This window comes from Nerophis ophidion, linkage group LG10 (genome assembly GCF_033978795.1).
Source record: "Nerophis ophidion isolate RoL-2023_Sa linkage group LG10, RoL_Noph_v1.0, whole genome shotgun sequence".
Classification (NCBI taxonomy): Eukaryota; Metazoa; Chordata; class Actinopteri; order Syngnathiformes; family Syngnathidae; genus Nerophis; species Nerophis ophidion.
In genome coordinates, this window is record NC_084620.1 from 44692549 (window position 1) to 44797263 (window position 104715).

Below are 104715 nucleotides of genomic sequence, written 5' to 3' on the forward strand. Positions count from 1 at the left end.
GTTTGATCCACTATGGACTGAACTCTCACTATTATGTTAGATCCACCATGGACTGAACTCTCACTATCATGTTAGATCCACCTTGGACTGGACTCTCACTATTATGTTAGATCCACTATGGACTGAACTCTCACTATTATGTTAGATCCACCATGGACTGAACTCTCACTATCATGTTAGATCCACCTTGGACTGGACTCTCACTATTATGTTAGATCCACTATGGACTGGACTCTCACTATTATGTTAGATCCACTATGGACTGAACTCTCACTATTATGTTAGATCCACTATGGACTGAACTCTCTCTATTATGTTAGATCCACTATGGACTGGACTCTCACTATTATGTTAGATCCACTATGGACTGGACTATCACTATTATGTTAGATCCACTATGGACTGGACTCTCACATTGGGTGCTGTCCACACATGTGGCCTCTAAGGCCTTTAGAGGTTAAGTAAGATTTGAGTGTTCGCTTGTCGACACCTGTCACTCACAGTTGTCACGCAGTATAAGTTATATGTTTATTTTGTTTAGTGTTCAGATGGGATTTGATTTAGTGCGCAGAATTGATTTGCTGTGCACAGAGGACGTGTGAGCAGTGCACACCTGAAACTTTCACCCCTTAACAGTCCCATGATGTCCAGGCGTCCGCTTTTCTTCCATTTAAACAGCGTGCCGGCCCAGTCACATAAAAATTGCGGCGTTAGACGGGTTTAAGAATTGGTCTTTACTTGAAGATGTCAAGAAATGCTGACACGTTGTATGATTTTTTTAAAAGGGGAACATTATCACAATTTCAGAGGGGTTAAAACCAATAAAAATCAGTTCCCAGTGGCTTATTTTATTTTTTGAATTTTTTTTCAAAATTTTACCCATCATTGAATATCCCGAAAAAAGGCTTTAAAGTGCCTGATTTTCGCTATCTGTAAATCCACCCGTCCATTTTCCTGTGACGTCACATAGTGATGCCAATACAAAGAAACATGGCGGATAGAACAGCAAGATACAGCGACATTAGTTCGGATTCAGACTCGGATTTCAGCGGCTTAAGCGATTCAACAGATTACGCATGTATTGAAACGGATGGTTGGAGCACGGGGGCAGATATCGAAAACAAAATTGAAGAAGAAACTGAAGCTATTGAGCGAATAGCTATTGAAGCTTTTCGGCGATCGCCTTCTAACCAAAGATTGCATCTTTTGACCACTGGAGCAACCTAAATCCGTCGATTGGTAAGTGTTTGTTTGGCATTAAATGTGGGTGGAGGGAAAGGCTGGATGCAAATATAGCTAGCCTAAATAGCATGTTAGCATCGATTAGCTGGCAGTCATGCCGTGACCAAATATGTCTGATTAGCACATAAGTCAATAACATCAACAAAACTCACCTTTGTGATTTTGTTGACTTTATCGTTTGAAATGCATCAGCTTTGAGTGTCGCAGGATATCCACACATCTCTGTAGTAGCATCACTATCGTCGGTAAAATATGCAAAACAAACAAGGTACTTTCGCATCTTTTGACACTGGTGCAACTTCCGTCGATTGGTAAGTGTTTGATTGGCATTAAATGTGGGTGGAGGGAAAGGCTGGATGCAAATATAGCTACAAATAAGGCATAACGATGCAATATGTACATACAGCTAGCCTAAATAGCATGTTAGCATCAATTAGCATTACATGCTTATTGATGCACATTCTACGTAAGTCAACTTGAATCCGTCCCTGATCGTGTTGTTACACCCTCCGACAACACACCGATGAGGCATGATGTCTCCAAGGTACGGAAAAAAGTAGAAAGAAACGGAAAATAACAGAGCTGATTTGACTTGTGTAATGTGTTTGAGAAAATGACGGATTGCTTCCCATTGTAACGTCACGGGTGAAAGGTCATCGCTCCGACAGCGAATAATTAAAAGGCGTTTAAATCGCCAAATTCACCCTTTTAGAGTTCGGAAATCGGTTAAAAAAACATATGGTCTTTTTTCTGCAACGTCAAGGTATATATTGACGCTTACATAGGTCTGGTGATAATGGTCCTCTTTAACTGGTTTAATAATAACATTAATTTCAAGCATACACACACACACACAAGTGAATGCAAGGCATACTTGGTCAATAGCCATATTAGTCACACTGAGGGTGGCCGTATAAACAACTTTAACACTGTTACATACAGTATATGCCCCAGACTGTGAACCCACACCAAACAATAATGACAAACACATTTTGGAAGAACATCCGCACTGTAACACAACAGAACAAATACCCAGAACCCCTTGCTGCATTAACTCTTTCGGGGCGCTACAATAACATCTACGGCTTTTGGAGCTCAGTGCACAATTGCACACCAAACAAGAAGGAGACGAGGCAGAAGAAAGGAGTGGAGACATGGCGACGACAAGAAGGAGAAATGCGCTTGCAAGTTCCAAAATGATTGGAAAAAAATAATTTAATTGCATCCAGGACAGCTCGAAGGGGTAGGGTCCTGCACCTCAAACCCCCCCATCTCCCAAATTTGGAGGTTTCAAGGTTGGCAAGTATAAGTATCACTTACGCACAGCACGACGGCAAAGATGGAGGCAACTTACCCTCAAAGCGCTAAACAAGAAATACAAACTACAAATATAATAAAACGATAGCTTACTGTACGATGTCTGCTCGCACTGGGATGACTGACAGGATGTCCATGTCTTACTGTTTATATGAAGAATTAATCATGATGCACATAAAGGGTTAACAAGGAAAAGTCTCCCTGCAGACACAGTTTTCGGTTGTGTGTTTGTCTCCATCTCTGGTTAAAAACTGAATGTCACAGATGATCAACTTCTAGATGTATGGCTAAATCCTCCAGATATCCAGATGAGAGGCAGGATTTATAATCAAAAGTGACTTTGGCGAGCCGAGATGATGCAGGAAGGAACTGAGGGAGTCAAAAAATGAAACAAACATGATACGGGCAACGGATCATTACAGTTTTTTTTTCTAAATCAATTTTGTTCCGCATTGTTAAATGTTAGAGTATCAAATTTGATGAAAAGAAGGGAGGGTTGTGATATTCACTAACACACTAATGACTGGCTGATTAACATGAACGATGGAATTCGGACGTTGCCGGGATTTATGTTAGCTTGACATGACAAATAAATATTTACTAGAGATTACGATAATATCGGACTGCCGATATTATCGGTCGATAAGTGCTTTAAAATGAAATATCTGAAATTATCAGTATCGTTTTTTTTTAAACGCTGCTGTACGGAGTGGTACACAGACCTAGGGAGAAGTACAAAGCGTCAATGAACCTTGTATATGCGCCACACTGTGAACCCACACCAAACAAGAATGACAAACACACTTCGGTAGAACATCTGCACCGTAACAAAACAGAAACAAATACCCAGAACCCCTTGCAGCACTAACGCTTCCGGGGCGCTACAATATACACCCCACGCATAACACCGTCCACCTTAACCTCCTCATGCTCTCTCAGGGAGAGCATGTCCCACATTCCAAGCTGCTGTTTTGAGGCATGTAGAAGAAAAAAAAATGCACTTTGTGACTTCAATAATAAATATGGCAGTGCCATGTTGGCATTTTTTTCCATAACTTGAGTTGATTTATTTTGGAAAACCTTGTTACATTGTTTAATGCAGCCGGCGGAGCATCACAACAAAATTAGGCATAATAATGTGTTAATTCCACGACTGTATATATCGGTTTGTATCTGAATCTGTAATTAAGAGTTGGACAATATCGGAATACCGGCAAAAAAGACATTATCGGACATTGCTAATATTTACATCTCACTCTTTAAACCGAGGTGGAAACTGTGTCAGCTTTACACACACACACACCCACACCAAAATGAGGCAAAATAATGTGTTAATTCCACGACTGTATATATCGGTATCGGTTGATATCGGAATCGGTAATTAAGAGTTGGACAATATCGGAATATGGGCAAAAACCCATTATCGGACATCGCTAACATTCACATCTCGCTCTCTAAACTGAGGCGGAAACCGTGGCAGCTTTGCGCACACGCACGCACGCACGCACGCACGCACGCACGCACGCACGCACGCACGCACGCACGCACGCACGCACGCACGCACGCACGCACGCACGCACGCACGCACGCACGCACACACACACACACAAACACACACACACACACACACACACACACACACACACACACACACACACACACACACACACACACACACACACACACACACACAAGGTGAGTAAGTGACCAAGGCTGTCATTATAAACTCTGATTTATTTCACTGTGACAGAAAATAAACATTTACATTTAAAATTCCGGTCGAAACTTACCGCTCGGAACTCGGAAATTATGACTACAAAAGGAATGCACCAAAAAAGCTCAAGACGGCAACTGATCTGCACATGTGCGAACTCTTGCAATGCCCGTTTGTCGCCAGCAGATGGTCACAAACAAAAAGTGGGCAAGAGGATTGGAAAGTGGCTAACATCGTGTTTATGCATAGGATCGGGGGTCATGGTCACACGTGTGCGCACACACACTCTACCAACCGGCATAGCTCGGTTGGTAGAGTAGCCGTGCCAGCAACTTGAGGGTTCCAGGTTCGATTCCCGCTTCCGCCATCCTAGTCACTGCCGTTGTGTCCTTGGGCAAGACACTTTACCCACCTGCTCCCAGTGCCACCCACACAGGTTTAAAAGTAACTTTGATATTGGGTTTCACTATGTAAAGCGCTATGAGTCACTAGAGAAAAGCGCTATATAAATATAATTCACTTCACACGCAAGCTGCTTCACTTACATAGAAATTCCTATCAATGTTGTAATTTTACAAGAATATGTCGTGATTCAAACAAATATTCAGTTGTATTCTTGCAATAAATACATTTAGTGGAGTTTCTGACCTTTATACCACATTTTGTGTCTGTTTTAGTCCAAAAATAAAGTCTATCTAAAAGCCTCTGAATCACTGGAAGAGCATATGTAGGTGAAAGTTGAATTTGTGGTCGGTCTAACCATTCTACAAAATCTTTTGATTGTTATGACTAAGGGATCCAAGGTTGTTGCGGAGCAAGCAGTTGCAAAACAACGGGACCTTGACACATAAGGGAAACATGTAAAAAGCCAGTAGACCAATATATGATATGATTTTGCTTGATTCTGGATCCTCCGGAGGACACTGTCTGTTTACATGAGCAATTCAATCCAACTTGTACTTTTGATATGGGTAAATAAAACTTTTGTACTAAAACCACTTTGTTTGCTGTTTAAGTTTCGGACCATCCACCACATATTCTTGCAAGAAATACATTTTATTAGATTTTTTTCAGTAATGTATGAAATATCTTTTGGGAACACATTTATTTTCAAGGAAAAAATTTGAATTGTACAAGAATTACGTTAAACGCATCAGTCGATTAGATTAATTTATTGAACCTAATATTTACAACCGGTATGGCATAAAATTTAGCAAGTCAGCAACAATATAAAAAAGTACCGTCTTTATAAATGTGTCCGATAAATTAACATTGTCCATCTTTATGTTTTTTTGACCAGTGGCGCAAGTTGTCTTTCTTTTTGTTCTTACACTCGTCTCTCTGAGATGACAGTCGTTCGATCCCTCTCTCCGGAAGCGGATCGGTCGTCGCGCGACCACCGGATCAGGTAGCGGCTGGCCAGCTGAAGGTTCCACTGGTACCTGGAGAGGATCCTTAGGCAGTCCTCTCGGGAACAAAGACTCAGTGAGTACAGCTGCTCCAACTGGTGAGTGGAGAGATGACACAAAATGAGACGTGAAGCGTTTTGAGCCTTCAAATATTGTGGATCGATCATGTTTGTCTCCGTTTAATGTCTTGCACATAGAATTTGGACCTCATTGTTGGCCACATTCGACACTTTGTGCTAGCTGGAATGTTCCAAGTCAACCACAATTGTGAAATGTTGCTGTACTCCTCATTGGCACGTTGCTGAATATTGGCAAAAACTGATGGCTGCTCAATGGGTGACATACACTAGGGGTGTAACGGTACGTGTATTTGTATTGAACCGTTTCGGTATGGGGGTTTCGGTTCGGTTCGGAGGTGTACCGAACGAGTTTCCACACGGACATATTAGGTAGCGCACCGCAGGTTATGTAAACAATGCAGAGTGAGGCACAGCAGATGGCAGGCTAGCAGCGGCCGGGCTAGGACAACATGCAAACGCCAGCTGGAAGAGTCTCCTGCCTCGTTAACATCTCCTGACATTGTTCAGCAGCAGTAGGGTACGCTTCTGCCAACACGTGAAACATGTTAACCCCTTTGAAGCGTCACCACCGCATTCAAGCAGCCTCTCCTCGGCGAGTCAGGCAGGGCTGAAGCAATAACAAATGTTTTCATAGCAGCAGATTTAAGACCATCCATCCATTTTCTACCACTTGTCCCGTTCGGGTTGCAGGGGGTTGCTGTATTGCATTAAAAAATTGATTTTGACCCACTTCTATGGTGGAAGAACAATGAGCCCATATATACTCTTACTGCCAAGTTAGCCAGGCTAACTTGGCAGTAAGAGCAACAACTTGAGGCAGTTTAATGTTGATGAACGTGGACCCCGACTTAAACAAGTTGAAAAACTTATTGGGGTGTTACCATTTTGTGGTCAATTGTATCGAATATGTACTGTACCTACTCAGTGGCCTAGTGGGTATAGTGTCCGCCCTGAGATCGGTAGGTCGTGAGTTCAAATTCCGGCTGAGTCATACCAAAGACTATAAAAAAGGGACCCATTACCTCTCTGCTCTGCACTCAGCATTAAGGGTTGGAATTGGGGGTTAAATCACCATAAATGATTCCCGGGCGCGGCACCGCTGCTGCCCACTGCTCCCCTCACCTCCCAGGGGGTGATCAAGGGTTGATGGGTCAAATGCAGAGAATAGTTTCGCCACACCTAGTGTGTGTGTGACAATCATTGGTATTTTAACTTTTTAACTGTGCAATCTACTAATAAAAGTGTCAATCAATCAATCAATCAATCAAAAAAAGCACTTTATGTATAGAAAAGTTTTGTTAAGAAATAATTTTGAGCCTTATTTTACTTAGTTCTTATTTTATATATGTTGACCACATTAACCTTGGCAATGGACCCTGTGTGCATATGTATGTTATGCCATGTACCAAATAAAATGTATTTGCGGTCGGAAAGCAAAACCAAAATTATTCCGTACAATAGGCGCACAGGGTTATAAGACATACTGTCGAATTTTGAAGAACAAAAAAAAAAGGATTTTAAGTGTGCCTTATAGTCCAGAAAATACAGTATTTCAATTTTGACAGTACCATGTTTTTTGTTTTATGTATTCATTTATGATGCAATTACTGATTTTTAAATGTGCCGTAAAATAGCTTGTTTTGTACACTATTGTAGTGATTCAATGCAAAGGAGTGCGTGGGGTTTCTGTATATTTCTCCAGCTATAGTCAAGTAGTGACATCCGTGATGGTATTTTGAGAGGTATTTATTAAAGTTGGGTAGCTCGGGGGCCTCCGAATATATATATATATTCTCTTCAAATGTCCTTTGTGAAAAGGGCCTTGCAAGTATAGATCTGCAACCTCATTAACGTTTTGCGCTCCTTCGGCCATCGTTGCTTAAAAAAAGCAAGTAGTAATATGATTTCTCTGCTAGCCAAGTGCGGCTCGGATGATCTGTCAACACTGCCTGCTCTCACACCTCACAACTTGTGATTTGATACTGACTTGCAGGTATGGCTGGGCGATATGGCCTCTTATTAATATCTCAATATTTTTAGGTAATGTCACGATACACGATATACATCTCGATATTTTGCCTTAGCCTTGAATGAACACTTGATGCATATAATCACAGCAGTACGATGATTCTATGTGTCTACATTAAAACATTCTTGTTCATACTGCATTAATATATGCTCATTTTAAACTTTCATGCAGAGGGAAATCACAACTAGGTCAATTTACCAAAACTGTATTTATTATACAGTTATTAAGCAGTTGCACAAACATTCATGTCACTTCCAAAACAAAAAGTGCTAGATTGTCAAAGACATTTTCTAACAAGCTATTAGTGCACTTGTGTGCATGATGTCACAAAGATGACATATCAAAACAACACTAAATAAAGTGTACTTTTTGTACAGAACGCCACTAAATTTAAAACAAAGTGTACTTTTGTGCATGATGTCACACAAGATATTCCAATAACTGTCAAATAAAAATTAGCTGCATAATAGGAAATCAAATAGTGTATGTCTTTTGCTATGTGGTAGGTTACTGCAGAAGTTATCTCCTTCTGTTGTTGATTTTTTTTTCATACGGTGTTGATGTGGAAATAGTTGCTTTGGCATTTTGTTGGTGTGGCACAGAACGGAGATGTTAACATGTGGAGTTTCAAGCACTCTTCATTCTCTAGCGGGTGACTTTTCAAATGATGTTACATTAGTAGTGGTGTTACTTTTTGTAGCAACACTTTAGCCCCATAAATTTTCAACATATTCCTGCTTGAAACAAATCACCGCCAGACGATGGATCCCGTGCTGTTTTTCTTGGAAAATTATTATTCCTCCAATTGTTACCAGATCCGCACCTTTTCATTCTCGTATTACCACCCGCACCACACCGTTAGCATCACAGCTAGCGTTACCATGTCGCTACCTGTCTGCTCCGCAGGAGCGTACGACTTTGCACACGTGACGAATGTAAGAAGGTGCGCTTGTTTTAAGTCTCTGTAAGAAGAAGAGACAAGAAAGAGTGGGAAACGCATGCAGTGTAATGCCCACAACTAAAAGCAACTTAGTGAGAACGTACACTTGAATATCAAGATAAAGTCATTTTTGAGATCGCACAGAAACAAACCCGTGATATATTGAGTATATCGATATATCGCGGGTTAAGGCATAATTCTAAGGGAGTGCAACATTTCAATAAAAGACCAGTGGCTCTGAAAATGAAACATGGCGCAAAAGACGGCAATGTTTTGAATCTTTATTTTGGATTTGTTGCGTAGGAGGCTGACAGCATCAATGATGTAGTCTTACCTTGAGGTGTTGTTCAGCTCGCATTGGGTTCCACTCTGTACGTTGTAGAGCATTTCGAACCTCCTCAATGGTTACTCCGTGAACGGAATCCATAACCTAAAACCAGAAATTGAGACTGAGTCTCAATCTGCTCAAATTGCAGAAGAAACGTCTAAAATAGTCTCGTTCCTCACCTGCGAGATGAGGTTGTCTCGCGTGTACTGGGCGTAGGATGGCTTCTCTCGCTCTCTAACCCGTTCTCTGCCGTCCACGTGGTCGTCCAGTTGTGGGGTGGACCGTGCCATTTGGGACATTTTGGCCAGGTTGGTGTTTCCGGCACTGGGCGGGGGTGGGGGTGGTGGTGGGTAAGGAGGTAGAAGCGGCGGGGCCGCAGAAGAGGAGGCAACTAGCACCACTTGAGGAGGCCAAGAGGAACCCTGGTACGATCCCGGGTGGGCCGTAGGTCGTTTCTGATTCTTCCAGTTGAGCCGCTTGTAATTGGGAGGCGGCGGTCTGGGAGGCGGTTGAATGCTGGCTTCGCTGAAGCGGCGGGTGTCCTGCTGCACCACCACGCTGCGGGCCGTTGGCACAAACGGTCGGCTCTGGTGGTCCACTTTGGCTGAATCTATCGGCTGCGAACGTGACTCGTGGCCGTTTAAGACCGACTCCAGGCTCCGTGAAAATCCTAAAGACAACGTAAAGGAATTTACTCAATAGAAAAAGAGGCCCTCTCCTATGGAACCACCCCTATGGCTGGCTCCCAATTGAAGGACTTATTTTCTTGTTTTTTCAAGAATATTCCACTACTATTCTTTGAGTACACCCCACATCAAAATATTCTTTGCTAATATTACTAGCGTTAAGAAGATCATGTGCAGCAGTTATAATAAAAAGTGACGCAAAAATCCAGACATCGATCTGAGAAGAATTGGAGTCGTGAACGTAAAATGATGCGTTGTCAACCCACGACTCAAAAGTGACCTTGTGGGAGAATAGAGCCAACAGAGCTGAAGGGTGCTTCATCTTAGGTCTTGACAATTAATCAAATGTTGTTTTTGATTTCGATTAAGGTTTATACCGATCATGAAAATATAATAATCGAAAAAAATAAAAATAAAGGGTCGCAAATGCAAATCCTGTAGCTTGTAACGTTGAAACGGATGATGAGTGAATCAGTAATATAAGTTTGGGATCTTGCTACTTATATGACACAGTTGTAGTATGCCTCGTCAACAAACTTGAAAAGTTTAACAGATTATTCTTCATTTACAATTGAAGTCAAAAAGTGGCTTTGGAGCCATCAAAGCTGCTCACACAGTCACTAAGGTGAACACTATGTTTGACAAATCAACTTAATGTGTATTATATTTATCCATAACAGCATTTTTGTTGTAAATTGTGAGGTGTGTCTGTTAAAATCATGGTTGTTTTTACAAATGATGACAGATGTGAACAAGATCATGTATTGTCTTTGTGTGATGATGTAAATGAGATGTGGTGTATTGTATATTAAGTATGTGTCTTTGAAAGGGCATTTTATGACTTTTCTTAATTTGATTACGTGATATGGTATGATTTTATTGTCATAATTTTATTGCATGATTTTTGTATCCCTTTAATTTAGGTAGCCAGGGACTGCAGATGGAAATTAGCTATTTAGCTATAATCTGGTACAGAACTTTGAGATTAAGCTCTCGAGGTCGTCCTCAGACGTTGCTTTAATATTTCTGTGCATTGTCCCTTGACATAAAGACTGATTGATTGATTGATTGATACTTTTATTAATAGATTGCACAGTTCAGTACATATCCCGTACAATTGACCACTAAATGGTAACACCCGAATAAGTTTTTCAACTTGTTTAAGTCGGGGTCCACGTTAATCAATTCATGGTAACCAAAAAAAACAGTGTTCTGGTAATTAGTTCAAAAAAGTCATTAGTTATAGTTACTCATTACTCCGCCAAAAAAAGTATTTGAATCAGTAATGGAGTTAGTCCTCAATAAATGTAATCCATTACTAGGAGAGATGCACCTGGGGATAGGTTGTTTGGCAACACTAAATGGTGGGTGAATGTTGCGTTGGCCCTGCCATGAGGTGGACACTTGTCCAGGGTGTACGCCACCTTCCGCCCGAATGCAGCACGGATAGACTCCAGCATCCCCGAGAGGGACTAGCAGTAGAAAAATGGATGGATGGATGGAAAGTAACTAATATGTTACTTACCTCTGGTTAGTAGAGATTGAATGTGCTTCGATAGCTGTCATATCTCCTTGTCAACAAACGGGGTATTGTTTGGATGGCAAGTTTGTCACTTCAATCATTGATTTGTTGTTCAATATTCCTACTGCGAATTATGTTGTCTGCTTTGTCACAGTGTGATGGTATCTCTTCCTGTTTGATATCAAGTTCATTTTAGTGTGGTGCTGCTTGTTGCTTTCACGAATAAACATACATTTCTTGCATTGAACTTAAGACGCTGTCTTATTGTCGACATAAAACCACATCAAAAGTAGCGTGCCATGCTACATCAAGATAAGGCTAACGCCGTTGTAACGGACCTATAATTAATTAGATTACTCGTTACTAGTAAGAATAACGGTGTTACTAACCGCGGAAAACGTCACAATTAGCCAATAAAACAGAATCCGCTGATAAATATAGGATATCAGGGAAATTGACATACAGTGGGGCAAAAAAGTATTTAGTCAGCCACCGATTGTGCAAGTTCTCCCACTTAAAACGATGACAGAGGTCTGTAATTTTCATCATAGGTACACTTCAACTGTGAGAGACTGAATGTGAAAAAATTCCAGGAATTCACATTGTAGGAATTTTAAAGAATTTCTTTGTAAATTATGGTGGAAAATAAGTATTTGGTCAACCATTCAAAGCTCTCACTGATGGAAGAAGGTTTTGGCTCAAAATCTCACGATACATGGCCCCATTCATTCTTTCCTTAATATGGATCAATTGTCCGGTCCCCTTAGTATAAAAACAGCCCCAAAGACTGATGTTTCCACCCCCATGCTTCACAGTAGGTATGGTGTTCTTGGGATGCAACTCAGTATTCTTCTTCCTCCAAACACGACGAGTTGAGTTTATACCAAAACGGCTACATGGATGATACAGCAGAGGATTGGGAGAATGTCATGTGGTCAGATGAAACCAAAATAGAACTTTTTGGTATAAACTCAACTCGTCAGGGTGCCCCTGTACTCAACAAAGAAATATTGCATCGCCCACTTTTCCTGGAATTGTCTTTGCTCATCACTAACCTTTCTCTTCACTGCAGGCTTTAAAAAAAGACATGTTTGGGGTTGTGGAGTATATTTGTGTTTGGCCGACGCACGGAGAATGTTATTTTCGCAATGTGTGTCGTTCCGCTTTTCCTCCCTACAGCAACAAGTGACGGCTCCCGAAGTGTTATCCGGCGTCATATAGAAATATATGTTGTGTTCATCGCGTGAGGCAATGCAAATTAAACAATTAAAAAAAATAATAAATAAATAACGGTTTGAAATGGTCCAGGTTATCGGGGACTGTTATACAGTAAATGATGGACAGGGGTTGCGGTGTGACTGCAGCCAGGCAGTATGAATACCCTCGTCTCTATGGCAACATTTCTGTCGCTTTCACTCACTTGCCGCTTTTCCATTAACGCAGGGGTATTGTGGAGCCAAATAACAAAAATCGTTTCTGTCTGGAGCCAACGGGAGGGTGGGGACGACGACGACTCGCCATGGAGTTTACAGTTACGGTAGCACAATTAGCCCCGAACGGGCTAACATCACGACTAACGTGTTACATGTCCGATTTGCCCAGCGACTCTCTGTCAGAATATCAGCGCTGGGGTCCAGTGCACCACAGTTTTGTATTGTCGTTCGGTCCTTCGGCGGAGTGCTTAGGAAGCTACAGAGCCACTTGTCTCCTCGGCCCGGACTGTTTACAGCGGCGCTAGGGGAGGGAGCAAGAGAGAGACACACATAGTGACAGAGAGAGTTTGAGAGAGAGACAACGAGCAGGCTGGCGAGCGAGGGAAGAAGAGCGCCTGCGGGTCTAGTGGAAAAGCGGCAAAACGTTCCTCTGCTAGCATCACGCAAGTGACGTCAATATTCGGCCCTCTAGAGCCATATACAACACAGTGATTGGTAGATTCCTTCAGCTTGCGGGCCACACTTACATTAAACTTTCATATTAAGGTAGGGGCTGCAAAATAACGTCTCGCGGACCGCAATTGGCCCGTGGGCTGCAAGTTTATGACCCCTGCTATAAAGCTAAAGCTAGCAAGAACAATCCATAAACCCAAGACATATCTCCTCTGCTTGTGTTGTTGTGAATGACATCATTCATGTGCTGTGGCCTGGACATGCAAAATACTTTAACATTTCATGAAACAAATTGCAATCACAGAAAACACAAATAGAACAGACGATACATTTTACAATCTCAGGAAGCACAAAAACAAAAGCTGACACAACTGATAATTTCAGAAAACAAAAGAACAAAAGACAAAACACTTTACAATTTCAGAAAATACAAAAACAAAAAAAAAAAACGTACAATTTCAGCATACACAAAAACAAGCAGTTTACAATTTCATACACCGGAAAGGGGATGTCCCAAAATATGAGATTGACAACAAAATCAGCCAATTTTTTTTTTTCATGTCCGCACAGCTCTAATGAAGTCAAAACTCAGCGGCTGTGACAAAATGATTGGCTGATTTAGTTGTCAATCTGTAATTTTGGAATTCCCTTCTCCGGTTTCGGCTTGTTGTGTTCCTCTGAAATTGTAAAGCGTTAATTTATTTTCTAAAATTGTAAAGTGTTAGTTTTTTTTGTCAATTTGTTTTATGAAATTAAAAAAGTATTTTGTTTATTCTGTAATTGTAACTTGCTTCATGAAATTCGCACTTCCAGGCCACCATACTCATATAGATGTAACAACAATGGCGCTTTATCTTTTTTTCAGAGCCTCAAGTCTCCTTATTACTGGTGAAGCTGAGAACAACAGCATATCACACTTCCTCCCGTCACAATAGTAGCGCAGTGCGCCACATTCGGTCTGACTCTGCTAACAAATGTAGGTTTCAAAAAAGTACTTTACACAACCATAATGTGCAATTTAAGCAATACAATTTCAGATGCTTTGACCTAAAATACTGGTCACAATTGTATTGCACCAATACATATTTTTGCATTTAACCAACTAACATTTTATTACATTTTGACACAAAATGCACACATTATATGGTGCTAAAGTAGGTGTAGAGGTTAAAAAACGGAATTTAAAACCATTAAAAGCGGAAAAACAAGTTTTATTGTTATTTACATATTTTGTTATTACTCTTATTATTTTACTTGTTGTGGGTTATTTGTTACTTAATGATATCCGTTTAAAAAAAAACACCAATATTTAAAACTGAGTTTTGGTGGTGCAATAAATACTTTTTTTTACGTTTTCAAATTAATTGATAAGTATACAATTAATCGTGATTACATCAGTGGCCTAATGGTTAGAGTGTCGGCCCTGAGATCAGTAGGTTGTGAGTTTAAACCCCGGCCGAGTCATACCAAAGACTATAAAAATGGGACCCAACACATCCCTGCTTGGCACTCAGCATCAAGGGTTGGAATTTGGGGTTAAATCACCAAAAATGATTCCTGGGCGCGGCCACTGCTGCTGCTCACTGCTGCTGCTCACTGCTACCCTCACCCACCAGGGGGTGATCAAGGGAAATGGGTCAAATGCAGAGAATAATTTCGCCACACCTCGTGTGTGTGTGACAATCATTGGTACTTTAACTCAACAATATCAATCAAAAATAAATATGATTATTATTTTGCCGTAATCGTCCAGCCCAAAACTCTTGTCAATAACAAAAGGCCGTCATTTGTTGTTGTCCTGCTTTGATTGACTGATTGATTGATTGAAACTTTTATTAGTAGATTGCACATTACAGTACATATTCCATACAATTGACCATTAAATGGTAACACCCGAATAAGGTCTTCAACTTGTTTAAGTCGGGGTCCACGTTAATCAATTCATGGTATTCTGCTGCCCATGTAACCACGACAACCGATACACTTGGCCAAGACTTTCCTGATGGCAACACTGGCAGAAGGAATCCAATAGCGTTGCTGCAACCTTGCCAGCACATAGTTCCTGCCACCATGGCCAACCTCCTGATGAATGTGTTGTATGATGAAGTTAGAGACATGCAGGTCTTTTATTAGCTATCGTATCTCGGAGTTTAGACTCCATGGGCATGGCAACCTTGCTTGGTCGTCTTCCAACTCTCAAAACTCCCTCCTCCAGCTTGGAATTGATTTTATATCATGACTGTTTCCTTTCACCCACTCTCTCTTCTAGAGGCAAGATCGTTAATCTGGGAACTTTTTTTTCGACAGCTCCTAGTTATGTTCTGTTCTGTTTCTCTAGTCTCTTTTACTGATAGAAAACCATACGCAAAATAGCCTCCCGTTCTGAAGCTACTGAGTTCATCAACATAAACATTTTGCGAGATGATTTTAAACACCCGCTGGCTAAAGAGCTCTTTGTTATCGTCGGTACATCTCCAGAATTCAAAATTAGCACGGTTTAAGGAGAATGTCAAAATGGATGGACATCCCGTACTCTTTCAAAACTTTAGTGAAGTCCCTATTGGGCTACCAGAGAAAGCGTAGCAGGCCTGCATCTTACCAGACCTGGTGGAACATAGCCTCAATCTCAGACATCAGAACAGCGGGCTCCTTCCTGAACCAAGTCAAGACACCAATCAGAATGCTTGTGAGGTCAGGTTCTTGTAGGAGATACACATTGAGCGGTGCATATTTGAATGACGCCCCACAAGCAATTGCAACACAAATCCTTCTTTCCTGGGGATGGTATACCCTGTGATGAAAAATGTACCAAACCTTGCTGTCACTGCGCTCCAGATCTGACGGTGGCACTGTCTCAGCATATCCATTGGCAATCAGCTTTTTCATGAATGCAGTGCAGTTTTTTTTAAACAGTTTGTACCTGATGAACTTCCTTTTCAAGCTGAAGGTGCATTGCGCAGCAACTTTGCGGCCATTTTGTGGACCATTTCCAGAAACCTGTGGTCCTCCCTTGACAGCCCTGGTTGCTCATCCTGAATATGTTCAGGTAAACCTGCCTTGAACTGTCGTTTCTAAAGCTTGTCAAGTGTGACAGCAGAAATTTCTGTTTACTGAAAGGCCAAACTGACACACCGTCATTTACTGTTCAGCCAAGCATTGTCTTCAGGGCATATGGTCCTGGTGAATTCCAGAGGCACCACAGCTCATGGCAGATTCATACAATTCAGAATCTCCACAGACATCTCTATATATGGCAGCAGTGTTAATTCTGTTGACAACAAAACCCTCAAATCTAGACTCCAAACATCCCAGAACAGGCTAGTCAGGTTTCTCCTCGACCTCCACACCTCACTCCTACCCACTTCTCCAAAGTGGGCTGGCTCAAGGTGGAGGACAGAGTAAAGCAACTTGCACTGAGCTTAGTCTATAAAATCTGCTACACCTTCCTGATACTGAAGTACATGTCAAACTAATTCCATAACGTAAATGACTGCCATAACCACAACACTAGGAGGAGCTCCACAAACCATGTTAAACTCAGATTCCGATCGAACAAAGGTCTTAACTCATTCTTCTTCTATGCCACATCAATATGGAATGCACTCCCAACAGGTGTAAAAGAAAGTGCATCTATACCCTCTTTCAAAAACGCACTAAAAGAACACCTCCAGGCAACTACATCCCTAGACTAACACACTCCCTCCTCCACATCTCACCTCCCCAGGTTGTAAATAATCAAATGTAAATACCGTATTTTCCGCAATATAAGGCGCACCTAAAAACCTCAAATTTCCTCAAAAGCTGACAGTGCGCCTTATCATCCGGTGCGCCTTATATATGGACCAATATTGGGCCACAATAAGCGGTAGAAATGGATGGATGGATGGATGGAGGTCTCGCAACTACGGTAAGTAGCCGCCAACTTCATTTTCCCCCATTTCTTCTTCTACGGTAAGCAGCCGCCTACCTTATTTTCCCTCGTAGAAGAAGAAGCGCGCGGTGCATGCTGGGCTACATGACTGCGCGAGGCGTACCGTTTGTGTGTTTATGTAAAGACCCCAAAATGGCTCCTATTAAGAGACACGCTTACGACGCAGAGTTTAAACTCAAGACAATCAGTCACACAGTAGAACACGGGAATAGAGCAGCAGCGAGAGAATTTAACATTAACAGCAGCGACACTGACTCGTTTAATGACGACTTCGACGAGACGGATGCCGTATTCGCCCAACTGTTTGATCCGAACACTGAAGAAGAAGAATTTGAAGGATTTGTGAATGAGGAATAACTTAATAAAGTGAGCTTTACATGTTTATTTTGTGTGTTATGTTGTGTTAAATTACCGTTTGAGCAGCGTTGAGTTATTGTTTTATTATTGCTTTGCACTATTTCGAGTGTTACTATATTGTGATTGCACTAACGTTTGATTTACCGTAACAGTATCAGACTGTTTTTTACGTGTTTATTGAATCGGGGAAGATAATAAAACAGCTGTTTATTCATTTTGGGAGTGAACGCTGGTTTGTAATCTATTAATCAAGTTTGACTGACCTGACTGTTTTGTTGACATTCCTTTTAGCGCAGCTCCATCTAAAGGATGCATAACGTAACCCCAGCCTCTACTGTAGCATCTATTCTATCCGCCTTATAATGCGGTGTGCATTACAGGTTGTATATGAACAAAGTTTTAAAATAGGCCATTCATTGAAGGTGCGCCTTATATTTTGGTGCGCCTTATAGTGCGGAAAATACGGTAATCAAATGTACTGTATATACTTGCTCTTATGCTTTCTGAACTCACTGTTCACTGCTCGCTGTACTGCACATATCCTACGAAGTTAGACCTACACTGTTTCAATTTCCATTGCTCAGATGATATAATTGTTGATGACTGAAGTGCTGATATCAACCAAACCTAACCCGTCCGCCCCAAGCCCCCCCCCGTCCATTTCCCGCCCCCAGGATTGTAAATAATGTAAATAACTGAATGTACATACTCTGATGATTAATTTGTGTGATGACTCCATTATGCTGATAGTATATTTTTGTACCATGAATTGATTTACGTGGACCCCGACTTAAACAAGTTGAAAAACTTATTCAGGTGTTACCATTTAGTGGTCAATTGTACGGAATATGTACTGTACTGTGCAATCTACTAATAAAAGTTTCAATCAATCAATTAATCAATCAATAAAGGTCCAACTTGAAGCGTCGCCTGCAACTGCTATCAGGACATCTGCGCAACAGAGTAAGTAGGCCGAAGCTAATATTTCGAAATTACTGATAGTGTACTGATTTACTGTTACTGTTAAAAATGGTACAGCCGCAGCAAGACCGCTTACCCTATCACTACATTTGCTGTAGCAGTTGTAGGCCAACTTGGCCACTAATTTAATCAGCAAGATAACCGTACAGTGCACATGATGTCCTCGGCACACTGTTCAGCTATTAATTGCACAACCTGACAACCTAAAAGAACAAACTTCTCAGATACGTTTTAGATTTATAACACTGGTTGTGGTGTTTAAACAAGACCATGGCCAAGTTGCCAATCGTGCACTCAGTGTAGTTATACACAATATAGAATAAAAGTAATTTGTTATGTCAAATGTTCGTTTTAGTCATAAATTATTAAACGTTTAAAAAAAAAAAGGCTTAATTTCAGCTAAAATAATAACACAGTAACGTTAGTGTGAAATGGACTTATTGATATATTCAAGTAGTATAGGTCTCGTTGTGAATTTAATTTTTGAGATGCTCTGTAATGATGAAAGCGGTTTCAAGACAATTTTGAAAATAACACAACCATTCAAAAAATTATGGTTTTCCCTGGCTGCGGCCTGGAAAGATCTTTGCTTCACGATTCCCCTCGAGGACAGTGCAGCGGAGATGGAACAAACTCCTTCCTTAAACCCCCTAAGGGCGATGGACGGCTGGAGCAGCGCTAAAAGAGATGCAGCTTCGCCACCGGAGGGTCCCCCCCATTCCCGTCTTGTTGCAAGTCTTGTGGTTTCTGTGTCGTAACATGTTTTTGTGTGCTTATTTTTTTACCCCCCATAGAAGGCCTGTTCGGTTTTTGCTGACTAAGCGACTATCCTGAGCAACTTAGTCAGCGAGAAGCTGAATAGGGGATACAAAATACCTAGTCCTACACGCTGGCTGTCGTTGCATCAGTGAATACTGCTCCAAAGTATTTCCTTTTTAGTAGGTATACTATTATAAATGTGTAAAGAAGAATGTACAGAAGAGTAGTGAAACAATAAAACCAAGCAATCAGCAAAAAAATATGAATTCCCCATTCACCCACTCTCATTGTAAAAAAAAATAAATGCGCTAAAACAGCTGATTTTAAACACTTCTGCCACTAACGTACGACACCTACCACATGCCATGCAGCCAACGTTATACAATAAACCAAAACTATAGTGGCCACAATGTGAGTATTAGAGGCATAACAGCATAGCATGACCTGCCATGACCACCTTTGGTTTCTGACCCACAATTTGGATCCCCTGTACTAAGTGAAACCTGCTTCCCATGGCTTTACTATAACTTAGGCCCAATCCCAATACACCCCCTCACTCACTACCACAAGCCATTACCCACTACACCCTTAAAATGAAGCAAAAAGGGGTAGAACTTTGTAATCTTCCCTAGAAGTTGGGACACCGTCACTAAGAAGTTTACGTTCAGGCACTTAAGCGACAACATAGTTACGTTTCACCTAGAGTTGTCCCAATACTAATATTTTGGTACCAAAATCCATCCATCCATCCACCCATTTTCCGCTGCTTATCCGAAATCTGGGTCACGCCGGCAGCAGTCTAAGCAGAGATTCCCAGACTTCCCTGTCCCTGGCCACCTCCTTGAGTTCTACAGGCGGGATACAGAGGCTTTCCCAGGTCAGCTGTGAGACATAGTCCCTCCAACGTGTCCGAGGTGTGCTCGGAGTACCGGTAGGACATGTCTGAAACACCTCAGCAGGTAGGCGTCCAGGAGGCATTCGTAAGCTGGCTCCTCTCAACGTGAAGGAGCAGCGGCTCTACTTTAAGTCTCTCCCAGATGACCGAGCTGCTCACTCTATCTCTGAGGGTGATCCCAAAAAACCTGCGGAGGAAACTGATTTCTGCCGCCTGTATTCGCAACCTTGTTCTTTCAGTCATTACCCAAAGTTCATGACTATAGGTGAGGGTTGGAACGTCGACTGACCTGTAAATCAAGAGCTTCGCCTTCTTCATCACAACTGACCAGTGGGCAGACGTTGCACCAATCCGTCTGACCCTGAGATACTTGAACTCCTCCACTTGAGGCAGATCTTCACTCCCGACCCGAGGGGCGCAGTCCACCCTTTTCCGAATGAGAACCATGGCCTCAGATTTCGAGGTACTGATCTTCTTTCCAGCAGCTTCACACTCGGCTGCAAACGACCCCAGTGAACGCTGAAAGTCCCGGCCGGATGAAGCGAACAGGACCACATTATCTCCAAAAAGCAGAGATGCAATCCTCTGGCCACCACACTGGAAACCTTCCACACCATGAATACGCCTAAAAATTCTGTCCATAAAGATAATGAACAGGCGTGGGCATCATGGGCGGTAATTCTGGATTGGCAAACTGAGGAGGTGGTTCCTCTCTTTCAGAAGGTGAACCGGAGGGTGTGTTCCAACTATCGTGGGATCACATTCCTCAGCCTTGCCGGTAAAGTCTTTTCAGGTGTACTGCAGAGGAGACTAGGCCGAATAGTCGAACCTCGAATTCAGGAGGAACAGTGTGGTTTTTGTCCTGGCCGTGGAACTGTGGACCAGCTCTATACTCTCAGCAGGGTCCTTCAGGGTGCATGGGAGTTTTCCCAACCAGTCTAGATGTGCTATGTGTACTTGGGGAAGGCATTTGATCGTGTTCCTCGGGAAGTCCTGTGGGGAGTGCTCAGAGAGTATGGGGTATCGGACTGTCTGATTGTGACGGTCGGCACACTGTATAATTGGTGTCAGACCATGGTCTGCATTGCTGGCAGTGGGTCGTACCCATTTTCAGTGAGGGTTAGACTCCCCCAGGGCCGCCCTTTGTCACCGATTCTGTTCATAACGTTTATGGACATAATTTGTAGGTGCAGTCAAGGAGTTGAGGGGATCCGGTTTGGCTGCAGGATTAGGTCTCTGGATCGGTTCGCAGCTGAGTGTGAAGCGACTGGGATGAGAATCAGCACCTCCAAGTCCTGAGTCAATGGTTCCAGCCCGGAACAGGGTAGAGTGCCATCTCCGGGTTGGGGAAGAGATACTGACCTAAGAGGAGGAGTTAAAGTATCTCAGTCTTTTTCCCGAGTGAGGGAAAAGTACAGTAATGCGGACACAATCGATCCGTTGTGTTGAAGGAGCTGAGCCGGGAGGCAAAGCTTTCAATTTACCGGTCGACCTACATTCCCATCCTCACCTATGGTCATGAGTTTTGGGTTATGACTGAAAGGACAAGATCACGGGTACAAGCGGCCGAAATGAGTTTCCTTCGTCGCGTTAGAGATAGGGTGAGAAGCTCGGTCATCCGGATGGAGCTCAAAGTAAAGCCACTGCTCTTCTACATCGAGAGGAGCCAAATGAGGTGGTTCGGGCATCTGGTCATGATGCCACCCGAAACCTTCTCTGGGGAGATGTTTAGGGCACGTCCAAGCAGTAGGAGGCCACGCGGAAGACCCAGGACATGTTGGGAAGACTATGTCTCTCAGCTGGCCTGGGAACGCCTCGGGATCCCCTGGGAAGAGCTGGACGAAGTAGCTGGGGAGAAGAAAGTCTGGATTTCTCTGCTTAGGCTGGTGCCTCCGTGACCCGGCCTCGGATAAGCGGATGGATGGATGGCATTAAGACAAATACAATCATTAGTAAATACTGAAAACAAAAAAGCTAAAAGTATACAGACAAGACAAGTATTATGTAATACACATATTCATAAAGATAAAACAGAAATTAAACAGTGGGAATTTGTTACAAAATTCAGTCCATTAACTTGCATTATTTAACGTTTCGTGTGTGGTTTGACTGCGCTAATACTTTTCAACAAGCCAACCAGCTTGTCTTGTATCTACTGTATATGTGCACAGTGGAAGCTGTTAACTTTATCACCTGCCACACTTTAAACTCCTTGCGCACGTGTCAATGTTTGTTATTTGAACCTAAATTTGAAACAATGATGGTCATGCTCAATTTTCCCTCCAATTTTTCATATGTGTGAGCAAACGCCATAACTCCTAGAGCATTCAGTGGGGAACCTTGTGAGCGACGGCAGACGTGCACACTGTTATGCGCTTATCTTTTTATTCGATTTTGTGCGCTGCCTAGATTTGCCGTGCGCAGAGGAAGTGCGAGCAGTGCGCAATTGCACAGGCGCGTACCTTAGAGGGAACGTAGGTCATGCTGTATTGACACATTTGGCGAGGCGTGTTTTAAAGTATTCATATCCCCTACCCTTCGTTATGCCCACTGCCCCTACATGCAAAGGGTAATTGGCACACCACTACTTTCACGGGAATGCGCACAATGTAGTGATAAGGGGATGTACTGGGAATGGGCCTTTGTGTAAAATTACAATGTATTTACCTCAAACAGTTAGACTTAGACAAACTTTATTGATCCACAAGCAATATTGTTTCTAGTAACTTTTTCGTCTCAATATTATGACTTTCTTCATGAAAGAATATCAACTTCTACCCATCCATATATTTTTCTATACCGCTTGTCCTCATTAGTGACACTGGCAAGCTGGAGTCTATCCCAGCTGGCTTTGGACTGGTCGCCAGACAATTGGTGGGCACAAATTAAAAAGACAAATATTCATAGCCACATTCACACCAGTGGACGATTTAATTTCCTAACATGCATGCTTTTGGTATCTGGGAGAAAGCTGGAGTTATCATAGAAAACCGACGCATACAAACTCCACACAGATGTGTGGCTACCAGGTAGCAGAATAACAAATTATTTACTTGAAATATTCGCTCATAAAAAATGCAATTTCACTTCCATTACATTTGCATCATTATTTTTCTTTAAATTCCAATACTATTACCTTTCCATACACATTATGGCTATGGTATTTACAAACCCCGTTTCCATATGAGTTGGGAAATTGTCTTAGATGTAAATATAAATGGGATACAATGATTTACAAATCCTTTTCAACCCATATTCAGTTAAATATGCTACAAAGAAAATATATTTGATGTTCAAACTGATAAATATTTATTTTTTTGAAAATAATTATTAACTTTAGAATTTGATGCCAGCAACACGTGACAAAGAAATTGGGAAAGGTGGAAATAAATACTGATAAAGTTGAGGAATGCTCATCAAACACTTATTTGGAACATCCCACACGTGTGCAGGCTAATTGGGAACAGGTGGGTGCCATGATTGGGTACAAAAACACCTTCCCTTTCACAAGAAAGGACGGGGCGAGGTACACCCCTATGTCCACAACTGCGTGAGCAAATAGTCAAACAGTTTAAGAACATCCATCCATCCATTTTCTACCGCTTATTCCCTTTCGGGGTCGCGGGGGGCGCTGGCGCCTATCTCAGCTACAATCGGGCGGAAGGCGGGGTACACCCTGGACAAGTCGCCACCTCATCGCAGGGCCAACACAGATAGACAGACAACATTCACACTCACATTCACACACTAGGGCCAATTTTAGTGTTGCCAATCAACCTATCCCCAGGTGCATGTCTTTGGAAGTGGGAGGAAGCCGGAGTACCCGGAGGGAACCCACGCATTCACGGGGAGAACATGCAAACTCCACACAGAAAGATCTCGAGCCTGGATTCGAACCCAGGACTGCAGGACCTTCGTATTGTGAGGCAGACGCACTAACCCCTCTGCCACCGTGAAGCCCATGTTTCTCAAAGTGCAATTGCAAGAAATTTAGGGATTTCAACATCTACGGTCCATAATATCATCAAAAGGTTCAGAGATTCTGGAGAAATCACTCCACGTAAGCGGCATGGCTGGAAACCAACAATGAATGACCGTGACCTTCGATCCCTCAGACTGCAGTGTATCAAAAACCGACATCAATCTCTAAAGCAGCGGTTCTCAACCTTTTTTCAGTGATGTACCCCCTGTGAACATGTTTTTAATTCAAGTACCCCCTAATCAGAGCAAAGCATTTTGGGTTGAAAAAAAGAGATAAATAAGTAAAACACAGCACTATGTCACCAGTTTCTGATTTATTAAATTGTATAAAAGTGCAAAATATTGCTTATTTGTAGTGGTCTGTCTTGAACTATTTTGGAAAAATGATATAAAAACAAATAAAAACTTGTTGAAAAAGAAACAAGTGATTAAATTATAAATAAAGATTTCTACACATAGAAGTAATCATCAACTTAAAGTGCCCTCTTTGGGGATTGTAATAGAGGTCCATCTGGATTCATCAACTTCATTCTAAACATTTCTTCACAAAAAAAGAAATCTTTAACATCAATATTTATGGAACATGTCCACAAAAATCTAGCTGTCAACACTGAATATTGCATTGTTGTATTTCTTTTCACAGTTTATGAACATACGTTCATATTTTGTTGAAGTATTATTCAATAAATATATTTATAAAGGATTTTTAAATTGTTGCTATTTTTAGAATATTTTTGAAAAATCTCACTTACACCTTGGCATACCTTCAAGTACCCCCATTTGAGAACCATTGCTCTAAAGGATATCAGCACATGGGCTCAGGAACACTTCAGAAAACCACTGTCACTAAATACAGTTCGTCGCTAGATCTGTAAGTGCAAATTAAAGCTCTACTATGCAAAGCGAAAGCCATTTATCAACAACATCCAGAAAAGTCGACGGCTTCTCTGGGCCCAAGATCATCTAAGATGGACTGATGTAAAGTGGAAAAGTGTTCTGTGTCTGACGAGTCCACATTTCAAATTGTTTTTGGAAATATTCAACATCGTGTCATCGGGACCAAAAGGGAAGCGAACCATCCAGACTGTTATCGACGCAAAGTTTAAAAGCCAGCATCTGTGATGGTATGGGGGTGCATTACTGCCCAAGGCATGGGTGACTTACACATCTGTGAAGGCACCATTAATGCTGAAAGGTACATACAGGTTTTGGAACAACATATGCTGCCATCTAAGCACAGTCTTTTTCATGGATGCCCCTGCTTATTTCAGCAAGACAATGCCAAGCCACATTCAGCAGGTGTTACAACAGCATGGCTTCGTAAAAAAAGAGTGTGTGTACTTTTCTGGCCCGCCTGCAGTCCAGACCTGTCTCCCATGGACAATGGTGGCGCATTATGAAGCGTAAAGTACGACAGCGGAGACCCCGGACTGTTGAACGACTGAAGCTCAGTTCCCAAACGTTTATTGAGTGTTGTTAAAAGAAAAGGTAAAGTAACACAGTGGTTAACATGCCCTTTCCCAACTACTTTGGCACGTAAAATAAAAAATAATTTTTTTGTTAATAATTATTTGCAAAAAAATATAAAGTTTATGAGTTTGAACATCAAATATTTTGTCTTTGTAGTGCATTCAACTGAATATGGGTTGAAAAGGATTTGCAAATTATTGTATTCCGTTTATATTTACATCTAACACAATTTCCCAACACATATGGAAACGGGGTTTGTACTTAAATCTACACCTTATTTGTCAAGATATTCATTGACACTTGTTTTGTAGTTGTTTTATTCAACTCCTAGTAATTAAGTTCAGCTTTAAATATGTTCTTTGTTTTTTGGGGTTCCATAGCTTTCAAACCAAATTAACAAATCATTCCAACTACAGACGCCCCGTTTTTTGTTTCGTAGTTTTTCAGCTTTCTGTCCAATTCCAAGCAAATCATTTCAGCGCTACAGATATACCGTCCTTTTTTTTTTTTTTTTTCTCTTTTTTGTCATGAAAAAGGGACATTTTTGTCATGAAAAAGGGAGGTTTTTGTGGTTGGTGCACTAATTGTAAGTGTATATTGTGTTTTTTATGTTGATTTAAGAAGAAGAAAAAAAAAAAAATATATATATATATATATATATATATACTTTTTTTTTTTTTTTAATTCTTCTGCGGCCCGGGACCAATCGGGCAACGGCCCGGTGGTCTAGACCACAAGCGAGTGTTTTAAATGTAGATTCCTTTAAGGCAAAGTCTCTACCTGACATTTTCTGCAGATTGGATCCTTCCTTCTCTCTGGTAGCGCCTTGTCTCCAGCTGCCACCAGTGCTGCAGACATGAAAAAACAGTTAATTCCCTATTTTGGATATGTACTTGTTGTCTTGCTGTAAGATCTTGTCACTGACTCTTCCAGTTTCCCAGGTGTTCCCCAATTACGATCCGGATGGATGTCCCCGTGACCAGTGTGCTGCAGACTCCCCTTCACCGGAGGTGTGATGTAGTTTACGGGTCCTGGGTGACTGGAGGTGCTCTCAATGGAGGAGATGCTGGCCACAGGGGTTGGCGGTACTATGATGCTTGGGGGGAACCATCCGACGGTTAGTGTCCTCTGGTTTTGGCCCCGCCACTCGCAAAGCTCCAGTCTGCACATGATGAAGTCAAGAAGTTCAATTCGCACATTTTCCATTATGATCACCATTTTTTTGTTACCCGTGTTCTACAACAGTCACAAGGTCGTTTGGTAGGAGCGCAAGTTTCCGGGGTTCTGCGAACTCCCTCGTGGCTTGGACTTCCATTGGTTTAGCCTGCAAAAAAAGAATGCAGTGAAAAAAAACAGTCCTGGTTTTTAAGCAATAAGTGCTTCTATCTTTGCAGGTTTACCTCTGCCACCATTGTGATGAGCTGGGCAAAGGTGGGTCGGTCGGACGGGTTGCACTGCCAACATCTCCTCATGATGCCGTACATCTCCAGGGGACAATCTGGTGGTTTTTCCAAGCGCTCCCCCTCGCGTTCCACGCGCCACAGGATCTGGATTCCAGAGATATTTTCACTTGGAGCTAAAATCGGGGTGGGGTGTCGTTCCGGGTTCTGTTCCAATTAATGCGGACAAGCTCATACCTGTTTTGCTGACAGACCGAACCACGGCTCGTCACAGTAGGTGAACATTTCCCATAGGGTGACGCCAAACATCCACACGTCTGAGCAATGAGAAAAGGAACCCACACGGAGACTCTCCGGCGCACACCTGAAACCCAGATGGTAAAGACCATATTTGATTTTAGATATCAAAAATAAGGTAGTGGCCACATTAGGTCAGTGAGGGGGCAGTGAAAAATGCAAAGGGGGCCTCGTGGACACGCTGCTTTTTCCTGTGCTAATACAGTCGTAACATTGCCTTCTTCATTGACTTCGGTTGTTAGCTATGTGTCCAACTCCAACCTGGAGAATTGATTGCGCTTTGTCAGGACTCTACCTTTAAACGTGTACAACTTGGGTGTACCGCCTGAGCTAAACTCCTGCTCGTAAAACTCTTAAGATTTTCTGTTTAAATGAGGGGAGAATGCAGAAACATTGAGGCATGGTGCAGCTGACCTGATGATAAAGTAGTTTGAGAATGTTTCTGTATTATTGATTTTGTATTATTCACTTATTCAAAATATTATGTGTAAAGTCCTACTTAAGGTTAAATTCAATTCAAGAACTAGATGAGGCAATTTCTGAAGGAATTGAGTGTGAATGCTCCAATGCTGAATTTGAACTGAAATGCCAACTGTATGGTTTGAATGTTGAAGAGTTTGAATTTCCAGAAAAAATGTAATTTGGTTTGAAAGTTGGAAATGTTTAGTTTGAATGTCCAGAATGTGTGGAATGTGTTGATGTTGGAATGGTTTGAAAAGGTAAAAAAATGTGGGAATTGTGCAATTTGGAAAAATGTCCCTTTCATTTCAATGGAAACTTTCTGGAGATTTTGAGAAAAGCGTTTTTTTTTTGTTTTTTTTTTAATGATTAAGAGCCTAAATGTCCTGAATGAGCTGAAATGGTTGGCGTTGGAATTGTTTAAATCGCTCAAGAAATGTTGAAGTAGTATCAGTTTTTTAATTTAAATATGGTATTACGGAATTTCGGGGGAAACCGGGATATTTTCAAATTCTTAAACCAACTTGTATTTTCTCCTGACTAAGAGGAATGGTTGAAATGGTTTTAAAAATGTGAAAGGAGTCCATCCATCCATCCATTACCTACCGCTTGTCCCTTTCGCGGTCGGGGTGGGCGCTGGAAATGTTTTAGCTGTATTCATCACACTAAAAATCCTGGAAATATGGTTAGAAAAAAAACAGGAATTTCTGGAAATTTGTTGAAAGTGGAAAAATTGTGTTTTGAATTTCCAGGATGAATTGAATGTGTCTAACTTATAATAGTTTAAATCGGTTGATACATGTGGGAATTGTGGACGTTTAAGAAATGGATAATTAATTCTGAATAGGGTAAATGTCCCTAAAGACTGGGAATTTTAAGAAATCCAGGAATTTTTTAGAATTGTTGAAAGGGAGCACACCATTTCTGAACAGGCTGAATATTTTGAAGTTGGAACAGTTTGGATCGAATAAAAAATGTGTGAGTTGTGGAACTTTGGATAATGTCCCATTCTTTTCAATGGGAATTTTATTGAAATTTGGGAAAGTCGGTAATTTTTGGGAAAATGCTAAACCTGAATGTTCAGAATGGTTGGTGTTGGAATTTTTCAAATCGGTCAAGAAATGTTAAAGTCGTAACATTTTTTATTGTGAAATGGTATTCCAGAATTTCGGGATACTAGGAATTTTTCAAGTTCGATAAACAACTTTGTTTTTTTGTCCTGATTAAGAGGAATGTTTTGATGGTGGAACAGTTGAAGTGGTTTGAAAAATGTGGAAGGAGTAGTCGACAGAAAAAATGGTTTGAAAAAACGTGAATTCTCAGAATTCCTGGAATTTTGAAAAATGATAGTTTGAATGTCCAGGATGAGTGGAATATGTCGGAGGTGGAAGGCTTTAAATCGGTTGAAAAATGTGGAAATGGTGGAAGTTTTAAAATTGGCAAATTCATTTTGGATGGGAAAAATGTCCTGGAAAACTTGGATTTCTGGAAAATCTGGAACTTTTTGGAATTTGTCAAGGGAAAGCCCGTGATTCCCGAATAGGCTGAACAATTTGAAGTTGAAACGGTTTGAATCAGGTGAAAAATGTGGAAGGTAGAGCGTGCCAAAATCTGGAGAAGAAGAATAAATAGAAACATTTTGGTGTAGAAAACCATGTGTGATTGCTCCAAAGCATTCACACATATTAAGCCATCTAGTTGGAAGAAATAAAATGTTGTGATTGTTTATAAAATGTAGATGAAGGATCATTTATTTTAATTTTTTTTGTTTTGTTTCCCCCTGAGGGATTGCCACCTTATTGTGGTAAGGGGGCTGCGTACCTCAGTGATTAACAGCACTGCCCACACTTGAGACATAGTCACATTTTTTTTTCCAAGTTGTGTTTTACCAACTATCAAGGAGTCAACAGTTCCCCCTGTAGCCTATCTACTTTTGTGTTGCGTCCATACCGGTGTGGCTGTACACATGTATGATTGTAGCCCTTTGGCTCTTTCAAGTGCTGCTTTCGATTTCTTTAAAGCAGTTCAGGTACACACAACAACACTCACATTAACAGTGCAGCCATATTTCCAATGGTAAACAGAAACAGGCATGAAATAAACTCAAACTCAACTTAACTCAACTCTCCCACTTAATGTCAAAGTTAGCTGATGGTACAATGCGTGGAGTCTACACTGCAAAAAGTCAGTGTTCAAAAACAAGGGGAAAAATAACAAAAATTAGGGGTATTTTACTTGAACTAAGCAAAATTACCTGCCAACAGAACAAGAAAATTTGGCCCATCAAGACTTTCCAAAACAAGTAAAATTAGCTAACCTCAATGAACCCCAAAATACTTTAAAATAAGTATATCACCACTAATAACAAGTGCACTTTTCTTGATAGAAAAAAGAAATAGGAGAGCTTTTTTCTCAATATGTTGAAAAATATTCTTAAATTAAGTAAATGCTAGTGCCATTATCTTGACGTAATGATACACGCACGGCATTACATTTCTTGAAACCAGCAAACTTATACTAAAAACTAGTTTATTGTTCTTAATGGAAAGGCAACAAGGCAACCGCTTTTTACTCTCGGGGTTTCCTTGCCGCTCAGGAAAATCATATGATTTAAAAATGCATTTTTCCATCAATAACATGACATCGTCACAGAAAGTGCGTGCTCTTTCAGTCAATAGGTGCTCAAGGAATATATATATTATAATGTATATATATATATATATATATATATATATATATATATATATATATATATATATATAATACTGTTTATGTATATGTGTATATATATATATAATACTGTTTATGTATATGTGTATATATATATACATACATACATACATACATGTATACACACATACATATGTACATATACATTTATACATATACACACATATATATAATATATATATGTATATATATAGATAGATAGATAGTACTTTATTGATTCCTTCAGGAGAGTTCCTTCAGGAAAACACATATATATATGCACACATATATATATGCACACATATATATATGCACACGGTCCGGGGGCCGGGCCGTGTGCATATATATACTGTCTATATATATATATATATATATATATATATATATATATATATATATATATATACATATATATATATATATATATATATATATATATGTGATTTTGAAGAATTTATCTGAACGTGCATTAATTACTTCTGTTCAAAATTGTTAGCAAAGGTCACATGTTAAATGTTTAAATATTAACTGTCAGTTTACTGTACTTTGCAAACTGTACTACTATACGAGTACGTATTTTCTATTGTTTCAGTGGAAATAAAACAGGAAAGTCCATTTGTCAGTCATCTGTTTCAATTATGAGACACAATTGTGTCAAAGTCATGATTTTTTTTCCATGCTTGAAATAAGAAATTATTACTTTAAAAAAGTACTTTTATACTTGTGAGTGTTGATGACACAGCTTTGCAACAGTTGATATTTTAGTTTCAAGCATGTTTTACTCAATAAAGTTCATAAAATCTCAGCAACAAGCTGTAATATCTTATTGAGATAGTTTAGGATCAAAACCCTTAAAACAAGTACAACACTAACATAAAATCTGCTTAGTGAGAAGAATTATCGCCCTTATTTGAGATATTTAATCTTACTTAGATTTCAGTTTTTGCAGTGCAGGAAGCAGAGGCGGTCACCCAGGGCCCTAAATTTTTGACATCATTATTATTATTATTATTATTATTATTAGTTAACTTTAGTGAACTTTGGCATGTATAATCACGCACCTGTGCACAGTGGTGACCGCCGCCTTGCCCCTAGTTTTTAAGGTGTGCCCAGGAGTGACTCAGTAACACAGTCCTTACCATGCAAACGGGATCCGTCTATGCGCTGACATGATGTAGTGGTCCACTTCTTGACTCAGGCCCCTCATCAGGCCGAAATCCCCGATCTTGACCATGTCTTTGGAAGCCAAAAGAACATTCCTGGCTGCCAGGTCCCTGTGAATGAAGCGGCGGGTCTCTAGGTAGTCCATACCCGCCGCAATTTGAGTGGCAAAGAGCCACATGCGTAGCAGCGGGTACTCGAACTGACGCAAGCGTAGTGTGTCGTATAGCGAACCTAAGGGGGCTAGTTCTGTGACCTGGAAACGGTATAAACCAACGTTATGTATGTTGCATGCAAAATGGGGTTTGGATGGGCAGTCCTACCATTTTGAGGGGCTGGGTAAGCACCACACCGTACAGTCGAATAATGTGTGGGTGGTCGAGCGACTGCATGGTGGTCACTTCTAACAGGAAGTCTGTTAACATATCCGTCTGCTTGCTCATGCTGTTTCGTAGGGACTTTACTGCCACAGGAAGCTGAGGGAGAAAGAATAAAAAATGCATGTTTTTTTATCATTACATTCAAAACCTGTATGTATGTTTCAGCATTAATGGTGCCTTCACAGATGTGTAAGTTACCTCTGGCTTGGAAACTAATACACCCCCATACCATCACAGATGGTATGGGGGTGTATTATAATTTTTATTTTAATATTTATTTAATATTTAAATGTATTTTTATTTTAATTTTCCTGAGGGAGCTTTCCTGAAGGAATCAATAAAGTACTATCTATCTATCTATCTATCTATCTATCTATCTAGATGCTGGCTTTTGAACTTTACGCCTATAACAATCCGGATGGTTCTTTTCCTCTTTGGTTCGGAGGTCACGACGCCCACAGTTTCCAAAAACAATTTGAATTGTGGACTCATCAGACCACAGAACACTTTTCCACTTTGCATCAGACCATCTTAGATGAGCTCGGGTCCAGCAAAGCCAGTGGCGTTTCTGGGTGTTGTTGATAAATGGCTTTCGCTTTGTACATTAGAGTTTTAACCTCCACTTACAGATGTAGCGACAAATTGTAGTTACTGATAGTGGTTTTCTGAAGTGTTCCTGAGCCCATGCGGTGATATCCTTTACAGATTGATGTCAGTTTTTGATGCAGTACTGCCTGAGGGATCAAAGGTCTCGGGCATTGCCACTTACATGCAGTAATTTCTCCAGATTCTCTGAACGTTTTGTTGATATTACAAACCGTAGATGGGGAAATCCCTAAATTCCCTGCAATGGCTCCTTGAAAAAAGTTGTTCTTATACTGTTCAACAATTTGCGCACGCATTTGTTCAGTGGTGACCCTCACCCCATCATTGTTTGTGAATGACTGAGCATTTCATGGAAGCTGCCTTTAAAATAATAATAATAATAATAATGGATTAGATTTATATCGCGCTTTTCTATTATTAGATACTCAAAACGCTCACAGAGAAGTGGGAACCCATCATTCATTCACACCTGGTGGTGGTAAGCTACATCTGTAGCCACAGCTGCCCTGGGGTAGACTGACTGAAACGTGGCTGCCAGTTTGCGCCTACGGCCCCTCCATTCATTCACCAGTGTGAGCGCCACCGGGAGCAAGGGTGAAGTGTCCTGCCCAAGGACACAACGGCAGCGACTTGGATGTCAATAGGCGGGGAGCGAACCTGCAACCCTTAGGTTTCTGGCACGGCCTCTCTACCCACTACGCCATGCCGCCCCTATATACCAATCATGGCACCCACCTGTTCCCAATTAGCCTTTTCACCTGTTGGATGTTCCAAATAAGTGTTTGATGAGTATTGCTCAACTTTCTCAGTCTATTTTACCACTTGTGCCAGCTTTTTCGAAACATGTTGCAGGTATTAAATTCCAAATGAGCTTTGTTGTTTTTGAAAAAAACAACAACAAAGTTTACCAGTTCGAACGTTAAGTATCTTGTCTTTGCAGTCTATTCTATTGAATATTAGTTGAAAACGATTTGCAAATCCTAGTATTTTGTTTTTATTTACGTTTTACACAACGTGGCAACTTCACTGGTTTTGGGTTTTGTATTTCACATCAATTACATTTGTAATCGTGAATTGTTTACAAAAACGACTGATAATAAAACAGGACTAGTCATTACAAGATAGAGTTCATAATCGTCCTTGCTTTCAAATCCTTCACGCAGTGGTCTGCTACAAGCAGATTACATTTACCCCTTTAATGTCAGTTGCTGTATTCGCTTGGAAAAAAGTCATTCTCAATGAGGCTTAGATGACCTGAAATTATTGAAACAAATACATTTGTACTTGATTGCTTATACTGACTGCTATTTGTCATTTTAGAAGAAACTAGTGGGTGCTTACCGGGTATAAAGATCAAATGTCGCTAGTAAAAAAAAGATAACTTGTCCCAGATCTTAAACATTGCTCTTTTCACTGTTGACAAAGATTTGTCTTCCAAGACATCACAACATCCAAGTTCTGACCAGAACTCTGACATCAGTGAAAACATTGTTGTAGGAGCAAACGACACGATGCATCGCTATATTGACATTTTGTCTAACACCTGGTATCATATTGCATTGTGTTCTACCCCTAGTACTAATACTGTATTGTTAAAGATAACAATAACATACATCACAATTTAAATATTTATCCTTCCTCTGGCATCAATACAGATTGCAATAGAAAACGATACCATAAATTGGATAATCTGTCAACCATACTTTGTTTTACCCTAATTTCGCCGTTAAACTGCCTCCCCAAAAATATCTCCTTGCCTATTCGGTGGAGCACATGTGAGCAACATCATACGTGCACACTGTGGCCTCACCAGTTGCACACCTGTCCCAAAGCTGACTAAATAACAAGTTAAATATTTTATTATTATAATCAAATGACAGCAGTCATTTCCATGAGATTATTTTCTAATATAAGTGTTTTGGCTCACTTACAATGACAATAACAAAAAATATTGTTTTCCTTGAGCTGCGGACTAGTATTGTATGGGTGGAGGTCCTGCTTTGGAAATAATTTGTACACCTTTCAGATATCGCATTTAGTTCCCATTAAAACATTCACATGTGGCACAATGAGATGTAAACATGTAACTTTCTGTTTGTAGAATATTAGTTTTTATTAGTATTTCTATAACATATTAACAGCATTTCAGGATTAGTACACATTAGATTGGTAAATCATAGTGTATCGACCTGGAATTACACATTATGTGTGGTGTTGGAGTTGTCCGACTTTTTGTGTGGCTGTTAACGTATCACTGGCTAAGTGCCATATGTACAAACCCCGTTTCCATATGAGTTGGGAAATTGTGTTAGATGTAAACATAAACGGAATACAATGATTTGCAAATCCTTTTCAACCCATATTCAGTTGAATGCACTACAAAGACAAGATATTTTATGTTCAAACTCATAAACTTTTTTTTTTTTTGGCAAATAATAAACTTAGAATTTCATGGCTGCAACACGTGCCAAAGTAGTTGGGAAAGGGCATGTTCACCACTGTGTTACATCATCTTTTCTTTTAACAACACTCAATAAACGTTTGGGAACTGAGGAAACTAATTGTTGAAGCTTTGAAAGTGGAATTATTTCTCATTCTTGTTTTATGTAGAGCTTTAGTCGTTCAACAGTCCGGGGTCTCTGCTGTCATATTTTACGCTTCATAATGCGCCACACATTTTTGATGGGAGATAGGTCTGGACTGCAGGCGGGCCAGGAAAGTACCTGCACTCTTTTACTACGAAACCACGCTGTTGTAACACGTGGCTTGGCATTGTCTTGCTGAAATAAGCAAGGGCGTCCATGATAACGTTGCTTGGATGACAACATATGTTGTTCCAAAACCTGTATGGACCATTCAGCATTAATGGTGCCTTCACAGATGTGTAAGTTACCCATGCCTTGGGCACTAATACACCCCCATACCATCACAGATGCTGGCGTTTGAACTTTGCGCCTATAACAATACGGATGGTTATTTTCGTCTTTGTTCCGGAGGACACCACATCCACAGTTTCCAAATATAATTTGAAATGTGGACTCGTCAGACCACAGAACACTTTTCCACTTTGCATCAGTCCATATTAGATGAGCTCGGGCCCAGCGAAGCCAGCGGCATTCCTTAGTGTTGTTGATAAATGGGTTTCGCTTTGCATAGTAGAGTTTTAACTTGCACTTACAGATGTAGTAACCAACTGTAGTTACTGACACTGGTTTTATAAAGTGTTCCTGAGCTCATGTGGTTATATCCTTTACACACTGATGTCGGTTTTTGATGCAGTACCGCCTGAGGGTTCAAAGGTTCGTAATATCATCGCTTACGTGCAGTGATTTCTCCAGATTCTCTGAACCTTTTGATGATTTTACGGACCGTAGATGGTAAAATCACTTAATTCTTTGCAATAGCTCGTTAAAAAATGTTGTTCTAAAACTGTTCGACAATTTGCTTACAAAAAACATCCTTGTTTGTGAATTACTTAGCATTTCATGGAAGCTGCTTTTATACCCAATCATGGCACCCACCTGTTCCCAATTAGCCTGCACACCTGTGGGATGTTCCAAATAAGTGTTTGATGAGTATTTCTCAACTTTATCAGTATTTATTGCCACCTTTCCCAACGTCTTTGTCACGTGCTGCTGGCATCAAATTCTAAAGTTAATGATTATTTGCAAAGAAAAAATGTTTATCAGTTTGAACATCAAATATGTTGTCTTTGTAGCATATTCAACTAAATATGGGTTGAAAATGATTTGCAAATCATAGTATTCCATTTATATTTACATCTAACACAATTTCCCAACTTATATGGAAACGGGGTTTGTACATGTATTGGCGCAAGTGAGAAAATGCGAGCGGCTGCTGTTGATATGACAGATGACAAAGTTGGTTTTGGTCTGGTTTGTATGGCAGAAAGTGACCAGTTTTGCTGTGTATAATTTTTTTTTTACCAATGTGTTTATGGCCGACAATAAAGACTTTTGCTCAATAAAGTGATTGATGGAATTTATGTCGTCCTTAAAGTGTCTCGACAGACGTTACAATAATTGAACAGTGATGAAAAACACGTTTTTCTCTGTTGTCAGTTACTTTGAAAATTGTTATGCGCGGCATAGATTTGCCATTCGCAGAGGACGCGTGAGAAGTGCGCAATTGCACAGGCGCGCACCTTAGAAGGAACATTGGATATGACCCTTTTTGAGAAACTGAAGTTTTACCACAACCTCCCTGAATTGAGTTACTTGAGAAAACTTGACCATATTTATCTATTTAGCCGTGTGAGTGACATTATGTTATGCAACTGATGACGACTTCTTTTTTCACAAAAATTCTCATTTTCTCTGCCTTCGTTAGCTCTCTGTTTCTGTGTACTTAGTACAAAACCCAAAACCTTTAAAGAATGCTCATCAAACACTATTTTATAACATCCCACAGGTGTGCAGGCCAATTGGGAACAGGTGGGTGCCATGATTGCGTATAAACGCAGCATCCATGAAATGTTCAGTCGTTTACAAACAAGGATGGGGCAAGGCTCACCACTTTGTGAACAAATGCGGGAGCAAATCGTTGAACATTTCTCAACGAGCTGTTGCAAGGAATTCAGGGATTTCACCATCGAAAGTCTGTAATATCATCAACAATTTCAGAGAATCTGGAGAAATCACTGCACGTAAGTGGCAAGTCCATGACCTTCGATGCCTCAGACGGTACTGCATCAAAACCTGACATCAGTGTGTAAAGGATATCACAACGTGGGCTCAGGAACACTTCAGAAAACCACTGTCAGTAATCACATTTCATCGCTACATCTGTAAGTGCAAGTTAAAACGCCACAATGCAAAGCGAAAGCCATTTATCAACAACACCCAGAAACGCTGCTGGCTTCGCTGGGCCCGAGCTCATCTAAGAGGGTTTAATGCAAAGTGGAAAAGTGTTCTGTGGTCTGACGAGTCCACATTTCAAATTGTTTTTGGAAACTGTGGATGTCGTGTCCTCTGGACTAAAAGGGAAAAGCCCACTCAGGGTGTTATAGGCCAGCATATATGATGGTATGGGGGTGTATTAGTGGCCAAGGCATGGGTAACTTACACATCTGTAAAGGCGTAATTAATGCTGAAAGGTACATACAGGTTTTGGAGCAACATATTTTGCCATCTAAGTAAGGTCTTTTTCATGGACGCTCCTGCTTATTTCAGCAAGACAAGCCAAGCCACATTCTGCATGTGTTACAACAGCATGGCTTCATAATAAAAGAGTGCGGGTACTAGACTGGCCTGCCTGTATTCCAGACCTGTCTCCCATTGAAAATGTGTGGCGCATTATGAAGCGTAAAATACCACAACTGAGACCCCGGACTGTTGAACAACTTAAGCTGTACATCAAGCAAGAAAGGGAAATAATTCCACCTGAAAAGCTTCAAAAATTGGTCTCCTCAGTTCCCAATCGTTTACTGCGTGTTGTTAAAAGGAAAGGCCATGTGACCCAGTAGTAAAAATGCCTCTGTGCCCACTCCTTTGCAATGTGTTGCTGCCATTAAATTCTAAGTTAATGATTTGCAAAAATAATTGAGTTTCTCAGGTCGAACATTACATATCTTGTCTTTGCAGTCTATTCAATTGAATATAAGTTGAAAAGGATTTGCAAGTCATTGTTTTCTGTTTTTATTTAACATTTACACAACGTGCCAACTTCACTGGTTTTGGGTTTTGTACTTTTACTGGATAGAATAGGGAGCCTGTTGATTGGATTTAAACTGACGCCACCTTGCTGCAGGCTTGTGGATCATTCTAACAAGAATACTAGAGTGTAGACAAAAATAAATAAAATCTTCCCACTGCTTGCTATCTTCCATTTAGTCATATTTTACACACTTTAATATACAAATATTGCATCATATCAAAAAACTGTCATGTTTCTTACGATTTTTCCAGTAGGTGTATGCCACTCTCCCCTTTTCACCACACCAAAGGACCCGGAGCCCAGTTTCTCTCCCAGAACCAGCTCACTATCCTGGATTAAACTGGGCAAGGCCCGGCTGCTGCCTTCCTGGATCTGGGCAGAACCGGAGCTGCTCCACTGCTCCCCTCCATCTGGACCTCGTCCGCTGGGAGCCTGTGTGAATGGAGAACTTATGTATGAACACAGCATACCATATTGTAGACGCTAGGGTTTGTAGCTATGCCATCTTCATTTCTTCACAAGCCACCCACCTTGGATTCATAAAAATTCTGATTATGTGGAGAAATCCTCTCACGAAATTAAAGCAAAATACGACGCTGAAGTCTAAAGTTTCAAACAGCTCATTTGGAGGAGGTATTAAGGAAGGCAAGATTGTTTTATAAACGTCTCCGCCATCCCTCCATGATTTGATTTCAATTTTTCGGGACTTATGGAAATCCCAAATACACAAAAACAGGTAGGAAAAGTTGGTTTTGCATAGAAGGGCACCTTTAAGGCTGAAAAAAGTAATAGCACTTCTCTCCCAAACTATTCACACACTTTGTCCATTGGTTGTTTTGAACAAAGATCAGGTGAGTGTGTTGCTATTTAGCGCCATAAACTGGATTTCTAATGCATACACTCAACAAAACTATATAGATGCGATACTTTTGTTGTTATTAATGAGTCAAAGACAAAGATGTAAAACTTTTTCTATGGACGTAGACAAAGGGATTATTGTTCACAAATCTGTCTAAATCTGTGTTAGTTATCACTTTCCCTTCGTCGAAATAATCTGTCCACCTCACAAGTGTGGCATATCAAGGTATGTGGTTATAGGCTAGGGCTGCAACTGACGACTAGTCAACGACAATCTTATCGGTTTGTCGGATTTTAAAGCGTACACCTATTTAATGGCTCTAATTTTTCCATCGACTTTCAAATGCGGCTTAAGTTATTTTAGGCATGTGCTTGGATGACTAATTAATCTCAATTCAGTAGGCCTTTAAAATAGCAGCATTAAAAACAAACAACAAAAAAACTAATCTAACTTTTTTTAAAAGAGGAACATTTTGTGGTGTTTAAAAAGCTTCACATTGATACATTGACTAATATTTTTATTATTAGTACTCTAATAGACTCAAACTTCGCAATTGTTATTTTGTCTTTTTTTTTACTACGCTACTTTAAAAACTACTTCAGTTGATGCAGACAAAGTTTAGCTGGCCGACTTTGGCTAAAATGATAGTTAAAGTACATTTTTATACGTCATCTCATATTTGTTTGCTAGGAGAGGTTCAGTCCGTGTCCTACAGTACCTCCGGTTGTCCGACATCATGGTAGGTAGGTCTTTACTGTCATTGCACAAGTACAACAAAACTTTGTTTTCAGCACAAACCCATTCAAGATTAGACAAACAGTGTACAGGGTTACAGAACAGTAACACTGATGGGTCGCCACAAAGCACCCTGTAAAAGATGGGAAAAAAGGTAAACGCTGGGGGAGGATAAGTAAAAAAAAATACAATCTCGACTGGGCTCTGAAGGGGGTTGAGTCTGGAGTGGGAAAAAAAACTCCATAGCAAAGCACATATACATATTACAACATACGACTCGAGACTTGCAACAGAGGGGAGGGAGTGGGGGCTACCGTGGCAGGCTGCAGCTCTTCAGGCGCTGCCCAGCCATCCATCACCCCTAAGGAATTTGCGTCAAGGACATTGGATGGAGGTTGGGGTATGTGTGTGTGGCGTATATCTATTGTGGATGCATGTGTGTGTGTAAGTTTGCCACGTATTTCAGTTCCGCAGCTTTGGTGTTGTCGCAGCCGCCAGTCAGTCCAAAGTCAACAAAAACTGGTGTGTCCATGAGAGACAAGAAGGGAGTTTGTTGTGTCTTTGCTGCACTGTCCTTCGGGAGAGTCTCGAAGCCAGGGAAACAATCCAAGTTAGAATGTTTTGTATGCGAGTGAAAATAAATTGTGCTTTTCACTCTAAATTGTCTATTACTGGTCCTTAAATTCATCCTGCACGGCAGACAGTCCGATGTTATCCAAATCACAGTGTCAACAGTTCTGCCCGCATCCTTCAATCATTTGTGGCAGCTTTGGGGTACTTTGAAGACTGCCAGCATCTTCCAATTTGTCAACAAACCAGAGCAACACTTACTCCAATCAGCAGATGTCCTGTTGTCATAATTCCGAATAGGTGGATATCTTCAAGTCCTCGACTGAAAGGGTCGCCAGGCACACAGCACTCCTTCTTTTCCCAAGAGTCCGTCGTGTGTCCAGCAACAACCGCTTTGTCAAGACAAGCAGATCCCCCCAAACCCAAGATCTGGTCAATTCCGTTGAGGCCAGTTAATCAGATCCAATGTTTAGATTTGGAGAGCAGTGCAAAAAGAGGCAACAAGAAAGTTAAGATAAGACAAGACAAAGAAGCAAGCAGGAGAGATAAGGGAGAGAAAAGGGGAGCGTCCGCCTTCGATGAGTGCCAGTGAGAAAAAAATTTAATAAATAAAAATAAATAAATAAATAAAAATAAACTCTTTGCTTTAAATGCACAGATGTGCTGCCGTAAAAGACAAGGTCCACCTGCAAAATGAACAAGGTATTGACGTCTTGTACAATTATAGGAGGAACTTTTATCAAAATGTAAATGTTTTCACTGGCAATGTTTTAGCAAATGGCGGCGGTGGTTACGTCACGACAATTGTGGACAAATATAATTGTTGGCGACAAATTTTATTTGTCGACGTTTTTCGAGAATGTCTAAATATCGTTGCACCCATAACCTTATGCTCGACACTAGAAAAATCCATCACAAAATGTTCAGCACAATACCACAGATGTTGTAATTGTGGAATGCTGACTGCAAGAATGTCCACCAGACACGTTGCCCATGAATGTTCACATCTGTGCCACAGGCCTTCTCCAAAGATGTATTTTAAAAAGGTACATTCAACCAGCCTTACAACTGCAGACCACGTCACCACACCAGCCCAGGACCACCACATCAAGCGTCAAGCTGATGTCAACGTTGTAGATCGAGTGGTCCATGGTTGGGTTATAGCTGGTATGGTATTGGCAGGCGTGTGTTAAGGATAACAAACGCAGGTGCATCTTATTGATGGCATACCGCGACAAGATTGGCACGGCGCGGACTTTAACCCGCTTTTTCTGCCGGGACCGCTGCTGCCGGACACGCCCCTGCTCACGCTGGGCGCAGCACACCCACACAGCAACAAGGCTGCAGGCAATTGCGCATCAGCGCACCTGGGCCAGATGAGAGGGAGCGGAATTAAACCTGGTAAACCACAGTTCCGCCTTGGTGTCGCCTCCTTCCCTTTGAAGATCCCGTGATCCATGATTCATGTTGCAGCATGATAACGCACAGCCCCATGTTGCACATCTCCTGGAAGCTGAAAAATCCCAGTTCTTGCATGGCCAGAATACTCAATGGACATGTAACCCACGGAGCATGTTTGTGAATATTTGGAACAACACATATAGAATCTGAGGCAAATGGTGGTCACACCTGATACTGCCTAGTTTTTTGACCCCCTCGAAATGCCCACCATCATACAGTACAAAACAGCACAATTTTATAGTGTCCAGCCAAAGGCAAATCTGTGCAAAAGGAATCAGCATCTTGATATGCCACACTTGTGAGGCGGTTGGATTATTTTGGTACACTAACAAATTTACACAGATATGGAATAGAGTGTACATAGAAACATTTTTAGATCAATGACTTTAGCTCCTGAAAGATGGGAGCAAAATTAAAAATGATGCGTTTGTATACTTTTTTTATATTTGATATTATTTTTGGTCAAATTTCAACAGAGTCCTATGTAACCTGCCCAACAACCAGTGGTTTGGTGAAGTAATATTACTGGACAAAATTTAGTACCTTTGGCATCCACGACCGCACCCGTGAGGTCTTGTAGCGTTTCAGAGCATCCCATAATCGTCTTTGTGCTTAAAAAGGAAAAACAAAAGATGTAACAATACTAATTTGATTTGATTGCTATTCTGTTATCAAAATATTGTCATTGCATCATAAGTGATGAACATGTATCAATATGTGTCCCAGTACCATAGGAGCTAACAGAACAATACATGAGGGTGTTGATATTTTGGTCTAACTGTGGTATCAATAGCTGATAGAATAATACCGTGTGTTGCGGTATGATATTTTGCCTCACCCCTGGGATTATGTATACTGTAAGTGAATATCTGACATTGTGATATCATTTTCAACCTTTGGTATCGATATTGTGCCATAAAAGATAATAATATGTTACATCGCGATATCTAAAACAAATATTGCATCATAACACATACTGTAAAATAATCATGCATCTAGTATCATTATTACATCATAAGAAACAATAATACCATACATAATGATATTAATATCAATCGCTAGTGTCATTCCTGTCAATATTTTGTCCCACCATCCATATCAATACTAACACCACTAATACCAGTAACAGATACCAAAAAACTATATTGTGATATTAATACTGTATCCTAAGAAATAATTATTTCCACACTTAGCATCAATACGGTATCACAAGAGACAATGATACCAATATTTGGTGCCACCCAAGGAATTAATCCTGTATCACAAACATAAACAACCATGATATTGTATATTGATATACTGATGCTAGCGAGATCATGTTATATTATTTTCGATGCAATATATTGCAATATTGATATTTAGCTGCAGCCATTGTATTGATACTGTATCGTAAGTGCTAACGAAAAGAGACATTGCAATATTGCTATATTTTTTCACTTGTGGTCTATAGCAACTCGTTTAAGATGCGATAAGATGTAATGGAATTAGCTGCAACCTGTTAGGACACAATGTACACAATGGAGCACCACAGAGCCTCACCAGGTTTGCTAATGCCAATCTGCTCCAGGTCGGCCTCTTTGACATAGGCGAAGTGCTCGATTCGTGTGATATTCAGGCCATCCCTGACACGCAGGTAGAACTTCTCCAGCTGCACGTCAGCCAGGAGTTGGTACAGCCATTGAGTGTCCTGGTCCATCAGCAGGACACTGCCAATCTGGCTAGAAAAAGAAGAGCAACTTCAGCTTCTCTAGTCGACCCCTACTGCCTTGGTCACCATAAAACACCTAGCAAAGAGCTATTATAACTGGCCGAGTCCTTTCGGTGATTCTGTGTTGGTTTTGTGTTTGGGGGGCCGTCATGACATAACATCAACATGTGACGTGGGCAGGAACAGGAAATAAACAATAAAGCTTTAACTATACCATACAGCCAGGATCAATACTCAGGGCCGTAACTCGGACTTGAAAAAAACTGAGGCCAAACAAGAGGCGCTTTGAAAAACTGAAATCATGTTTATCCCAGCATCATATGAATAATATTGCCTCGGTCAATTTCCAGAATAATAGAAATTATAAACTTCGCTATGTTTTCAACTTTGAGCGGGGATCACACTAAAAGTTTGTACATCCACACACACATTCATTGTACAAACATATATATATATATATATATATATATACACACATATATATATACATATATATATATACACACATATATATACATATATATATATACACACACATATATATACATATATATACATATATATACACACACATATATATATATATACACACATATATATACATATATATATACACACATATGTATATATATACATATATATATATATATATATATATATACACATACATATATATATATACACATACATATATATATATATATACATATATATGGGACGGCGTGGCGCAGTGGGGGAGAGTGGCAGTGCGCAACCCGAGCGTCCCTGGTTCAAATCCCACCTAGAACCAACCTCGTCACGTCCGTTGTGTCCTGAGCAAGACACTTCACCCTTGCTCCTGATGGGTGCTGGTTGGCGGCTTGCATGGCAGCTCCCTCCATCAGTGTGTGAATGTGTGTGTGAATGGGTAAATGTGGAAGTAGTGTCAAAGCGCTTTGAGTACCTTGAAGGTAGAAAAGCGCTATACAAGTACAACCCATTTATTTATTTATATATATACATATATATACATACACATATATATATACATATATACACATACACATATATATATACATATATACACACATATATATATATACATACATATATATATACACACATACATATATATATACACATACATATATATACACATATATATATATATACAGATATATATACATATATACATACATATATACATATATATATATACATATATATATATATATATACATATAAATATATACATATGTATATATATATATATATATATATATATATATATATATATATATATATATATATATATATATATATATATATGTATATATATATATATCTGTATATATATATATATATATATATATATTTATATATATATATATATATATATATATACAAATATATAAATATATATATTTATATATATACATATGTATATAAATATATATACTGTGCATTTGCAAGCACATATGCATACATACAGTCACGCATATAATGTTGTTTCGTCAAACATATATTAACGTTGTTCCCCCAGGGAAAATTGGGTAACACACGGCACACTGACAAAGCTTAACCTATTGTGACTATAACAATCTACAAGGTTAATACAGTTTGCTTCTCTTTTTTCCCCTCCATTTATCTGCTTTCTTTCGTATTTCAAGTTATCATTACATATATGTATTGTTGCATTTGAAACAACTGTATTGTTGATAATAATGGTAATTATTGTAATTATTCATTATCAGTAGTGCTATTTCTATTGGTATTTGTATTGCTCCATTTGTAGTATAATAATGTTAATTGTTATTTCTGTGTTAATATTTACTTCACTAACTGCTTCTCTGCTTTCTCTTTTACTATCATATGTGTACATATCGTGTTTGCTGAGGCTGTTCTGTTGTTGTTATTGTTGTGTTTGTTGTTCTTGTCGCTCTGTCTTATTCCCCTCTTTTCCCCGGAATATCATAATGGGTCTTCCTTTTTTTCTGTTTCTATCCCTTCCTACTCCGCCAAATAATAATATACATCCCTTTAATAAAGACAAATACAAAAAAGGCAACAGGAGAAGTATCTCACACTTGTCTTTTGTATAGTAAATCTGTACAGTGAGGATCGATCCCACGACCTTCTGTTTGATTAATGACGCACGCCACGAGAGCTAACTAAAGTCAAAAGGGGGAAATTTGTGACTATATTCTTATCAATAACAGAGCATGATGCATACGCTTGGTCTAAAATGTGATATCAAGTGCCTTGTCATCCAATAATTGACATTTGACCAGAGCTGCAGCTATGGAATATTTTAGCAATCGAGTATTCAATCGAATATTCCGATCGATTAATCGAATTATCGAAGAAATCATATTTTTGCTGAATTTTATTACATTTTTTGTCTTGTTCAGCTTCTCAGGCAAATCATATTGTTGATGTAGATGCCCATATCGGCTGTAGAAATTTACTTTAAAAAAGAGAAGTGTGGGATACTTCTCTTGTTGCCTTATTTGTATTTAGACTTTATTAAATTGATTTATATTATTATTTGGTGCAGCAGAGCCGGAGCAATATTTTTGCTTAATTAAGGTTTAATTATACATGTTAAGATGTGCCCTCAATTATTGTGTTTGGCCTAATTTTCTTTCATTTCTTAAACGCCTGTTTTCATTATTGAAGCCTGACACGCACAACTGAAATGCCTCGGTGGTTGATTGTGCCAACTTTCATCCATCCATCCATTTTTCTACCGCTTGTCCCTTTTGGGGTCGCTGGAGCCTATCTCAGCCGCATTCGGGCTGTAGGCGGGGTATACCCTGGACAAGTCGCCACCTCATCACAGGGCCAACACAGATACACAGACAACATTCACGCTCACGTTCACACACTAGGGCCAATTTAGTGTTGTCAATCAACCTATCCCCAGGTGCATGTCTTTGGAGGTGGGAGGAAGCCGGAGTGCAAATAAAAACAGGTGCGCTCAAAGCCTTATGTGCTGTGACCGCATAAACGAAGTTCTTGTCTCTTGTGCGTTTTTGATGATTATTATACGTTGCCGTGTGAATGGTGGTTTTTCCTGAGCTGTTTTCAACCTGCCAACAATACATAAACAATATAAAAAGAAAAAACACTGAATAATGACAACAACAGTTTTAAATTTTAAGAATGCAATACAGTTCACTGCATTCTTTGCATGTAAAATAGAAATCAATGTTAATTTTTCCATCGTAGCATGTTTGAGATGAAAACACATTAGAGATGTCCGATAATGGCTTTTTTGCCAACATCCGATATTCCGATATTGTCCAACTCCTAATTACCGATTCCGATATCACACGTTTCTGCTCTGTCAAAACTCCCCATAGTAACGTCAAATGTTGAATTGTTCTTTTTTTGCCATGGTGTACTGTTGCGGATGAGTATGGAGTTCTTTGCGTGGATGATGTTTCTTTCGTTGCCTGTGATTGATTTGTAGTCCGAGGCGAAGTCTAGTGCTTGGGTCAGTAGGTCTTGCGTGATGGAAGGGTAAAATTCTTCGATGTCGAAGGAGATAAAGTTGTGCTGTCGTTTGTCTTGGATGTTGTTAAACAATTTGATCACTGCTGCTGTATTTTTCCATTGTTTGAGTGGTGTTTTGTCCTTGATTTTTGTGTTGATCCTGTCCAGGATTATTTTGCTGATTTTTCCTACTTCAGATTTAGTTGGGTTTATTAGTCGGCATGTTGGGTTATTTGCGAAGTTGGGTTTGTGGTCCTTCAATGTGATGAAGGCTTCCTTGTTGGTTGTTGCGTCCAACCTGTCCTCAATATCCAATTCAGTTGCGATCCGTTTGTTTTCCAGGTGGATGTTCTGTAAAGTGCTGGGGGTTGCGCTTTTTTGTATGATTTGGTGATGCTTTGGTCCAGTAAAGTGTTATGTTCTGGTATGTCCATTCTGTAGAAGTTTGTGGTTTTATCGGCGGCTATGATGACAAGAAACGAAAGAAACATCATCCTCCACGCAAAGAACTCCATACTCATCCGCAACAGTACACCATGGCAAAAAAAGAACAATTCAACATTTGACGTTACTATGGGGAGTTTTGACGGAGCAGAAACGTGTGAACTCGTTGGGAGTTTCCTCCTCTCCCAGCTTGCTAGCCTCAATCTGAACCTTGGTATTTACCGTGATGACGGACTGGCAGTGTGCCGCGCCTCACCAAGGAGCACCGAGAATACCAAGAAGCGCATATGCCAAATCTTCAAAGAGAACGGCCTACGGATCACGATTGAAGCCAACAAGCAAACCGTTAACTTCCTCGACGTCACTTTCAACCCGAGAAATAACAGCTACCAACCATTCACGAAACCCAACACAACACTCCAATACGTGCACCATGACAGCAACCACCCACCCAACACCACGAAAAGAATACCTACCGGAATTAGTAAAAGGCTATTGATTCTGTCATCTACCAAAGCTGAATTCGACCAAGCAACCCCCCCCCTGTACCAGAAAGCACTTGATGAAAGCACCCTCACCAACGAACACACGCCAGGAAACCAACCAAAAAAGAGCAGAAAAAGAAACAACATCATCTGGTACAACCCCCCATTCAGCAAAAACGTCTCAACTAATATCGGCCACAAGTTCCTCACTCTGCTCGACAAACACTTTCCCAAAGGCAACAACCTAAGAAAAAAATTAAACAAGAACAACATTAAATTGAGCTACAGCTGTATGAATAACATACAACAAATCATTTCAATTCACAACAAAGCAATTGCAAAAGGATTGCCTGCCCCCAGACTGAAAGACTCCGAAACCAATAAGGAATGTAACTGCCACAGGAAAACTGATTGCCCTCTTAACGGGGGGTGCTTACAAACATCAGTTGTTTACCAAGCAAAAGTAACACGCAAGGACATTAACACATTCAACATGTACGTAGGATTAACCGAAGGAGAATTTAAAGCCATATGGAATAATAACAAGGCCTCCTTTAGAAACCAGACCTTGCGGAATTCTACAGAACTCAGCAAGCACATTTGGAACCTCAAAGACAATAACGTTGAATATTCAATAACATGGAAAATTCTTGCATCCAGCACACCTTACAACAGCGGTAATAAAAGATGCAACCTATGCTTAAAAGAGAAACTGTTTATTATAAATCACCCAGACCTGTCATCCCTCAACAAGCGCAGTGAAATCATATCAGCATGCCGTCACATATGGAAACACCTCCTAGGTAACACATGAGCCAATCACCACGCCCCTACGCCTGCCTGTACCTACCCACTCTGTGCCCTATATAAACCATTGTATGTGAATGCTTCGATTAAAATCTCCTGACGATTGAGTGAACCTCTCATGAAACAGTTCTGTAGAGATGAAGTAGTCTTGTGATTTTTCCCACACATACATATATAATATATATATATATATATATATAAATATATATATATATATATATATATATATATAAATATATATATATATATATATATAAATATATATATATATATATATAAATATATATATATATATATATATATAAATATATATATATATATATATATATATATATATATATATATATATATATATATATATATATATATATATATATATATATATATATATATATATATATATTCATATTTGTTAGGTCAGGAAAAAACACAGAGGGTATTTCATCCTGTTTTTTCCTGACCTAACGAATATTCCGCTCTACCCTGGTATTGAGCACTGTCTTACACTGGGGTCTGCAACCTGTGGATATGTAGTGTTGCCCTAGTGGTTCACTGGAGCTTTTTAAAAAATTTATGAAAATAGGAAAAAATATTTTTGTTTTAATATGGTTTCTGTAGGAAGACAACATGGCACACACCTCCCGAATTGTTAGAAATCACACTGTTTATATTGAGCATGATTCTCTGATGAGAGTATTTGAGGAGCGCAGTTTTATCATAATAATTTTGGCGGCCCTTGAACTCACCGTAGTTTTTTTACATGTATAATTTTCTTCAACGATGCCAGAGAAAGACATATTTTATGCCACTCCTTCTTTGTCTCATTTTGTCCCCGAATTGTTTTATGCCTTTTTTGAATGCACAAAAGTGAACTTTGTTGATGTTATTGACTTGTGTGGAGTATTTTTGTGCTAATTGATGCTATCAGCTGCATTTGGGTGGAAGGCGGTGTACACCCTGGACAAGTCGCCACCTCATCAAAGGGCCAACACGGATAGACAGACAACATTCACAATCACATTCACACACTAGGGCCAATTTAGTGTTCCCAATCAACCTATCTCCAAGTGCATGTTTTTGGCGGTGGGAGGAAGCAGGAGTACCCGGAGGGAACCCACGCAGTCACGGGGAGAACATGCAAACTCCACACAAAAAGATCCCAACCCGGGATTGAACTCAGGACTACTCAGGACCTTCGTATTGTGAGGCACATGCACTAACCCATATTCCACCGTGCTGTCCACTGTTGTTTTGTTTTGCTTATGTTTGCCGAGTCAAATTTCTGTCCCCGTTTATTGTGTTTTTATTGGTCGTCTTCCAAGTAACGAACTTTCCGGTACAATTTATTAAATACTGTTTCACGGAAAGTTTTATCGTTCACAAATACTGCATTTCCGGGGAATAGGACTCCCGTGTGTTAATGTTTTCGTCATGGCAAGCAATAAACCCAGGAAGCGAAGCTTGGGGGCGGTATAGCTCGTTTGGTAGAGTGGCCGTGCACGCAACTTGAGGGTTCCAGGTTCGATCTCCGCTTACGTCATCCTAGTCAATGCCGTTGTGTCCTTGGGCAAGACACTTTACCCACCTGCTCCCAGTGCCACCCACACTGGTTTAAATGTAACTTAGATATTGGGTTTCACTATGTAAAGCACTTTGAATCACTAGAGAAAAAGCGCTGTATAAATATAATTCAGTTCACTTCACTTCAATGACTTTTCCGCAAATGGCGCACTTTTGAAGATGGAAAAATTATTTTTCACCCCATGTAAACGGACTAAGGCACCAAGAATTTATCATGTTGCACCTTTCCTACTTGTCTTCTCCCAGCAGATCATGGTCGAGAAGCGCAGGGGATATTTGTCGGAGGTAACACCCCCCACTTTACCCAGCAGTGGGTCCTTACATTTCCGCTCTTTGGTTGGAAAGACGAGGCCGTTGATTTGTTTCAACTCTTTATTTATGTTTTCCACAAAGCCAAGCGGACATCCACCATGCTATTTCAACTCCTGAACATGCTAGCGCTCCCTCTCCTAACTTGCGCACTCACTTAAACACGTCACGCAACCCACATACCGCCATTCTTAAAGGGGAACACACCGCTTATGGCCATCACCAAGCCACAGATGAAATGATCGAGGCATTGAGTGCAACAGTATTAAATGACACTGAAACTAACTTGGCAAATTCGAAGTTTGTTGGCATTATTTGCCATGAAAGTGTAAATGCGGCGTTTTTTTAACGACTGATGATCTACATACAGGTGAGAATAATCAATTCAATTTGCCATATGCATTTATGCCCTGGCACACGATTATCATAATTTCATGACCAAAGCAAAAAACTTTTTACACTTTTATACTGAAATAAGTACACCGGCAAATTATTAAATGAAAATATAGCAAAAAATACCGGCAGCAGTAAAGTTTAGATCCATGAAGGAAATAAAAAAGTGAATGAATGTTTATAACTGAAAAGCTTTACATATGCATTAAAAATTGTTTTCCTTTGCGTGGCACAGTTGGGAGAGTGGCCGTACCAGCAACCTGAGGGTTCCTGGTTCCACCTTCTACCAACCTCGTCACGTCCGTTATGTCCTTGAGCAAAACACTTCACCCTTGCTCCTGATGGGTCGTGGTTGGAGCCTTGCATGGCAGCTCCCGCCATCAGTGTGTGAGTGTGTGTGAATGGGTGAATGTGGAAATAGTGTCAAAGCGCTTTGAGTACCTTGAAGGTAGAAAAGCGCTATACAAATATAACCCATATTATTTTTCTAATGAATTGAGTAACGTTTATGACAACCTTTTTCCAAAACACAATATAGAATGTCAAATATAACAGGATAATGCATACATTTATCATTTGTTTTCAAAACGGTTCCAAAAAAGTGGAACCCCAAAAATGTACTGTGGGATCCCATTTTTATGACTTTGAAAATTCCTAGCGACAACACTGAGTGATGATTGTGCCACACAGTACCTCATTGCTAACAAGGGTGATTCCATTCTGATGACAGATGTGTTGCATCTTTACAGTTGTATTCTACACCTAATCCACTAGATTCTTGCCTGGGCATGCACGCCTTCTCCTGTTGAGTATAAAATGTGTAGTACTTGGCACTAGTGCTCAGACTGGCTCTGACTAATTTAAGTCTATGAGCATAAACTGATGACGCCTGGATATAACTCCATCACAGTCAGGTATTTCTCGATGATACATGACTTGTATATTTAGACTTCAAGTGAAAATTCTGAGTGCCTCAACCGTGCTATGAGGGAAATAATAATGTTTTTCATTTCAGAAAGAGAGGTAAGTTAGACTTGGAGTCAGTTAGCATACTCTGTTTACCTAACTTTCTCGCTAGGAGGTTTTCTTGAACAAACTGTGATGTTTTATGTCTCCTCCCTCCTGATAAACATGAAGGAAGCTGTCAGACATGATGTCTATGTTCCTGCGTAACCCAATAGATGTCCAAACAGAATTATTCCTGTAGCTTCATGTCGGGAGAGGATTCTGAGGTCATGGTTAGTTAGATATACTATCATTATACAAGATTGCTAAGAAAATTATATGTTGTTGGTCAATAAAAACTATATATTTTTGATTTCAGAGATTTAATATTAATCAGATTTTTTGGGATGAAAAAACATTTAAAAAAGAAAAATATTTTTGCATTTTCATTATCGTAAATATAACTAAAACCTGTGCTACATTCTGCTGAAAACCGTAGCATCCCCGAAACTGATTCTTATGTCCAGTGTGAAGGACGTTAAATTAAACAATTAGTCAAACAAAGAGTGAAGTGGTTAGAAAAAATATCTTGTTAGCAAAAAAAAACATTTTATTTATTTATCTCAATTTCATGCAGGCATTTGCTGCAGTGATGTCGTCTCGGCGAAAAATAGAATTTTCTTGCCAGGAGAACATGTTGCTATGGCTGTCAATCTGATATGTCCATAATGTGGCCTTTATTTTTCATTTTTGCTCGCAAACAAGTGAACTGTAGCCAAGTTCCCCCGCTACGGCACGGTCATAAAGGACGCGTGTTAAAAAAACAGTATGTATGTGTGTATATATATATATATTTATAAATATATACACACATAGATACATTATATATACCAGTGGTTCTCAACCTTTTTTCAGTGATGTACCCCCTCGGAACATTTTTTTAATTCAAGTACCCCCTAATCAGAGGAAAGCATTTTTGGTTGAAAAAAAAGAGATAAATTAGTAAAATACAGCACTATGCCATTAGTTTCTCATTCATTAAATTGTATAACAGTGCAAAATATTGCTCATTTGTAGTGGTCTTTCTTGAACTATTTGGAAAAAAATATACAAAAATAACTAAAAACTTGTTTAAATATAAACAAGTGATTCAACTATAAATAAAGATTTCTACACATAGAAGTAATCATCAACTTAAAGTGCCCCCTTTGGGGATTGTAATAGAGATCATCTGGATTCATGAACTTAATTCTAAACATTTGTCCACAAAAAAATAAATCTTTAAAATCAATATTTATGGAACATGTCCACAAACAATCTAGCTATCAACACTGAATATTGCATTGTTGAATTTTTTTTTTTTTCAGTTTATGAACTTACATTCATATTTTGTTGAAGTATTGTTCATTAAATATATTTATAAAGGATTTTTGAATTGTTGCTATTTGTAGAATATTTTAAAAAAAAATTCACATACCCATTGGCATATCTTCCAGTACCCCTAGGTGTACGCATACCCCCATTTGAGAACCACTTATATATACTAAATGGGGTGCAACAATTAATCGATGTTACACTAGATCGATTTATATTCCTAAATTTCAAGTATATCGATGTGTGCTCGGCAAGTTTGCCTTCAATAAGATAGGTATCAATCTAAGATCGATTTAAAAGGGAAAATGATTGATTTTTATCGATAATAGAAAAAGGAAAACATTGGATTGAAGAACTGCTGACTTTATATGACGTTTAACACTTTAAAAATACGGATATTAGACATTGAGTCTATTTCGCCTACCTATGAGGTCATCAAAACAAAAATGGCAAAAAACTACGGTGGCTTAGAAAGGTCACAACAAACACTACAAGGTAACATCATTAATTACGACACAACAATGTTCAGCTGCAGCACGATTGCCAAAGCCTCAACAGCAACAAACGACACAACGCAAAAGACGCAACTGACAAAACAGTAGTGATGCTGGAGCAAGCTACGACGGCGTACAGACTTCCGGAACACAACATGAAGTGTGACACATAACACGCAACCAAATAGAAGTCATTTTATCACAAACTAATAAATAGAAGAGATGGATGAAGAAGCAAGTCTACTCTTAAAATGTTGCTAACTGTACTTTTGTTGAAATTTGCTCGAATGTTTAAAATGTGAGAAAAAATAGTTTCCTTTTGTTAATTTCATTCTTATGTGTTGGTTGCACTTTATTCAGATAAGATTTGAATGGCCATTAATTGTTGTTTACTTGCTTGTTTGTATCCATACTTCATTTATACCTAATTCCCTTACAAGTAATAACAGGAATACAGGAAACTTCACCTGTGTCCAGTATTTATCTCACAGTCACACTGATTGATTTTTTTTTGCTAAAAAGTTACTAAATGGATTTCAACAAATCGTTCTCAGAAAACTAAATTGTTCCTGAATCTTATCGTCAACAACAAATATGGAATCCAATTGTCAACGATATTGACTTTGTGGAAATGGTGGAAGTTTGAAAAATGGCCAATTCATTTGGAATGGGAAACATGTCCCGACAAACCGGGAATTTCAGTATTTTTGATTCAATAAATAAAGGGTTTGTATGTTCTCTATATCCAACATTATGTATTATTCTAACTGATCTTTTTTGTAACACAGTTAATGAATTAAGTATTTTTGTCGGTGTTTCCCCATATTTCTGCACAATCACTCAGATATGGTGACACGAGCGAGCAGAAGAGAATATGGAGTGATTTTTGGAGTTTTCCATCCATCTGACGTCTAATCACATGGTTGTAACCCAGCTTTTGGCTGGCCACCGAGTTTAGCTGGGATAGACTCCAACATTCATGAATACAGTATATTCAGAACGTTTCCACATTTTCTGCATTGTTTCTGCATTTTCAACGCATGAATCAATGATCACATTTCTTAAATCTTACACTTTTTGTATAACAGGATTTGATTCCAAATTAGTACTTACATTTACAACATGTACACACTTTTAATGAAAAATACAGAAAAAAATAGTTTTCTTGTATATTTTTTTCAATGTCATATTTTGGTACATACTTTTAAATAAAAAGGCAACTTTTATTTACTATTATACTGGTACTTTCGACGTATGCAATGATGCTGGCATTAAATGTTGGTAACTTCAGTCCAACATTATTTTTCTGTATTAAATGTTTTTTTTTCCTAATTTTTTTTTTTTAATTCTCAATCATAAAAAAAAAACAATGGCAATAGGTGGCTAAAATGGAGGTAACGGAAATTCAATCTATTCCGCATATGAAGCCCTTTAAAAACCTTGATCAACGTTTTATAAGTGTGTAATGTAGTTAGGGCTGGGCGATGTATTGATATACACAATATATCGTGGTTTTGTCTCTGTGCGATATAGAAAATGAATATATTGTGATATTCGAGTATATGTTCTCACGAAGTTGCTTTTAACTGCGGGCATTACATAACAGGCTCTTCTTGCTCTTTCCTGTCTCTCCTTCTCACAGACAGCAAGCGCACCTTCTTACACACGTCACATACGTATACGCCCTCGTGGAGCAGAAAGGTAGCAGCATGTTAGCTGTGATGCTAGCAGAGCCGTGCGAGTTGGGATGCGAGAGAAAGAAGGTGCGAATGAAGTAAGAACTAATTCCCAAGAAAAACAGCAGAGGGTCCATCGTCTGGCGGTGGTTTGGCTTCAAGTGGGTATATGTCGAACAGACAACCGTAATTTGTCAAGTGTGGGCCAAAAGCGTTGCTACAAAAAGTAGCATTACTGCTAATATGTAGCATGATTGGAAAAGTCACATGCTAGAGAATAAAGAGTGCTTACTCCGCATTTCAACATCTCCGTTCGGTGCCAGACGCCCACACCATCAAAATGCCGAGGCAAACATTTCCAGATCAACACCGTATGAAAAAAATAGTCAACAACAGAATTTAATAACGTCTGTAGTAACCTGCCACATAGAAAAGGACGAACACTATTTGATTTCCTATAATGAAGCTCTTTTTTTTTTTTACACTTAAAATGTCTGACAATCTTGCACATTCTGTTTTAGAAATTACATGAACGTTTGTGCCATTGCTTAATAACTGTTTAATAAATACAGTTTTGGTCAATTGACTTAGTTGTGATTTCCTTCTCTGAATGAAAGTTTAAAATGAGCATATATTAATGCAGTATAAACAACAATGTTTTAATGTAGACACATAGAATCATCATACTGCTGTGATTATATGTATCAAGTGTTAATTCAAGGCCAAGGCAAAATATCGAGATATATATCGTGTATCGCGACATGGCCTAAACATATCGAGATATTAAAAAAAGGCCATATCGCCCAGCCCTAAGTTTAGTAACAAGCACTGTCATAATAACTTGCATAGGTGGGTAATAACGCGCTACATTTACTCCGTTACATCTACTTGAGTAACTTTTGGGATAAATTGTACTTCTAAGAGTAGTTTTAATGCAACATACTTTTACTTTTACTTGAGTATATGTATAGAGATGAAACGCTAATTTTACTCCGCTCCATTTATCTACATTCAGCTCGCTACTGGCTACTGATTTTTATCGATCTGTTAATGCACGCTTTGTTTGTTTTGGTTTGTCAGACCGACCTTCAAAGTAGGATCTATCACATGCCTGCGTTTCACCAATCAAATGCAGTCACTGGTGACGTTTGAGTCCGTTTCACCAATCAAATGCAGTCACTGGTGACGTTTGACTCCGTTTCACCAATCAAACAGAGCCAGGCGGTCACATGACTAACTGCCTATTTTAAAAAAATTTTTTTTTATCAACCTTTATTTATAAATTTCAACATTTACAAACATCCATCCATCCGTCCATCTTCTTCCGCTTATCCGAGGTCGGGTCGCAGGGGCAACAGCCTAAGCAGGGAAACCCAGACTTCCCTCTCCCCAGCCACTTCGTCTAGCTCTTCCCGGGGGATCCCGAGGCGTTCCCAGGCCAGCCGGGAGACATAGTCTTCCCAACGTGTCCTGCGTCTTCTCCGTGGCCTCCTACCGGTTGGACGTGCCCTAAACACCTCCCTAGGGAGGCGTTCGGGTGGAATCCTGACCAGATGCCCGAAACACCTCATCTGGCTCCTCTCGATGGGAAGGAGCAGCGACTTTACTTTGAGTTCCTCCCGGATGGCAGAGCTTCTCACCCTATCTCTAAGGGAGAGCCCCGCCACACGGCGGAGGAAACCCATTTCGGCCGCTTGTACACGTGATCTTATCCTTTCGCTCATGACCATAGGTGAGGATGGGAACGTAGATCGACCGGTAAATTGAGAGCTTTGCCTTGCGGCTCAGCTCCTTCTTCACCACAACGGATCGGTACAACGTCCGCATTACTGAAGACGCCGCACCGATCCGCCTGTCGATCTCACGATCCACCCTTCCCTCACTTGTGAACAAGACTCCTAGGTACTTGAACTCTTCCACTTGGGGCAGGGTCTCCTCCCCAACCCGGAGATGGCATTCCACCCTTTTCTGGGCGTTTACAAACAGTTGAAAATAATAATCAAAGTAAGTACAAAAACAGTACAAAACAGTATAAAACCGTACAAAACAGCGCCAGGGTGTTGTAAATTCAAAGTAACTAAAATAGAATGCAAAATATATATATATATATATATATATATATATATATATATATATATTATATATATATATATATATATATATATATATATATATATATATATCAGGGGTGCAACGGTACGTGTATTTGTATTGAACCGATTCGGTACGGGGTTTCGGTTCGGTTCGGAGGTGTACCGAACGACACGGACATATTAAGTAGTGCACATTTGGTAAACAATGCACACCGGTGCAACAGATCAACATTGATCCGTGATCCGTTCGGATCAATATCTTCGGTTCGGCACACACGTGATCCGCAGTCTGATTTATAAAAAAAAAAAAAAAAAAGAAAGTTGTTCGCACAGCGTGGTAAAGGCGAGTGGAGTAACGGAGGAAGTTAAACAACCCGTGCCCTTTAATCGGTGTGTTTATAGGTGCAGACTCCATTGTGCAAAACGAGGGTTTTAAACACATGCTGAAGGTGCGTCAGCCACATTACGACATCCCGTCGCGCACCAACTTCAACGATAAGATTGTGCCAGATTTTTATGAGCAAGAGAAGAAAAAAGTTGTGGACGAACTATCCCGAGCGTCATCTGTTGCGCTCACGACAGAAGGGTGGAGGTCGAGGGGAACTATGTGACCATAAGCGCTCATTTCATCACAGCAGAGTGGGAGATGAGAAGACACGCCCCCTCTACGAGAGTCACCTTGTGCAGGTACTGACACAAACAGTGGAGGAAAGAAGAAATCCCTTTTTATGTGGCACTGTTTTTCATTAATTATGTTAAAAAGAAGATATTATGCCTTGTGCACTTGAACTAAATTTTATACATTTTAATTTAATATTTTAAAAGTGTTACAAAACAAAACGGCAAAATTTCTGTTTATTTTTATTGTCTTTTTTTTTTTTTGCTGATCCGAAAAAAATTATCCAATCCGTGAGTTTTTTGATCCGTTGCACCCCCTACGAGGCACCATGAAATGATTTACGTGGACCCCGAATTAAAACAGGTTGAAATACTTATTGGGGCGTTACCATTTAGTGGTCAATTGTACGGAATATGTACTGTACTGTGCAATCTACTAATAAAAGTTTCAATCAATCAAAAAGACAACAACACACGGCATGCTAGCAGCGACTGGGCTATGATAGACTGACCATACCTCCTCTTTTCACCGGACATGTCCTCTTTTGCGGGGCTGTCCGGGTGGAGTTTCTTAAATGCCTCAAATGTCCGGCATTTGAAGTTAGGGTTGCGTGTATTTTCAATGTACATTCAAGGTTAAGAAGGGGATCAAAACAAGACAATTTGTGCACACAGCAGCATTCGTGAGGGCGGGGCAGAGACAGACAGAGCGAGAGAGTTATGATAAAAATGTATGCGTCGCCAGGCTCTGATTTAATTTTTTAATATCTATAACAGGGGTGTCAAAAGTGTGCCCCGGAGGCCATTTGCGGCACACACCTAGTGTTTTAAAGGCCCATGGCCCATTCTAAAAAATGCTATTAAAATAAACAAAATCATAAACAAAAGTGAAATAAAAAAGCTTAAAGGCTAAATGTAATTTAGAAAAAGTTGCAACGTTGTCTAATTAAACAAAGCTGTTTTTTTATTTCAAACTCTCATTGCTCAAAACATAATATTGAATCAAAATCAATGTTATTATGAATTATTGACCTATCCAAGTTTCCGATTACTTCACATCAAAATATTTTTGGTGGAAGATTTAGCAAATTTGTCTAATAAATAATCCAAAAATGTATATTTTGTTTTTTTCTTACTGTACCGCAAATTAACCGAACCGTGACCTCTGAACCGAGGTACGTACCGAACCGAAATGTTTGTGTACCGTTACACCCGTAATGTACATATATATACATATACATACATATATATATATATATATATATATATATATATATATATATATATATATATATATACATATACATATATACACATATATATATATATATATATATATATATATATAAAATAAACTAAGTGCAAAACCATAGGCTCACTCAATCTCAGTAAATAGCTTAAATTTGGAACACAGAATCATTGTTTTCACAGCTTTTTAGTTGTTAGAGGTAGAGTGTTTTAATGTAGAGTTCTAAATTTTTCTCAAAGGCACAAAAAACAGGTCGGGTATTGAGAAACGTACATTTATGAATATAAAACTTAGCCAATAGTATAATGAGGTTGCAGAGGTAAAATTAATTTTCAAATTTTATTTCAATACAGTGTAAAACTGAATATATATTATTTAATATATATTGTTGTTTTAATTGCTTAAGAGATATTCCTGGCTCTGAATTTGTTCATTGCTATTTTTATGTTTTTGTGCATTAGTTGTTGCCGTCATCATTAAACGAACAGGTTACTCAACAGTTACTCAGTACTTGAGTAGTTTTTTCACAACATACTTTTTACTTTTACTCAAGTAAATATTTGGGTGGTATTACTCCTTACTTTTATTTGAGTAATATATCTCTAAAGTAACAGTACTCTTACTTGAGTACAATTTCTGGCTACTCTACACACCTCTGATAACATGTAATAATATGGGACGGCGTTGCAAACTTGGTAGAGTGGCTGTGTGAGTAACCCTTGCTCCTGATGGGTCGTAGTTGGGCCTTGAAACGAAGCTCCCGCCATAACTGCTTAAATGTGTATGTGTGTGAATGGGTGAATGTGGAAATAGTGTCAAAGCGCTTTGAGTACCTTGAAGGTAGAAAACCGCTATACAAGTATAACCCAGCCCTGCGATGAGATGGTGACTTGTCCAGGGTGTACGCCGCCTTCTGCCCGATTGTAGCTGAGATAGGCACCAGTGCCCCCCGCGACCCCAAAAGTAATAAGCGGTAGAAATGGATGGATGGAAGTATAACCCATTTAACGTTTAATATTTACCTTCTTTTGGTCATGTTAAGCATTGCCGGTACATTTATTTTTGGCGGCACACACAAGGTTCGCCATTTCCTTCAAAAACAAGACTACTAACCATGACAGACCTTGGGAGAGCCAACAACCACTACTTTGGAACAAATGATTATCCGCAATCTTATATTTTTGACTCTGAATATACGAAGGATGAGCAACAAGTTTTAGAAGCTGAGTGATATTCAGATCCGTCTCTAAGCATCTAGCACTAGTGCCAAACAATAGAGATGTCCGATATTATTGGCATGCCGGTATTATCGGCCGATAAATGCTTTAAAATGCAATATTGGAAATTATTGGTATCGGTTTCAAAAAGTTAAATATATTACTTTTTAAAACGCTGCTGTGTACACGGATGTTAGATGAAGTAGAGAGCGCCAATAAACCTTAAAGGCACTGCCTTTGGGTGCCGGCCAAATCACATTACTGCAGCCTTTTTTAGATGAAAATAGCACTTTAGATCCATTTCAGTCTGGATACAAAGCTTTGCACAGTACTGAATCTGCACTTTTAAAGGTTTTTAATGACTTTCTTTTAATGTCTGATTCTGGCAGCTCTGCCATTTTAGTGCTTTTAGATCTTACAGCTGCCTTTTACACAGTCAACCACACAATTCTTTTAGACCGCCTGAGAGACTGTGTGGGTGTCAGGGGGACTGCGATAGAGTGGTTCAGATCCAACCTGTCAGAAAGGTCCTTCTTTGTCAGGCTGGGGGACGCCACCTCTTCTTCTGCTCCGCTTTACTGTGGTGTCCACCAGGGATCTATTCTAGGCCCCATCCTGTTCGCTCTATATCTCCTCCCTCTTGGAGATATTTTTAAGAAACATGGAGTGTTTTATCACTTTTATGCAGATGACTGCCAAATTTATATGCCGATTTCCAAAAGCCACGGCCCCCTGACACCCCTTCTTAACTGTCTATGCGACGTCAAGGCTTGGTTAGCCCAGAATTTTTTAATAATGAATGAGGGAAAAACGGAAATTTTAGTTTTTGGTCCGGCCCTCACTGACTTGGGACCATTGCAAAATGATGTGCGTCCCAAAGTCACCAGCCTTGGCGTCACTATAGACAGCGATTTTAAACTAGACAAACAAGTCAATGGCGTTTTAAAATTGTGTTTTTATCACCTTCATCTTTTAGTAAAGGTTAAACCGTTTTTATCCTTTAACCTTTTTGAACAAGTCGTGCATGCTTTTATTTCAAGTCGCCTGGACTACTGCAATGCACTTTATGCTGGCATTAGCAAAAAAGCTCTCTCCCGGTTGCAGTTAGTCCAGAACGCGGCAGCACGACTTTTAACAGGGGCCAGGAAACGCCAGCTTATAACCCCAATTCTTCAGAGTTTGCACTGGCTCCCTGTTCATTTTAGAATTGATTTTAAAACATTGCTGTTTTTTTTTAAATCTTTACATGGACTGGCACCTCAATATATCTCGGACCTCATCCAAATTTACATTCCTGCGCACGCTCTGAGGTCTGAGAGCCAGTTCCAGCTCGTGGTGCCCAAGACCAGACTTAAGACCAGGGGAGACAGGGCCTTCTCTGTGGTCGGCCCTAAGCTCTGGAACGCTCTGCCGCTCCATGTTCAAACTGCTTCCACAGTGGAGTGTTTTAAGTCTCGTCTTAAGACCCACTTTTATTCTTTGGCTATGTGAGTTGTGTGGTCCTCTGTCCTCTGTTGTCCTCTGTGTTTATTATACACTTTGATTTCTATTTTACTGTTTTAATTGATTTTACCCTTAAAAATAGTTTTTAATCATATTTTTTTTTATATTGTTTTTATTGGTTTTATATTTATTTATTTTTTGTTTTTATTCAGTCATTGGTGGAGCATAATGTTTTTTTGTTTTTTTTAATATTGTTTTTAACATGGCTGTGCAGCACTTTGGAAACGTTATTGTTATTTCAATGTGCTATATAAATAAAGTGGATTGGATTGGCTTTTCGCACACACAAGTGAATGTAATGCATACTTGATCACCAGCCATACAGGTCACACTGAGGGTGGCTGTATAAACAACTATAATACTGTTACAAATATGCGCTACACTGTGAACCCACAACAAACAAGAATGACAAACACATTTCAGGAGAACATCCACACCGTAACACAACATAAACACAACAGAACAAATACCCAGAACCCCTTGCAGCACTAACTCTTCCGGAACGCTACAATATATGAGCGTTGGGTTATGACCGAAAGGACAAGATCACGGGTACAAGCAGCCGAAACGAGCTTCCTCCGGCTCTCCCTTAGAGATAGGGTGAGAAGCTCTGTTATCCGGGATGAGCTCAAAGTAAAGCCGCTGCTCTTCCACATCGAGAGGAGCCAGATGAGGTGGTTCGGACATCTGGTCAGGATGCCACCCAAACGTCTCCTTAGGGAGGTGTTTCGGGCACGTCCGACCGGTAGGAGTACACGGGGAAGACCCAGGACACGTTGGGAAGACTATGTCTCCTGGCTGGCCTGGGAACGCCTCGGGATCCCCCGGGAGGGGCTCAACAAAGTGGCTGGGGAGGGGGAAGTCTGGGATTGCCTGCTTAGGCTGCTGCCCCCGTGATCTGACCTCGGATAAGTGGAAGAAGATGGATGGATGTGTTTCAATTAGCCATAACCTAAATTAATCAGTTAAATTATTGTAAAAATACTTTTGAAAAATTATATTGTGTAGGGATTAAAACAATACGCATATTTCCAGGAAAATATATTCAGCTATTATTGACACTGGTTCTATTTGACAAAATTCGTGACATTGATAACAATCGCAATTAGTGTAGCTAGGCTAACGTCTTACCAAACAAAGTGGGGCTAAACAACAAAAAGTTTTACAACATTGGCTTACTTATAAACTTACCTTTCATCCAAAGGTATGTGACCTGCGAGCTGTCGACAACGAGTTATCAACCAAACACGCCCTGTGACAACCGAACCATGACTGCAGGAAAGGTCCACGCCATACGTACTGGCAGGCCTGCCACTTCCGGACTCACGGAACTCTTCTCTAAGTCTTCTGATAGCACGAAAAACACTGACTTCCCCAGTGAATAATTGTTACCAAAGTAATTATCTTCCAACTCCGAGCTAGCAACAACAAGTGAATTTCAAAGGAGAATCTACCTGTGGACGAGTGTTTTTTTTTTTTTTCGACCCCGCCCATTTTGGCAACAAGCCACGCCTTTTCTTGTCGTAATTACCATAACTTCTTCCAATCATAAAACACCTCCGTTTGAAAAATAAATCAACTTTTTTATTTAACTCATTCCTTTCCACAAACCCCTGATATATGGGGGAAAAAAGTTAACTTTTCAAATCTAAATATATATATATATATATATATATATATATATATATATATATATATATATATATATATATATATATATATATGCACAAGTACATAAATAACATATATACATTTATATAATATCATACATTGGGTGTAATTAGGTATTGTATTGTTTGAAATATTTTTAAGTTCGAAAAATTTAAACTATGAAATACTGTAAATTATTGGTGTAAAATGATGTATCACGACAATATACTAGTGATAATAGCATGTAGAAAAAATATCCCCCACGTGAATAAAATATTATTCAAAAATGTCATATTATTGGTTTTAGCAATTCAATAAGCATTTTAAATGAATGTTAATTATTGTATTAAATATTTAAATACTTAAAAATATGTGAAGGTATAAAAAAAACAATACGATGTACTGTTATGCACAGCACATTATTTTTTATTCATATATTTTATTTTAACTCTTGTTCAGTTACTCACAATAGGGTTTCCATCCATCCATCCATTTTCTACCGCTTGTCCCTTTGGAGGGGGGGGGGGGGGGCGCTGTTGCCTATCTCAGCTACAACCGGGCGGAAGGCGGAGTACACCCTGGACAAGTTACCACCTCATCACACGACAATAAGGTTTTTTAATTTTTATCTTATTGTTTACTATATTTCATCAGGATTTTATATTCCTATTTCAAAAGATTTAATGTTATTTTACATGTAATTCCAGAGCTTATACTTCCAAACGATTTGCACATATAATAAACAATACGAATGAAAGTAAAAATTTGGATCATTCATCTAATAGTTCTAAAAATATAAAGATTATACACAAGTACATTGTTTTTTCCGTTACTAATTATTTATGTAATATTATTACTATTGTATTGGATTGTAATATCAGATCACTATCATTTGAAAATACACAAAACGTATTTATGTTCTATAAATCGTTAAATACTTTCTATCGTGACTCATTACAAAATGTTTATATATAACTTCTGGTTCCTTTGTTCTCATCTGATTTGAAATATATATTGTTTGAATCTTGAATGTCTTGAGTGGGTTTCTCCCACTCCACACTTACTGTTGCATGGCAGGTTTAACAGGATTGTTGTTCCTGTTTGTGACGTCTCTGTTTCTGATGCAAATGCACAGAGGCGCTACAGCAGTGCCTGCCTGCACTTTGCACTTCCTGGTACAGTTACTCCTCCTTTGCTGAGCTCGGATTAGTCACCAAACAATCCGCTTCAGTTCATCTGTCACCTTCCTTCCAGCAGTGTGGGAATTTTGAGTGGGTGAGGATGCAGTGGGGTTTTCTGTTGTTCTGCACACTGAGAAATATGATAGTCTTTGTATAATTTTGACATGATACTAGTGCCACAGGTCTGGGTGGGATTGTATTTTTAAGTATAAACTTGCTCAATGTTCATTCTAATAGATTGATTTCATTTGTTATCAAGTGTATGTTTAGTTTCTCGTATTCAGACAAGTTTGTTAGTCATGATAGATTAATTTAGTTTTACCTTAGGTGAAAGTAAAATCAATCGACTAGTATACACTGTTGCCCGTGACCAGTCTTCCCCCCAGGGAATGAAACACAATGGTCAATCCCAAATTCTTTTGGATGGCATATATGTTAAGTAAAAAGGACCCCAGAGACAGAATGGTACTTGGCCAAGTTTTGGAGACCAGGTCTCACAACGGGACAATAGTGTTTGTTTTTTTACATTGCCTCTTAGAGTGATCTTAGGCCACATTGTATATTGTGTATATTGTGTTGTTTCTGTATATTGTGTGGTTTATTGTTTTTTTTAAATGCAAAGCACCTCAGGGAAGCAATCTAAATTCTGTTGAACCTGTACCTGTACATGCACAATGACTATAAAGATCCTTCAGCATCAGCAAGAAGAGGTCTAAATTCAAACAAAAAGAATCAGCTTCTGTATAGCGAAAACAGCCCCTGTCGCCCAAAAAGAAGTACGGCTGCTTCTTCAAAAGAGATAAGAAACTGGCCAAAACAGCTCTGTAAGCCGAGATACAGCAGCCCTTTAGACAAAACAAAGAGTTTTCCAGTGGACATAAGATAAAGGCAAGGAGGTCATGAGAAGACACACTACATGGGGATAACTAGCTGTTTAAACATGACTATGGATTAAAAAAGAACACTTAAAAATATATATTTCTCACAACACCTAACTAACTTGTCCAAATAATAGAAACAAAACATATACTACACAATATAGTATTTAGCTATTGTTAATTATTTATCCTGTTTTACATCTAAAACATTATTAACACAGTGTCTTTTTATTGCAGTAGTACAACTCTTTGATAAAATCATATAGAATTAAGACTTCTGTGATGTTCATTTTTTAGTTTAATTTTGAAGAACAAAAGCAGAAATCAGACTTGACAAAAAACTAATTGCAACTTGTAGTATTAATCAATAACATACATTGTGGTAGTCATTAACAGTTTCATTATTAGATCAAGCAGAGTGAGAAAATTATGGAATCACTCAGTTCTGAGAAAAGTATATGGTACCACCCTGCAAATGTTAATTTCCAAAGCTTACACTTGCATCACAATAGATCTGTTCACTAGTCTGCAGTTAAAAAGGGTGTCCACACCTTGGAGAGCTGTTGCACAAGGTGGATTAGTGTGAATCGTGGCTCCAACACAAGGGATGTCACTTGAAACAAAGGAGAGAATGATCAAAATTTTTCAAAATGGTACATCATCACTCCATGTTGAAAAAGATGTGTATTGTTCACAGTCAGCTGTGTCTAAAATCTGGGCCAAGTACCAACAATTTAGGAAGGTTGTCAATGGCAAGCCTCATGGTAGACCCAAAAAATCATGAAAGAGTCAAGACAGAAAACTTCAAGCAATATGTCTTGAAAACAGAAAATGCACAGCAAAAAAAAGAAATTAAGAACAAATATGAAGAAACTGGAATCACCGTCTGTGACGGAACTGTGAGAAAAAGTGCCTAAAAGGAAATTGGATTTACATCAAGGAAAGCTGAAAGAAAGCTGTCATGAACTACTAAACAGGAAAAAAAACTACTTACCATGGGCTAAGGAAAAGCAATGGTGGACTAGGGATGAAGAAATGAATCGCAAATTTGATCCATTAAGATTGCATTCCCCAGGTTATGGAAACCTGGGGAATGGCTGCTATTACGTCTTCAATAAATGCACAGGTTTACATCGGCATTTCGGACACTTATTTTATTAATAATGATTTTAAAGACGATCATGCATCCTGATATCGAGCAAACACTGTAAAAAGTTTATTTGAAGACAGATATGCTTCACGGTGGCAGAGGGGTTAGTGCGTCTGCCTCACAATACGAAGTTCCTGCAGTCCTGGGTTCAAATCCAGGCTCGGGATCTTTCTGTGTGGAGTTTGCATGTTCTCCCCGTGAATGCGTGGGTTCCCTCCGGGTACTCCGGCTTCCTCCCACTTCCAAAGACATGCACCTGGGGATAGGTTGATTGGCAACACTAAATTGGCCCTAGTGTGTGAATGTGAGTGTGAATGTTGTCTGTCTATCTGTGTTGGCCCTGCGATGAGGTGGCGACTTGTCCAGGGTGTACCCTGCCTTTCGCTCGATTGTAGCTGAGATAGGCGCCAGCGCCCCCCGCGACCCCGAAAGGGAATAAGCGGTAGAAAATGGATGGATGGATGGATGAAGACAGATACATCAGGTCAATGTCAGGGCCTGCAAATAGACCGGATCTCAATCGAACTGAAAGTCTGTGGTGGAAATTGAAGAAGGGGGTCCATGGCAAAACTGAAACCTGCAAAGCTGATCTGACAACCGCAATCAGGAAAAGTTTGATGTAGAGCACTGATGTACTCCATGCTCCAGAAACTGCAAGCTGAAATAAAAACCAGCAATGGAGCAACAAAGTACTAGTTAGTGGTTTGTGGTAATGTTTTTTGTTTGTTTGCTTTTCAGAATGGAGTGATTACACCATTCCATATTTTATCACTGTGTTTAATCTAGAAATTAATATTGTTACTGACCACCCCAATTTATATTCTTGGTTTCTAGTGTTTCTTAAAGTTTTGAAATTACAGTAGTTTAGTGTCACGTCGGTCGCCTGGTTTTTATTTTTTTTTATTTTTACAGAATTAGACAACTAAATGAACATCTTCCAACATTGTTGGCCAGGTCATCAAACGTCATTCACCGGCGACAATGTTATGATACAATCATAGCTGTACTTTTTGGGCTTAAAATGATCAATTAAATCTTGGAAAATGATTGAAAATACAAAAGCCCTTGAATTGATTTTGTCATTGCAGAAATTTTAAGTGATTTGTATGAGCCTTTTTTGTCTGTTTGAATTTTGTATCTTATCCTATTTAAAAAAAAAAACATTATTCATTGTGTTTTTTATATTCTATATGTATTTGCTTTAGTTTTCTTTAATTTTTGGGAAAGACGGTATTTGCTCAACCTGATGTATGCTTGAAATTGTTGAGAGTTTTTGAAAGTGCCTTGGTTTTTATGTACATTGAGAATATAAGTTTGTGTGTACATTGTTCAACTAAAAATAAACAAATACAAAAAAAAGAAAAAGCTGTCCTGTTCTTTAGCACACATTGACTTCAACACGATTCTTATCACCACAACAGAACCTATTGACAATTATTTACAAGTTATTGATTGAGTTTACAATATTCAAGTGTATATATATATATATATATATATATATATATATATATATATATATATATATATATATATATAGCATTCCATTTTAGTTACTTTATTAAGTCTACAGCACCTGGCGCTGTTTTGTACTATGTTTGTACTGTTTCTGTTTCTGTATTTGTTTTGATTATTATTATTCTTGATAATATGTAAATATTGCATGTTATAAATAAAGGTTTATAAAATTTAAAAAAAGAACATGAACACTAAATTGGCCCTAGTGGGTGAATGTGAGTGTGAATTGTCAGTCTATCTGTGTTGGCCCTGCGATGAGGTGGCGACTTAATTGTCCAGGGTGTACAACACCTTCCGCCCGATTGTAGCTGAGATAGGCGCCAGCGCCCCCCGCGACCCCAAAAGGGAATAGGTGGTAGGAAATGGATGGATGGATGGATGGAACTGCATTATGAACCCTGTGAGGCATGTTATAAATAAAGGTTTATAAAATTTAAAAAAAGCACATGAACTGCATTATGAACTGTGAGGCATATTATAAATAAAGGTTTATAAAATTAAAAAAAGCACATGAACTGCATTATGCAAAATCAAAATGAATGTTTTTTTATGGCTCACTATTGTAAAATACTATTGTGTTAATTGTGTATTAACTTCCTAAATAAGGGAAATCATCCCCCCCAAAAATCCAACAACAATATAAAATGTGATCAGTGAACAGCGTTTCGCCTTGCCTACGTCATCAGGTAGCGACAATGTTTTTGCCTTATTTTGGTACTTCAAACGCACCAAATTGTGGATTTTACACTGACTTTTACGACCAGACTAGGGTTAGGTGATTGAACTAAAAAAAACGTCTGTTTTCCTCAAATCAAATATATACTTTTATATTGGAATACGAGCTCCAAGGGCCGGAAAGTTAGCTAGCGAGCTAACTAAAGGTACGCACGTTTCGTCGTGCGTCCTTCAGCTTAAAGATGCCTAAATTATTCGACATTGAATTCCCAGAAGAGTGTCAAAGCAACCCCGATAGGTTCTGGTCGGCTGTTGACGTGTGGTTAAAAAAGCCTCATGTCGTCAACAAGCGGCTATGCGGGGTAAAAGAGACAGAAAGTCAAAATGTGAACGGCGCAGCATTGAGTTTGGTGCTAGGCAATGATGAACTTCCTCAGGACGTGTTAAGCTTCGTCACCACCTCGGCGTTTGCACACACACTTTCTTACAATATAAGGACTTTTATTCCAAAAGTTAACATTTATGGGACCCACCTGCACAAAGAGATTGTTGTTAAAGGTAAGTGCTTCAATCAAATTTCATTTAAATGTTGACGTGCTTTATTAACTTGTTATTTTCTTCAGATTTTGAATGCCAGCAAGTGACTTTTATTCCATTTGAAGAGGACGAAGAAGGAAAAGTGTCTCTGAGAAAGTGCAACGTTTACCAGATTCAGCTGCGCCTTACAGACAGATTGTGAGTGTCTACGTTTTCTCAACTGCAGAAAGTATCCTTTCATCCAATTGTCTATGGCAGGGGTCAGGAACCTTTTTGGCTGAGAGAGCCATGAAAGCCAAATATTTTAAAATGTATTTCCTTGAGAGCCGTATAATATTTTTAACCCTGAATGCAATTGTCAGGTTCAAACACTGATTACATCTATTAAACAGACAAGAAGCAAGGAATGAAACAGAGACTGGATTCAATTTAGCTCAATGAGGAGAAACGCGTAGACCTGTACCCTTGTAGAGTGTCGTCCCACGCTCTGACAAGAGAATTCAACGCTTCCTCTTTTATTTGGACTTTCCCTAATTACAACAACTAAATGTGTGCATCTCTTATTCTTTTTAACAACATTGTTATTCTGGAGGTAACCAATAATAAATACAATTATTTTGACCAGTAATGCGACTTCTTTAAAAAGGGGGGATAGAAACGGATGGATGGATTAAAATGCATGAGAATGTTTTATATTTTGAACATTATTTTTAACACTGTGATTACCAGCGGAATTATTAATTACTTATCGTGTTAAGCAACGTCAGCTAAGATTTATCTGAGAGCCAGATGTGGTCATCAAAAGAACCACATCTGGCTCGAGAGCCATAGGTTCCCTACTCCTGGTCTATGGCTTGTACCTCTCATGATATGTATACATGTATGTATGTAAGTACATGTACGTGTATGTGTATGGACATGTGGTGATGACGTGGCTCAGTTGGGAGAGTGGCTTTGCCAGCAACCTGAGGGTTCCTGGTTCAATCCCCACCTTCAACCAACCTCGTCACATCCGTTGTGTCTTTGAGCAAGACACTTCACCCTTGCTCCTGATTAGGGTTGGGCATCGTTTGAATTTGAACGATTCCGATTCTGATTCTTTGTTTTGATTCCTGACGATTCTCGATTCCGATTCTTTCTTTAAAAAAAAAAATCAATCAATCAATCAATCAATGTTTATGTATATAGCCCTAAATCACAAATGTCTCAAAGGACTGTACAAACCACTATGACTACGACATCCTCGGAAGAACCCACATAAGGGCAAGGAAAACTCACACCCAAAGGGCAAGGAGAACTCACACTCAGTAGGACGCCAGTGAGAATGATGACTATGAGAACCTTGGAGAGGACCTCATTTGTCGAGCGGGTCTAACATGATACTGTGAAAGTTCAATCCATAGTGGCTCCAACACAGCCGTGAGAGTTCACTTCAAAGCGGATCTAAGACAGCAAAAAAAAAAAAAAAAGGCAGGGTAAAAAAAATGTTTAAGATATTTGAAATGAGCTAGCTAACCTACAGTCTTTCTGAATGAAATAGTCTGACATTTTCCATCAATGTTAATAATATTAACTTTTTATGAACTTTACTATAAATTCCTCACAGGGCTGTTTTCAACTAGAATATAAATATCAAATCTATGAACTTGAATATAAATATTATGAATTATGAATACATTTTCACAGGGGTACACTTCCATCAACAGAGCTTTATTTTTGAAAACCTCATGATAACACATTTACACACACAAGTGTATGATGCTGCAGGTATTTAAACATGTTACCGTGCTCCCACTGATGGGCTAACCTGGTGCAGAAAAGCAAATAAAAAATAAGAAACAACTTGCAAAACCCAGTCCAGATTAGCAGCAGGCACAGTATAAAATCAGAGAGAGTTCTTGTTTAGGAAAATTACCATAGCCGCCTTCTCAGGCAGGATGTTTGAGCGTTCTGGACAGATAGTGTCTCCTGTCGAAGAGGGGACACGCATTTATTTGTACTCCATGAACCTTTTTTTTTTTTTTGTCATTTAGACGTTTTTGTCATGAAAAAGGGAGGTTTTTGTGGTTGGTGCACTAATTGTAAGTGTATATTGTGTTTTTAATGTTGATTTAATAAAAAATGAAACATTTTTTATTTATTTATTTATTTTTTAATAAAAATTAATTAAAAATTCTTCTGCGGCCCGGTGGTTGGTGACCACTGTTTTAGAGGCCTTCAGGGATAATCTACAAGGTAAATAGTCATGAAAACAAAGAAATGGGAAGGTTTGTCCACACTGTTGGCCTGAGCTGATAATGAGAACTGTGCTGTAATAGTGTTACTTTTTTGTTTTACTATCTTTTATTTTTTTTTAAGGAATATTTATATTTTATTCAATGGTAGTTTTAAGAAAAAGTTAAAATACTAGTAAAATGGAAAACAAGTCACCTCTATATGTAGCTATTTATCATATATAACTGATGTATGACACTAAAAGACTTACCGGGTACACAGTTTGCGAGTGAATAAACATGATAGTATAGTATCCATCTCATGGACATTCCTGAGCCATTTTGAGAGATAATGAGTGATTGCGTGATGTAGAGGTAGGAACCACAGATCCCTTCCTCATCAACAACAGTGCAAATCATCAGACTTTGTGGTGGCCAATAACGATTACTCTGGGACAAACGATGATCCAGAGCCTTATATTTTTTATCCCGGCTATTGTGTGGGTAAGATACACATTTTAGAAGCACTGCTAAACAGATCCAACTTTAGTGAAACACTAACATCATGTTACAGTATTGCCAACTGCTAAACAAGATATACAAACATAACAGAACAATCACTTACTGTACAATGTCTGCTCTTACTTTGATGATGACTGATAGGATGTTGATAGATAGATAGATAGATAGATAGATAGATAGATAGATAGTACTTTATTGATTCCTTCAGGAAAATTAATAGGATACCTTCCTATTCAATTGAAAAAAATACTTTATTCCACATGAAGGGTTAAAAAAGTTGCTGCAGACACTGTCTTCGATTGTGTGTTTGTCTCCATCGCCGACCATAAATTGAATGTCACAGATGAACAAATTCTAGAGTCATGGCTAAATCCTCCTATTATCCAGATGAGAGGCATGATTTATAATCGAGAATAACTTTGACGAGCCGAGAAGCGATGCAGCAGTAGCAGAAAACAAGACATGCTGCCATGTTTCGTCTTCTTCTTTACAGTTTCATGGGATTTTGCATCCATATATGTTGCATCTTCAGTTTCATTTTATAATTACATTTAAGTCTCTCCTTGAGTCCAGTGCAGCATTAACTATAGCTAGCTCTCGCTAAGCGTTTTACATTAAGAAAGCCATCATATATGGCACATTTAAACTACATTTACACCAGTGTTTGTGGAACTGGGAGCAAGGTGAGTGAAGTTTCTCGCCCAAGAACAAAACAGCAGTGACTTGGATGGCGGAAGCTGGATTTGAACCAGTAACCCTCAAGTTTTTGGCCGGCCAGTCTACCATCTGAGCTGTCTACTATCTTGTATTTCTTTTTGGATTTCATCTTTGTTTTTATAATGTTATTTACTCATTTTAACTTTATTTTTGCAAACTTTTCAGTTTTTGTCCCGTGTAATTTTCTAGTATTAACCGTTTTATCTCTTTGTAATTACATACATTTTTTTTGCAGTTAATGCCTCAAACATTCTTGTAATTTTACATTTTACCATGTTAATGTATCAATTTGAGTTCTTTGCAGATAATTGTTGCACAATTTGAACAAATTATATTTTTCTTCTGATTACCTTTTTTTTGTCTTAATGTAGGCTGTTGGAGCTGCACGTGTTGACCGTGGACGGTTGGCACTGTGATGGCGTGGCCTACCCGAAGCTCGGGTGGCTGTCGACTGAGCTGCTACCAAAGCTGCTGCGCTGGTCTGTCGACTGCAAGAGCAGCGATTTTACGAGCACACTGTCTCTTCTGCCGGTGGAAAAGTACAGCTTGACATACCAACAACTCAAAGACAAGTACAAAGCCATGGTCAAGGTACAGTAGCACTCTAAAAGCAACTCACTATTCATATTTTATTACATACACTCAAGTTATATATAATATAGAGCTGGGCGATATAACGATATACGCGATATATTGCGGGTTTGTCTTTGTGCGATATAGAAAATGACTATATCGTAATATTCGAGTAGACGTTCTCACGCAGTTGTTTTTAGCTGCAGGCATTACACTACAAGCTCTCCTCGCTCTTTCTTGTGTCTTCTTCTCACAGACAAGCAGGCGCACATTCTTACATACGTCACATACCGTCACGTCATACGTCACATACGTATACGTCCTCACCCAGCAGAGAGGTAGTGGCGTGGCTAACGTTAGCTGTGATGCTAGTGGGTTGTTGCGAGAGAAAGAAGGTGCGAATCTCGTAACAAATGAAGGAAGAATTAATTCCCAAGAAAAACAGCACGGGGTCCATCGTCTGGCGGTGGTTCGGCTTCAAGCGGGAATAGACAACTTTAATTTGTCATGTGTGGGGCACAAGCGTTGCTACCAAAAGTAGCATTACTACTAATATGTAGCATCATTTGAAAATTCACCTGCTAATAACTTTAAAAAATACAGTTTTGGTAAATTGACTTAGTTGTGATTTCCTTCTCTGCATGAAAGTTTAAAAGTAGCATATATTAGTGCAGTAGGAACAAGAATGTTTTAATGAAAACACATAGATTCACCATACTGCTGTGATTATATGTATCCAGTGTTCATTCAAAGCTAAGGCAAAATACCGAGAAATATATCGTATATCGCGATATGGCCTAAAAATATCGCGGTATTAAAAAAAGGCAATATTGCCCAGCCCTAATATAATATGTATGCATGTGTATAGTTGTACCTCAACTTACAAACTCAATTAGTTCAACTACAGGGCTTGTAATTCAAAACACTCTTACCTTAAATCAGCCCCACCTATTAAAATGAAAAAAATGTATATATATACACCACAATGTTAACATGCCGAAAAGAAACAACTAACCTTTAGATGATAAACATTGTTTTAAACCACAGTAGTTTTATGCAATGATAAGTTACAGTATTCACCTTGGAAAGCTGACTTCTCCTTGAGTTGTTATTGTTGTTTCTGTTGCACACAGGCTCCTTTGATGGACCGTCGGGAGACAACACGCAATATGCGTGTCTGTCTGCCAAGGCTAGTGCTCGATCGTCCGATTTGTAGAGTCAGGAGAAAGAATTAAAACATGTTGGCCACACCATTGTCAGCAGCTCCATATTTTCATGGATAAAAGTCCACCGTTTGGACTTTTGGGGTCTTTGGCTGCTTGGCATGGAAGTTCCCTCCTTATTGGGTGTGATGCGGACCAACGGTCCTGCCTCGTTGCGTCGGCTACACTGTTGGTCATGTTTTTAAAGGTTTATTTTTCTGATTGGGTAGTTGTTGTTCGCTTTCCTCTTTTCTCTGCTCTTCTTCGCACTGGCTTTCTCTGTTCCGGTGTTTGGAGGGAAAGTTTGAAAACTAACAACTCAGAACTCAAATTTATGCTGGCAGCTTAAAGGGGAACTACACTTTTTTTTTTCGGAATTTTGTTTTATCATTCACAATCCTTATGTAAGACAACACAGTTTTTCTTTTTTACTTTATTCTAATTATTAAATAAATGCGCTCAAAAGTCCACTTACAAGGGAGCTTTTGGCAGTTGCTTTATTCTGCCTATAAAACCCTTAAAAAACATCTAATCACCTCCATTAATGTTTTATAGACATGTTGTAAGTATTTTTTATGTAGTAACAGGCACATTTGTAATATTTTATATTCAAGCTTATACGGCTAATGAATTTCAACATCACAATGTTCGCTTTTTTACCCCACCACTTCAATGATTTCCAATCGCTACCGACTTCATGAGCCGACAAACATAAATAAAACATCACTTACTGTACAATGTCTGCTGTCATTGGGATGCTGACTGATAGAATCTTGTTATATTCCCATTTAGATGAAGAATGATTCATAATCCTCACGAAAAAAGGGAACCAAGCGTCTTTGTGTTGTTCTTGCTATTTCTTGGTCAACTTGTCGGAATACGTCGTCATCCTTCTACTATCCAGGTGACAGGCATGAATTATGATCTGGAATAAACTTACACAAGCAAGGAAGCAAGGAATTACCTTACGTCAACATTGGCACGCTAGCTCGTGATCATGGCTTCTCTATAAATAGTTTTACGTTAGTGCCTATAATAACAATATCACTCATACTTGGTCAAAATTCAAGTCACCAAATGTAAATGGAGTATTGTTAGCGCTTTTTGAATGTTTTTTTTATTGGGTTTTATGAGCTCCTCGCTCTTTGGCTTGGCTGCAAGCGGACTTTTATGACAAAAAGCAAAGAGACAGCTTGTATCACAAAACACTTGCAATTTGAGGTACTTTTAATTAAAAACATTTTTTAATTTTAATAATTGTAAAACTGTGATGCATTACTGCTCTCACAGTGATACTGCTAATTTCTTGAAGAAACAGGTAGCGTGCTAATTGCTAACATGAATAAACACAAGACACATTAATATTCTAAACGACACTGAAACTTAAACTTTTACAAAAACATTGCTGTCTGAGCAGCTAAGATATTCCGTTGTGCACATTGAATGTACATGCTGTGTTGTCTTAGGAACACAGTAATGATTAGGAATATCCATAAACAAACGTGTCAGGAAATTAACCCATGGGACTTCACATAAACCCAAAGTTAAGCACGCTGTTTTGCTTTTATTATTTAGGAACACTTTTCAAATTACAAACCCCGTTTCCATATGAGTTGGTAAATTGTGTTAGATGTAAATATAAACGGAATACAATGATTTGCAAATCCTTTTCAACCCATATTCAGTTGAATGCACTACAAAGACAAGATATTTGATGATCAAACTCATAAACTTAATTTTTTTTGCATAATAATTAAAACTTAGAATTTCATGGCTGCAACACGTGCCAAAGTAGTTGGGAAAGGGCATGTTCACCACTGTGTTACATTACCTTTTCTTTTAACAACACTCAATAAACGTTTGGGAACTGAGGAAACTAATTGTTGAAGCTTTTAAAGTGGAATTCTTTCCCATTCTTGTTTTATGTAGCGCTTTAGTCGTTCAACACTCCGGGGCCTCCGCTGTCGTATTTTACGCTTCATAATGCACCACACATTTTCGGTGGGAGACAGGTCTGGACAGCAGGCGGGCCAGGAAAGTACCCGCACTCTTTTACTACGAAACCACACTGTTGTAACACGTGGCTTGGCATTGTTTTGGTGAAATAAGCAGGGGCGTCCATGATAACGTTGCTTGGATGACAACATATGTTGCTCCAAAACCTGTATGAACCATTCAGCAAAATTCAAGCAAGTCCACACGTCTTTTTCTTTACCAGTTGGATCTTTTGCTTGTTTGTTTCTGAATTAATCCCGCACACTGCGTTGGTATGTATAGAATAACTACATTTCCTAATTTATGAATGAATAAATAGTATGAAATTATAATACATTATTTATATCCCACACACTGCTTTGGTATGTGTAGAATAACTACATTTCCCAGTTTATGAATGAATAAATAGTATTTAATCCCACATGTTGCTTTGGTGTGTGTAGAATGACTACATTTCCCAGTTTATGAATGAATAAATAGTATTTAATTCCACATACTGCTTTGGTATGTGTAGAATAACTACATTTCCCAGTTTATGAATGAATATATAGTATGAAATAATAATACATTATTTATATAGATTCTGTTGTTTCACATGTATGCTTGGTAACAGCTCCAAATGAAATGAAAATGCATATCAAGCTACAGTAAACATATGACAGACCATAATATAACAACTTTATATGTGGTATGCTTTATACATGTTTAGGTTTGGCCCGAGGTTACAGATCCAGAGAAGTTTGTTTTCGAAGACGTCGCCATCGCCACTTATCTCCTGGTAGGCATTGACAGTCATTGTGTTGTGGGTGTTCTATATCAGTGGTGCCCAACCACCAGGCTGCGGACCGGTACAGAAATTAAAAAAAAAAAAAAGTATTTTTTTAAATTATTAAATCAACATAAAAAACACAACATACACATTATATATCAATATAGATCAATACAGTCTGCAGGGATACAGTCCGTAAGCACACATGATTGTATTTCTTTATAAATGATACATGGGTTGTACTTGTATAGCGCTTTTCTACCTTCAAGGTACTCAAAGCGCTTTGACACTACTTCCACATTTACCCATTCACACACACATTCACACACTGATGGAGGGAGCTGCCATGCAAGGCGCCAACCAGCACCCGTCAGGAGCAAGGGTGAAGTGTCTTGCTCAGGACACAACAGACGTGACGAGGTTGGTACTAGGTGGGAATTGAACCAGGGACGCTCGGGTTGCGCACGGCCACTCTCCCCACTGCGCCACGCCGTCCAAAAAGCCCCCCCCCTCTTTGGGGAAAAAAATTCAAGCGTTGACCGGTCCGCAGCTACAAAAAGGTGGGGACCACTGTTGTATATTACTGCGTGTTAATGCATTTGACTGCAGGTGCTTTGGTCCGAGGAGCAGACGGAACATGACCTTAAAACAAAACAATCCTTCGTAGACTTGGGCTGTGGAAATGGTCTTCTAGTGCACATTTTGACGAACGAAGGGGTGAGTCATAAATGTACACTATAGCTAATCACCATAGGGCCATTATTGGATTGTTCCGATTTTAATGTTCAAATACTGCTTTTTCTCAGATATTTTTACTTCTGGCGTACAATTTCTAAACCAAGTTTGTTTAACCCTTGCAAAATCTGGAAAAAGAGCATCCATGATTGTTAATTTATTTTAGTAAAATTACATGTTCTTGCATATTATTACTTTTTTTTTTATACACCATTTCTAAACTTATTGACATTAATAATGCTAAAACTCCTTGAAATATATTCCACCATTGTATTGTCACAACTATGGCTGGGCGATATGACCTTTTTTTAATATCTCAATATTTTTAGGCCATATCGTGATACACGATAGATATCTCGATATTTTGCCTTAGCCTTGAATTAACACTTGATACATATAATCACATCAGTATGATGATTCTATGTGTCTACATTAAAATATTCTTGTTCATACTGCATTAATATATGGTCATTTTAAACTTTCATGCAGAGAAGGAAATCACAACTAAGTCAATTGACCAAAACTGTATTTACTAAACAGTTATTAGGCAGTGGCACAAACAATCATGTCATTTCCAAAACAAAAAGTGCAAGATTGCCAGAGACATTTTAAAACAAGCTATTAGTGCACTTTTGTGCATGATGTCACTAAGATGACGTATCAAATTAACACTAAATTAAAGTGCACTTTTTGTACAGAACGCCACTACAATAGTTTAAAACAAATAAAGTGCACCTTTGTGCATGATGTCACACAAGATATTTCAATAACTGTCAAACAAAAATGAGCTGCATAATAGGAAATCAAATAGTATACGTCCTTTGTTATGTGGTAGGTTTCTGTGGACATTATCTCCTTTTGTTATTGACTATTTTTTTCATATGTTGTTGATCTGGAAATGTTAACCATGGCATTTTGATGGTGTGGCACCGAATGGAGATGTTGACTTGCGGAGTAAGCACTCTTCATTCTCTAGCAGGTGACTTTTCAAATGATGCTACATATTAGCAGTAATGCTACTTTTTGTAGCAACGCTTTTTGCCCACACTTGACAAGTTACGGTTGTCTGTTCGACATATTCCCACTTGAAGTCAAACCACCGCCAGTCGATGGACCCCCTGCTGTTTTTCTTGGGAATTATACGTCCTTCATTTGTTGCCAGATTCTTTCTCTCGTATTACCACTCGCACGGCTCAGGTAGCATCACAGCTAACGTTACCCATACTACTACCTCTCTGCTCCGCGAGGGCGTATACGTATGTGACGTATGACGTGACAGTATGTGACGTATGTAAGAAGGTGCGCTTGCTGTCTGTGAGAAGGAGAGACAAGAAAGAGTGATAAAAGCCTGTAGTGTAATGCCAGCAGCAACGTATACTAGAATATCATGATAAAGTCATTTTCTATATCGCACAGAGACAAACCCGCAATATATCGAGTATATCGATATATTGCCCAGCCATAGTCACAACTGTTTCATGTCAAATTTGACTTTTGTCTCGCTATTACACCTAGTTTGCACATGTACCAATCCGAACAGGCCAGAAGTGGCAAGCAGGGCCAGAGGTTGCCAAGGCCATTGGCAGGCTCCAACACCAGGAGATAGTTGGCAGGGTGCAAGTAGGAAGAGCGGGGCTTAACTGGGGAGTTTCTCCACGCCTCTGGTCCAAGGCCACAAAGAGGAAACGCAGAGCCATGGTTGTGGAGGAGGTCTCAAGGGCGAACCAGGAGCAATATACCATCAAGGCCGTGTCTCAAGGTCGTCAAGGAAGATGGACCACTTGGGAAGGTACCATCAGCAGACCCATCAGCTGGGCCGACCTATGGAAGATGCCACAAGCCAGACTCAGCTTCCTACTCAGGGCAACTTATGAACCTTGTCATGCCCCAGAAACCTCCACCAGTGGTACGGCCAGGAGGAGAGCTGTCCCCTGTGTGGAGCTCCCAACGCCAGTCTGCAGCACTTGCTATCAGGCTGCAAGATTGCGCTGACACATGGTCGCTTCAGATGGCGGCATGATCAAGTCCTGTTGAAACTGGCAGAAATCCTGGAGAGCAGTAGACTGAGAGGCCAACAGCCAACCCATAGCTAAGCAACTTCTTGTCATGTTTGTGAGGCCAGGGGAAGGCAATGGAGACACCAGCCGAAGAGGCCCCCGCAGTGTCCTCTCTCTGGCAAGGGACTGGAGTATGAGGGCTGACACTGGCAAACAGCTCCAATTCCCCCGTGAGATCACCACCACTTCACTCCGCCTGGACATTGTGCTGTGGTTTGCTGTTACCAAGTCTGCCATGCTGGTTGAGCTTACCATCCCCTGGGAGGAGGGAATCCGGGCAGCCTACGAGCGCAAAGCAGCCAAGTATGCAGATCTGGCTGCGGAGTGCAGAGAGGCAGGCTGGTCCACTACCATCTACCCTGTGGAAGTAGGCTGTCGGGGCTTCATCGATACATCAACCATAAGGCTGCTCCGAGATGTGGGATTGACTGGGGCTAAGCTCCAAAGGGAAACAAAGGCCTTTGCTGAGGAAGCAGAATAGGGAAGTTTCTGGTTGTGGCTGAGGAGGAGGGATAAGTACTGGGGGTCGAGGCAATAAGATGGGTCAGCTGCAGGGGGTGGCAGGGAGACGTCCCTGCCACCGCTCCGCCACCAGGAGGCGTTCTGGGTTTAAAGAGAGCGAAACTCCAATGAGCGGTGGTCCCCGGCTGATGACCCTGCAGCTGACCCAAGGCGCTGTAGGGGGCGTGTCAGGCATACTTGCCCAGCAGAAACAACACCATATCTGTACAATCAATTTGTCTCGCTATTACACCTAGTTTGGGGACGCTGAGGTGCAGCATAATTGACAGATTTCCCATCCCTCTCAACGTCTTCAGGTCAGGCACCCAAACAGCCATTTGATGTTGAAATAGGTTTTGTTTCACATATTCCGTGCAGCATCCATTGCTAACTTTATTTTTAAATTTAAATCCAACGGCGTGAGTCCTTTTTACCAAAACTAATTTCCCAAAGAAAAGAAACCTACCCTATCAATAACTTCCTACTTTAAAACAGGAGAAAACAGATGCAAATAAAATGTGGCTCGTATCCTGACTCAAGAAGAATCCAAAGAAATGTTTAGCGAATATTTCTGAGGCTGATGGAGGATAGAGATTGGACTAATGTCTCCTCCTGTCCCTCAGGTCTGTGTTTTAAAGGAGCTTGGTTCTTTGCCACAGCCAGTGTAGTGAGGCCTCATGTGCCCTCACCTGCATGAAGCTTACTCCAGATTACAACTACCCCTTACGTTTACAGGCATAAGACTTGCATATTATACATTTTTGCATAAAATGTCAGAACTGACTTGTTATTTTTGCAAATATCATACAAAAAAGCCTCCATGATGGTATTATTTTTTCCTCACATTTTATCTTTTTTTTTGTAAAATTTGTAAACTGAAGTAAGTTTTATAATTTTTTGGTAAAATTATTAACCTTACTGAAGTTATTCTCATAAAAGGTCTTCCATGATTTTATTATTTTAACATTTTTAATATAAAAGAACAGATCTCTTCTACATAATGACATTACTTTTCCTACGACTTAATGATTATTATACTGTATTTATTTCATGATTTAAATGTATTAATGTTACATAGTCAAGGATTTTTCATTTTGTAAATGAACAACTTTTTTTTGATATACCTGGCATTTTATGACTATTCTCATAAATTGCATATCATCTGTTGAACTCACTTTTGATTGTGTATTGCAGCACCCGGGTAAAGGCATCGACGTTCGTAAGAGGACTATTTGGGACATGTATGACTCCAACACACTGCTGGAGGTGAACATATAGTAGCATTTCAAATAACACTAATACACAAAAACACAACATTTGCACAGCCTGTTGCTAGGCAGAAGTGATTTCATGCAAAACTATTTCCAGGATTGAATCAATCAAAGGTGTGTTGTTCTACAGAATTGTGGCAATTCTGCACACTTATTATGATCATGATACTTTGATTATTTTCTTGTGCAATTGCAACTTTTTTCATTTAACATACACCTTTGATTGATTCAATCCCGGAAATGATGAGTGAAGTGAAGTGAAGTGAATTATATTTATATAGCGCTTTTTTCTCTAGTGACTCAAAGCGCTTTACACAGTGAAACCCAATATCTAATTTTTACATTTAAACCAGTGTGGGTGGCTCTGGGAGCAGGTGGGTAAAGTGTCTTGCCCAAGGACACAACGGCAGTGACTAGGATGGCGGAAGCGGGGATCGAACCTGCAACCCTTAAAGTTGCTGGCACGTCCGCTCTACCAACCGAGCTATACCGCCCGGTTGGTAGAGTTTATTCTAGATAATTTGAGATTATTCTAATTATGTGAAAATTTTACTCTTACAAAATGACAACTTTATTCTCAAAACATGAAAACTTTTAACCCATACTTTTGACAAATCGACTTTTTCTAAATGGTACTGGTGCTCAAATGATGCCCAAGCTAGTACTTATTAAAAGGAAAGCATAAGAAATGTGTTTAGATACATCCATCCATTTTCTACCGCTTATTCGCTTTTGTGGTCAATGCCCTTTTATTTTTAAGGGATTTTTGTGGAGTGCAAGTTGAACAAAAACATAACTACTCCAATAATAGAAGTAAAATAACAACTAAGTGCATGACGGATCCTTTCTGCTACGTCTTATTCTCTGGAAAAACAGGCGCGTGTAAGGTGCCTTGCCAAGCAAAGTTACGTCACACTTACATTGCCATTGTTCTATTAGAGGTTGTTTATGAGCAAGGGCAAACCGGAAACACCAAATACACACAAATCTTTTAAAGTTAGCACTCGTTCTTCTCTGGCACACGCACCAGGAAGTGACGCGGCTCGCTAAGGAAAAAGTGTTGTACAGTTTTCGGTACTGATGCCTGCAATCTGCTGCTGTTTTTACAATCTACAATGGTCCGAGAGCCTTTATACTTAAATATTAACACTCCATATATTCATAGACTTAAATTGGTTGCAGGAGGGCAACAGACCGAGGTTGCCATTCAGTGATGGCTGCTTTTGTCTAACAAAACTATTAATACATTCTAAATATTATCATGAAATTAAGTTGCGAACAATTTTATAATTTCAAATGTAATAATTTCCCTTCACTAGATCAATTCTCAATATGATTACACGGCAACCTGGAGAACGTTATGTCTCTCCCTATAGCTCGGTTGGTAGAGCGGCCGTGCCAGCAACTTGAGGGTTGCAGGTTCAATTCCCGCTTCCGTCATCCTAGTCACTGCCGTTGTGTCCTTGGGCAAGACACTTTACCCACCTGCTCCCAGTGCCACCCACACTGGTTTAAATGTAACTTAGATATTGGGTTTCACTATGTAAAGCGCTTTGAGTTACTAGAGAAAAGCACTATATAAATATAATTCACACAATTCACACTTTGAGCATGTCAACTACGCCCGGTGTAACACACAGACACACAGGAGATCACAAACAATTGATTTTATGCTACAAGTGCATTATTTTGAAGAGCGTATGAAACCAGTCATTTCTTTCAGGCCAGATGGCAATTTTTTATTCAAAGTTTAAATTTTTTATTTAATTTGGAATTGTGAAAAATTGTGCCCGAACATAGCTCCTTTTTATTCATTTTTTTTGGAGCCAGCGATATACACTAGTTTTAAGACTATTCAAATTTTAGGAAATGCACTACCAGATTTCTTAAAATGCAAAAAAAAGAAAGTACAGAAAAAAACTAATAGGGAAACACAGGCAAATTGTGTTTTTTCTTACTATTTATTTTCTTTCATGATTACCGTAATTTTCGGACCATGAGTCGCAGTTTTTTTCACAGTTTGGCCGTGGGTGCGACATATACTCCGGAGCGACTTATGTGTGAAATTATTAACACATTACCGTAAAATATCAAATAAAATTATTTATCTCATTCGCGGAAAAGACGAAGAAAATGTCAGCAATCGTCACACACACTTCAGCAATCGTCACATACACGTCAACCAATAAGAATTGGGCGGGGGAGGGTCATGGCAGAAGTGCATTGTGGGTCATGGAATGCTAACTGCTATATGCTATATGCTACTGCTGTAGCTATTATAATGGATAATTTCATCGTTGGCGGTAATTTATAAAAACTGAGAAGGGCTGAAAAAAAATGGCACCGAAAAGGAAATCATGTACTGCAGATTACACAATATCATATAATATTATTTATCTCATTCGTGTAAGATACGAAGAAAATGTCAGCAATCGTCACACACGTCAACAATCGTCACATACACGTCAACAAATAAGAATTTGGCGGGGGGAGGTCATAGCAGAAGTGCATTGTGGGTCATGGAATGCTAACTGCTATATGCTACTGCCGTAGCTATTAAAATAGATCATTTCATCGTTGGCGGTAACTTATAAAAACTGAGAAGGGCTGAACAAAAATGGCACCGAAAGGGAAATCATGTACTGCAGATTACAAGCTGGACGTAGTGAAATATGCAGCAGAAAACGACAAGAGGAAGCGGCGCATAACTTTTAAAGTTGGTAGAGTTGTTAAAAAGCGACATCGAGGAAGAAGATTTTATCGGCTTTATCGATTAGGAGTGACAGATTGTTTGGTAAACGTAACAATGTTCTATATGTTATAGTTATTTGAATGACTCTTACCATAATATGTTACGTTAACATACCAGGCACCTTCTCAGTTGGTTATTTATGCGTCATATTACGTACACTTATTCAGCCTGTTGTTCACTATTCTTTATTTATTTTAAATTGCCTTTCAAATGTCTATTCTTGGTGTTGGATTTTATCAAATAAATTTCCCCCAAAAATGCGACTTATACTCCAGTGCGACATATATATGTTTTTTTCCTTCTTTATTATGCATTTTCGGCCAGTGCAAAGTATACTCCGGAGCGATTTATAATCCGAAAAATATGGTAATTAATCTATGTAATGTATCTTTCTAGGAGCAAGCCATCACTCCCGGCGATAGCTTTTTATTCCCAGATACCGACTGGCTAATTGGGAACCACTCAGACGAGCTAACACCATGGATCCCTGTCATCGCGGCCAGGTACGGACCTATTCATGCTGTCTCTAAAGCCACCACCAGATGGCACTGTTCAAATGCTGTTTTCCGCTGCATATACAGTATAGTATGTCCTCTTTTGGACAGGTCGTCTTATTCCTGCCGGTATTTTGTACTACCGTGCTGCTTCTTTGACTTCTTTGGCAAATACCAGCGGCGTCAAAGCCAAAAGTCGCAGTACAAGGAATACATTGACTTCATCACAGACGTTAGCCGAGTCAGCGGCTTTGACACAGAGATGGACTGCCTCAGAATACCCTCCACCAAACGGGTAAGGATTCTGTTTAACCAGAATTGTGGGGTTGGTCGTCCAAAGTGGAAAAAGAACAACAGCAATGATCATTTGTGCAAAGGCTGAATTTTCATTATTGAAGTTCTTGGAAGTTTGGGACCAATTCTCTTAAGAACATAACTTTTTTGCATACAATAACAATTTTTGTTACTCAACGACTTAACTCATTAAAATACAAAATTTTGTGCATACAAAAACCACTAACTTTATTATATTGTTTTTGAAAAATAAATTTCTGCATGTCAACATTTTTGTAACTCTATATAACTCAGTTTTCCTGAAATGATGACATTTGGGCATATTGTTGTCTGTAATGAGTGGAATTCTGATTTTTTTGTGTATGATGATCATTTTTATGACTTAACGACTTCTTTTAAAATCCCAACACATCTGATCACTTGACCCGTAAAATTGCAACTTTTTTGCAGATACGGTTAGTTCTTGTAGTAAAATTACAACTTTTATATAATAACGTCCTTGAAATGTGTAATTTTCTGCCTGCTCAAAATCTATTCATAATTTTAAACAAAAAATTATATTTTTATCTTAGATTTTTACATCATGTTTCGTGTAACATTCGTATTTATGTTTTGTGATTTCTTGGATTTTTGGTGTTAAATTAAATTATTATTTAACTGAGGCTTTACAGTATCTACACCACATTAGTTATGGCATTTAGGAAATCAGTGATCTTTCTCTGTAATGCAGAGGAACATCTTGCAACTGAAGCATTTCATGTATTTCTTGCACTTGACCTCAGCATCTGTGTGCATGGCTGCTGCAGTCGACCATCTCTGGCATGTTTTTGGCCTTTTCTTTACGAAGCTTGTAGGTGTGGAATTCTCTTTTAAAGCGGTGGTTTATATTTTTCTTCACTCTCCTGACTGTCATCTACTTCCTTGCCAGTGTTGAGTTGAGTTTGAGTTTATTTCAAACATTCAAGTATTCAACATGATACATTACAATTTCCAGTTTCTGTTTTCAACACGTTCAAAAAGGAGTAGAAAGAAGCAGAGCTTATTTAATCCTACCCTTTTTCTTTTACATAACAGTTGCTAAAACTTTTGTAACACTTCCTGTTCTCAATTTATTCACAATATACATAAGTAATCACAATAAAAATAAATAAATAATACTCTGTGAAGTAAGTTACATTTCATATGGTGAGATGAGTAAGATTATTTTGAAAATGAATGAATGAAATAAATTCAGAAGGTTTATAATGGTTCTTCTTCTTTGTACTATGCAAACACTTTAAGTTTGAAGAGTTTCTTGAAGTGGATCATATTAGTACATTGTTTGATTGCTTGGCTTAATCCATTCCATAATTTAATTCCACATACAGATATACTGAAGGTCTTAAGTGTTGTACGTGCATACAAATGTTTTAAATTACATTTTTCTCTAAGATTATATTTCTCCTCTTATTGAGAAGAATTGTTGTATATTCATGGGTAGCAGGTTATAGTTTGCTTTGTGTATAATTTTAGCTGTTTGCAAATTCACAATGTCGTGGTATTTCAGTACTTTTGAGTCAAGAAATTAAGGGTTTGTGTGTTCTCCATATCCAACGTTATGTATTATTCTAACTGATCTTTTTTGTAACAACGTTAATGAATGAAGTGTACTTTTGTAGTTTTTTCCTCATATTTTTACACAAAAAGTCAGATATGGTAACACTAGTGAGCAGTAGAGAATATGAAGTGGTCTAGAACATGTTTTGCTTTATTCATTATTGATGTGTTTCTTGCTACTTTATGTTGTATATTTTTTACATTAGATTTCCAGTTCAATTTATCATCAATCGTTATACTTAGAAATTTGGTTTCTTTTACTCTTTCAATTTCTATTCCGTGTGGTGTGGTCATTAGTTCTGCGTTATTTCAGTGATGCAGCTTGAAGTCCGGGAACTGTGTTGCTGGTCGTCTGTCAGACTTGCACTGCATCCAGGATTTTGTAATGGCAACCTGAATTTGTTACAAGTAAGGTCCATTACTTGGTTGTGCTCGCCGTGTGTTAGACACTCAGCATGCAGTCGTAGAAGTCAACTTCACCCATGTTGTCTTTGTACTCCCTAATGACTGTGAGTCTTCTCACCTGGACCTGAACTCTGTCTTTCTTCGACACTGTGGTGGTAGTCTTCACAGGATACAGTTGCTTCACAGGGTCTCCGGGATCACTCAAATTGCATCTTTTAGTTCTGCGTTCATTTCATTGATGCAGCTTGAAGTCCGGGAACCGTGTTGCAGGTCGTCTGTCAGACTTGCACTGCATTCAGGATTTTGTAATGGCAACTTGAATTTGTTACAAGCAAGGTCCATTACTTGGTTGTGCTCGCCGTGTGTTAGACACTCAGCATGCAGTCGTAGAAGTCAACTTCACCCATGTTGTCTTTGTACTCCCTAATGACTGTGAGTCTTCTCAGCTGGACCTGAACTCTGTCTTTCTTCGACACTGTGGTGGTAGTCTTTACAGGATACAGTAGCTTCACAGGGTCTCCGGGATCACTCAAATTGCAGCTTTTCGAGGTAACCAGCCAGCATCGTCTTCAGGTCCATAATCAACTTTTGTGATATCACATGTAGCTGTTTCTGCTTGGACATTATTGACAACCTTAGGTGAGCTCAACTTAAAATACCGTTTTGTTTTTCATTTTCTGGTAGATTCTGGCCGTTTTGGTTTTGCTTGTCTAAAACATGTTGGCAGTCCATGTGACTTGACATGCCATACCATTCTTCAGCAGTGATGTTAAGGGAAATACCTCTCATTTGTCACTCTCTCTGTTTTGTGATTAAGTGTGAAAAATTACTCCACAGGACTCCAGTTTTTTTACGATTGGTGGGTTATCATTGGTATAAATACAAGGGTATAATAACCTTATTTGTAACTTTACGGCATGGGTGTCTAACTCATTTTCACAGAGGGCCGTATCATTATACACTAGGTGACACTTGTAACTGGAAGACAGTAAATGTAACTACATCTGCCCTTATTTCTACAAATGGCCTTATTTCCAGGCTATAACGCACGCCTGTTTTTAAGCTTAACCCACCTCAATTCTGGACAAATTCCATTTTGTACATACATTGGGTCCACACATTGATAGCTGCAGTTGTACACATTGAAATATGAAATATTTACATGGGTGTTTTTGTTTATTCCCAAATGTAACAAAAGACAGTATTTTGAACTCTTTGCATCATACCGGAAAGCATCTTCTCAAAGATGAGTTTCAGTGTTTGATTCAATGTGAACAATTATTTGGTCTACTGTGACCCGTTTGGCAATTTCATTGGTCTGATGTGATGATGTTAATTATATGGTGGCATATGACTCTTGTGAACCGGAAAAAATCTATTCATCCGACTCAGCAATGTATAAAGCGCAAAGTTCAAAGTCTGGGACAAAATGGAGCAGCGTATAGACCGAAAATCACAGTAAATGTAACAAATCCGTAACATCCATCCAATTTCTACCGCATGTCCCTATTGTTAAATACCTTTGTGTATTCTTTACTTTCAGGTTTAAAACTATTACATACTGTCATGTCCATAATTATGAGGACACTTTCATTCACATTGAAATTGTATTCTTTTTGGCTATATATATTGCCATTATGGATTTGAAATGAAACAAAATACTTGTGTCAATGTTGTTGTTGTCCTAATAGTTATTCACTTAACAGTCAGATCTGTTGTAAACATTACAGAACCTTAAATATATCTCCTTTATTGTCAGAAAATGTAACTTTTAATGACTTGTGATTGATTGATTGAGTGAGAAAGAGGGGAGAAAAGAAGTTGCCGCATGTAACATAAGCAAAATATAAGGTTTCAAAATAAGATTCTCCACAAAAACACCTTTTAAGTTCTCACGAGCCACACACAATGACATTGGGCCTTGAGTTTTACACTTGTGCTGCACAGCCTTTTTCTCATAAAGTAATTTTTGCTAACACTAAACATTCTAATTAACATGGTCATCATATGCAAAAATATCCTAAGTTTACGACAGTTTTTATTTTATTTTTTAAATGCAGGAATTCATTAAAACTTGTCATTTTATTCATAACATTTTTACAGTAAAACTGCACATTTTTATGAATTTTACATGTATTTATTATTTTTATTATTATTACTTATATTTTTTTTACTATTATTACTATACCTACTATTATTAATATTGTATATATGTATAAATATGTGTTTATATGTATGTATATATATGTATGTGTATATATATATATATATATATATATATATATATATATATATATATATATATATATATATATATACAAGGGTTGCGAGTCTTTGGGTGTCCCACGTTTCGATTCAATATCGAGTCTTGGGGTCACGATTCGATTCAAAAACGATTTTTTTTTTTTTTCAATTCAACACGATTCTCGATCCAAAAAGGATTCTCTATTCATTCAATACATAGGATTTCAGCAAGGTCTACACCAGTCTGCTGACATGCAAGCGGAGTAGTAGATTTTTGTAAAAAGCTTTTATAATTGTAAAGGACAATGTTTTATCAACTGATTGTAACAATGTAAATGTGTTTTAACTATTAAACGAACCAAAAATATGATTTATTTTTATCTTTGTAATAATATTGGACACAGTGTGTTCTCAAGCTTATGAGATGCGATGCAAGTGTAAGCCACTGTGACACTATTGTTCTTTATTTTTATTTTTATAAATGTCTAATGATAATGTCAATGAGGGATTTTTAATCACTGTTTTGCTGAAATTATAACTAATATTGAAACTGTTTTTGATAATATTCATTTTTGTTTCACTACTTTTGGTTTGTTCTGTGTTGTGTTTGTGTCTTCTCTCAATTGCTCAGTTTATTGCAGTTCTGAGTGTTGCTGGGTCAGGTTTGGTTTTGAAATTGGATTCCATTTTTATGGTATTGCTGTGTATTTTTTAAAAATGAGAATCTATTTTGAATCGCACAACGTGAGAATCGCGATTCAAATTTGAATCGATTTCTTCCCACACCCCTTATATATATATATATATATATATATATATATATATATATATATATATATATATATATACATTTATATGTATGTGTGTGTGTGTATATTTTACACACCAATATAGCGTATGTAGTGTATATATTTGTGTGTACTTTCCTTTTCCAGGTTTGTCTGGTTGGTAAGACCCGTAACTACCAGGCTTTTGACGAGGCGCAAGTGGAAGACCGGAGAGCTCAATACATACAGAACCGAGGGTCAGCGATCAAGAAGGATCACGTGAGCAGCAGCTGGGGATCGGGTTTTCATCCCCGAGAGAAGGTGGAAGTCGTACGAAACTGCGGCACTCTTTCTCGGGACTTTGTAGACGACGTGGTCATACGTGTCGCTGATGCTCTGCTGAGGATGACGGCGGATGGTGGCCAGAGTTGTTCAAGCTGGAACACAGGAGGTAAACACATGAAGTGAATTATATCTATATAGCACTTTTCTCTAGAGACTGTAAGTGCTTAACATAGTGAAAGCCATGATTTAAGTTCCATTTAAACCAGTGTGGGTGGCACTGGGAGCAGGTGGGTATAGTGTCTTGCCCAGGATGGCAGAAGCGGGAATCAAACCTGGAACCCTTAGGTTGCTGGCACGGCCGCTCTACCGACCACCTTACATGATAGTGTTGTCTTACCTATGCTCTCCACAGCATCTTTAGGGCAATGTTGCATATAATTTCATAATACTTTTACATTTTCGGAACTTCATCCATCCATTCATTTTCTACCGCTTGTCCCATTTTGGGGACAATCTTGCTATTTATTGCGTGCGGCTGTTACTAATCAGTACATTTTCTGAGCTATGAGCATCTAATATGTTTCTTGACTGGATACATTGACTAGTACTATATGTGCAGTTACTTATATTTGTCAGTGAATATATATCACGCATTTTGGTCAGATAACTCAATAGAAATAGTTGTTGGGGACCCTGATCAGTCTGCGAACTGAACGTGGGCTAAAAACTATCCGGGTCCTAGATTTTTTAGATCAATCTGTCCATCTTCTGCTAGTGAGGATCCTAACAGGCTTGATTCCTCACTTTTGTACGTTCAATTTACTGCAACACAACAGTTTTTGCTGTAACTCACTTTCACACCACTCTGGAACAGGTCCTGATCGGGGTGTGTACATTCACAAAGGGACAATTAATGCAGGCGTGCTTTACCCGAAAGACATGATATAATTATATGATAGTCAATGAAATGCTGTCAGTCAAACTGTTGAGAAATAAGTCAAAGTTTAAATGTGTGATTACAGACACTTGTTTTGTGTAAGTGTACAAGAGTAGGGGCGCCATGGCTTCCAGTCAAAGTGCGAACCGTTTTGGGACCACTGCTGTTCTTTTGACACAGTGTTGTGACAATTTATTTGCCCCCTTTCTGGTTTCTTACTTTTTCTGTCGGACTGAAATGTTTGAAATCACAAATAACACTTAAATATTATGCCAATATATTCCAGAAATACACAAAATGCAGTCGTGTATAGTCTAAGTTGAAACCCACCTCCAAATAACGGACTTGGCAGTTTTGCGTTGGTTTAAAGTACTAATTGTCAGTTCTTGTTTTTTTTTATTAATCGCACTGCTTTAACGCTGAGAAGCAACAAGTGCAATCCAACACTTGCAGTGAGTGTTTCACATTGCTGCGGAAGAATTTTGGCCCACTCTTTTTTTTTTTTTACAGAATTGTTTTATTTCAGCCATATTAGAGGGTTTCCGAGCATGAACCGCCTTACTTAATGTTTTGCCACAGCGCGTCAAAGAGATTCAAGTCTGGGCTTTGACCAGCCAACCCCAAAACCTTCATTTTGTTCCATTTAAGCTATTCAAATGTATTTTGGATCATGTTCCTTCTGTAGAAACCAAGTGTGCTTCCATATTTCTCAAGCTGATGGCTGCACATTGTCCTTAAGGATTTTGTCAGAGACCAGACTTCATTGTTCCAGGATGTCCAGGTCCTGAAGCAGTAAAGCAGCTTCCCATCACAATACCTACACCACCGTTGCCACTTTTACTACGTGTAACTTTTACTACAGATGGAACTTGCATGATACACACCTTCCAAAAAGTTCAAACTTTTTTTCCCGAAGAATATTTTCCCAAAGTTTTCGGCCGTCATCGATTTTTGGGGGGCAAAAGTTCATGATATTTTTAAACATTAGTGGTTTTGTGCCATAAAATTTGCTAAGCTTTGCATTTTTGACTAGGGTCTACCTGATGTTTGAGTGAGGCATGCAGTCCTTTTTCTTGGCTGTTTAGGGACCTCTTTAATTAGTCATTGCTGTGCTCTTGAGGTGATTTTATCAGCTGCCCACTCCTGGGAAGGGTCACCAATGTTACATGTTTTCTTTATTTGTGGCTAATTGCTCTCAGGACGGTTCGCAGGAGACACAAAGCTGTTTTAACGATTTTGTAACCTTTTTCAGATTTACCGCATTTTTCGGATTATAAATCGCTCCGGAGTATAAATCGCACCGGCAGAAAATGCATAATAAATAAGGAAAAAAACATAAATAAGTCGCACTAGAGCAGGGGTGTCAAACTCAAATACAGAGTGGGCCAAATTTTAAAACTGAACAAAGCCGCGGGCCAAGGTTGAACAAATTAACCTTTTAATAGGGACCCAAACAAGTTTTGCATTGAATATTAAACAAGCAAGGCTTATATAACTTCATAGTCACATACAAAATCGAGTTTCAAATTATAATAATTATTAAAAAAATATCAATGGCATATCAAATAAAATTTAAATAAAAATTGGGGGAGCGGGGTTTGGTGGTAGCAGGGGTGTATATTGTAGCGTCCCGGAAGGGTTAGTGCTGCAAGGGGTTCTGGGTATTTCTTCTGTTGAGTTTATGTTGTGCTACGGTGCAGATATTCTCCCGAAATGTGTTTGTCATTCTTGTTTGATGTGGTTTCACAGTGTGGCGCATATTTGTAAAAGTGTTAAAGTTGTTCATACGGCCACCCTCAGTGTGACCCTTATGGCTGTTGATCAAGTATGCCTTGCATTCACTTGTGTGTGTCTTAAAGCCGCATATATTCTGTGACTGGGCCGGCAAGTTGTTTGTATGGCGTAAAAGCGGACGTGACGACAGGCTGTAGAGGACGCTAAAAGCAATGCCTTCAAGGCACGCCCCCAATATTGTTGTCCGGGTGGAAATCGAGAGAAATTCGGAGTCTCCCGGGAAAATTGTGAGGGTTGGCAAGTATGAGTATCAGCGGTGAATGCAGTGTTAGAGAGGCATCGACCCTGTATAATACCGGCGGGCCAGCTCTAATCTTAATTTGATATTACTTCAAGGGCCAAATGAAATTACACGGCGGGCCATGTTTTGGCCCGCGGGACAGAGTTTGACACCCATGCACTAGAGTGTAAGTCGCATTTCTTGGAGAAATTTATTAGAAAAAATCCAACACCAAGAATAGAGATTTGAAAGACAATTTTCAAGCACCCATTTGTGAATTCGTTCCTCGAGCTGTGGCCATCTAGCTTTTAGCCCGCAATTTCACTACTTCCAGCTTGTAACTTGCAGTTTATGATTTCATTTTCGGTGCCATTATTGTTCAGCCCTTCTCATTTTATTGTAAGTTAACGCCAATGTTGAAATGATAAATTTTTATATGTACGGAAGTAGTAGCAGGTAGCATCTTTTTTTTCACAATGCACTTCTGCCATGACCCGCCCCCGCCAAATTTTTATTGGTTAACGTGTGTGTGACGATTGCTGATATACGCCTAGTTTCTTACGTAAATGAGATAAATTCTCCATCCATCCATTTTCTACCGCTTATTCCCTTCGGAGTTGCGGAGTAATTTCCTCTTTTCTTAATTATAAATGTTGTTCATGAGGTTCATGGGTTTAGGTGTGCGCTTACACGCAGTTTTGAATGACCCTAAATGCGCTTATTTTTGACAGTGGCTCACATTGGCACCGCTATTGTTTCTCACAATGATTATGAACCATAGGCAACATTTGAAAAAATGTGCAGTTCCCCTATAAGGAAAACAGGGTTGTTAACCATGTCAAATGTTTTACACAAACACAAAACACTGCCCCTACATTCCTTCCCCTATCAAGTTCTTCCTTAATGGTCTCTAAAAATTGCTTTCTGTGGAATAATAATGTAAAAACAGTAATAAAGTAAAATTTCACTATAATACAATTTTAAAACACAAAAAAGATGTTCAACTTCTATTTTTAAATTTTCAGTAATTGTATTAAAAGACAAAACGTCTGAATTGTAGCCTACCAAAAATTAATATAAGAATAACGTTGCAGTTTTATACAACAAAGTAGTGATGTTTGAAATTAAAATGTAACAGCATTGTCTTTCCCCGCAAATTTCATAGAATGAAAAATGTTTAAGTTACAATTCTGAGTTGAAATTCAACAATTTTACTCAAGTTTGTAATTAAAGAGAACAAATGTATTCTTGTAAAATCATGAGTTTATTGTCGTAAAATCTTTTTCATCGTTGTACTCGGGCCTACGATTTTTTCCCTGTGATGTTTCCCTACGTAAAAAACACAACTTTATTAGAGTAGATATGACTTCATTTTTATATAAACATGTTTTGACTTTTTCCCGTCGTACTCCCGTAGTACTTTAGTCTCTGAACACTGACACTTTTCATGTATTATATAATAAATCCATTTAATCATGTCAAATACAGCAAGAGAAGTAACCAACACTTCTCTTTTTCAAAGTAAATGTGTACAGCAGATAAAGATAATCTACAAACCCCGTTTCCATATGAATTGGGAAATTTTGTTGGATGTAAAAATAAATGGAATACAACGATTTGGAAATCCTTTTCAACCCATATTCAATTGAATGCACTACAAAGACAAGATATTTGATGTTCAAACTCATAAACTTTATTTTTTTTTGCAAATAAAAATTAACTTAGAATTTCATGGATGCAACACGTACCAAAGTAGTTGGGAAAGGGCATGTTCACCACTGTGTTACATCACCTTTTCTTTTAACAACGCTCAATAAACAATTGGAAACTGAGGAAACTAATTGTTGAAGCTTTGAAAGTGGAATTCTTTCCCATTCTTGTTTTATATAGAGCTTCAGTTGTTCAACAGTCCGGGGCTTTGCTGTCGTATTTTGCGCTTCATAATGCGCTATACATTTTCGATGGGAGACAGGTCTGGACTACAGGCGGGCCAGGATAGTACACGCACTCTTTTTTTAACGAAGCCACGCTGTTGTAATACGTGCTGAATGTGGCTTGGCATTGTCTTGCTGAAATAAGCAGGTGCATCCATGAAAAATACGGCGCTTAGGTGGCAGCATATGTTGTTCCAAAACCTGTATGTACCTTTCAGCATTAATGGTGCCTCCACAGATGTGTAAGTTACCCATGCCTTGGGCACTAATGCACCCCCATACCATCACAGATGCTGGCTTTTGAACTTTGCGTCGATAACAGTCTGGATGGTTTGCTTCCCCTTTGGTCCGGATGATACAATGTCGATTATTTCCAAAAACAATTTAAAATGTGGACTCGTCAGTCCACAGAACACTTTTCCACTTTGCATCAGTCCATCTTAGATGATCTCGGGCCCAGAGAAGCTGGCGGCGTTTCTGGATGTTGTTGACAAATGTCTTTCGCTTTGCATAGTAGAGCTTTAACTTGCACTTACAGATGTAGCGACACACTGTATTTAGCGACAGTGGTTTTCTGAAGTGTTCCTGATCCCATGTGGTGACATCCTTTAGAGATTGATGTCTGTTTTTGATACAGTGTCGTCTGAATGATCGAAGGTCACGGTCATTCAATGTTTGTTTCCGGCCATACCGCTTACGTGGAGTGATTTCTCCAGATTCTCTGAACCTTTTGATGATATTGCGGACCGTAGATGTTGAAATCCCTAAATTTCTTGCAATTGCACTTTGAGAAACGTTCTTCTTAAACAGTTTGACTATTTGCTCCCGCAGTTGTGGACAAAGGGGTGTACCTCGCCCCATCCTTTCTTGTGAAAGACTGAGCATTTTTTGGGAAGCTGATTTTATACCCAATCATGGCACCCACCTGTTCCCAATTAGCCTGCACACCTGTGGGATGTTCCAAATAAGTGTTTGATGGGCATTCCTCAACTTTATCAATATTTATTGCCACTTTTCCCGACTACTCTGTCACGTGTTGCTAGCATCCAATTCTAAAGTTAATGATTATTTGAAAAATGTTTATCAGTTTGAACACCAAATATGTTGTCTTTGTAGCGTATTCAACGGAATATGGGTTGAAAATGATTTGCAAATCATTTTATTCCGTTTACATCTAACACAATTTCCCAACTCATATGGAAACGGGGTTTGTACATCAACAATATGATTTGTCTGAGTGGCTGAACAGGAAGTGTTAAATAAAAAAGGTGCATTTGAACCGTAGTAAAATTCCAATGTTTTCTTGCAATGTTCTGACTTTTTTTAACCATGAAATTACAACTTTATTCTTGTTAAATTTTTACGTGAATGTTTCTAGCAATATTTTGACTTTTTCCTTATAATGTTCTAATATTTTGCCACATAAAAGTACAATCTTATTCATGTATAATTGTGAATTTATTGTCATTGAATCACATTTTTCTTGTCAAATACAAACTTGATTTCATACTCTTTTGAAAATTTTCATCACCTTAAAATACAACTTAGGGTAAATCTTGCTGAATTTTGGCCTTTAGGCAGCTTGTCATTGGGCGAGGTGGCATTGTTGTTGCATCAAGAGACGCTCCAGAAACTGAAAAAGGAATGTGGCGGCCTCCAGACGCTCCTGAAGAACAACCATCAAGTTTTTGAAGGTAACGACACAGTGCTTTCATTTTGAAAATTTGAAAAAAAAGCTGTATTTCCTTTTTTTTAGTGGAAGGAGGAAGCGTGCACTTACGAGATTGGCGGGACGGAAAGCACCCGAGGGCGGGCTCCAAGAAAAGATCTGTGGCCCCTGGGGCCCTCAAAACACGTCCCTGCTGGTTTTACAGCCACCACCCTCAAGGCTGCCCCCTGTTGGCACAGCGTTGCAGCTTCGCTCACGGACACGATGACCTCCGACCTTCTAACAGATCTTCGAAGAAAAGCAAACGTGACGTTTGACTATGTTATTCATTAACACTCACGTGACTCCTACATCAGAATTTTTTTTAGTAACAAAAAAAGTCTTCTTATTTTTTGTAAAGTTGTGACTTCATTGCTGTTAAATTCCCAAAATTTTTAAGTTTTTGGATGAAAAAACAATTAGTCTTTCTGGTAATGATACAAAGCTACACCGCTTGTGTAGAAGCTGGATGGATGAATTCTGACTTTATTGTTTAATTATTTTTTGATTATTTAAATTTTGTCAATCTTACAAAACCACAACTTTTATTTTTTTAACTTTTATATTTTTTCAACTTAATTTAAAGATTCTCCTAATTTTATAATACTTTATTATTATTATTATTTTTTTTTACATAATTTTAGTTGTCATTTTCACTTACAATGAAAAATGTATATTTTGAATTTATATCAATTTGTAATTTTATGACACAAAGGTATTTGTAAATATTACCAGGAGAGACTTAAAATCAGTAAAATCGTAGATTTACAAGAATAAAGATGCAATATTAAAAAACCTATTGAGGAAAAGTCGCATTATAATAATAAAATGTTAATATTCAAAGAGAAAAGTAGGCATACTTCAACAATAAATTCACAATTACATGAGAAAGTTACAACTTTATTTATTTTTATGATTTATTTAAAAAATGCAAATATTACAACTATAATGGCGAAAATGTATCAAGTCAGCATTTTATGAGACAAAGATGGAACTTTACCAGAGCAAACAAACTAAAAAGATGAGTCATAACAATTAGGGCTGGGCGATGTGGCCTTTTATTAATATCTCGATATTTTTAGGCCATGTCACGATACACGACATATCTCGATATTTTGCCTTAGCCTTGAATGAACACTTGATGTATATAATCACAGCAGTATGGTGATTCTTATGTGTCTACATTGAAATATTCTTGTTCATACTGCATTAATATATGCTTATTTTAAACTTTCATGCAGAGAGGGAAATCACAACTAAGTCCATTTATCAAAACTGTATTTATTAAACAGTTATTAAGCAGTGGCACAAAAATTCATGTAATTTCCAAAACAAAACGTGTAAGATTGTCCGAGACATTTTAAAACAAGCTATGTGCGCACTTTTGTGCATGATGTCTCAAAGATTACATATCAAAACAACACTAAATTAAAGTTCACTTTTTGTGCAGAACGCCACTACAATAGTTTAAAACAAATAAAGTGCACTTTTGTGCATGATGTCACACAATATATTTCAATAAGTGCAAAATAAAAATGAGCTGCATAGTAGGCAATCAAATAGTAAATGTCCTTCGCTATGTGGTAGGTTCCTGCGAACGGTCTCTCCTTTTGTTGACTATTTTCATACGGTGTTGATGTGGAAATAGTTGTTTCGGCATTTTGTTGGTGTGGCACCGAACGGAGATGTTGACATGCGGAGTTTCAAGCACTCTTCATTCTCTAGCAGGTGAATTTTCAAAAGATGCTACATTAGCAGTGGTGCTACTTTTTGTAGCAACGCTTTTGCCGCATAATTGTTCATCTTCCCGCTTGAAGCCAATCCACCGCCAGACGATGGACCCCGTGCTGTTTTTCTTGGGAATTAATCCTTCCTTCATTTGTTACCCGATTCGCACCTTCTCGCTCTCGTATTACCACCCGCACCGCACCGTTAGCATCACAGCTAACGTTACCATGTCGCTACCTGTCTGCTCCGCAAGAGCATGTGACGTTGCACACGTGACGTGTATAAGAAAGTGCGCTTGTTTTAAGTCTCTGTGAGAAGGAGAGACAAGAAAGTGGGAAACGCATGCAGTGTAATGCCCACAGCTAAAAGCAGCTGTGTGAGAAAGTATACTTGAATACCACAATATAGTCATTTTCTATATCGCACAGAGACAAACCTGCAATATATCGATATATCGCCAAGCCCTAATCACAATACAAAGAAGAGTTGCAGTTTTCTGATTGTTATAATAAACTATTACAAAAGAATACATTTTTCTTGGCTCATCAACTTGAGGGTTCCTGGTTCAATACCCAGCTTTCTGCCACCCTAGTTCTGCGAGTCTGTTGTGTCCTGGAGAAAGACACTTGACCCTTGCTCCTGATCGGTTGTGGTTAGGGCCTTGCATGGCAGCTGCCGCCATCAGTGTGTGAATGTGGAAATAGTGTCAAAGTGTTTTGAGTACCTTAGAAAATCTATAACCCATTTACCATTTATTTACCGATTGTGGGGGAAAAAAAACCTGATTTGCAAAGACCCTCTCTAGATTGCACGCTAGTAGCTAATAGGCAGCTTTATATACATAATAAAGAATTATACTCCGTATTAGATATAAAACACATAAATGAAATAATGGCAAAACGGTGCTATCTAGGGATAACAAAATTTAATCTTTTAATAAATGTCATCAAGCTACTCTACTGTATGTTTTTTTTTTTTACTCCAAGAACCAGTGGTCTACATTTAAAGGCCTACTGAAATGCGATTAAACCATTCTATGTGTCATACTTGATCATTTTGCGATATTGCCTTTTTTTTGCTGAAAGGATTTAGTAGAGAACATCCACGATAAAGTTCGCAACTTTCGGTGCTAAGAGAAAAGCCCTGCCTCTACCGGAAGTCGCAGACAATGACGTCACATGTTTGATGGGTCTTCACACATTCACATTGTTTATAATGGGACCCTCCAACAAAAAGTGCTATTCAGACCGAGAAAACGACAATTTCCCCATTAATTTGAGCGAGGATGAAAGATTTGTGTTTGAGGATATTGATGGCGACGAAATAGAAAAAAAAAAAGTTAAAAAAAAAAAAACGTGATTGGGACGGATTCCGATGTTTTTAGACACATTTAATGGGATAATTCTGGGAAATCCCTTATCTTTCAATTGTGTTGCTAGTGTTTTAGTGAGTTAAATAGGACCTGATAGTCAGAAGGGTGTCTCCACGAGTGTCTTGACGCGCAGTGTCTCAGGGGAGTCGACGGCAGCTGCATGGACGACACAAGCTCAGCTTTTCTCCGGTAAGAAGCGACTTTTTAACCACAATTTTCTCCCCGAAACCTGCTGGTTGACATTCCGTCTTGATTCATGTTCGCTTGACCGCGCTCTGATCCATAGTAACGTTTCACCTCCAGGAATTTTAAACAAGGAATCACCCGTGTGTTTTCGTGGCTAAAGGCTAAAAGCTTCCCAACTCCATCTTTCTACTTTCATCCATCCATCCATCATCTTCCGCTTATCCGAGGTCGGGTCGCGGGGGCAGCAGCCTAAGCAGGTAAGCCCAGACTTCCCTATCTACAGCCACTTCGTCTAGCTCTTCCCGAGGGATCCCGAGGCGTTCCCAGGCCAGCCGGGAGACATAGTCTTCCCAACGTGTCCTGGGTCTTCCCCGTGGCCTCCTACCAGCTGGACGTGCCCTAAACACATCCCTAGGGAGGCGTTCGGGTGGCATCCTGACCAGATGCCCGAACCGCCTCATCTGGCTCCTCTCGATGTGGAGGAGCAGCGGCTTTACGTTGAGCTCCTCCCGGATGGCAGAGCTTCTCACCCTATCTCTAAGGGAGAGCCCCGCCACCCGGCGGAGGAAACTCATTTCGGCCGCTTGTACCCGTGATCTTATCCTTTCGGGGTTTTTTTTATGTTTGAACATGGTGTTTGTTATGGACAATCCGTGACGAGCACAAAAGTCCAATAACAAAACACCACTCAGGTTTAGATCCGGGCGACCATTCTTCCCAATCACGCCTCTCCAAGTTTCACTGTCGTTGCCAACATGAGCGTTGAAGTCCCCCAGTAGGACAAGGGAATCACCCGGGGGATCACTTTCCAGTACTCCCTCGAGTGTACCCAAAAAGGGTGGGTATTCTGAACTGCTGTTTGGTGCGTAAGCACAAACAACAGTCAGGACCCGTCCCCCCACCCGAAGGCGAAGGGAAGCTACCCTCTCGTCCACTGGGTTGAACTCAAACGTGCAGGCTTTGAACCGGGGGGCAACGAGAATTGCCACCCCAGCCCGTCGCCTCTCACTGCCGGCAACGCCAGAGTGGAAGAGGGTCCAGTCTCTCTCGAGAGAACTGGTTCCAGAGCCCTTGCTGTGCGTCGAGGTGAGTCCGACTATATCCAGCCGGAACTTCTCTACCTCGCGGACTAGCTCAGGCTCCTTCCCCCCCAGTGAGGTGACGTTCCACTTCCCAAGAGCTAGCTTCTGTAGCCGAGGATCGGACCGCCAAGTGCCCTGCCTTCGGCTGCCGCCCGGCTCACAATGCATCCGACCTCTATGGCCCCTCCTATGAGTGGTGAGCCCATTGGAAGGATGACCCACGTTGCCTCTTCGGGCTGTGCCCGGCCGGGCCCCATGGGGACAGGCCCGGCCACCAGGCGCTCGCTATCGTGCCCCAACTCCGGTCCTGGCTCCAGAGCGGGGCCCCGGTGACCCGCGTCCGGGCGAGGGAAATCTGAGTTCATTTTGTTGTAATTCCATAGAAGTCTTTGAGCTGCTCTTTGTCTGATCACTCACCTAGGACCTGTTTGTCTTGGGAGACCCTTTCTACTTTGACTTCTCCAATATTAATTGAACAGATTGCAAAAGATTCAGCAACACAGATCTCCAAAATACTGTGTAGTTATGCGGTTTAAGCAGACGGCATTTAGCTGTGTGTGTGCAGCGCTTGTACTTCCTAAAAACCTGTGACGTCTTGCGTACACGTCATCATTACACAACGTTTCCAGGACGAAACTCCCGGGAAATTTAAAATTGTAATTTAGTAAACTAAAAAGGCCGTATTGGCATGTGTTGCAATGTTAATATTTCATGGTGGTGGGTAGTAATGGGTTTCAGTAGGCCTTTAAGACTTATAATTTAATGGCTGGATGTCAATCATAATTAAATATTTAAAAATTGTTGGTTTTTTTATCATGACTCAGTCTTACATAATGCGTTAAATACTGAATGGAGCGAGATGAAAAAGTCATGACATCCGCCATGCACTGAAAAGTCAAAAGTGTGCCGTTTGTCCCTCTGCAAGCCTTTGCAAGCCGCTCTTTGTTGTCCCTTTCATCTGCAGAAGGGGATGGCTTTGAGCCAATGAAAAGAGAGCAATCCTTTTAGTCTTTTATTTATGGCTCACCACTGGGTGGTCTATTCTGTCTCTTTCATTGAAGCCCCCCTACAACATAGCTCCGAGGATCATTGGGACACTCAGGCCATGTCCACACAAACACGGAGAGTTTCAAAAACTCATATTTGGGGTTAAAATAATCTCCATCCACGCATGTTTAGTTTCTAAACTGTCTATGTCAACACACAAATGCATACACCTGCTGTCATGTACATTTTGTCCAATCAGAAGCCTCAAAAAAGTAGCAATATCTGGCTTGGTGGCATTACACCTCCTATTGTGTTTCTTTTGATCGACTTGAGACGTTCAATGACATGTATATTATCTTTAAAACCAGTCTGCATGTACACATAGCCCTCGGAACATTATTAAAGAGCGAATGCGCGCATGTGCTGCCTAAACCCAACACTCATATAATTATACCATGTTTAATCAGCAACATGGGGATGTATTACATCTGTAGTGAAGTCAGGGGTGTCACTAGGCTTATTTTAGGGGGCCTCAAGCCCCCCTAAAATATTCTTAAGCCCCCCCCCCCCTAAATAATGTGGCCGTATATATATATATATATATATATATATATACATATACATATACATATATATATATATATGTATCCATCCATCCATTCCCTACCGCTTATTCCCTTTTGGGGTCGCGGGGGGCGCTGGCGCCTATCTCAGCTACAATCGGGCGGAAGGCGGGGTACACCCTGGACAAGTCGCCACCTCATCGCAGGGCCAACACAGATAGACAGACAACATTCACACTAGGGCCAATTTAGTGTTGCCAATCAACCTATCCCCAGGTGCATGTCTTTGGAAGTGGGAGGAAGCCGGAGTACCCGGAGGGAACCCACGCATTCACGGGGAGAACATGCAAACTCCACACAGGAAGATCCCGAGCCTGGATTTGAACCCAGGACTGCAGGAACTTCGTATTGTGAGGCAGACGCACTAACCCCTCTTCCACCGTGAAGCCCATATATTTTTTTCTTTTTTTTACAAATACATGCTGAAATATTTATTTTAAAACGGCCCGAATAAGAGTTTAAAATAAATAATCATATAACCTGTCATTATTCACTCAGTTTCCCTTCGTAAGATAGGAAGCCATTTTACTGCGTCAGTGTCCAATCCATTCCACTTGTTCACGTCACTTCCTGTTTGGAGTTCGCGCACGTCTGACTGTCTAGTTTAACAATCACATTGTGCATCACCAGCACATCTTTGCACCTTTTTTGCTTCATTGTGTCACTGTGCCGTGACACAATGAAGCACATTAGCAACCTGACATACACAGGTGTGGATTCTTCTGTCCCTGGATGCTTCGGCATATAGACCATCAGAATGCCTCCACCAAGGAAAAGATTCAACAAACCTGGCTAACGAACTGTATGATCTTCATCAAACTAAATGGGACGCCGGAGGAAGCAAAAGTCTTGGTGGTGAGAAAAAAAAGAAGATTTTGATAATTATTGACATAGATGCAGTACTTGGTATCAATGTAGCTTTGTGACTTTGACATCATCTCAATGCGACCCAC

At 39.3% G+C, this 104715-nt stretch overlaps 2 protein-coding genes across 4 annotated transcripts; one reads left to right on the forward strand and one right to left on the reverse strand.

Annotated features, from left to right (window-relative positions):
• Nucleotides 1-5310: 5310 nt before the first annotated feature.
• Nucleotides 5311-63693, reverse strand: tnk1 (tyrosine kinase, non-receptor, 1). Of its 2 annotated transcripts, none has more exons than XM_061913884.1 (14): nt 63405-63693; nt 43380-43554; nt 42384-42451; nt 38456-38647; nt 31877-32029; nt 31532-31809; nt 27165-27291; nt 26928-27074; nt 26757-26851; nt 26453-26689; nt 26308-26375; nt 9239-9729; nt 9066-9161; nt 5311-5777 (listed from the first exon to the last, which is right to left on the reverse strand). In XM_061913884.1, the coding sequence occupies exons 2-14, from the start codon at nt 43534-43536 to the stop codon at nt 5601-5603; spliced, it is 2286 nt and encodes a 761-aa protein (XP_061769868.1). In that variant the 5' UTR covers nt 43537-43554; nt 63405-63693; the 3' UTR covers nt 5311-5600. The 2 variants fall into 2 exon arrangements, with proteins under 2 accessions (XP_061769868.1, XP_061769867.1); XM_061913883.1 differs by having other exon boundaries at nt 43380-43558.
• Nucleotides 63694-69248: 5555 nt separating this feature from the next.
• trmt44 (tRNA methyltransferase 44 homolog) lies at nt 69249-100039 on the forward strand. 2 transcript variants are annotated; one of them, XM_061913886.1, is made up of 11 exons: nt 69250-69820; nt 69886-69997; nt 73623-73842; nt 77731-77799; nt 78400-78507; nt 82278-82349; nt 85503-85609; nt 85712-85895; nt 91075-91357; nt 97654-97770; nt 97833-100039. In XM_061913886.1, exons 1-11 carry the CDS (start codon nt 69505-69507, stop codon nt 98060-98062), a joined length of 1818 nt encoding a protein of 605 aa, XP_061769870.1. In that variant the 5' UTR covers nt 69250-69504; the 3' UTR covers nt 98063-100039. The 2 variants fall into 2 exon arrangements, with proteins under 2 accessions (XP_061769871.1, XP_061769870.1); XM_061913887.1 differs by lacking the exons at nt 77731-77799; nt 78400-78507 and having other exon boundaries at nt 69249-69820.
• Nucleotides 100040-104715: the final 4676 nt, after the last annotated feature.

Bases quoted from the DNA above. Each gene is read 5' to 3' on its own strand.
- tnk1 (XM_061913884.1), bottom strand. From the start codon at position 43,536: ATGGACCAGGACACTCAATGGCTGTACCAACTCCTGGCTGACGTGCAG. The intron at 32,030-38,455 runs GTAAGAAACATG...TTTCTCCCTCAG, and splicing joins ATACACCTACTGGAAAAATC to CTTCCTGTGGCAGTAAAGTC. The intron at 26,690-26,756 runs GTAACAAAAAAA...CATCATGTGCAG, and splicing joins GTGACTGTTGTAGAACACGG to ACTGGAGCTTTGCGAGTGGC.
- trmt44 (XM_061913886.1), top strand. From the start codon at position 69,505: ATGCCTAAATTATTCGACATTGAATTCCCAGAAGAGTGTCAAAGCAAC. The intron at 73,843-77,730 runs GTACAGTAGCAC...ATACATGTTTAG, and splicing joins AGTACAAAGCCATGGTCAAG to GTTTGGCCCGAGGTTACAGA. The intron at 97,771-97,832 runs GTAACGACACAG...CCTTTTTTTTAG, and splicing joins CAACCATCAAGTTTTTGAAG to TGGAAGGAGGAAGCGTGCAC.